Consider the following 113,187-nt stretch of genomic DNA (forward strand, 5'->3'; position numbering starts at 1 on the left):
ATCCAAAATATTCCTGACTTCTTTTTCATCTTCGGGATTTAGATGATTTAAACGTAGATTCATGTTATTAATCTCATCAATTTGCAGCTCTTTCAAAGGGAATTTCTTTCCATCCAGAATTGTGAGATAGGATCTCCAAGTGTAAATCACTGCATTCAAAGATTTCAGGGTATCATTCCCTATTATCCCATCAAAGGTCTCTAGACCAGGAAGGATGTAAAATTCTAACTTTCCGATCCCGCAATTAAAAATGTCAATAAAACTATGGGTCTCTATACTAACTATGCCGCCTACGGACTTAACATGAAAAGGTTTCTGGTTCTTTAGAGGGTTTCTAATAAATTTGCCATTAATATAATTTTTGTTCGAACCGGTGTCTATAAGAAATTTAAGTTCGTTGCCATTTTTCATTCTGAAAGGGAGGTATGGCAACGTTGAAGCTAGTCTAAAAAATTAACGTCATCTACAATTGCCAACTGATCGTCTAGATCCTCCTCGTACGCTTCGTCATAGGAAACCTCATATTCCTGTTCATCAGAACCATTCATTTCATCCGGCTCTGCATCCTCACGTATTTGGGCCTCAACATTAAACATTCTCTGCTGCTTTTGCGGCTGATGAATATTTCCTGAATTATTTCTCTTAAAGTTAGGCTGAACATTGTTAAAAGCATTACTCAACTGTGGCCTATTCTGATAGTTTACCTGCCTAGTCTGTATTGATTGATCCACGTCCATTGGTACAGCAGGTTTAGGAGGAAGTGGGGGTCTGTATCCTCCGTATTGGGGGTGTCCAAAATTATTCACTACTGGAGGTCGATTCGAAAAGTTCGCCGGCCCTCCGTATTGTTGTTCTCCACTTCGGAAATTCTGATAACGATATTGAGTAGGGCCTCTGTACCTTTGGTCACCTTGAAAATTCCTATCACCAATCGTCAGCTGTGGGTAAAAATGTCTAGGAGGGTTAGTTTGGGGGATCCTGTTCGGTCTAGATCCTTTCTCGGTAGCGTGTTGAATACGCACACCTAGATTACCTAATTTTAAACAGGCATTTAGAGCCTGAGGCAAACTTGTCGGGTTTGTAACACTCATTAAGCTTGGAAGATTACCATTAAGTCCTCGAATAAAGGTGTCCAAAGCCTTGTCCCTATATGTTTGGGTCAATACATCCAAAGCCTCGTTCCCTATATCCAGACAATCAATCTTGTCCAGAATCAAAGACAAATGGTGGTAAACCTTCTGGTAAAAATCTGTTATGGTTTGCCCACCCTGAGATAGGACGGTCATTTGATACTCTAAGGTCGAAATATCTCTCTTATCTGAAAAATGAAGCACTAAACACTTTCTTATCGCTTTCCAATTTAATGGGGTCCGATAAGACTCCAAAGCCGTGTCGGCCTCACCAACAATTTTATGCCTAACAGTGTGTAGAATTGTGAAGTATTTGGTTGTTCCCCTTTGTGACTCATAAATGTTCATGATCCTATCAACAGCTTTCCTCCACGAACTAAATTCTCCTGGCTTGCCCGAGAATTCCCTTAACGTCTTCACTATGTCTGGTATTCTCTCTCCTTCTGAGATATCCCCAGATCCTTCTATGTCGACATCTTTAGTGGCGGTAACATCCTCCCCCTGTTTGAGAAGGTTTGCCACCGTCTCACTTATTATTCGTTTCACCTCATTAGTCTGACTTTCCGTAAAGGGATTAAACCTTACGGGAGCTGCCCCAGAAGGCGAAGATGTCTGTCCTGAAACACTCATAGCTTCGACCCTTGTTATTAAGTTGTTTAAATCTTCCGGCATTGGCCGCTCGAAAAAAAGGAGAAAAAGAAACACCAAATCCTAGTTCTCGTCACAAATCTATTATCAAAATTTCTTTAAACTTATTTCAGCACGGATATGACTCTTTAAATTTGGATGCCACACTCTATTTTTTTTGTTTAACTTAATCTAACATTTCATATTTCTTACATTTGTTAATTTCGCACAAATATGATTTTTGTAAATTTAGATGTCACACTTTATTTTTTGTTTTACCTTACTCTAACATTTCTTTCTTCTTACTTTGTTATTTTTGTTAAACGTATTCTAGCACAAATATGATTTTTTGTAAATTAGATTTCACACTTTCACTTTCTGTGTTATTCCTTATTTTGTTTAATTTTATTTTAACATTTCTTCTTTTTTACTTTTGTTAAATTTATAATAACTTACTAATAATAATTTGATCATTTTCCTTATATCCCGGTAGTCCGCTAGTTCTTACGTAACATCCTTTTCGTACTCCTACTCAGGAACGGTTCTCGTACCGGCAGTTGGGATGTTTTAATCCTTTAACGTTGGGCGCCAGTTAATGTTAGAAGTTAAAGTTTATTTCACACTGCTATGGTGTTTCTTTATTTTGTTACTAACATTTATGTTGCGGTGCTATGCACCTCTCTTGTTGGATTTACAATTATGATTCACTTCAACTTAAAACTAATATTATACTGCAGCCTGGTCGTGCTCGTTATTACGCTGAGTCATCACTTGCGGTGCGCTGGTATTAGTGCGCGTGTTTGTGGCGGATGACTGCCCTGGTGTCATATTCCTGTTGATTTGTCGGACTGCTTGCGCAGCATAATGATGGGAATGTTTACTAGTTGGTTTGCATATTTAGTTTGATGTTTATTAGGGTGAGCCGTTAACTTATATGTTCTACCGATTTTCTGTAAATGATGCACTAAACTCCCATAGCTTGTCCGATTCAGACGAAATTTGGAATACCATACCGTAATGCGTCTATAATGATGTGTGTTAAGTTTCGTTGAAATCGGTTCAGATTTATATATAGCTCCCTTATATATTTTCCGATTTTATATATTTCCGATTTTAAGTAAATGATGCACCCAGGACCCAACGCTTGTCCCATTGTCACACAATTTTGCACAACGTACTGAAATGGGCCTAGAAAGGTCTAAAGTATTTTAAGTTTGATTGAAATCGGCTAACATTTGTATATATAGCTCCCGCATATATTTTGCCCTATTTTAGTAGCTCAAATATATATTGTTATCCGATTTTATTTAAATTTGTAACCAAACTCCCAAGATCCGATTGCGATGAAGTTTTGCGCATCTAAACGTGTAAGTCGGTTCAGATTGAGATATAGCACCTATACATATTTTTGTCGGATTTCGTGAAATTTAGCACTAAATACCCAACGTTGGAGATTAAATGGGGTCAGCTAGCTGTGGTGCAGCATTTAGAATGACGTATGCCTAGTTTGCTTCAAATCGGTTATGATACAATGCAATGATGCAATGTCTATTCTATGGGGAAGAATATCATATAATCGGCCCGTCCGACTTTTGAACTTTCCTGACTGATTTCTCTTTAAAACAATGACATCAAAAAATAGGGACAATTGTTCTCCAACTCAAAAATATCTAAGAGATCTTTCTGAATTAAAAGTCTTTCAGTTGGTCCTCTTACGGAACGACATTAGGTATATTCCCAATGAAGCATAACAGGTCTTCTTAAGAATACTATTAGCTCCTCTCAGTTCGTCTTCTTACAGAACTTATTGCCAATGAAGCAGAACAGTTCTTCTAAATATGGCTCCTCTCCTCAAAGAAAGGTACTATGTACTCTTCTTAAAAAAGCCCATCAGGAACTTCATCAGCCTTTCCATTATGACTACTTTCCGAATAGATGTTGTTCTAAGAAAAATAATAATATACCTGATTTTAATAGAAAACCTCAGATATCCTCCTCTAATATCATAATATTGGACCAGAACTGAGGAAAAGCGAAGGAGATATTTTTTTTATAAACCTACAGTGGTGTGTAGTGCAAAAAATTTTAACTGTTTTAAAGTAAAATAAAAAAAAAATAAATTTAACAAAAATAATAATATTATTTTAAAGTCTACATTGGAAGACTTTATCGCTTATATATATCGTATATAAAAAAACGAAAACCAAAGTGAAATAAAATAAAAGAACATTTTGTTGTTTAATTTTGTTTATATATAAATGCATTTTTTCCAATACTTTTTTATTTGATTTTTAATATAAATTTTTTTCTTTTCTTTTTTATAAAAATTTTTATAATTTTTATATATGTATATGTATTATTAATTAATAACTTTAAGTAGTTAATTATTATTATTTTAATTAGATGTATTTTATTACTTATTACTTCGTTTTTAGGTTGGATTGTGTTGTGTGTGGGTATGGTGGTAAGTGAAAGAATTTTCATTTTTTCAAAGGGAATGAGTCTAAGAAGTTTGGGGGGATGGGGCGGGTTACAGGCAGACAGCAAAGGGAACAAGAGATGTTATAATGTATGGGTGGGGTAAGGAGGCAGGGGGAGAATTCTAGTAAGAAACAAATTGGGTTTTTTTTATTACTTTCTTACTTCGTTTAACATTTTCTCGTTTTGTTTTTTTTTTTCATTATTTTCTGTTTTTTTTATACAAAGAAATTAGTTTAAGCTTGGTTTTTAATTGGATTGTGTTTTTATCTTAACTGTGTGTATGTGTTTTTCTTTTGTTTTTTTTGGGAATAGGGACAGTATGAATATCAATAAAAAATAAGTAAATTTTATAAAAAAAATTAACAGAAATTAATAAACTTTAAAAAAATAATCATAATTTTTTTCAGGTTTAGCTTTGTTGGTTTCCTTTCTTGCTTGCTTGCTTTTTAATTTAATTGCCCGAATCATCACCATCCAAAGATTCATCCTGTACTGAGCTATCATCTCCACCGCCGCCACCACCACGTTTGGAGGATGGTGTACCGGTGAGACGACTCGAACTTATACCCATGCCGCCGGTGCGCCTGTAAATTGAAGAAAAATAGAATATGAGAGAAAATTGGAAATATGTATTTAAATAAAAAAATAGATACAAATAAAAACAGAAACAAAAAACATAACCTTTAAATTTCATGCAATTTTTTGAACTGCTGCTCACAATCTAATGAAGTACATACATATTTTATATATTTACTAGACTAAAATTGGTTAATTGAGTTTTAAAAATGCCTTGTAAGGGTATTTATATTTCATTTCGGGACTTAAGTTCCAAAGGACAACAATTCAAATAATCAAAAGGAATGCGTTGACCTATGCCATATTGCAAGACCAAAAACTTCGCAATAGGATGTAAACCTCAAGAGAGGACTATATTGAAAGTGTATTCAGCTCTTATACATCAAAGAGCAGAAGGAAAAAATGTGAATTTTCGATACATTTAGAAAAGTAATTTTCTAGCCTCTTAGACCTCAAAATAAACAAATTTAGTTGAGCATTTATCGTGTGACACGTGAAGGATATTCCAAGAAATGTGAAACTACCGTCGGAATACATTTTTAAAGGCGAATTGTACTTATTGAGAATATACACCGCAGGTTTAGTGCATCATTTACAGAAAATCGGACAAAAATATATATTGGAGCTATATCTACATCTGATCCGATTTTAACGAAACTTAAAACACATCACTGTAGACTCAATTTAATATGCTATGCTCAATTTCGTGAAAATCAAACGAAATATAAGCCCCTTATAGCACCACTTACATAAAATCAGACCATAACATATATGGGAGCTATATCTAAATCTGAATGGATTTTCACGAAACTTAACACATGTCATTCTACACACAATTTGGTCTCCATCTGCAAAATTTGGTCTCAATCTAACATATGTTGGGAGTTTGGTGCACCATTTCCACAAAATCGGAGGAAAATATTTGTGGGAGATATATCTAAATCTAAACAGATTTTTTCCAATTTCAATAGGGTTCGTCCTTGGCCCAATATAAGTGGGCTGTGTCAAATTTCATTTCATTCGGATCATAAATGCGACCTGTACATTGTTTACAATTTAATATGAAGAGACGGACAGAGATGCATAATCGATGCAGAAAGTGATTCTATGCATATTCTCAAAAGTAGGTTAGGTTAAGGATGTACAGTAACAACCGTCCACTCGGAGACATTGTGATCATCCTTTATACCTGAAAAGAGAACGGGAAGAGAAGAGAGAGAGAGAGCAGAAGATAGTAGGAGAGGAGAGCCTAGAGATGGTTATTTTAGCCATGTCAGATTTTTAACAAAGCCTAGGATCTGGTTGGGGCAAGGTAGATATACAAGATCACCGCATCGGCGAATTTCTACAACAAACATCGGTTGTTGTATTTTGATATGTCAAAAATATTTTGCCAAAACAAAGAGATTGAAAAAAATTTTTTACATAAATTCTTGTAGAAAATGTTAATAAAGGTATTGCCAAACAAGCTCTCCGAAATTCGCAGATTTTCATTTATAATTTTGTTTTTTTAATTTTTTGGATCAACATTACAACAACATTTTTGACATTTATTTGCACCAACAGCTGGGCCGATCCGGCTACCTTATTAAATATACCTTGGGTTGGGGTCTATTTTAGAGAAGGCCAGATTATCAATTTCATATCTATCAAACTGTTTACGTCTTCTGCCAATCAGCTATGGACATCTACAGAGTATGTGTTCAATTGTTTCTAGCTCTTCTTCGTCCTCACATACACGACCGTAATCCTCTCCGCTGGAGTCTCATTTCGAAGTGAGAGATCTAATGCTGCAGTAACGTGTTATGATCCCCACAATGATTTTGATCTCTCTCTCTCTCTCTCTCTCTCTTATTATGTGACACTAGCAAAGAAGTACCGCCTGACTATCGACATATATAGTCACCGGTCCCATATTATCGGCAGTAAGTGTTTTTACTATATCGGCCGCTTTCGTGATTGCAAGGATTTCTGCTTGAAAAACGCTACAAAGATTGTTAAGTTTAATATGAGTTGTAGGTTTCTAATTCCCTGCAGTAAACGCCTGCGCCATTTTGACCCGTCTGAGTATTTTTCCTCAAGAAATCACAACCTGGCGTCATGTTGAGGATACTGGCGTGACCATAGTTCAGCGATTTCCAGGAGTCCGTTTCTCGGAGCTTCAGGGCACATCTGGCCGCCTGGAATTTAATAAGAATGTCCAGTGGTTGGAGATTCAAGATCGCATTCAAGGCTGCCTGTGGTTTACTTCTTAGCGCCCCGATAGTCCGGATCGAAGCCGATCGCTGTACTGAATTAAATTTTGTAAGTAGCATATTTTTTTGACCCCCTGCCACCATACAAGCATATGCAAGAATGGGGAGAATGACCGTCACATACAGCCAGTGTATGATCTCTGGTCTTAGTCCCCAGCTCTTTCTTATGGAGTTCTTCCAAGAGCAGAGTGCGATCAGTGCTTTCAAAAGTAACCATGGATCTAACTCGTTTCCTTATGCACAAGGACACAATACCCTGCATCACAGTGTGGTGAAGGGTATAAAAAAAACATCACTTGGGACAATCACCTTCACACAACAATAACTTACACCAACCTTTACAAAATTGTTGAATAGATATTTTTAATATATAAGTTGTATCTCCTTTGGGAGACTACCCTGTTTAATTTGATGATTATAACAAGCTAATATAAAAAAATATAAGAATAAAAATTGACAAAATTAAAAAAAAATCAAACAAATCAAAATTCGAATATCAAACAACGTGCAACGGGAGAAGAAATGAAAAACGTTTGGGAAGTAGTTTTGGAGGGAAAAACAAACAAAATCAAACATAATTTAAAATTACTTTGAAACATATTTTTAGGATTCTGTATAACGTGCAAAAAGTGTTCTTCTATGTGGATATGTTTTGTATTTTGATTTTCTATGTGGAATCGTGTATCTTTTTTGGGGGTGGTGAAACATTCCAGAAACTAAATTGTTTGGGGGGTAGGTAAGAGGAATTGATTTACGAATCTATTGCACAATTTCTGTATGCAATACAAATAAACGATAATTAGCAACTTACACAAAATAGTAATGGAACGAACATAAGGATCTTGAAGACAAAAATAAAGGCGACATGGAAACATAAATTGGAAAATAGACAAAATACATTTTTCGAAGGTGGGTAGGTGGTAGTAAATAGACGCGACTCCACAAAAAGGGAAAATTATTAACGACGACGAGGTTGATGACGAGAAAACATTTGACACATTTTCTGCTCTGTTCTATTCTATTATTGTATACCCTCACAATTCATAATAAGAGTTGGATCCTTTTTAGGTGAATAGGCTTTAGCCTTTTCAGTTTCAGCCACTTGTATAGATCTAATATAAAAATATAATTTGTGTATATATGAGAGAAATAAAAACTTATTTTCATTATAAGTGCACACTAGCGAACATAAATGACAAGCAATGAAATGGTATTTGAATAAGACCCGTCGAATTATTACAAAGACAATGCCCTTTTATAATCCAATTCCTGTCATTTATGTTTGCCAGAGTGCACCACATATTCAGTTGTAACCAAAAGAAAAGTGAATGAATCACACCTACCTTAATTTGGTTTTCAGTGAATTAATTTCACGATTCATGGCTTCTTGACTTTCAATCATATCCTCGCATTCACGTTGATATTTGCGTTTTTGTGTCTTCTCCTTTTGCAATTCCTCTTCGGTTTCATCCAAATTACGTTTCAACAATTTCATGCGACTGTTAAGCTGTAAAAACAAACACCAAGAGAACACAATATTAATAAAGGTTTCCTACCCCTTTTACTCAATTTGTTTTCCTACTTTATCGATTTGCTCTTTGTATTGATCGGCATGTCTTCTCTCATCCTCAATGTTCAGGCCCAATTCCTTGATCTTCTTCTCCATTTTACGATTTGCCTTCTGTTGCAGCAATCGCTCTTTACCCTCATTGTCCAGCTGTTCTTCGAGGTTGGCAATCTTGGCTTCCAGTGTGGCAATGGTGGCTTTGATCTTTGTTCTTTGAACTGTTTCGATTTCGGCCAGTTTGGCTTTCAGTTCCTTGTTCTGGCGTTCCAACAGGGCTCGGGCATTCTCGTTCTTTTGTGAATTGGACTTTTCCGTGGCCAATTCTGTGGACAGCTGTTCGTTCTGCAGCTGTGCTTTACGGCTACGATCTAATAATACTTCGGAATTGGATTGTTCTTCCTCGAGTTCTTCTTCGAGGGAGGCAATGCGGGCTTCCAAGCGACGCTTCTCGTCGATCATTAGTGTACCCTTGCTGGCGTTGGCGGCCATTTCTTCGGCCAGCTCGTCACGTTCGGTTTCGGCGGCGCGACGTGCTCTCTCCGAGCTAGCCAGATCTTCGGTCAGCTGCATTACCTCAGCTTCCAGGGCCTTGACCTTACGTTCGGCTTCTTTACTGGCCGCCTGTAATTCTTCCTTGGCTGCTTTGGCTTCTTCGGCTTCACGCAAAGCATCCTTGACTTGCACCTGTAATTTCTTGGCATGTTTGAGGGCATCTTCTTTCACCTTGTTGTGCATTTCCATGGTGGTTTCCATTTCCTTGAGATCTCCTTCCAACTTCTTCTTCGCGGCTACGGCGGCGGTGCGCTGTTTACGTTCCTCATCCAGTTCGGCTTCCAAATCACGCAACTGTTTGACAAGGCCACGACGTTTCTCTTCGGCCTGTTCCTCCTTGGCTTGAAGGTCACGTTCGAATTGAGAGCGTAGAGCCTGCATGTTCACCTCGAGACGGAGTTTGGCATCTTCGGTCAATTGCAGGTCATCTTCGAGTTCCTCATTTTGTGCTTTCAATTCGGCCAATTGCGACTCCAAGGCACGTTTAGCCTTCTCCAGCTCGTGGACATTCTTGTCGGCGGTGCCCTGAGTATTTACCAAATCGTCGAGTTCATTTTGCAGGGCTTTGCGTTTATTTTCCATGTCATCGATTTTGTCGTAGGCCTCATCCAATTCACGACTGAGCGACAACACCTTGGTTTCTTTTTCGCGGGCTTCACGTTCGGCAGTATCACGTTCTTGGGCATATTGTTCGGAGATGGCTTTCTCCTCGGCTAGGATCTTATCAAAGTTCTTTTGTTTCTTTTCCAACTCGAGCACCTAGAGCACGTCGAAGAATAAACATTACAATACTAGTATAGGTTGGAAGTTGAAAAGTTCGGCATCCACTTACCTTTGTGCGTTGTGCTTCCAATTCAATGGTGGCATCCTCCAACTCAGATTGAATCTTCTTTTTACTCTTGTCCAAACGATCATTTTGAGCTGTCAGCTCCTTGACCTGTCTTTCCAAATCTTCAATGCTCTTGTTCAGCCGTTTCTTACCCTCTTCCAATTCCTTGACTGCATCGGCATCCTCTTCGGCCTTCTTCTTAATCTCTTGCATGGTCACCGACAATTCGGCCAGCTTACGTTCATAGTTCTTTTTCGTTTCTTCATCTTCTTCGAGCTGTTCCTGCAGCGCCTCCTTCTCCGATTCTAGCTGGCGTAGTTTCGACGACAGGGAAAGTTTCTGGCGGGTTTCTTCTTCGAGCAGTTGTTGGGTTTCGGCAAGTTGCGATTCCATATTACCGGCCGACTTAACAGCGGCAGATGCTTTCAATTCGGCCTGTTCCAATTGATTTGTTATGTACTCGGATTCCTGTTGCAGTTTTGTGCATTTCTCTTGCAATTCCGAACGAGCACGTTCCACTTCGGCCAATTTCACCTGCAAAAATAAATGATGATCTTTAATTTCAATTTCGATTTCAATTTCAATACAAATGTCTGATGACAGGGCTCCGCCACCACCTCCACGAGACCACATTATACTGCAGCAGGCAGTACGCGGCTTGTATCAGTCAACAACAATAGCAACAATGCCGACAGCGGGCCAAGCCACCATTCAAGCCATTTGTTGCGGGCACCAAGAATGAATGACTACTGCAGTGTTGAGGTGGTGGGGAAAAAACCACAAAACCTCCTTTAAATGGTTGACAACTACATGGTCACGAACACACAGACACACATGTGGTGACTCGGTCGATGGGTCTGTCGTTCATTCTCACCATTTTACTATTGAAGGAGATCTTGTGGTTTTTAAGTTCTAAAAAAATATCGTTACCCACTCTTCCTCCCAAAGGGTTCTAAGGGCGGGGAGTGGCAGGCATGTCAATCACTGTCATGTTCTTTTCCAACAACAACAGCGACAACAACAAAGTCTTACCTGTAATTCAGCTATTTGAGATTCAGCTTGTTTACGACGACGATCGTTTTCTTGGCGGGAGCTATTAACACTGCGCAATTCTGTGGCCAAATCGGCATTTTCAGCTTCCAATGTGGATTTGGCTTTTTCCAGCACCGCCTTGGCCTTACGCAGATTTTCCAATTGCTCATTGATGCCATTCAATTCTTGGACATGTTTGTGCCTCATCTCAGCAATGGAGGCCTCATGATTGACGGTCTCTTCTTCCAGGGATTTCTTGAGGGAAGCCAATTCCTGTTCACGTTTCGAACGCAATTCTTGTTGTGCTTCAAAAAAAAAAAAAAAAAAAAAAACACGAAATTATTATTTATATTCAGATCAACCTTATGTTAACTTACCCGCTGTGGTATCCAATGAATCCAAAAGCTCATTCTTCAATGCCTCCAATTCTTCACCCAAATCACGACGTATCTTCTCAGCCTTGGCACGGGCAGCCTTCTCAGCCTCCAAATCTTCCTGCAACTCGGCCAACTGTGATTCAATTTCACGTTGAGCCTTTTGGGCTGCGGCCTTTGCTGCTGATTCTTCATCGATACGCATCAGTGTCTGCGTCAATTCTTCCTCACGTTTGCCCAACTGAACTTGCAATTCTTCCACCTGGATTCTTCGTTCGTTCAGCTGTTCCTTCAAATCGGCCATCTCTGTCTCGATCTTACGCTTGGAACGGTCTGTCTCTTGTCGTTGCTGTTGATCCTTGTGCAGGCGTTCTTCCAATTCGGCAATGGTCGCCTCGTGTTTCGTCTTCAATTTTGCCAAATGTTTGGCCTTCTCCTCCTCCTCGGCCAAGGTCTGCGACAAATCGTTTGCTCGCTCTTCCAATATTTTCTTTTCTTTCAACAACTTTTGATTCTGATCTTCGGTAAGGGCCAATTCTTCTTCGTACTTCTTAATTTTGCCATCAAGTTGCACCTTTTCCAATTGGAGTTTTTGTCGGGCCGCTTCCTCCTCTTCCAATTGTTCCTCGAGATCTTGTATGTTGAGTTCAAGCTTCTTCTTTTCTACACCCAAGGCCAAAACACGTTCCTCTTCTTCTTCGATACGTGTTTCGAGTTCCTGCATCATGTCTTCGAGTTCCTGTTTGCGAGCCATCAGCCTGGAACGCGACTCCTCCGCTTCAGCGCAAAGTTCGATCTCGGCTTGCAGCTGTTCGGCCAATGAGGTCTTCTCCTCCAACGCTTGTTGGTATTTGCGCTCATACTCTTGGGTACTCTTGGCGAGTGTCTCCAATTTCTCACGCACCTGCTTGAGCTCATCTTCCTTTTGTACCAGCTTCTCCTCCTGCTTGGTGACCTCCAGCAATGGTTTCACCTTGGTGTACAGGCGCCACCATTGCCAGTTGCGCAACTTCAAATAGGCCGCACAATTGCGCTGGATAATGCGAATGGCATTCAGCTGTTGCAGACGTTTCTGATAGTTGCGCCGGGCCAGGAAGCCGCGGCAGAATGCCTGGAAGTTAACAATCAGATCTGTGATCTTGTAGTCACGCTCTTCCTCGAGATGAGCCAAAACACCAGCGCGGAAGAAGATCTTCGACTGACCGACACGGTAGAGATTCGAGTCGAGTTCCAGAGCCTGGATCATTTTCTCGCACGCCTTCTTGCCGTCCATGAACCCCTTGGGAATGACATTGGGTGTGAGCAATTCGTAGCGTTGACGGAACTCTTGGAATGGAATACGATTGGGGAAGCCCTGGCGACAAATACGAATACCTTCGAGCACACCATTGCAACGCAATTGATCTAAGACCAGAGGAGCATCGATTTTGCCGGCACGTTTCTCGTGATTGGGGATGATGCAGCGCACGAAGTTCGGATTGGTGTTGCGCAAAGTGTCCATCAGCTTGGCCAGCTGTTCCTTGTACAGATGCGACACGGTACGGAACATACCCTTGCGGGTACGGGCACCGAACTGGGTGTCGGTGAGGGCCTGGTGGGCCATGCCCACAATCTCGGCATCCTTCCAGATGTTCACCACGAAGGGATCTTGCGAGTTCTGCAACAGCGAGACAATGTTCTCATTCAAGGGATCCATATTCTTCATCAACCATTTGGCAGCGGAGTAGTCAACCTTGCCGGCATAATGGACAATGGCAAAGTCGGCCACACCACGGAAATCAGTCTTCATGAATTTCGGATGCATTGAATGTGCTGACACTAATTTCTCAACGAAGGTCTTATCTGTCGCCTTGGGGAACCAGCATTCTTCATCCAAGAGAGCCATAATACCACCGGGCTTATCGATCAGATCGATGGTGGGCTGCAGATCCAAACCGAAGTCGATGAATTTCCATTCGATGCCTTCGCGCTGATATTCCTCCTGTTCGAGTATGAACATGGTGTGATTGAAGAGCTGTTGCAGCTTTTCGTTGGTGTAATTGATGCACAACTGTTCGAAGGAGTTCAACTCGAAGATTTCGAAACCGGCCATATCGAGAATGCCAATGAAGGAGGCACCCTGACGTTTGGTACGATCCAGCGAGCGATTGATACGATTCACCAACCATTTGAACATGCGTTCATAGCAGGCCTTGGAAATGGCTTCAACAGCGAATTCCACCTGTTCCTTTGTCTGGGCCTTGGTGACAAAATCACGACCGACTTTAATGCGTGGCGTTAAGAACGCCCGCGTCATATCGGTAACACTCAACCCCAACAGGTGGGCAATTTTCTGAGCTACCGTATTATCGGGCAACGTAGCCTGATCGTTATTACGTTCCTGACGGAATTTCATACAGCCAAACAATAGCACCGCACTCACAATACGGAATATCGAATTGAAATCTTCCGCTGTCATGCCCATAATGTTCATCGATTTAACGGTCGCTTGATATTCGGCGAAATCATCGACACCGGGCACCGGCAAACTGCCATTGGAGAGGAATGGATATGTTTTGATGTCATCTAAGATGAATTTTTCACGTTGTTCGGGCGATGCGCCGGCAAGTAATTGATAGAAAATATGGAATGTTCGCTCGTCTTTGGCTTGACGAATGGCACGAGATTTTTCAAGTAGATATGTTTCGATATTGGCACCTGATATATAGCCCGATGCATCGAAATTGATGCGAATGAATTTACCCTGCGAGTGAGAGATTGTGGAGGATGGGGGAAATGGGAAAAAAGAAAGAAATGTTAGAATGGAATTTAATAAAAAAAAAAAAAAATAAAAATAGAGGGACTTCTTTAGAGTTAAGGGACCTCTTTAGAGTTATGTACGAAGAGCTAAGTCCAAAACAAGACAATGAAAATATTCATAATGAAAAATTATATTTTATTCAAAGAGAATGTGGAACCAAATTCATTCAACTGCCCTCTTAAGGGTAATCTAATATTTATTCATGAATATTTTCACGGTCAGACTTTGGAGTAAGATTTAGAATACAATTTACCGATAAAATATATTCTCACAATATACTTACAAAACGTGATGAATTGTCGTTTTTCACAGTCTTGGCATTACCAAAGGCTTCCAGAATTGGATTGGCTTGTAAAAGTTGTTGCTCCAACTCGCCCTATAAATTATTGGAAATATGAAAATTAATAAAAAAAGAAATTAAAATATATTAATTTTACAAATTATTGGAATTGAAATCGAAAGGTAAATAATATATGGATCGACATACTATAAAATGTATTTATAAGAAATACAACTACAAGAATAAATAAAACAGCAGATTTCTTCGAAGAAAAAGCAGAGCTACTACGAAAAACAAAAAATAATCAATGATTTTAAAACTAGAGCAAGAACAAATGTTATTTAGCGGGATGCATTACACTACAACAACAGACACAATGCTAGTAAAAATTTATTATCATATTGTAATAGATTACATACATATATAGAAAATAGTAGTCTTCTTATTATATACACATATTTACAATATTAATTTACAAATGACTACAAAATAAAGTCAAAGAAGAGAAAAACGTATTTTTTTAATATTTTCAACAATAATTCAGTTCAGGGTTAGTTTAACAAAAATATATATGTGTTCGTTGATATACCTTGGAAAATATATAATGACTTCCGGCATTTTCTGTTAATTTTGCATTTTCTATTTCTTGACAATTATTTGTTAAGCAGTCGCCGCTGCCACTACCACCATGGACATTGCATTGAATTTTGACATTTTTCTTAACATTAACTTGTAAATTCTGAAAGCATTTAAAATAGGTTTTTGGTTTTTAGGTAGCAGAAGTAGTAGTTATTTGGAGCGGCAAATTTTTAGATACAATTGGTGTTAGTAGCAGAGAAGGAGAGAGAGAGAGAGATCATACAAAGAAAAGGAGAAGATTATTTTAATCGCCATGATCAATGTCCAGGTGATTGAAGTAATTGAAATTTTGAAAAATATGTTGAGACCTGTAACAATAATCAATTCTATTGCTATGGGATTTAAGTAATCGGAATTTTTAGGGTTCATAGTTTGCTTATATTGGAGCCTATACCAATATAAATTACAGAAAATACATTTGGAAAATGAGGCTTCAAAAGGGATAGCTGATAGTTCCAAAGAGAAATATTTTATAAACTCTTATGAAGGCCTTTACAAGGTCATATAAAGAAAAAAGAAAAGTTCTGACATTGACATAACCGAAATGACTTGCATTGATTCTGAACATCTTCTGATAGTCTTCCATAGACAGGAGTTATTTTAGAAGTCCTCATAAGAATTTTGGAAGGCAAATTTTGAAGACAGAAAATCCTATCGAAGATGATTTCTACAGGTCTGCTATAAATAGATTATTTTATTTATAGGCGACTTTTCGAGTCTTTCCGATTTCCATAACTTCAGTATACAGATGACTAATTTTTCTAGGGAGAGAACAGCTGTTAGAGTTGCTTCTGAAGACAGAAGAATTCTTGGAGTCTTCAAGAGGCTATGCCTCTGGAAGAGGCTTTCAAAAGTCTGATATAGATGAAATGAATTTAAAAATAGTTTCTCAAGACAGAGGACATTTAAAGGGGCCTTTGGGAGATAGAAAATCCTCAATTCTCAAGAGACAGAAGATATTTTAAAATCAACATGAATAGAAACTATAACCTTTAAAAGCGGTCTACTGACAGAACAATTTTATGTACTTCTAGAAAGAATTTTCTCCTAGAGGCAGACAACTTATTAGAGTTCCTCTAATTGTGAGATCTTTTCGATATTGTCTGTAGACAAAACCCTTTTTAGAGGTTCTCTAGAAAGGGAAGATCTCTTAGATGTCGTAATCTATATACGAGTAAATGTGAGATCTTTTCGATATGGCCTGTAGACACACAAACCTGTCAAGAGGATCTCTAGAAAGGGAAGATCTTTTTGATGCCTTATATAGATCGAAGAAATTCCAGAGGTATTCTGAAGACAACACAAAACGTTAAAGGACATCTTTAGACGATCTTCAATAGAAATGTTAAGATTTATTTCAGGTACTTTGTCGCAAGTAGACCTTTAAATCTTCTTAATTTAGAAGACTTTCTATTAATATTTTATATAAAGAAGTATTTGCAATATAAAAAAGTTTTTCTGAACACTACAAAAAAAGAAAGCCAAGCAAAAATCATTCAAGCTCAGGCAATAAATTCTAAGCCAAAACAAAATGACAAATGGAAGCAGAATATGAGCAAGAAAAAAGAAGAAGAGAAGCTAACAAAAATATAACTGTAAAGAAATAAATTGAACAAAATAAGCTATTTGGCGGGCGGTTTGCCGGTTTAATGGTTGCTAAGGTAGATTTAAAGACGGTAGGGTAAGTCTTACAATAATTGAGCTCAATACTTTACCGCAAGTGTTCCTGCAGTACTACTACTCTAGATTTGGTTTTATTTATTTTTTGTTGGTTTTTATATACGAAATTAAACAAATGTTGAAAAAAGCGAACAAATGTTAAAAGAGCGAAGTAGGAGAAGAAGTGGAAACAAATGTGGTAAAGAAGATGATGACACAGAAATGTAGCATTACGACCAAGGAGGAGGGTATGTATGGGGTTGTTAAAATGCGATGAATCGATCGATCAGTGATCATTTACAATGGAGTAACAATAATAACAGCAGCAGTAGTTGTAGTGGCGGCAGCAGAAAAGAACACACATTTTTTTTTTTAAAGCGTCCAATTATGAATAGCAGCCCGTCGCCATCATGGAGACATTAAAAGGTTGAATAGCGGTCGGTGATGGAGGTGGTTTTGGTTGTTCGATTACGAAATTGATGTTACGTTTTATTTCGTTTACAGCAAAGTAAAAAAAAAACAAATAATACAAATTTGTAGGTTGTTGGTTTTTTGGAGATACCACCAAAGTTATTGGTTGGTGATGGCAGCAGCAGCAAATGGTGTTCAAATTCGATTGGATGTTACACAACAATGGCAGTACAAAATAATGGGAGCATTGATGATTTGATTTAATTTCGATTTAGCATTACAACGACGACGATGACAATAATACAAATATATGTCGTTGACAATCATGTAGAAGAAGAGGAAGAGTGCATGGTAATATGATATGATGATCAGTTCAAATCATAATGAGATGATGATGATGGTGATCGTGGTGGACGTGGACGTTGATGGATGATGTTTGGATGAATGATGATGACGAATTGTTGGTTGGTAGGTTGCAAAGATTAATGGCGTCAAATACAAATGTTTTTGTTTTTTTCGATTACACACCAAGACATGATATTAAGATTAGATTAGCGATTATTTTAGACACAAATATTTATAGCGATAGATGAGGGGAATGAGAAAAAAAGTAGAGGTGAAAGAAATGGAAAATAGAAAAAAGAGCATGATACAAAAAAACCGGGTTAGATTTATTTTTTATTTTTCAGTTCAGTTCACCAAAACATAAACATATATAAAAAAATAAAACATATTAATGGGGTTTTTGGGGTGGGTGCTGCTCGATTATTTTTTTGGATTTTTTGGTTGGAAAATAAATTAATAATAACACTCAAATAACAAACAAACCAGAGTAATTAAAGAAATACATCTTTTTTTTTGGATTTGTATATACAATAACAAATAAAGAAAAATAAATACATTTTTTATATAAATAACAAAAAAAATATATTTAAAATAATAATAAAAAAACACACACAAAAATATATACTCAAATTTTTCAGGGTTATAAGTGATTCAATTGCAGGAGAAACAACAGATAGTTTTATATTAGTCAGTTTACCAAAAGATTTTGGGTAGGGTGCAACATTCCGAAAAGCCCTTGGCGATTATTAAAAACCCATAAGAATAAATTCGACATAGGTCAAATTTTTTGAGTTATACGTGATGAATTTCTTATGATGCCGACGTTCGGAAGATATGACAGAAATTTATTTATGCCTGTCAATGGAGAACTTCTATATACAGAAGACAGGCGAACTTCTAACGTTTTCTTTAGATACAGATTCTTCAAATGGTTTTTTTTAGAAAAGGAATTCTATAGGCAGAATACTTTCATGAGGGCCTCAAGATGCAGGAGACCTTTTACGAAAAGAAATTCTTCTATAAAACTTTGAAAGAGCTCTATTAACAGAAGAAAAATTCTAGGGAGAGAATAGCTAGTTGAGGTCAAGTTTTTGATGTCATGAAAGAAAGAAATCGGAAAATGTCATGAGAGAAATCTATGCCAATGTATGTCAATGGAGAATTTCGATATACAGGAGACATGTGAACTCCTATATGTACATGGTCATCAATAGGTCTTCTAGAGAAGTAAGTCATACAAATGTATTCTATGGGAAGAATTTGGTACATTTTACAGTTTTTCTTTGACAAAGGCGAAAATACAAGCCACCTAGCACAGGTACGCCGGTCGTCGAAAATGTCGATAAAATCGGAGAAATTATCGAAGTTGACCATCATGTTAGAAGTCAAAACGTCGCCCAGGAGCTAAAAATCGACTATAAAACTGTTTTAAATTATTTACATAAAGCTGGATTCAAAAAGAAGATCGATGTTTGGGTGCCACACCAATTAACAGTAAAAATAGGATATATCGAATTTCCATCTGCGAAGCCTTGGCCAAACGGAATGAGATAGATCCATTTCTTAAACGGATGGTGACAGAAATGGATCACATTCGATAACCCTGTGCGAAAACGATCGTTGTCAAAAAGCGGCGAAGCACCTCAAACTCTGGCAAAACCAGGTCTAACGGCCAGGAAGGTTCTGCTATGCATTTGGTGGGACTGGAAGGGGATTATTTATTATGAATTGCTTTCATATGACCAAACGCTAAATTCGCATATCTACTGTCAACAACTGGACCGTTTGAAGATAGCAATTGACCAGAGAAGGCCAGAATTGACCAACAGGAGAGGTGTCGTTATCCACCAGGACAAAGCTAGGCCTACAGTGACTCGCTAGAAACTTCGGAAGTTTGGTTGGGAAGTTTTAATGCATCCGCCCTTCAGTCCGGACTTGGCACTAAGCGATTATCATTTTTTTCTTGCATTACAAAAGTTATTTAATGATAACAAATTGGTACCTAGGGAAGATTGTAAAATCGACTACTCCAGTATTTCTTTTTTTTTTTTTTTGCAAATAGAGAGCATGACTTCTATGAGAGTGGCATTGTGAAGTTACCTTTAAAATGGCAACAAATCATACAATAAAACGGTGCAAATCGGACATTCCGAAGCATGTTAAATAAAGTCCTATAGTTCATATAAAAATAATGGATTTCTTTTTCCCCAACCTATTACATAAGTCTTCAAATGGTCTTCAGAATGCAAAATTCAAAGTAAGTGATTTTTATCGACAAAAGATCTTTTGGATTTCTCCTACAGGCAGAAAACTTTCTAAATAGCTTAAATAGACGAAAGACCTTTTTAAGATTCCTTGCAGACAGAAGGTCTTGTAAAAGCCGATTTTCTATTCTCTAAAGACCTTCGAAAGAAGTCTGCTAACAGAATAAATCTGTAAGAAACCAAAACCATTTAAGATCTTCTAATAGCAGAACCTTATTTAGAAGAGGCCAAATATCTTGAAGAAGTCTTTCATAGAGAGATTAATTTTTATACGTCTTCTAGGGACAGAAATTATTTGACAGATACAAAACTAAGCGCTTTTTGACCAGAATCGAGAACTTTTGGTCTTTCCAGAAGAAGAACCTGTAAAGACCTTCCATAGGCAGAAAATACACTATAGACCTTCAAAAGTGGTCTGTCTACTGACGGTAAGGTCTTCATAAGGCAGAAACATTTTTTAGAGGATCTTAGAGCCTTTAAGAGGCCAAACAACATGAAGAGATCCTTCCACAGGCAGAATTTCTCTTATATATGTTTTCTAAATTATAACCGTTTATAGGTACTACGATTTCTTTGGCCCAGACTCAAGTTATTTTATTTGTCCTCCAGTGACAGAAAACTTTTATGAACGGAAAATTCACAATAGAACTTCGAAAGAAGTCTGACATATTTTTTAATTACTTTTAAACAGAATTTTTGTATTTTTTATTTTTAATATATTTGTTTAAATAAAAATATATTTTTAATAATTAATTAATTTATAATTAGTTTAAAAATTTAATTTTTTCTGCAAACCCTGCAATTGAATCACTTTAACTCACGAATAAAAAAAATCGAAATAACCAACAGAAAAAAAACGTATAAAAAATATTGAACAACAAACATAAGTAAAATAAAATATTTATAAGAAATAAAAAAAAATTTAAATAATTAAGAAAAATTATAGAAAACAAAAAACCAGGAAAATACTTACAATAATTAAAGCCGGATGTGGTCCCTTTTGGTGATTTAATTATGTGGAAATTATTAAAAGAGTTGAAGAAGACATTTTCGTTTCCAATAGAGGTGATTGAATTGGTGATGATGGGTTGGTTGATTGGTTGGTTGTTTTCAGATTTGTTGTTGAAATAAAAAGGAACCCAAAAAACACAAAACAATAATTTGTTGTTGTTGTTGATGGGTGGAGTTGCGTGTGTGGTGTGTTTGGGAGGCAAAAAGAAAATAAAAAAAACACATTTATTCCAGGTAAGGTCGATTGATGTAATGTGCCAACAAAAAGTGGGTTTGGAATGATGCAGTAGTGGTGGTGGTGGTTGGATCAATAAACGTGTTTATCCCCAACATCATCAGCAGCAGCAACAAGAACAGCAGGATCAAATGTACAAAAGAATATATATTTCATATTTACACATTTATTAGATAATATTTATGTATATGTGTGGGAATTGTTTTTGGAATATAGCGCAACAGTAACAACAACCAGATTGTTTTTTGGTAAACAAACAAAATTAGGAGTGGGATGTGTTTGGGTGTTTGTGTTTTATAATTTGTGTTTCAGGGTTTTTTTTTGCAGAAGTTTACATGAAAATAAAATAATAAAAAATATTTGAAAAATTAATTTTTATTTTAAATGGTGACTTAAAATTAAGAATAATATTGTATGTTTTTTATAATATACAAATAATTTGAGTTTTATTTTTAAATACATTTACAGGAAATAACAATTATACAATTATATTGTAAACCCCTACACCAATATATTTTAAAATTAAAACATTAAATTTATTCAATTCAATAATAGATTGGATTTCAATTTCAAAAACGTTTGGATTTATTTAAAAACATATTTCCATGGTTGTACAAGAAATGGAATTAAGAAAAATAGCCCCTGAAAATATTTTTCAAAGTTCTGGGGGTCGTAAATACTAAAAAAATATTTCCAATATCCAATATAAAAAAATATATTTTTTTGAGGTTAAAAAATGCATGATTTTTTAGTATTGATTTTTTAAGAATAAATTTTAAGGCGCTGAATCCTGAAAGGCGTCGATTTTTAAAAAGATGTTTTTTTATAAAGACGTAATTTTTTAAGGTTCTGAGGACGTATTTTTTAAGAATATTTGACGACTAAAAGGAGTGAATTTTTAAATATTCTTGTGAGGAGCTGAAAGGCGTAAATTTTGAAATATTCTTGTGAGGAGCTGAAAGACCAGGTGAGAAGTTTGGATTTTTAAAGAATATTTTTTTCTGATTTCTTAAAGGCTTTGGTATCCAAAGAATTTTTTTTTTGAAATCATGGAAGGTTTGGAGTTTTAAACAATAGTTTTACTGAGATCCTTAAAGGCTTTGGTTTTTAAAGAATTTTTTTCGAGGTATTAAGAATATTAAGAATATTTGACGTCTAAAAGGAGTGAATTTTTAAATATTCTTGTGAGGAGCTGAAAGGCGTGATTTTTTAAATATTCTTGTGAGGACCTGAAAGACCAGGTGAGAGGTTTGGATTTTTAAAGAATATTTTTTCTAATGTCTTAATAGCTTTGGTATCCAAAGAAAAAAAATTTTTTGAAATCGTGGAAGGTTTGAAGTTTTAAACAATAGTTTTTCTGGGGTCCTTAAAGGCTTTGGTTTTTAAAGATTTTGTTTTCGAGGTATTAAAAGATTTTTTTGGTTTTAAAGATTTTTTTTTTAATCCTTGAAGGCTTTGGTTTTTAATGAATATTTTTCTGAGGTCCTTAAAAGCTTTGGGTTTTAAAGAAAAAATTGTTCGTGCAAGGCATGGATTTTTAAAGAATATTTATTTTTATTTATTTTCCTGAAAGGAGTGAGAGTTTTTAAAGAATAATTTCTTCGGTGTCCTGAAAGGTCCGGGGTTTTATGAAATGAAAGTCGTGGGTTTTCAAAGAATATTTTTATCGAGGCCCTAAAAAAATATTCTTTTGTAAAGAATATTTTTTTGCGACATCCTGAAAGGTGTGAATTTTTTAAGGAATATTTTTTTTTGAGCCTGAAAGACGTAGATTTGTTAAGAATATTTTTTCGATTTTTAAAGAATCCATGCCTGAAAGGCATGGATTTTCAAAGAATATTTTTTTCGCGGGTACTTTTTTTTAATATTTTTCAATATATTGATGTTTCTTGATTTTTTAAATATTTTTTCAGGGTTCAGATTTTTATGGAAATTTTTAAAATAATATTTTTTTAGGAGGAATTAAAAATTTTCATAATGTTTTTAATTTTTTCAAGATTAAAATTTTGTGCATATTTTTAAAAATGCTTTTGTTATTATTTTAATTACTTTGTCAAGGTTTTGATATTCATGGGTAATTTTTAAAAATATTTTACAATATTTTGATGTTTTTGATTTTTTTAAATATTTTTAATGAAAATTTTTCAAAATACACTTTTAAGGAACTGATTTTCATGAACACTTTTAAAATAGTCTTAAATTTTTATAGACCTGGTGTTAGTGGAATTCTTTTAACTATGTTTCCGATGCTCATGGATATTTATCAAAAAAAAAAAATATTTTTTTCCAGATTACTGATGCATTTTTGAAAGTACATTATTAATATAGGCTTTGCTCTCTTAAAGAATATTTTTCAGTGCCTATCCAATCTATAGGTGTGAATTTTTTAAAGCATGTTTTTCAAGGCCTATCCACGTACCACGGGCGTGAACTTTTTATAAAATATTTTCCAGGGTCTATCAAAACTCTTGATAATTTTTTTTTAAAAAAATATTTGTTAGTCCCTATACAATCTTTAGACTTAGATTTTTCTAAAAAAAAATGTTTTTCAGTTTGTATCCAACAAGCTATAAATATCAGAATCTTTAAGAATATTTCTGGGAAATGTTGAATATTATAACCTTGGATTTTACAAAGCAAATATTTTATATATCAAATTATATTCGTAAATAAGAAACATTTGGAGGAATGTTTAGCAACTTCTCATCCTTCCATTGTTACCAATTACTTTATATTATCACTTAATTCAATTATATATTTAGTAAATACAATTGGTGTAGAGGTATACCGATTAATTTAATGGGTGCTTGAGTTCCGATTTTTTTTTTGCTTTTTATATGTATGTATATGTGGTATTTATAAAAAATGACATAAACAAAGAAAATCTCTTTTAAAAATAGCAAAATTATTTAATGTGTTTTCTAATGAAATTAACAACGAACAAAAATTAATGTTTTTGTTTATTTTTGCTGTTCTGTTCTGTTGATAAGATTAGTTAATTTTCTCGAGAAGGTTCATTTGCTTTAATTTTTTGTTTTGTTTTGTTTAAGGAAATTTATCAGTTGTCTTATCGATCGATTGATTTGCCACCTCCTACTGATGACACATATAATAACTAATTAATTGTACCGCGCTCTTTTTCGTCTTTTTCTTCTTCGACCTCACCCACATTTGTATATTTTTTATTGGGACGCCGTTCAATAAAAAAAAAACTTAGTGTTAATGGTTCGATGAATCATTTGTTTTAGTGATAACTGGGGTTTTGAGGCCGACGACAATCATCATACGTTCGATTGAATTATTTACCGTTTCGTCTTTTTTGCAAGTTTGTAATGTTTATTTTTTGATTATTGGTTCAAAAAAATTCCCGTCACACGTACCTGATTTATTTCAATTGTCATTTGGGGTTCTCCCAAATAAATAAATGCAAGGAGGAGTGAAAATAAATGTCAATAGAGGATTTTTTATTGTATTATAAATTTATGGCAAAAAGGCGATTTTTCTGCATCGTAAACAATTTTGCAAAATCAACAATTGTTGTCAAAAGGTAATTGATTATGAATACATTACAACGTATGCGACGATTTGCAGGGAATATTAAATGAGGATAATGTGTAATTTTTTTTCCAGTGGAGCCATAGTTTTTTTTTAATATATTTTAGGAGAGACTAAACTGGCCTCATTTACATATGTTTTCAGATAAGTTTGAAGTTCTGATATAAAACAATCTTAAATTGTTTAAGAATCTATAAGAGTGGCATACATTCATTTGGAAATAAAGTGTCAACATCTCAACATTTTTAAAGAATATTTTTTTCAGAGGTCTATAAAGGCTTTGGATTTTAAAGAAAAAATTTGAGGTCTTGAAAGACGTGGATTTATAAAGAATTTATTTTTCGAGTCCCAGAAGGGCTTGGATATTAAAAAATAATTTGTTCGATGTTTTGAAAGGCGTGGATTTTCCAAGAATATTTTTTCGAGGCCCTGAAAGGCGTAATTTTTTAGGATATTTTTTTTGAGGCCCTGAAAGGCGTGGGTTTTTGAAAGACAATTTTTTCGATGCCCTGAAAGGCATGGTTTTATATTGTAAAAATCGCGGGTTGTAGCTATGTTGGTCCTTGAAAAAAAAAAATAATAATAAAAAACTCAAAAATATTTGTAAATAATTACCCTACAAATTATTTCAAAAAATGCCCAATCATGCTTATTATATTTTTTTTAGATATATACTGAAAATTTTTTTATTTAAAAAAAAATACATATTTCAAAGTATACTTTTCGGAGAAAAAAATAGCGGATTTTTATACTACCCTATCATATCCGAATTCTAGCATTTTAAAGCATATTTTTGGGAACCTATCTCAGCAATAAGCGTAGATTTTTAAATAATAATGTTGAAAGCTATGAGACAGGAATTTTTAAAGCATATTTTTAGGAGTCTGTCACAGTTATAAACGTGGGTTTTGATGCATATTTTTGGGAGCGTTGATTTTTTCACGACTCCACAATCAATTTTTAAGGTCTCTTGGATTGTGACCTTTTTATTTCCATGAATATTTCCAGCCCTGAAAGGCGTGGGTTTTTCAAAGATAATTTTTTCGATGCCCGGGAAAGCATGGTTTTTTATTGTAATAATCGCGGGTTGTAGCTATGTTGGTCCTTGAAAAAAAAATAATAAAAAACTCAGAAATATTTCTAAAAAAAATAGCTGTCAAAAATATTTCAAAAAATGCCCAATCATGCTTATTATATTTTTTTAGAAAATAATATACTGAAGATTTTTTTTATTTACAAAAAAAAATTATATTTCAAAGTATACTTTTCGGAGAAAAAAATGGCGGATTTTTATACTACCCTCTCATATCCGAATTCTAGGATTTAAAAGCATATTTTTTGGAACGTATCTCATCAATAAAAGTAGATTTTTAAATAATAATTTGGAGCTATAAGACAGGAATTTTTAAAGCATATTTTTAGGAGTCTGTCACAATTTTGGGAGCATTGATTTTTTTCACGACTCCACAATCAATTTTTTAAGGTATATTTTTGAGGTCTCTTGGATTGTGTCCTTTTTAAGTATATTTTTGAGAATCTCTAACAGCGTGGATTTTCAACCTTCCAGAGTCCAACACAGCTATAGGAAACTGGATTTTCCAAGTTTGCAGAGCGTGTTTTTACAGTATATATTTGTGGTCCTATCCAAGTATACTTTTCGGAAAAATAATAATTGATTTTAACTTAGCCTATCACATCTGAATTCTCGGATTTTTAAAGCATATTTTTGGAGGCGATCTGAGCCATAAGGGTAGATTTTTACATAATAAGTTTGGGACCTATAAGACATTTTTAAAGCATATTTTTGGGAGTCCTGTCGCAGTGGTTTTTCGATGTATATTTTTTGGCGATTTCACAATAAATGTTTAAAGTATATTTTTGAAGATCTCTTATATTTGAATGTGGAGGAAATTGGATTTGAAATATTAATTTAAAGTGGGGGTTTAAAAATGTTTTTGAGAGAGGTCTGTCTTGATGTTTATCTTTGCGCTGATTTTTAAATCTATTTTTTATAGACTATCACGGATACAAACGCGGATTTTAAAGCATACTTTAGGGGGCCTAAATTAAATAAAGGTTTTCCTATTCAAGCGCAACTGTGGATTTTTTTTTTTTTTGATGTCTCTTAGATTGGATTCTAGAGTGGATTTTTTAAAGTATATTTTAAGGAGTATATCACAGCCAAAGGAAGCTGGGTTTTCCAAGTTTCCAGAGCGCGTTTTCTTTAAAGAATATGTTTGTGGTCATATCCAAGCTGCAATCGTGCTCTTTAAAAAATAGTTTTAGCCACCCACAAGGGTGGCTATGATGGTCCTTGAAAAAAAGAAAAAAAAAATCAAAAATAATTCTAAATAATAATTTTGGGAGCTATAACATAGGAATTTTTAAAGCATATTTTTAGGAGTCTTTCGCAGTTATAAGCCTAGTTCTTAATTTTTGCGAGCGTGTATATTTTCACGATTCCACAACGATTTTTTTTTAAGTATATTTTTGGAGGTCTCTTAAATTTTGTTTTTAAAAAAAATATTTTTGAGAGCCTATCCTTGCAGCTAAAAAAAATATTTAAAAAAATATCCCTTAAAAATATTTTAAAAACGCAATCATACTAATTTTTATTAAGAAAATATTAAAATGTTCAAAATTTTTTCTATTTCATTTTCGAGGAAATACTTATAAATTTCCAATAATTAATGGTTTAAGGAAGTGATAATGGATTTATAATTTCTTCCAACGTCCTCAGGAAAAAACAACTACCAAAATCCCGGAAATCATTTCTTATGCACTTGAAAGTAATCCAAACCCTAAAGAAAAATTTCTATTCCCCTCTGCTCCCAAAATCGGACAAAAAATGCATTCAATTTTTTTTTTGAAAAGGGATCGCCGTCGCATCCCCTCCTCTGTAAATAGATTAAATTATTATTTTCAATTAGTCAGCAGCGACTGGTGATTGTGGTGTGGTGATGGTGGCGTTGTCGGCCTGATGCCTCAAGTGATCACATAATAAATGTAATGACTGGCTGGCGGTCGGCTGGCTGCCTGGGCTTAACACACTGCCACCATAAAGAAGAAGAACAGAGATCATCACCCCAATCATCCATCTAATCGGTAAAATCATCAACACAGCCATTTGAGAGATACAAATCCCCAAATGGATGGGTGTTCTTCTGGGGATTGTGCGTATGTGTGTGTATATGTGCATTTTCAAATAGTTTATTGAATTGAAAATTAAACATATTGAACCTCTTAGGTTAGAGGTATGGAGGGAGGGAGGGTGATGAAAAAGAGTTTGTTTATGTGAATAAATCTCATAACCCCAAAAATACTGTTGGGCGCCACACCAAAAAAAAAAAAATTAATTTCAAAAAAATTAAATTTGTCTCTTTTTTATGGACTTGACTTCTGACAGATGGGTGGTTTGTGTTTGTTTTGAAATTAATAAAAGTAAATATTATTTAAGATTTTTAAAATATATATTTTTTCTAACTGCCTCAGGGGATTTTTTTCTTTGTTTTTTTTTTTTTTTTTTATACGGGCGTTTAATTTGTTTCTCAAAATATTATTGCCATATATGGTGGTTGTTTTGAGACATTTGTTTTTGCTTTTTGTTTCTCTTTTTGAAATGACAAACCAAATGAAGATGACACCTTTTTGGTTGGTTGGATTGGTTTCAATTTGAAGACGATGATTCATGTTGGAAAAATTTCTTCAAGTTGTGTGCATGTTTTTTATTTTTTAATTTTATTATTTCTGCTGCTGGTGTTTTTTTTATTGTATTTTTGTTCTGTTTTCTATCCCTCAGTCTGGTTTGGTTGTCTGTTTCTTCTTTCTGTCTGCTTCTTCTTTTTGGGCTGGAATTTCTTGTGCAAACAAATGAGCAAATAAATAAATAAAACTCTTTTTCTGTTTTTCGTTTTTATTACTGCTGATTCTATGAAGTATTTGCAATATTGTTCAGTACACACACTCCTCCGCCCATTTCCTTTTTTACTCTCAGCTGTCTTCATTTCTTGGTGAACTGCCAAGATAAGAAGTCACTCTTTGCTGCTGCTGTTGTTGTTTAGCAGAACAAAGCTAAATTTTTATAACCAAGCTAAATTTATATAACCAAGCCTTTTTTCAAATGCACAATTTTCCACAATAGATTTGAATACGGAGGAATTTTGATTTGAAATATTTATTTAAGGGGACCCCCCCCATTCTCGGGGTCAAAATTTTTGTTGACTTAATTCCAATCTACACTAATTAAAGAATGTCCCTACAAAATTTCAAGTGAAAATCTCAAGAACTTTTGAAGATATAGCCGATTTATTGTGTCAGCATCAAGTGACGGCTGAAGGGCTTCTCAAACTTTAAACGCGTTTTTCTCTAAACATTTTTTTGCGAATGGCGGGCACGATAACTCAAAAACTAATAATCCTATCGATTTCAAATTTTTACACGTTTCTCTGTGAGTGTATAGCTATCGTATGAACTAGGATAAAGCCAATCGGTGAAGATCTTCCTTATTTTTTAACTTGGTTTTTGGTAAAAAATCGGCGATTTTCCAAAAATATTTTTTCAAAGGTCCACCATTTTGTTAATTTTAGAGCGAAGTCAATAATCCTAGTTCATACGAGAGCCAGACATGTACTCTTTCTAACACCGTTGGAATTTCCGGATTCCGATGTTCCATTGAGGAGTTATCATGCCCGCCATCAAAAATAAGGACTTTTCTTTGATCACAAAAAACAACAACAAAACAACAACAAAATTTTTTTGTAAATTATTTTTCTTCTCTTTTAAATCTTCAATTATATATGTGCAAAGTTACAAACCTTAACAAGCATTGGTATTGATTTACCAGCCCATTGAAAATCTTGAAAAATTAAAATCGAGAATGGTTGGGGTTCCCTTAAGGGTCTGCCCAATCTATAAGCGTAGATTTTTCTAAAGAAAATTTGGAATGCCCTAATATTGGCATTAGTCCTATTTGATATAGTTCTATTTCAAGTTCCCAATCGATTTTAGGCATTTTGAATGCTCGCCACCTGGTGAAGGAGATAACAAATTCGACGTGGCTAAAATAACTAATTTAAACAAATATTTGACAGTCTACCCAAGTTGGGGATTTTTTATTAAAAATATTTTCCATATTTCCGGGACCTGGATACTATAAGTATCGATTTTGCAATGTAGCTTTTTTTGGGGGCCTGAATTTGAGGTTATATCGGTCCATGTTATGCTTTTTAATGATCTCCATTATGGTATTGATTAATAGATATTCTCACCTTCCAAAAGCGAAATAGAAACCGTGAAACATAATTAATAATAACCATAAATGAGAGAACAACAATTCCAAAACATTTCATAAAAACGGCTAAAAATATTTAGGCCTGACAAAAATTGGAAAAAAAAATAGAAAAAATTTAAACTAAACATTGCCATAATCGATTATTAAATTGAGGAGAACAATTATTAAAAGCTTGCAACTTTATTAGCAATTTTTGTGGCTAATTGAGGTAAACAAACAAAAAAGTAGCAACGAAAACAACAACAACAACAAATAAACACAAAACTAGGACCTTGTCAAATAAGGAAACTTGTTGATCGACCAGTACGGTCGCGATTGGTCCACAACTTGTGGTTAGTGGGTCACAACATGGTGGAACTAAACTCAGCCAGCCAACCAAATAGATATGGGAAAACTAAAAATGATTTGTTCACAACAAACGAGCAACAATGTTTTATTTATTTATTCATTGTCAAGTTTTGTCAAAAAAAATGATTTTTTTGGTTAATAATTTTTGTGCAAAAATAACCATCGAATTTGGTAAAAAAAAAAACTTCTTTGGTGGTTAGAAGCAGTTGTTGGGGTGTCTGTGTGTGTGGCACAACATATTCACATTTTTAGCTGTCAAATTGTTCAATTTATTGGCATTTGACGTGAACGCACGCATGCGTCGTCTTATGGCATTTTAAGATTTTTGTTGTTGCTGTTATTTGTGTGCTGTAAAATAAGTTAGCAATGAACTTGTTTTGTAATTTCTGTTTTTTTTATTTTTGTTTTAATTTTCAATTTTTCAAAACGTGTGAACTTGAATGGTCAATTGAACACAAACATACATCTTAGAATTTCTTAGAACAGAATTGTGAGCGCAAATTGAAAAAAAATCATTGCAAAAAACTGACCAAATATGTTACAGCCAACCAGCTAGCCATTTATTCTCCTTCTCTGTTCGAGTAATTAAACGCTTAATTGAGAAGAAGAAGAAAAAATTAACAACATGAACACCATGTTGTTGTTTTTTCAATCAGCACTCTTCATCAATTTATGAATGTTGACGTGCCTGATGAAATGAAAATAACATCGTTAACAATTTAATTATTTTTTTTGTGCTTTTGTTTGCGTTTCGTCAAGATGTTTTCAAATAATCGAAGGTGAAAATTCATTTAAAGAGGACATTTTGAAGTGTGAGAGATATAGAATTGAAGAGGTCGGAATTTGTTAAAAGAAAAAGCCGTCAGAGGGGTTTCCGTCACAATACAAAAAATTATAGAAGTGCAGGACAGACCTACATAGGTTTTACGGCAATACTTTCGCCTTGAAATATTAAAGGAAAAATTACAATGAGAATCGCTTAATGCCTTATTAGCAGAACATTGTCAATAGAGGTCCATGTTTTAAAATAGGCCCCGCCACAATACAAAAAATTATGGGAGTGCAGGACAGACCTACATAGGTTTTACGGCAATACTTTCGCCTTGAAATATTAAAGGAAAAGTTGCAATGAGAATCGCCTAAAGCCTTGTTGGCAGAATATTGTCAATAGAGGTTCATGTTTTTAAATGGGCCCCATATAAAAACCATTGAGACGACTATTTTAGGTATTTTCAAGGTTCTGGGCACATACATAATCCAATCAACATGGCTGTAATTGGCATTCCGAGTTCTTGGCGGGTAAACAAACAATTGTTCGTTAAAATTGTCCTAAACAAGTAAAAAAGTTGTCAGTCGGTCAGATATATACCCTCAGCCTATGGTTTGTGGAGTTTTTTTTTTTTTTTTTTTTTGAATTACACACATGTTAGATTATTCGTAGGAAGAATATGTGTTTATCAAAGAGGTTTCAAATTTATGTTTATCAAATCGGTTATTCAATTCGCTTCAAATTAAATTTACAATTTTATGCAGGAGAAGACCGGCGATTCCCATTTTCGTGCTTGATCTACTCTTGTTAAATATAATAGGTTTGTGTAAATGTTGGTTCAAATCAGACATTCCCATCACCTGATATTGGATTTATAAATATTAAAAATTTTGACTATTTGTGGACTTTGACTCTCTGGGCTTGATTGCTAAATGATTGACCAATGTTTGGTTCAAATCGAGCACTCCATTCGCCTATTGGAATGGAATATCCATTCGCCATATTGGATTTATAAATATTGAAGTTTTTGACCATTCAGCTTCAAACTGGATCTAGGTTTGGTAAAGATAATAGGTCGTGCAAAGTTTGGTTCAAGTCGATGATTCCATTATCCTGAAATTTTGAACCATTTGTGGGGGAGGTACCAGAAGTAGTGGACCAACGGGTCCCATCTCTGGACTTGATATAGACTTCGTAGAAATAATGGGTTGAACAAAGTTTGGTTTAAATCGGGCATTCCATTCACTTGATATTGCCTTTATAAATATTGAACATTGAACTTTGTGGGGGAAGTGCCAGAAGGATTGGATCTATGGTACCCATCTTTGAACCTGATCTAGACAAGGCCAATATAATATATATGTGCAAAATTTGGTTGAAATCGGACATTCCATTCGCCTGATATTGAAATTATTCGTGTCTGAAACCGATTTGATCCAAAATTTGGTTGAAATCGGACATTCCATTCGCCTGATATTGAAATTATTCGTGTCTGAAACCGATTTGATCCAAAGAAACATGGGGTCTAATACCAATGAGTCACATTTTTGCCCTAGCAAAGTATATATACCCTCATTTGCATTAAGGCTGAGGGTATACAAAGGTACTGATAAGGGTCTCGTCCCCTTTTCGGTATGAAATGAAAATTGTCATTCCATTTTTTGCATTACCCCATATTAAGTCCTTCCATGCGGGACTTATTGTGGAAGTATAAAAAGTACCACCCAGCCAGTAATGAGTACTTGTTAATACATTCCAGGGCCAGGAATATTTGTCTGAATAGGCCGAATATAAGCAAAAGCTTGAATTTTTATACCTTCCTCCATAAGGTGGAGTGTATTTCAAATTTGTCATGCATGTCTGTCCGTCTGTTGAAATCGAGATCTAGAATGTTTGGTATTTAAAATGGGATATTATATCGTTCCACGTTTTGATCTATCATATAACGGTACTCCCTAATTTTCTGTATTTGGGTAATTTTTAGCATGGTTTTTAAGCGAATTGACTGCAATTTAGCACTTTGTGGAGCGAGTTGGAGCCAGTTTTTCAACCAAATTGGCAATAATTTATAATATTAAATTCTCGTCGGATAACAAATCACCTTAGCAAATATTATCGATATTGGTTTTATTTTCAGGATAGCCCCCATATAATCAAATTAGCTATAATTTAGTATTATTAATTCTCAGTCCAAAAAGTATCAATATCGGTCTACTTTAATACAATAAAAACATTTTTGACGATAAATATTTCCATTTTAATTATTGGGTCTGAAATATATATATGGAAGCCCTCGTATTATACCCACAAATAAACGTAATTCCGACGACTTGATAAATTTCCTTTTTGTACAACAATTTTTGGTATAAATAATTTCAATTCATAATAACAAATTAAAAAAAAAATATTTCTTCTACAAAAAAAGAAAAAAAAATATTGTGGGTGTCGTTGGAAAAAAAAAAACAAAAAAAAAAAATTAAAACTTTGTCAAACGCCAACTTTAGCAACAACAACGAACGAACATGGAAACGAACGTTTGAACAACAAACCACAAATTTTTGCAATTAAGAAAAATATATTTAATTATTATTATTATTAATATTTTTTGTTGTTGTCATTAATGAACTCGCCAAGAAAATAAAGCAATTAAATAAATATTTTCAACGTTTATTTAGTGAAATCGTTAAAAATCGAAAGAAAAACGACAACAAATAAAGCAAATCACGATTTAGAGAAAGAAAAAAATGTGTCTATATAAGGAAAGCACAAAAACTATTTTTGAAAAAAAATTTAACGAAATATATATCGTGAGAATTCCTTTAATAGATTTTCTTTGTTTTGCAAATAAACCTCGTTTAGGTGGTGGTTGGTGCCCTTTGGCCGAGGTGGAGGAATATTAAAGAAAATTAAATATATTGAGAAATTTCGAGAAAATAAGGCACAATTGAGTTGAACTAGACAATATTTTATTATTTATCAAAGATAATTGGGTCCATTGAATACTTACCGCACCAGAACCTTTGGGTTTGGAGGCAGCCACATAAGCTAAATACTGAATAACTTTTTTCGTATTTTCGGTTTTACCAGCACCTGATTCACCGGTACACAATATCGATTGATCTTCACGATCTGTAAAAAAGGATAAAAGATATATTCAATTATTATGGGAAGGAAAATATTATTTTAAAAAAGGAATGTAGGGATTATAGGGATCCAAAATACCTTGAACTTAACCCTTCAGCACACATATTTTGAGGGATTTTTGGGTACTGTTGAATAAAAACTTGTTTAAATCTGACTGTATGTGCTCTTCTAGATATATTTGTAGCATTGTTGCGTGACGCCATCTGACATAGAAAGTTTTAAATTTTTAGCATAAATGTACTCAGTGAGATTTGACGTACGAGCATGTGTTATGTTTTTGGGTACTCTTGATTAAAAACGCATTTAAATCAATCCTTTACTTACTGCAAGATCCAAAAAGTGGACTGATACTGATAATGCATGGTAGAGTATAAAATCCTCAAACTACTGTAATTTAGATTACAAAGTTATATGAGGGTATGCCTAAAGGGGAATCAATATTGATTACATAGTGTAGGAAATAGTGAATATTTGGGGATATCATTATATGAGGGATATGCCTAATTAATGACCGGTATATGCAAATTTTGAACTCAATATTTTAATTGCTTATCTCAATTCTTTCCTTCAGGAGGTATCACTATATTGAGGAGATGCCTAAATGTCTGCCGATATATTTCATTATAGTCATGTTTGAGTTTTTATATTGTGATAAAAAAGGCGGAATGTTTACAACAGATGGCTAAATAGTCTTTGTAGGGTAAAAATTGACTATTCCCCTTAACGACTACCCAACCGCAACACACCGAACAAATCAGATAACTATTTTAATATAAAAAGGGGGTTATATGGGGACAAGCCCTAAAAAGGGGTGAATATTAATAATTTTTGGCGGGGAGATTTGTTACCATATACGACTACCAAATACCAAATTTCAGCGAATTCGGTTGAAAAACGCCCTCAAGAACCTCAAAATATCGAAAATTGGGGGTACCCTTATATGGGGGCTACACGAAAAAATTTACCTATATTTATAATATTTGGTGGAGAGATTTGCTATCCAATAAGAACTCAAATTACTAAATTACAGGCAATTCGGTGAAAAAATCCGGTCAAAACCCCTAAAAACTGGAAATTGGGAGGTACCCTTATATGGGGGCTACCAGAAAAAATGGACCTGTATTTATAATTTTTGGTGGGGAAATTTGGTACCCAATAAGAACCCCATGCACCAAATTTCAGCGAATTCAGTTAAAAACCGCCCCAAGAACCCTAAATTAACGAAAATTGGTGGTATCCTTATATGGGGGCTACCAGAAAAAATGGACCTATATTTAAAATTTTTTGTGGAGACATTTAGTACCCAATAAGAACTCAATGTACCAAATTTCAGCGTATTCGGTTGAAAAACGCGCTCAAGAACCCCAAAATACCAAATATTGGGGGTACCCTTATATGAGGGCTACCCGAAAAAATGGATCTATATTTATAATTTTTTGTGGAGAGATTTGATACCCAATAAGAACTCAAAGTACTAAATTACAGCCAATTCGGTGAAAAAAATCCGGTCAAAACCCCCAAAAACTGAAAATTAGGAGGTACCGTTCTATGGGGGCTACCAGAAAAAGTGAACCTATATTTATAATTTTTAGTGGAGACATTTGGTATCCGAAAAGAACCCATTTTACCAAATTTCAGCGAATTCGGTTGAAAAACGCGCTCAAGAACCCCGAAATACTGAAAATTTGGGGTACCCTTATATGGGAGCTATGCCTAAACGTGGACCGATACAGCCCATCATCGAACTTGACCTGCCTGCAGACAAAAGACGACTCTATGCAAAATTTTTGCGTTCTATCTCAATTCGTTTAGACGCTAGAGTGATTACAACAGACAGACGGACATGCGGACATGCTTAGATCGTCATAGAATTTTACGCTGATCAAGAATATATATACTTTATAGGGTCGGAAATGATTATTTCGATACCCTCCATACTATGGTGGAGGGTATAAAAATCCAATGCCCAATAAGGGATTTAACGTTGCATGGCGCCATTTGACATGTTCATTGGAAATTTGGACATATTTTTAACATAAACGTACTCAGTGCGATTTGACGTACGAGGATGTGTTGTGTTATTTGCAGGCAATTTAAAAAATCCAATAATATTATGCGAACGGACAATCGGATTTGAACCAAACTTTGCGCAACCTATTACCTTTATCTAGCTTAGATCAAGTTCGAAGATGGGACCCAAAGGTCCACTCCTTTTGGTATCACCCTCACAAAATGTCAACATTTTGAAAAATTGGTGATAAAATATTAAGCGAATGGAATGTCTGATATGATCCAAATTGTGCACATCGTAACTCAGAAGATGGAGAAAAACGGTCCACCATTGTTTCTGGAACCTCCTACACAAGATGGTAAAAATGTTGCTGAAAATTTATGGTATAATATCATGCGAACATAGCAAACATGTCTAATGTTTGAAGATGTGACTTATCGGTCCACTCCTTCTAGTTGCTCGCCCAAAAAGGGTCACAATTTACAAAATTTTTATATAATATATGAAGTGAACGGAATATCCAAATATCACATCAGATTTATTTGTACCTAGCCTAGATCGAATCCAAGATGGACCCATCGATTCAGTTTTTCTGGTATCTCCCCTACAATGGGAAGATCATGTTGAAAATTTGTTATTCAAATAACATTGGCGTGGAATTTCCCATTTGATGTCAAATATGCATATCGTAATATTGGGTTGGGTAAAAAGAAATCAATTAGGCCGGTCGTCGAAAACGTCGATATATTCGGAGAAATAATCGAAGTTGACCAGCATGTTAGAAGTCATAACATCGTTCAGGAGCTAAAAATCGACTATTAAACTGTTTTAAACCATTTACACAAAGCTGGATTCAAAAAGAAGCCAATTAACAGAAAAAATGGGATGGATCGAATTTCCATCTGCTAAGCCTTGGTCAAACGGAATGTCTAGACCCATTTCTTAAACGGATGGTGACTGCAGATGAGAAATGGATAACATACGATAACCCTGTGCGAAAACGATCGTGGTCAAAGAGCGGTGAAGCACCTCAAATGGTGGCCAAACCCAGGCCAGGAAGGTTCTGCTATGCATTTGATGGGACCGGAAGAGGATTATTTATTATGAGTTTCTTCCATATGACCAAATGCTAAATTCTGATCTCTACAGTCAACAGATAGCAATTGACCAGAAACGGCCAACAGGAGAAGTGTCGTGTTGCACCAGGTCAACGCTATGCCACATACATCTACAGTGACTCACCAGAAGCTTCGGGAGATTGGTTGGGAAGTTTTAATGCATCCGCCATACAGTCCGGACTTGGCACCAAGCGATTATCATATTTTTCTTGCATTTCTAAATGTATTTAATTTATTTAACAAAAAAATGGTATCTAGGGAGGATTGTGAAAATCGACTACTAGAGTTTTTTACAAGTAGGGAGCAGGACTTCTATAAGAAAGGTATTATGCAGTTACCTTTAAAATGGCAAGAAATCATACAACAAAACGTTGCCTATTTGATCCAAATCGGACATTCCGTAGCAAGTCCTATAGTTCAAATAAAAATAATGGATTTCTTTTTCCCCAACCTAATCGTCCATGTGCTGCATTTCGAGTTTTCTCGAATGTGAAACATTTTCCCAAATTTGGTGTGCTCCATTCCGAATTCCCAAAAAAATATTGGGAATATAATTCGAGCACATATAGCCTTGTGGATTGAAAACGAAATGAGATCGTACATGTTTTTCTGAGCACGTACACCTTGATAAAGAACGCTGATGTAATATTTAATGTGTTTTTACAATATTTATTTAAAAAATAAAGTATTTACATTAGTTTTTATAATAAAATTAAAGAAAATAAAAAAGGGCTCATTTTATCAAAAACAGCGCGTAACATTTTTGAGATCAATCTGGAAACTCAACCACCATATGATCAAAATAAAAAAGAATCTATAAAAATCTACTTTTAAGATTTCCAATAATACGTTTAATAAAGTTTCTTGCAGTTGTGTGCCCTTTATTATATCGATGTTGACAAGATCCATGCTCCATTTGTTTATAGGGCGTCATCAAAAATGTTTCTAAAGCGTAACCACTGTCTCCTAGAAGCCAACTATTTTGCATACCATTTCCTCTTTTGTTAATGCTGCCTAGCTGCACTCATAAGTGAAATAAAAGCATCATGGCTGGATCCTGGTCTGCAGCTGTCCACAGCTTGCACACACTTTGTCTTCCAGGACTTTCATTACTCTCCACAATATTTTACACATTGTTGTGCGATCAACATTTATATTTGAATCATTTGCCACTACCCTCTGAAACCCACCAACAGCCAGAAATCTTTTCTGCTAACTGCAGGCTTTCGGAAATGGTACCCTTGTGTATGAAAGGACCAACTTCTCTCAAAATATCCATAAATGCTTATATTAACACGTTCCAGTATTATTAGACTTTATCTGGTAGAAACCAGGGCAAATAATAAGCCAGCAGGCATATTTTTTCTTAATTTTGTTGTTAAATAAATTGCAAATTCCAATGAAACATATGTTTTTTTATCGAACACATTTCGTAACATATTGAACACAGCTATGCTTTCGAGCCGCACTTTCGCTCGAAATTGAGCACACCATTTTGCACAACATGGGAATTTAAAAAAGTATGGGAATTCAAAAACTCTCGAAACATATCACATGGGCGAATATTGCATTATAGCGGATTTGGTTGAAAAATGTACCCAACATATCGAAATTCTGGATGTATTGTTATATGGCTGGAGGCTAGCCTCAAAAAGTGGACCAATATTCATCATTTGTATACCCCCAGCATTATAGCTAATGAGGATATATACACTTTGTTACGGCAAAAATTTGCCCTATCGAAATATTGATTTTAGACCCCATGTTTGTCTGTTTCCACCACCACCAAGAAACCCATGGTACGATCAGGAGTGTCGTAATGCTACTGACGTGAAAAACGCAGCGTATAGGGCAACCCTGCAGACAGTAGCAACACGTAACGTGATAGAGAATTATCGGGAGAAAAGGAGAGAGGAGAAACGTGTTTTCAGAAAACAGAAGAACAAGAAAAACGTGAGCGTGAGCAAATCGAGATGTACAGGAGTCAGAATGAAGTCTGGAAATTTTACCAACGAGCAAAACAGCAAACCGAAGGTTCTGGCGCAGGCACATCCTCCTGTAGAGATGAAGAAGGAAACCTGGTGACAGATACAGACAGCGTGTTGAGGATCTGGAAGGAGCATTTCGAAAAGTTGCTAGTATCAAATAGTGGCGATGAAGAAGATACCCCAGAACCAATAAGAGATGATGGTATAGAGTGTATACCACCTAGCCAAGATGAGGTCATAAAAGCAATTAATCGGCTCAAGAACAACAAAGCAGCAGGAGCCGATGGGTTACGGAGAAATTGAAATTGGGAGAAGTATTGTGATGGCCAACAGATGCTACTATGGTCTAAGTAAGCAGTTTAGAAACAAGGCCACTTCCCGCCGGACCAAACTCACACTTTACAATACGCTGATACTACCCGTGCTATTATATGGATCAGAAGCATGGGTACTTGCGCAAGTAGATGAGGCAGCTCTTGGGGTGTTTGAGAGAAAAATTCTCCGAAAGATCTACGGGCCGATCTGCGTCGACGGTGAATATCGGCGTAGAATGAACCACGAGCTTTACAATTTATACGCGGACATCGACATAATCAGTCGTATTGAGCTGCAGCGACTACGGTGGCTAGGCCATGTTGTGCGGATGAATGAAAATGCCCCAGCTCCAAGGGCATATAAAAACGAGCCTACTGATGGTTCCCGTAGAAGGAGAAGGCCACGAATTAGATGGAAAGACCAAGTAGAAAACAACATCTTAGTACGTGGTCTTCCAAATTGGTGGACATGAGCACAAGAGCGACGAGCTTGAAAATCTTTTTTAAGCTCGTCTTATGGAATAACCGTTCTGTAACAAGCCAGCTAAGTAAGTAAGTAAGTTTGTCCGTTTCAGACAATTTGGAGTCGATTAACACTCCAAACTTTCCACGTCATAATATTTATTGTAAATGTTGAAGTTAGTTCATGTTCGCAGACGGATAATATCGATTCATTCCTTCTCCCACGCAAAATTGTCAAAATTTTGTTATATATAATGCGAACAGAGCATTGGAGGGTGTCTCAATCGGGGTGGAAAAATTGTTCAACAATTGGTTTTGAGCCTAATGTAATGTAGTGTATAAACTCAGCTGGAGAATACTTTTTAAAAATAATAAAACCCATTTTCTGGATATATATTAACATTTTCATTATTAGGTCACATAAATATGTAGAAACCCTCCTATCAGAGAGTTCAATATATCGACCCTTAATGATGCCCATGTGGAACTTAATCCCATATTCAATTTGAACTTCAAAAATCTTCTTAAGTTCATGAATACTGTTTTTTGTAATCTCCTTTTTCGAGTCTTTTGTTGTTGTTATTGATTGCTGGCTATTGGTATGCGGCTGTAGTGCTACTGCGGGCTGGTTGGCTTGCTGGCTCGCTGGGGTGTGTCTGGTATTCAATTTCAAATTCAATAATGAAATATCTTCATAATCTCTACTTTTTGTGCATCTGAAGTGATTGTTGTTGCTGCTGCTGGTATTGACGTATCTCATTGCCAGATATTTTTTCCGATGACCAGCAGGCAGCAGCAGCAATGGGAAAGTAATTAAGTAGAAATGTAGCCTTGGTGTGGTGTTGTGTTCACAAACACACAAAAATACCAACAAAAAGGGTCAATAACATGAAGTTATTTTCGTTTTGTTTTCTTTTTATCAATTCCATCAACTTTTCATTTGGAAACAACAAATTTCTCGATGGCATGCCAAGTTTAATTTTTGGTTAAGAAATTATTTTTAAAGTTTTAAAGAAGGTGGTAAAAAAAAAACTTCATAACAAAACTAGGTTAAATGCAATGAAGATGATGTCAGTTTTACAAAGGTGGGTGGGGGCTACCGCACCCCCATCCCCACCATCATGTGGTTAGGTTGTGCATTACCCTTTTAGCACCTAAACATAATGGAGTGGTCACTCCCTGGTTCCTGTTCTATATTTTCCTGCAGACCATCACCATCACCACCACCACAACAACAAAACAAATTTGTATAATGGAAAATCGTATATTGTTGTTGTGTAGCTTGTAAAGATATGTTGGAATGACTCATCGTCGCTGTCTCCACAATTTGTTAGCTGATATATTGCAGGGTTTTTAAAAGGAAATAATAAAAAAATGAACTTCCAGAAAGCATTGATATCAACGCAACTTGTTTTCCCCCGAAACCTTGCCGCCAATCCCTTTTTTTCTCTCACTATCTCCATTGCGAATGATGGCGATGGTGGTGGTGGTGTTAAAGCTTTGCTTTATAACTATGACTTGTCCGGCGTTTTGTTGTTGCTTGGTTGGCTGGTTGGTCATTTTTTTCCCTGCATGTTAATATCAGCAACATTTCTCTGGATATATATCGGCGAGCTGATGAGTCATTATGTAAATCGCGAAATGTGAAATGTTACACTTATCACATGCCGACTGTCACTACTCGCAAACGTTTGGTGCTCTGCAGGGCGTTGAGGGTTAATCATATCAGACACATTATAGTTTCTGGAGTTTTTGTTGTAGTTTTTGATTTTAAGCCTTAAGGCTTTAATGCGATCAACAATGTGAACCAAATCCACTCGCTCGATTTAGAAATGTCCGTCCGTCAAACTATGTTGATCAATTTAAAAAATGTTAGGGAGTTTGATAGAAGATTCCACTCATAAATTCCGAATTAGCAAACCTGATAAAACCACAAAATAACATAAAAAACCATGTCTAATATATGCTATATATGAGGTTATACACGGCCGAACTACACTGACTCGAACTTATCCAAGTCGAAGTTTCCATAAGTCAATCTTTATATCCTCATCCTTATGGTTAATTAGGGTATATACACTTTGATACGTAAAAAATGTGCCTCATCGAAATATTGGTGGTGTCAGACCCCATGTTTCCTTTGGGCCAAATCCGATTCAAGGCAATTTAAAGTCGATTTACAAATGTCCGTCTGGTGTACACGACAACTTTCGAAGGGAGTAACCGAAACTTTGCACATCGTAATATTTTTTCCAAACTTAGTTTAAGTACGAAGATGGGGAATATCGGTCCACACTTTCTGGTACCTCCCACACAAAATGGTCAAAATTGTGCTAAAAATTAATATTATAATAACATGCAAACGGACTGTCCGATTTGAACCAAACTTTGCACAACCTATTATCTTTACCAAGCCTAGATCAAGTTCGAAGATGGGACCCATTTGTTCACTCCTTCTAGTATATCACCCACAACATTTTCAAAATTTATAAATTCAATATATGGCGAATGGAATGTCCGGCGATTGAACCAAATTTAGCACAACCTATTATCTTAAACAAAATTAGATCAAGTCCGATGAAAGAAAACATTGGTCCACTCCTTCTGGTACTTCATAAATCCAATATCAGGCGAATGGTATATCCGATTTCGTCCAAATTTTAAACATCGCAATTTTTTTCTTTCAGACTCAAATTAAGTTCGAAGATCGGGAAAATCGGCCCACTTCTTGTGGTACCTTGCCCACAAAATGATCCAAATTGTGTGGAATATGCATATCACGCGAACAGGGCATCCGATTAAAATGAAAACAAAAAACACAGCCTAATATTTTAAGCATTTCGGTATAATGATGGAATACGGGACTTATTGGTCCACTCCTTCTAGTACCTCTCCCACAAAGGCTCAACATGTTGAATTTTTATAAATCCAATATTAAACGAATGAAATGTCCGATTTGACCCAAGCTTTATACACTTTTACTGAATCATCTATTGACTTTAAAACCACAAAAAATAAATTTTTAAAACCCCGAAAATATGGTTTGAATACCAAATTGGATTTTCAGTTTTATGTGCCACCACATCTCCATTATATAATTTGTGACACAAATAATGATCTTTGTTGGTGGTGTAACAAAAATTGCAAAAATCCGGTTAAATCCAGTCTTACCCTTCTGAAAACTAAACCACGGCGAAGAAACAAATTCAATTTGAAATCATCACCTGTAATTGCTGGAATGCGTGTCTGCCTACCTACCTTTCAAATAGCAACTCTTGAACATACGAAGTGCTATCAAAGACTTCCTTTATACGCAAGTTACCTCCCACACCCTCTCATCAACAATAGCCGCCATTATTTAAATGAAGTCATAAAAAAAAAGTTACGTTACGCTTTGAAGAAAGCCAAGCTTTTCATATCAATGATGATGAGTGAGTAGTGGTGGGGGGAGTTGATTCGGTTTGATTTGGCTTTTTGGTATGCATTCGTCACTTTTATAACAACTTGACAATAGTTTTGTTATAACGTGTTGTTGTTGTTGTTGTTCAACAACAAAACATGTGCGAATGAATCATATATTGACACGTTAACATATTCAAGAAAAAGAGTTAATTTTTTATTTTCTTTTTTGTTATTTTTGTTGTATTTCCAATTAGGGCCATTCCGATAGTTTCCGACAAAAAAGAAATAGCTGCGGATTTATCGAAAGGTGTTAAAAATGTAGTAAAGTAGCCTAACTAATTTGACATGACTAATCGATTTGCTGCGATTTGCGCATATTTTTCTATTAATCATGAAGTAATTACTTCAATATTATTAAAAAAATGAAGACTCGAAGCTTGAATGAAGCCAAGATCTTCACAGAAGATCAACGAATCTTCTAGTTCATAGAACAACAAATACGTCCAAAAACAAATTTCGAGGAAAAACAAAGCGGGTTTGGAACAACAAATACGTAAAATAAAGTTTTGAAAAAAATTAACCGGTTTTCTAAATTTTTAAACCGGATACTTTGATAATACCTTTCAATACCTTATATACATGCCATTAGAAAACTAGCAAAAAAACGTGCTAAATTTATTGAACATGACTTTTAACAGTTTTTTTATCTGAATTTCCGATTTAAAAATTTAGAAACCCTGTTCTTTTTTCTTCGATTTTTATTTATTTATTGTTTTTTTAAGTATTTGGCATGGCTTTATATGTTGTTAGAAAACAATTTTTGTAGAACATTACGAGAATGAACCAGTAAGGAAAGTAGTAAAGTCGGGCCGATTATATGATACCCTTCACCACTTGGGTATATTCTACATATGGGAATTCTCAATTTTCTTTTAAAATTCCAATTAAAAAAGTTGATCTTTATCAATAAATGAACCGAATAACATCAATAACATCCATACACATGCCTTTCTGCAACCTATGCTAAATTTCAATGCAAATCGAATCAATCGCACACTTGATATACACTACTCGGTAATATCAAGCAGACACCCGTTCGAAATATATATGGAAGCTATGTCTGCATATGCACACATTTCACAAAAAAAAGCCATTCTAGTCTCAATTGGATACGTTTTGCAAATGTTAGTGTCAATCGGACAAACTTTTGGAGTTTGGTGCACCATTTACCTCAAATCGGACGAACATATATAGTATGTGGCAAATATATCTAAATCTGAGCCAAACTAACACACATCACTCAAGACTTAATTCAGTACGCTATGCCAAATTTCGTGCAAATCGAACGATATATATTGACTTTGGTGCACCATTTATATTAAATCGGATGAAAATATTTATGGGAACTATATCTAAATCTAGACCGATTTTCAGGGAACTTAACACACATCATTATAGACCTAATCCATTTCGCTATGCCAAATTTCGGGCAAATCAAAAGATATATAGGGACTTTGGTACACCATTTACCTTAAATCGGACGAATATATACATACGGGAGCTATATCTAAATCTGAACCGATTTTCAGGAAACTTAACACACATCATTCTAGACCTAATTCATTACGCTATGCCAAATTTCGTGCAAATTGAAAGAAACATAGGGACTTTGGTACAACATTTACCTTAAATCGGACGAAAATATATATGGGAGCTATATCTAAATCTGAAACGATTTCCAGAAAACTTAACACACATCATTCTAGACCTAATCCATTTCGCTATGCCAAATTTCGTGCAAATCGAAAGGTATATTGGGACTTTGTACACCATTTACATTAAATCGGACGAAAATATATATGGGAGCTATATCTAAATCTGAACCGATTTTTCTCAATTTCAATGGGGTTCGTCCTCGGGCCATAAAAATTACATTTGCGAAATTTTATCCAAATCGGATGATAAATGCGACCTGTACTTTGTTTACAATTTAACATCGACAGACGGACGGACGAACGGACATGCATAAATCAACTCAGAAAGTGATTCTATGAATATTCTCAAAATGAACCATGGGTCTATCTCGTTTCCTTTTGCCTGTTGCAAACATATGCACAAAGACATAATACCCGTACCACAGTGTTGGGAAGGGTATAAAATCACTCTTGTGATAATTGGAGTTCGGTTGAATGAACACAGGACGAAAAGGACACACAAAGCATCAAGTTAGAAGGACGAATTTTTTTACAAAAAATCCGCATTCGATTTCACTGAAGAAATGTAATCTAAAACCAGTGAGCGGAGCAGTATAGTCGGACGGGCCGACCAAGTCTTGCTTTCGAAGTCTTGCATATTTTCCAAAATATTTTTTCTTGAAGTGAATTTTTACGCCATAAAATAAAAAATTGGTCACTTTAGGTTTTGGCTGATTTGACCCTCGGAAAATTGACCGATCATCATCTTAACAGCCGATGTAAGTATTTGATGAGATCAAAACAGGCATGCTTATTCTTAGGCCCGATCCTCTTCTCCATGTAAAATTTTACGATGTTCGGACCATAACTGCGGCCTCTGGAGCGACCAGAAAAACCGACAAAAATTTAGTATTTGGTCCATTTCATCCCCTAAATATTAACCGATCTTTTCCAAAAACAATAGGGGTCTTCATTGGCCAGAACCCATTCTACATGCAAAATTTCGTGAAGATTGGTCCATAACTGTGGCCTGTATCGTGTTTACAAATTATAATGGACAGACGGACGGACACACATGTTTAGATCGACTCAGCTAGTCGAGATATGACGATCGGTATACTTAAAGGTGGGTCTAGGACCAATATTTCGCTGCGTTACAAACTTTTGGGGCCGCACAAAGCTATAATACCCTGACAACATAGTTGTGTAGGGTATAAAAAATCATACAATAGTTACAAATCAAAATAGGAAACTATGCCATCGGGTAGAATAGGGTCGGTCACAACAAGTTTCTGGAATATCGGTTTATAAAAGAAAAACCCAAAATGTCATGAGAAGATTTTGTATCTATCGAAGATTCTCAGTAGTAGATCAACCAATTTAAAACCAATTATTAAGCCACCAATTTTGCTCATCCATTCAAATATATTCTGACAGTCGATTTAACATTTTTTTTTTTTCATTTTATTTTTGACCGCATTTCAATGTTGAAGACAATTTGCCAAATAAAGATAACAATTTGTTTAATTGTTATTTAGCTAGGCACGCACATTTAGATTTGACGGCAGAATTGTTTTGTCTTGAACATAAATTAAAATAAATTTACGAAACGGCTAACATTTTAATTAAGAAATAAACAATTTTGAAATTAAGAAGAATTCGGCTAGATAAACATAAAGTGAAGGGGGAAGATAAAATATTAAACAAAAATATTTTCTACAAGTAAAATATTTCATAAGTTCACTAGGAAGAGAATAGCTTTCAAGGGTCTCAAATACACCCCGAATCGTGGATCTATGAGTATGAGCTCGAATCAAAGCAGCAAACGACAGTGTGGATCTTCGAATTTATTTTATTGCATTATTTATAGTCAATTTGATATTGGGTCTATATTGACATTTATGTGAAGAGATATTTTAACCAATAAGATGATCCAACTGGAGCTATAAATCAATGGAAGATCATATCCGAAGGTTAGTTGCATAAATGGTACTCAACTCTATCCTCCTCCTTCTATACTCTGATCATAGTATGCCGTGAGATTCTCTACACATTTTTTAAGAGAAAAGTCCCAAAATATCTTAAATCTCTAAGGTATTATTAAATTCAAATGTGAAATACTTAAAAAAAATATTTACATTGCTCCTAAAAAGTTTCATATAAAAAATGCGGTCTCAGGTCCTATAAATTTTAAAAAGTTGAATTTTTTTTCTGTTGCAAATTGTACGATAAAAATTAATATCTTCCACAACTTCCAACTAACTTCTTGTGATAAAGTGAATATAACAACACTAAAATTAAATCATCAAAATAACAAAATTCCTATAACTTTATCTTATCAGAGGAGAGTTCGTACAACCCCGCGTCCGACTTCATCTATCTCTCTGACAAACAAAATAAATACCTTAGGCAGTTGGTCATTAGGCAAAAAATACAGATATTTTCCCTCTAAGTTAACTACTGAAGAGGTATAGGTAGGTTGGTTATTGTCCAAATAGGAAAGAAAGAGATGGCATGATCGATTCCCTATATTACTACTCTGAGATACGTATTCAAAAAAAAAGAGAGCATTTTCAGACGTAATACATTTAAAAATAAATAAATTATTTGTTGAGCTTACGTGCATAGATATTATTTTTTGTCGTTTGTTTAGATAAAAATCCAAATTAAATAAAAAATGGTTGATTGTATACAGTTAGTGTCAAAAGTGAGAAGAATATATTAATTTTTATAAACTATATAAATATATAATTTTATATATAAATATTGTAAAAGAAATTAAATTAAATTGAAAAAAATTTTTTTGTGTAAAAAAGGATAACATATTTTTTATAAAAAAAGGTTTCTGCAAAAAATATATAATCAAATATTTTTTATAAAAACAAAATAATTTTTTTTTAAATATAAATTCCACATAAGGTCAACGACATAGGTGAAAAATCAATTCTTTAACGGTAGTTTTTCTTTTTGTTGTCCCATTTTCGCGTGGAGATTAACTTGGGCATATATTTATTAGTTTTATAGTGTCATTTGTCGTAAGTGTGAACGCTGTTAGCTAAAACAATATCAACAATAAATATTAAATTCAAATAAAGTAATATCTTACTAAGAATTACATATATAAACATATATATATATATATAACAACAGAATCCCGTGGTAAATGCATTTAAATTTGATAATCTTGAGATGACAAACTCAAATAAAACAAAGTTTGTCTTCTATCTCCATCGACAAATTTTGTATCCGTCACGCACATGTTACATTCTTCCTCAATAAGTTGATTTAGAACCGGATTTACAGGCAAAAATTTCGCCCATAACTGCATAATGATTTACTAAAGGTCTTGGGGCCACACAAAGGTATAATACCCTGACAACATTGTTGTGCGGTGTATAAGAAGAATTAGCATTTTTGAAACATTCTGTTTTGAATTTAATTTTTTAGTACATGTACGTACGGTGTGTGAAAGTTAAAAAAATATATGTTCGACATTTTTTTTCACAAAAAACTTAAATGTCAATATAATCTGGAATAACCCATTATAGCTGTAAAAAATCCGCAATTTTATCTCCATATCTAAGTCGGGACCGATTTTCTCAAAAAATGGCATACATCACACTAGGCTCAATTCAGTACGTTATGCCAAATTTCGTGCAAATCGAAACATATATAGGGACTTTGGTGCACCATTAACTTAAAATCGGACGAAACTATATAAGGGAGCTATATCTAAATCTGCCCCGATTTTCACGAAACTTGGCAGACATCACTCTAGGCTCAATTCACTCTAGGCTCAATTCAGTACGTCATGCCGAATTTCGCGCAAATCGAAGTATATATAGGGACTCTGGTGCACCTTTTACATGAAATCGGGCGAAACTATATATGGGAGCTATATCTAAATCTGAAGCGATTTGCATGAAACTCGGCAGACATCACTCTAGGCTCAATTCAGTACGTTATGCCGAATTTTGTGCAAATCGAAAGATATATAGGGACTTTAATGCTCCATTTGCATGAAATCGGACGAAACTATATAAGGGAGCTATATCTAAATCTGGCCCGATTTCAAGAAATTTGGCAGACATCACTCTAGGCTCAATTCAGTACGTTATGCCAAATTTCGCGCAAATCGAAGAATATATAGGGACTTTGGTGCACAATTTACCTTAAATCGGGCGAAAATATATATGGGAGCTATATCTAAATCTGAACCGATCTTTCCCAATTTCAATAGGGTTCGTCCTTGGGCCAAATAAGTGACTTGTGCCAAATTTCATCCAAATCGGATTATAAATGCGACCTGTACTTTGTTTACAATTTAACATCAACAGACGGACAGACGGACGGGCGGACATGTATAAATCGACTCAGAAAGTGATTGTATGCATATTCTTAAAAGGAACTATGGGTCTATCTCGTTTCCTTTTGCCTGTTACAAACATATGCACAAAGACATAATACCCTGTACCACAGTGTGGTGAAGGGTATAATAATATATTTAAAAAACTATAAAAACATATTTAAAAAAATATTTTCCATTAAAAAAATATAAAATATATTTTATTAAAAAATAATATATATATATATATATATATATATATTTCATTTTTAATATGTTTTTTAAATTTTTAATCCAAAACAAGCAAAAAAAGTATCACACAGTTGTGCCTCAGCTTATGGTATGCGGAAGTTTAGTGTTGAGTTGGACCACATTTTCTTAAATCTATAATTTTTTAAAAATTGCCTAATTGCCCTAAATCTATATTTTGTACAAATATTATGGCCTGTCGTTTTTAGATGACACAGGATTTACTATTCCCTTTATGTAAGGCACCATCTGTGGGGAGGTACCAGAAGCCTCATGTGTCCCATCTTCTGAGTATTTAGCTCGTTTCATATAAGATTTATAGCTTTTTACCCTTCGTGGGGGTAGGTACCCTTCGTGGGGTAGGTACTAAAAGGAGTGGATCGATAAGTACCATCTTCCAGCATCATAAAGGCTTGGTTAAAATATTAGGTTGTGCAAAGTTTGGTTCAAATCGGATAGTCCATTCGTATATTATTAATAAATTTATTTCGGGAAAATTTGTGGGGGTATAGACCGATGGGGGTCTCATCTTAGGACTTAAGATTTATAGTTGGTAACAATACGACGACGTGGGCATTAAATTCGATAGATATTTGATTCAAAAATTGTTAACGGTACCAGATGGAGAGGATCGATTTTTATACTTCTTTAAAAAAAAATATTTTCAAGACCTTTATTATTCACATAAAAAACTATTTTCCTAATTTTTTTTCTAACACTTTTGACACTAACTGTATTGTATATTTGACTACAAAATACCACATCTACTGATAAAAAAAAACGAAACGAAACAGAATTTCAGTAGCATTAACTTGGAATTAAAATATAAATTACATTTATTTAACACACAAATAACCAAGTGAAGAGATAAATAAATATTTTTTCTATTTCAGTTAAACTTACCCTGCAACATAGATCTGTAGGCGGTGTCTGTTATGGCAAAGACATGTGGTGGCACTTCGTGTCTTTTAATGCCCTTATACCGTTCCATAATTTTTTCCGTGTAAATTGGTAATTTCTTATAGGGATTAACAACAACGCAGAAAAGACCGGAATATGTCTGCAAAAAAATAAACAACAACATAGAAATAAGTATATAAATAGAGAACAAGAGAGATTAATATTTTATTACAAAAAAAAGAAATACCAGAAAAATGATTACAAATAAGCAAAAATAAAAAAGAGAATAGTGATAAGTAAAAATAAAAATAATAATAAAAATGTTGAAAGTATAAAAAATATTTATGCATGAATTATTTTTATATTAAAAATACATACATATATACTTATGTAGGGAAGTTGATTATTGTGTATCTGTATTGTATTAAATCATAAAAAATATATGCATACATTAAAGTTTAATAACCCACAACAAATTATGAACAAAATGTTATAATTATGTTTGTAACAAATTTGGAGGCATTAAACAATTTTAAACAAAGCATTACTATTTTGGAATATGTAGATATTTATGCTTCGTTTTTATACCCTACACAACTATGTTGTCAGGGTATTATAGCTTTGTGCAGCCCCAAAAGTTTGTAACACCGCGAAATATTGGTCCTAGACCCACCTTTAAGTATACCGATCGTCATATCTCGACTAGCTGAGTCGATCTAAACATGTGTGTCCGTCCGTCCGTCTGTCCATTATAATTTGTAAACACGATACAGGCCACAGTTATGGACCAATCTTCACGAAATTTTGCATGTAGGATGTTCTGGCCAAGGACCCCTATTGTTTTTGGGAAAGATCGGTTAATATTTAGGGGATGAAATGGACCAAATACTAATTTTTTTCCTTTTTTTTTTTTGCATGGAGAAGGGGATCGAGCCAAAGAATAAGCATGCCTGTTTTGATAAAGATCGGTCAATATTTATCGGGTCAAATGGACCCAGATTTTTGTGTGAAAAATGACAAAATTTGTATTCTATAGCGTATATATTTACCCCTAAAGGACATAGACCCGAGAAGTTGATATTATATCTAAGAGGAGTGGTTGACCTTTAAATTAATACCAATTATATCTTTGAATGTTCTCGGATGTGGGAGTTACACCTAAATATTTACTGGTATCTGGTATCTATACCGCTGATCGCTTTGAAATGTTCCATGTGGTTCCAGTTATGGTCAAGGACAACGCTTATAACTTTCGGTGATGATTTTTAAATGAAGTGGACCGAAAACTTAATTTTTTGTGTTATTTTCGAATCGATCTATAGACCACAAATGAAAGTCGTACATCACAACACAACCCACTGTGAAGGGAATCTGGACAATAGCTGTATTGAATACTCGTAATATTCGGAAAATATGTCAGTGTGAGGAAGAGGTGCTGTTTATCTCTAATCGGCCAAGGCGGTGCAAATATCACGAAAATTTGAGTTCCGTGGTAGTTGTGTAGGGTATCGAATGGTCGGCCCCGTCCGACTATACTGCTCCGCTCACTGGTTAGTTTTGAGTTTTTTTTATTTTCAATTTTAAATTCAAAAGAAAACAAATGTGTTTCAAACCAATCTATTCGCAGGGGAATTAGAGCATGTCACTTATTCTGCTGAAGTTTTACGATAGAAAAATTAAAAACAATTTTAAAGAACTTAAATAAATTTGTAATTTTGGAAGTCATGTGTCGGGCTTTTCAAGGGAATGATAAGAAAATAAATAAATAAGTTCTCTATTCTGTAAAATGCTTCTTTAAAATAGACTTTTCGAAGACTCTATTTAGATATTTGCATCAGAACAGATTATTTTCTATATAACATTTGGTACAATTTTTATTTTGTTTATTATTTTTTAACTTAATTTTGTTCAGTATTAGAGCCATTTTTCTAACTTCATAGTTGATCGTTAATATTTCAAATTTTCAAAATGATATCATTAATGGTTCTATATGTGTAAATACCTACATTTTGCATGTATATATGTATGTTTGCATTGAGGTCTAACCTTTTTTTTCGAAAAAAACAAAAACGATAACAAATAAAAGCTGATGGTGTCAACAAAACAAAAAAGCGAAACGAAGACCAACAAAATATTTTTCATAGCTGAATTGCTGAAGTTTTAAGAAATGGGCCTGATATCACGTATAATGAGTTTTATTTTGTTGCTTTTCGCGGAATGATGACTTCATTTTCAGTTTTGACTTCAAATGAATAATGACACAGTTTATAATGGGGAGACATAAATTGAAATTGAAAAAAATTATTTTTTTAAAATTTTTGTGGGACAAGGATAAATTTTGAAAATAAAACAGAGTTTGAAATATATTGTTTTTACCCTGAGCATTATGGCTATTCTAAACTCGATACTACTCTATACTCCGTGCTATTCTATACTATATACTCTCTTCTATACCCTGTATAGAATAGACACAGTATAGAATAGAGTGTAGAATACTACATTCTTTTCTATACTTTTTTCTATACTCTTATTTGTTGATATTTATAAAATTTGTTATTATTTATAATTTTTGTTCATATTTATAAATTATTTTACATTTATTTTTTAAATATTTTCTTATTTTTTTACTTAATTTTTTAATTAATATTAGAATTATTAGATTATGTTCACTAAATTATTTTTTTCACATTATTTGGTTATTTTATATTTGTTACATTATTATATATTATTAATTTGTCTTTATTTAAATTATTTATATTATTTTAATATATTTTGTGTTAATTTGTTATTTTTTTAAATATATTTTTTAAATATATTTATATATTTTATTATTTTTTAATATATTTACTTTTATGTAATTATTTTTAAAAATATTTTAATTAATTTTATTCCAAATAAAAAATTTTAATAGTTGTTATATATTATAATTTATTCTATCACCCCAAAACTATATGTCTGTCTGCCTTTTCGCATAAATTGTTTGAGGTTTTTTTAGGAATTGTACTTATTTTTATTTTAAATATTTTTAATTCCATTTATCAAATTTATTTTTTAATTTTTTTTTAGTTTATTTAATTTTTATTTTTAATTCATATTCTTTTAATTTTTATTGTATATTATATTTTTGGTTTTAATTTATTTTTGTTGATATGTATTTTTAAATATATATTTTTTTAATAATTAATCTTATTTTTTTAAAATATTATTTTTTTTTTTTTATTTTTTTTTTTTTTTCTTTTTTTATTTTTTATTATTTTTTTTTATTTTTTAATCCTTTTTTTATTTTTTTAATAATTTGTTTTATTTAATTTTTTAAAAATTTTTTTAATATTAATATTATATTTTTTAATAATTAATATTATATTTATATTTTAAATAATTTATATTATATATATATATATATGGGCAATATTGCCAATTTTTTAACATAGCTGAAGCGGAGGTTCACCCCTTTATAACTCGGGAACTATTTAAGAATATGAAAAAAAGTGAATAGTTTTGGGTTAATTGATCTGTCGTTACAAACTGTTCATGATATTGATTTCCAAACTTTATTTTGGTGGAAGCTGTGTCTACTTTAATGTAAAAAAATGTGTAAAAACAGGTTGAGGCAAACCAGTTTTTTTATGTTCTCTACCGATTTGTGACTAAGCCACTCTTTGCACGGCCTTCGTGTCAAAATAAAACTAGAAACCAACAAAATGGGGACTACACCCCCTTTGTATCATTTTTCAAAATTTTAACTGCATCTACCTTTAAATGATGCTGACATTTTGAAGCTCGATTTTGAGTGTTTTTTTAATTTTACTTCTAGCTTTAATACGCAAACGGGAATTTCTAAAAACCGATTATAAGATTATTTTAGTCGCGAATCTGCGTAATTTGATATGTATTTTGTGTATGTAGTATGCACAGCTTCAGAGTAATACTCATCCGAAAGTGCGAATTTTGTGCGATCAAATTTCTAAAAAACCTATTTTTCGGGCCAAATTTTTAGATCTGTCAACTGAATGATATGGGTAGCCGCGATCAATAAGGTTTTTTCCGTTTCGGATGATATAAAATCTTTTTCGTGAAAATCCATCTACTAGAACGGCGGGAACTGACCTTCCAAAAACACGAAATTTGGCAAAAAATGTTTTTGAAAATATCGCGGATTTATTTGCGTTTTCTGTGTATCATTTCCGCTTCAATAAATGACCTCATACGGATTTTGATCTTTTTCGAAAAGTGAACTTTAAAAACTTCAGCCGAAAGAGAGATGTACGCAATTTATCTCAAAAATAGATTGTGCTGGCACATCCATGGTTCTTAATGGACCACATTGAAATCAGTATAGATCGATGTATTTTTTTAGGGTGCACACCGAAATCGGATGCGCGTTAATGGCATATGGAGTTTTCGGAAATTATTCGCGTTTTACGGTTTTTTGGGTACTTCAATGTAACGTGCGGCACATCTCAGCCGTCATATAAAATTTCGCAAAATATATATGGATTGGAAGATAAACTTCAGTACTTCCTGGAAACCGCATGCGCATCAAATGATTTTGAGAATTACGCGATTTAGACGCAATTTATCTCAAAAATAGTGTGAGCTGGCACATCCATGGTTCTTAATGGACCACATTGAAATCAGTATAGATCGATGTATTTTTTTAGGGTGCACACCGAAATCGGATGCGCGTTAATGGCATATGGAGTTTTCGGAAATTATTCGCGTTTTACGGTTTTTTGGGTACTTCAATGTAACGTGCGGCACATCTCAGCCGTCATATAAAATTTCGCAAAATATATATGGATTGGAAGATAAACTTCAGTACTTCCTGGAAACCGCATGCGCATCAAATGATTTTGAGAATTACGCGATTTAGACGCAATTTATCTCAAAAATAGTGTGAGCTGGCACATCCATGGTTCTTAATGGACCACATTGAAATCGGTATAGATCGATGTATTTTTTTAGGGTGCACACCGAAATCGGATGCGCGTTAATGGCATATGGAGTTTTCGGAAATTATTCGCGTTTTACGATTTTTTGGGTACTTCAATGTAACGTGTGGCACATCTTACCCGTCAAATGAAATTTCGCAAAATATATATGGATTGGTAGATAAACTTCAGTACTTCCTGGAAACCGCATGCGCATCAAATGATTTTGAGAATTACGCGATTTACACGCAATTTAAAATGTATATTTCATAATATTATTTTATTTTAAGATTTATTCCTATTTATAGAATTCTAAGATTTATCGGAAGGGTCTTGATATAATCCGCAAGGCGTATACTTACACACAAAAAGTGATTATTAATATATATGCAAATTTTTCGGCGAAATTCGGGTAAAATAACAGAATAACCCCAAATTTTTTTTCTGAATTTTCTTGTATAAAAAATTAAAAAAATAAATATGATGACATTATTTTTTCGAACCAAAAACAAATATTTTTCCTCAATATATTGTTTTGTTGTCGCTGTGATTTACAAACCGCTACACGGACTTGTGTGATTTTGATATCATTTGATTCACCATGGTGTTTAGATTATGTAGATATTTTTAAATTAATTTTCAGGTGTGTGTATGTCATTAATATATTGAAAATATTGATTTGATCTCCGATATTTTTTTATTTTTCTCATATTTCGCGAAGATGTGCACCTTTTTCGCGAATATTATAATATATTCATATTCTTATTTTACGGAGGAAGATATATATCAATGTTTTTGGTCAATATAATAAACGGTGTAATTTTAAGATTTTTTTCTTATGCCCAAAATTAAAACCTCGATAACTTTTGCGCGCATCAACCAAAAATTTGATCGCGAACGGTTTCGGAGTCAGAACATTTTTCTCTATATGTGTACCAAAAATCATTGATGTGCCACAAAAACAAAAAAGCTGATTTTTTGAAAATGGAATATTAAAAAATTTGCAATATTGCCCATATATATATTATTAATAATTTTTGTATACTTTTAATTATCTTTTTTTTAATTTTTAATATTAGGGGAGAGGGGGGCACCTTTGAACGTGGGGCACCTTTGAACAGCGCTCATAAAATCTTGGTTTAATATTTTTCCGACCCGCAACCACATTTTTGTATATGGCAATCTTGTACTCTATATGCGTAAACCACTTTGGCTTGCTTTTTCAGTTGTCGAAAAATTGTGCGTGGGTGACCATGTTTTCTCAGTGTCATTGTAAACTTTTATTCATTTGGTTGTAAGGGCGCAGGAAGAATTCTGTGATAGTTTTCTTTCGTCAAACAAATTTTTTGCATTCCATCAATCATTTTAAACATAATTAATGTAATTTCTTTCAAATATATTTATTACAAAAAAGTTATTTTAAATTTCCGTAAAATGCCATGGGTGGGGCACCTTTGAACATGCACATTAAACTCGAGAAAAAAAGGAGTTTTTAACTTTTGGCTTCGATTTCTAAAAATTTCAAATGGGCTAATAAGATCACGAAATTAACTGTGTTTTTCACTATATTAATTTTTGTTTTTAAGTCATTTTATGTTTTAATAACTTTTGATCTAAATTTTTTAAATTTTGAACATTTTTTATATATTTTTTAATGAATAAATGCATTTCTGATATGTATGAATAAAATACATATATATTTGAGCATAAACACTGTAAAAAACCATGTCGTTCAAAAATGCTAACCCGTGTTCAAAGCTACCCCCCTGGGGGGCAGTTTTGAACACTTTGAGTTCGCCCATTAAAACAGTAATAAAATATATTTATCAAGCTTATAGTATGTCATATGTATATTCATTTTAAAGGTTACATATGTACCTATTAGTTAAAATTTATAAGAGACCAAAAATTATAAAATAAAAAAATTTATAAGGCTTGAAAGCAAAAAGTGTTCAAAGGTGCCCCCCTCTCCCCTAATTATTTTTTATTTTATTTTTAATTTAATTTTTTATTTTTCAATTAATTTCTTAATTATTTTTATTTCAATTAATTTTTAAATTTTAAATATTAATAATATTAATATTATATTTTTTATTAATTAATATTATATTTATATTTTAAATAATTTATATTATATATATAAATATTATTAATAATTTTTGTATATTTTTAATTATCTCTTTTTAAATTTTTAATATTAATTATTTTTCATTTAATTTTTAAATTAATTTTTTATATTTAAATTAATTTCTTAATTATTTTTTTTATTTCAATTAATTAATTTTAAATTTTTATTAATTAATTTTTAATTAATTAATTTTTAATTTTAATTAATTAATTTTTAATTTTAATCAATTATTTTTTTAATTTAATATTTTTTAATTTTAATAAACAATTTTTTAATTCTAATTAATTATTTTTTTTAATTTTAATTAATTATTTTTTATTTTAATTAATTATTTTTTATTTTAATTAATTATTTTTTATTTTAATGAAATATTTTTTATTTTAATTCATTATTTTTTAAATTAATTTTTATTTGATTATTATTTTAATTTATTTTTTAAATAAATTTTATAACTCATTTTTTATTTTTTTAGTTAAATTGATTTGTTTAATTATTTCTTAAATAATTTCTGTTTTAATTAATTATTATCTTTTTAATTAATTTTTATTTTTATAAATTTTTAGTTTTTTTAAATAATTTTTATTTTTTTTTTAAATTTGTATAATTTTTATTTTTTTTTTTTTTTTTTTTTTTTTTTTGTTTTATTTTATGTTTTTTTTTTATTTTTTATTTTTCAAAATCTAAAAATTATAATTAAAAAATTCTAAAAATTATTTTTTTCTATCTATTAAAAAATTTCCAAATTTCCATTATTACTTAAATTTATTAAAATAATTATTTTCCCTTTTTATATTTGTTCAAAATTATTTTGTCGCAATGATCTAAGCACAGTAACCGTAAGGTTATCTAGCTATCTTTAAAAAAATAAAACTGCAATATTTTTTTCAACACCAAACATGGTCAATAATAATGATGTCAACAAGAACAACAACAAACAAATGAATGAAAAACTAATAATAGAGAATATCAAAAAGAAAATTGAAAAAAGTTAAATCTCGTGTTAAATTTTAAATGGCTTTTATTTTGAAAACATGACAATTCAATAAAAACAAATACTAAAGTCTACGGATAGAACAAACAACAAATAGCGCGCCGCTACACGAGATCTTTGATACATCTCCTCTTTCTTACCCGCTGCAGTAGCAAGTAAAATGTGAACGTTTAACAACATCTACCCTCTTGAGAGCAACGGCAGTTTTGTAACTGGTGACCAGGTTCGACGAGACATGCAAATGTGTAGATTTTTTTTTTCAATTTAGTGCAAAGTGGTTTTGTGGGAAGAGGAGGACAGAGACCTCATATCAAGGTCGAAGGACCAAATGTGAAAAAGAGAAAAAAATCAAGGAGGTATTTTCCTAACGAGGGTTTAAAATACCTTGACTCTGTGATATTATTGAAGAAGGGGACACGGTTTCTTTATTTTACATCATATCGGGCTCGAAGGACCAAATGTAAAAGAAAAAGAAGACGCTAGTGAAGTGTTTGAAATACTCGGAATGTGTTGTATTATACAAATATACGACACTGTGTTTTATTTTACTTTATATCGGGCTCGAAGGACCAATTGGAAATGATCTGAATTTATTTAGAATGAAAAAATGTATTTAATTTTATTTAAAAAAGATCAAAGTAACCCTTTGACGGATTTAATTTTGTTCGAAACACTGTGCCGTCTGAATAAAAAAAATCAAACACATATTAATTTTATACGGTCAGTAATGGACATTGCATTAAAATGACATCGAAGTGGAGAGAGATAGATACGATATGTGTGTTAGCATAATAACATTTTTGTTGTTGTTTCATTTTTTTGCAAGTGATCAGAATAAACCTGCCTGCCAGTCCGTCCGTCAGCCAAGCGATCCGTTTTAAATACGCTTGTCTCTCTAAACTACTAAAGGTTGATGATTTGCAATTAAATTTACACCACAAGTTAATTTATGCCAGCCATGCGGTAGATATAAAACAGAATCCAAATAAAAAAACCAACAACAACAGCAATAATAACAGAAATAACAACAACATCATCGTTGTCGTAAAGCATGCGATGCACTGGTACGTGCAGATAATTATAATGAAGGTGTGAAGTGGTATGGATTGAGGGATGGTGTGAGGACTTGATGATGATTAAGAGGGTTATTTAAGGTATTAAAGGAGGAATTTTCATTACGTAGAAGGTGGCCAGACACAGGTTATGACGGGGGGTTTCAATAAGAGGATGATGAAATTTCAAAACTAAAGTATTGGAAACATTATAAATATATATATTTGAAATAAAATGGCGCCCAACATTTTATATGTGTAAAACGTTATATCTTTTTAACAAAATGTTTCTCGAAGGACCAAAAAGGTATTTAATGAAAAATGGCGCCCAACTATTTCAGAAGGCCATGTTCCTGAGTTATGTGAAATATAAAAAATATATATCGAAGGACCAAAAGTTATAAATGTAAATACCAAAAATGTCCGACATTTGCGAGGATGTCAGATCCAAATTAAATTTAAAAAATTAATATGTAAAATGGCGCCCAACCTATGTTTTTCTAATAACATTATCTTTAGAGGGACGCCCAACCTATGTTTTTCTAATAAAATTTTCTTTAGAAGGACGAAAAAATGGCTCCCAACTATTTCGGAGGACCAAATTCCACAACTATGTGAAATATGAACAAAAATATATGTATATCGAAGGACCAAAAGTTATGAATAGGTATTTACAGTTATAGCTTTTGGTCCTTCGATATATATTTTTTCATATTTCACAAAGCATTTTCCCAAATATTTCCCCAAATATTTAAAATATAAATATGTTAATCTGTTAACTGATTGTGCTCGAAGGACCAAAACAAACAATGGCTAATTAATTAAATGTTTCTAAAAACAAATATATTTTTAATAAAGTTTCAGCGTAAGACAAAAAAGCGCCAAAAAAATACTATTTCGAAAGAAAAAATTTCAGAATTTTGAACAAATATAGGGACTAGATATGGTCGAAGGACCAATAACATTAAATATAAATGAGACAGGTACTGAATGTTCTAGGTACTGAATGTGCTCGAAGGACCAATAAAGTTAAAATAATCCTGCTCGAAGTACCAAATCCTGGATATCAAAAATAACAAATCGGTGAAAGTTGTCGCATTTTATAGGCAGCCAGGCACTGAATGTGCTCGAAGGACCAATAAATTTAAGTGTGAGTAGCTGTAATGTTGTTTACAAATGTGCGGACTTAAAAGGATAATATTACAAATTTGCATCGTAACTTTTTGGCACTGATAATTGCAGAAACGAATTAGAAACAAAAAAATAAAATTGCAAATTATATTAAAATAAGGGCTACCCAAAAATACCAAATCGGTGAAATGGATTAAAAGAGGCAAGTTAATAATTTCAATTCATTATATATTAATCGAATTTTCTGCGTCACATTATATATCGAATTAGAAAAAAAAATAAAATTGCAAATTGTATTAAAATAATTCTGCTCGAAGGACAAAAAATGTGTTCTACTTTAGAAAATAATCGAATTTTCTGTGTCATATTTTATATCGATATCTCTGAGGTTGTGTGTTGGTTTATCTTTCAAAAAGTCTGAAAGAAATTTAATTCAGATCGAATACTTTCTTTTAAGACCTCTACAAAATGAGGAAAATTCCGCTACCATCTGTCTTACCTATTTTAAATATTCTCACATCTTTCCAAGCATACAAATCTGCCGGGATAAAAAATTAGTCTTTCAAAGCTCAGCCTGGCTTTGCATTTCGATTAATTCACAATTTTTGAGATGGGTATCTCGACAATCACCATAATTGACTGCCTGCCAGCAGGCTAGATGACAGGCAACAAGCAAACGATAATTCTATGATGACAGACTGGCGGACGGACGAACGAACAGACAGACAAACTGATCTGGTTTCAACGTTATTTGCCATTTATGTAGAATTGAGTCAATGCAACGCAAGGCAATTAAAGCGGCATTTTTGTCGACTTTTTATTCATCGTAGTTGTTGTTGTTATTGTTTTTCTAGTTGCCTATGTGTGTTATATATATTTATTTCACACATGTGTATAATTAACAAGTGTGATGGTTGTTGTTTTTTTTTTACTTTTTTCCCGGCTCACATAAAGGGTGAAATTGATGCGAATTCAAAGGTAGGTAAAATTGATCGGACCCCCTATATGAGGGTCAAGACATGGTCATACATTATAACGAAATAGAAAAAAATAAATAAAATTACTAATTGTATTCAATTAATTGTGCTCGAAGGACCAAATCCTGACCATCAAAAATACCAAATCGCTGAAATGTGACGCATTTTATGGTCTTAAGAAACGCATATGAAAAAATGGCGCCCAACGTTACTTAAACTACATTGTTTTACTGATCACATTTCTTTTCTTCAATTCGTTGTTTTGTTGAATTTGGAATGATAAATTTTTAGATGCACACATGGACCTACATTATAAAATATTTGTTATATTTATTGAAAATTTTCTGCAAAGGACATTTTCTCAAAGTACCCTGAATGAAAACGCCGAAACCGTTGCATGTGGTCTTACGAAAATTTCGACTGATATGTAATAGTAATATATTTGCAAAATATCAAAGTTCCTTATCTTATGGTTACAAAAAATTACCCCACAAGCGAATATAGAAGATGGACATGCACCTGTGGGGTTCACTAAACATTGTCGCCAAATTTTCTTTTCTCCTCCTCTTCGATGAACATTTTTTTATAATTAATTAAACAATTAATTAGCAATTAATTCGTCACGAACTAAAATTCTTTTGAATGACTCAAGAGACAAATTCACCTCATGCAAATATCAACAATTTTCCGACTAACGAAGAGGACCACCCGCTGCTGACCATTGCAACATTTCATCAACGCCATGTTTGTGAATTTTTGTAGTTAAAAATAAAATTTTTTCGTCATAGTCCTCCTTCGCCTCTTTCTGAGCAACATCATCATCAGCATCAAATACATCGAAACATCTGCATTCTTAGTGCCGTCGTCCGATTCGTCATCGATGAAATGTGATTGATGGCTATTTGTTATACCTGGCGTCGGGGTTTTCTTATCTCAAATATGTAACATCTAAATTGAATTGAATGGCATAGACAACAAAAGGGGATTCTTGAGGGTCTTCCGAATATAAAGAAAATAGCTCTTTGGAATAAACTGATGGTAGTCATAATAGAGGAGCTGGAAGGAGCCTTTCTAAAGACGAGCGGAATTGGATCTCTATAGACCAGCTGAAGGGGATTTATAAAGACAAATTGAAGCAGGCCTTTATAGGCAAATCGGTTAAATTTGTCGAATTTTAGAGGCCTATAAAATGGCGCCCAATGCGCAATAATTTTTGAAAGGCCATATTTCAGAGTCATGAAAAATGGGAACAAATCTAGGAACTGAATGTGCTCGAAGGACCAAAAAAGTTAAGTGAGAGGCTCTAATGTTGCTTACATATGTGCGGACTTAAAAGGATAATATTACATGTTTGCATCGTAACTTTGTGGCTCTGATAAATGCAGAAACGAATTAGAAAAAAATAAAAAAATGTATTAAAATTATTCTGCTCGAAGGACCATGAAAATGCAAAATCGGTGAAATTTGTCGCATATTATAGGTCTAGAAAATTGCCAACATGTTAAATACATTTTGAAATACAAATTATGAATAAATCTGGGCACTGAATGAGATCGGAGGACCAAAAAAGTTAAGTGCAAGGCTCTAATGTTGTTTACATATGATAATATTACATAGAACCAAATCCTGGCAATAATAAATACCAAATCGGTGAAATGGGTCGCATTTATAGGCCGGAAAATGGTGCCCAACATGTATATATTTATATATTATGTATATTTTATAATTTATGAAAAAATCTAGGCACTGAATCGGCTCGAAGGACCAATAAAGTTAAGTGTGAGAAGCTCTAACGTTGTTTACATGCAGAAACGAATTGGAAGAAATCAAAATACAAATTCAATTAATATAAATTTGCTCGAAGGACCAAATCCTGGCCACCAAAAATATCCAATCGGCGAAATGTGCCGTGACCTTAACACACATTTTTTAATGATAATTTTTCTGAAAGTGGCGCCCAAATTGTCGCATTTTATAGATTTTATGTTTTCTTTGACAACCAACAACTTACAAAAATTGGCGCCCAACGTAACATTTTGGCAGAAACGTATTTGAAGAAGAAAATTCTGAACACACATTTGCCTTCTTAAATTGAGGGTTCCTTTGTTTTTCTGAAAGTTGGGCGCCAATTTCTGAAAGTGATTTAAGTATCTTATTTGCAATAAATGGTATTAGCTGTAAAAGAAAAGATAGTTACCCTTACAAAAATTAAATTTTAATCACAAATGTGAGGGAAAAAGTTCTTCTAAAAAGTGCACCATTCCATATTCAACTAATTGAGAAATCCATTGGGCGCCACTTTCTATGACAATGCCATAAAATTAAACTTATCATTGCAAAAAATGTATTTTATTACAAATTGGGCGCCATTTTCTCATATGTGTCTTCCATTTGGTCCATTTGGATTTGGTCCTTCGAGCAGAATTATTTCAATACAATTTCTGATTTTATTTTTTTCTAATTTTAGCCTTTTAAGTCCGCACATATGAAAATAACATTAGAGCTTCTCACACGTAACTTTATTGGTCCTTCGAAGGAAGTCTTAGAGAATTGATTCGTAAACAAGGTAAAGTGGGTCTTTACAGGCGCGCAGAGAGAGTCTTTTCAAGGGATTTTTTAAATAAAGGGATCCTTCATAAGGATCCTTCATAAAAAACTTTAGAGGACTTTTAGAAATATTTAGGCTCTTTTCATATTCTTTTATTTAATTACCCTCTCTGGCGCCCAAATCGTAATCTATTCACCTTCAAGAATAACCAATTTGTCTATCTCCTGTCATTCTCATTCATATTCTTCATAATAGCCCGATTGCTCGCGATGATGATAAGATCGCTTAGATCACTGCTGCTAGGCTACTGGCATCTTGTCTATTAGCTGAATGCAATCTTTTGCCTCACCTCAACCCATTAAATAACTTGCGTCATTTAAGGTAGCACCTCAGCCAGCAACAACTGGCACCAACCCAGAGAAGCGTCAGCAAAACCAACAAAAACAGAGGCCTCTGACGCCTCGGTGGCAGCTTTGGTGGTATGTATTTTATGATGCATAATATTTTCATGTGTTGCGGTGAATTAATTACAAAATTTCTTTGTCTTGGGGGGAGGAGGTGGTGGGAGGGTTCTGGGGAATAGAAGCGGAGGCGAAAAAAAATTGCAAACAATTTTATTAACAAAAATTGGTTATTTTAATTATCTAATTCCACATCTTTCGGACCTTTCCCGCAGCAACTTAGAAAAGATAAATCTTTATTTCGAACATGTGTGAAGCCATTTTTGGGGGGACAGACATAAATCATGTGACGTACATACACATCATTCACATTTATGGAGGAACCAAGTAGCAGGAGGAGGAAGGTAGGCAAGGTATGAATGGTCGGATGAATGGATGAATGACTAAAATATGCATATCTCTGCTTAAACATCATTATTTATTTTTGCAGTTTTTTTGTTTTTGCTTCGATTCTCGTTGTTGTTGTCTTGCCCAAATCAATTTAATTCAATACCATATTTGGTTGACAATTTAACAAACTATGTGAAGCTGGTTGGCTGGCTGGATGATTGGTTTGTTGGCTGCTTGGCTGGCGGGCAGACTGTGCTGACGCGTTCGTTGTTTGTTTGTTTGATTGGCTTGCTGGTCTGGCCTGGCTGGCTGGCTTGGCTTTGTAATTGAAAACGTTTTGAGTGCATAAATAATCGAAAACGACATATAAGAACATTTGGGTCAATTTTGAAAAGTGAATTTTGCCAAATATTGTTGTTGCTGTTGCAGTTATTGTTGTTGTTGTTGTTTAGAATTGAATTGCGCACCAAACAGCTCAAGGACAAATAATTAATTGATGAGGGAGATTGGGGTGGGGTATTGTTTTTGTTGTTGCGACGATTACCTTTTGTGTTTTTATGATTTATTTTTAAAAATATATTTTTTTTTGTCTATCAGATTTGGAGAACTAATTAAGAGCAGATAAATTTCATATTTTTATGAAATTAATTTTTTGTACTAATTTATACGTAATTAACAAGAATAAGTAAGGCTAGTAAAAATAGTATTTTTTGTAATTTATATTAAAAACACTAAAAATAATTCTTGGATAATATTAAAAAAAATATTTTTGGCTATATAAAAATAAGTTCAACCCTTCTGAACCTTGAAGTGGTCACATCAGGAAGTGAAAATTTAAAACGCCAATAATCGGTTGGGGACCTTATATGTGGGTTAAGTTAAAACATGAACATTAAAATTTACACTTTGAGTAAGCCCAAAAATGCCAAAAATTGTGCGTTGCTACCAATATATGGGCCAATATCTCAACATTTTAACGAAGAATTTTTACCTACCAAGAATTTGGAATAATAAATTACGTCCATTTCCGTAAAAAAAAGTATCCGGGAGCATGAAACACTTGTGTGGACGTGGCCTTTCTGAAGTCTTTCAAAGAATTTTGATCTCTCAAAAAATGGGTTTGGAAATTCGTACCAGAACGGCTGGAGGGCTTCTTATAAAAGAGTTGGTCACTTATGGAGTGCAACAAAATGTACCAAAGGGTTTTTGGGAATTCGAACTATAAATGTACGAAAAGTACTAAAATGTACCATATTTGATGACGATTGGACCGAGCTAAAGACTTGACATTTTGAATGCGAATCAAGGTTGAGAAGTAGGGTTGATGTAAATAGGGTTTGGAAATATAAACACATGTATACGTAAAGTACTATATGGTACTAAATTTGGTACAATTTGAATTTACAGTTACGGACAGAGGATACTGAAATTTAAAAATAACATTTGAAATTAAGGGATTGTAGGTAGTTTTGAAAATAATGTGTACCTATGTGTACGAAAAGTACTAAATGGTACTATATTTGGTACAATTTGAATTGTGGATGAACCGATAGATATTGAACATTGAAATTTTGCAATAAGGATTCTAATGGATTGTATGAATTAGGTAGTTTTGAAAATTCGTACTTATTTGTACTAAATGGTACTAAATTTGATACAATTTGGATACAGTTGATCCAATCGAGGTGGAATCTAAAATTCCGAATTAAGATTGCTGTTGGAGTGTAGGATTGGGGTATTTGGGAAGTTTAAGAAATTTGTATATGGTACTATATTTGGTACACTTTTGAATTGGATGAACCGATAGAGCTGGAACACTGAAATTTAGAAATATTACTTATGGGTACTAAATGGTACTTAATTTGGTACAATTTGAATTTTTGGTGAACTGATAATTTGGAATTACAATTACTGTTGGAGTGTAGGACTGGAGTATGGATGTAGGTTGGAAATTTGTACTTATGGGTACTAAATGGCACTAAATTTGGATTTAGGTAAACCGATTTGGTGAACCGATGGAGCTGGAATTCTGAAATTTGGATATGTAAAAAGTTTAAAAAATTCGTACTCATTGGCTAAATTTGGTACAATTTGGATATGGGTGAACCGATTGGGAAATATGGGTTGTATTGTTTGAGGTAGGCAGTTAGGGAAATGTTGTTATTAATGCCAACTAAATTGTATAACATTTTGTACAATTTGAATTTATGTGATCTGATAGAGCTGGAATTCTGAAATTTGATAAAAAGTTTACCGTTGCAATGTAGTATTGGAGTATGTAGGAAGTTTTAGAAATTCGTGCTTAGGTGTACAACTAAATGGTACTAAAGTTGGTAGAAATTGGATTGAGTCCTGAAATTGGGAAATATGATTTCTATTGGATTGTTGAGGTTCGCAGTTTTGGGAACTTATACTAATGTGTACTTAATGGTACTGAATTTAGTAAGATTTGGATTTGGGTAAACCTATAGGGCACGAATTATGAAATTTGAAGGCAGTTTTGGAAAAAAGTTATACAAAAATAAATAAATTCACCAAATTTAGTATAGAGTCAGAATTATGTTGTGGTCAGATTGGTAGTGTAGTGTAGAATTATGAAGGTGGTTTTTTAACACGTACTTTAACGGAACAAATGCTACTAAAATTTTAATTATTGTCAACATTTACATATTTAGTTCTCAATGAAGCCAAAAAATATATTTAGACAAGTTTAAAGAATTCCCACGTTCGCTAACGAAGTATCGCGTCTATGCCAGTCTAAGAATAAATTAAAAAAATTATTCTAAACACATTTATGTTCGGCGTTGAAAATGCCAAAAACGCTTGGGGGCTTTACGTGGGGCTAGACATTGTAAATTATCGGTCTGAAGGTATTTTGCCCTTTTATTACAGACACTAAAATATAGTTTGGCTAAGAACTTCAGCAGACCGACCATATTTCGAATTTTGAGCAAAAAAAATTTACCTAAATTTAGTAGGATCCTTTATATGAGAGATATGTCAGACATAGGCCCGTAAGAAAATTGTCGGCAACAATACTTTTCACCTTCCAATTCGGTTGGAAAATTGGAGCTACCGACCGATTTCAGAAGTCATCCGAATATCAAAAACGCCTTCTAATTGCCGATTGGATCCTTGAAATTCATGATAATTATGTGAAATTTTATCCGAAAACCCATGACCACAAATTGGTGGGCCAGTTCCTCCTCGGTTGCTACATCAACAAGTTAAATTGTATAATTTATTTAAATGATGTTTTCATTGATGTCTGTTTTGATGTGTTAATATCGAAAAACATTTTAATATTTAGTGCCCCAGTCTATCTACCTACGGCCAAGATCAAGCAGCAGCTAGTTTCGCTCTCCCCCAAAAAACAACAACAACAACCAACAGGGTGACAGCTACAACCGACAGACAGCCACTAGACAAAACTAAAACTAAATTATTTAACATTTTCTGCTGTTATATTTTCTATTTTTGTTTTGTTTTTTTACAATTTTTTTCCTTCTGTCATGTTGTTACAAACATTTCATTGCATTTGTAATTTATATGAAATGTTTGGGTGGTGGTGGTGGTGTTCGGAGGGTCAGAAAAAAATTGCATATCTTATTTGTGCCTGCCACCGCTGGGTGATGGTGTGTTGTGGTTGCAGCAAATCTGTCTCTGGCTGAGATTTGATGATTTATTGCCATCACCAAGAATTGGCGCCTACCATTCAACTCGTCAGTCACACAGTTGGACATTTTACAACTTGTTTGAATTTACAACAGCAACAACAACAGCAGCAAAAACAAAAGTATCAAATAATAAATTATAACAATAAAAATGCTGTAAAATGTTGTCAATTGTAATAGGGCGACAGCAAGAAAAAAAATGGGGTTACTAGTACTATAAAATCTCTCTTATACAAGGAATAATATAAATATCAATGATAATACTGTATCAATAATAACAAGTGAAAAAGCGTTAAGTTCGGCCGGGCAGAACTTTGGATACCATCCACCATAGATATACTGGCAGGTACTTGAAATGAAAATGTAGGGAACATACCAAAAAAAAAAATGGACCTATACCGACATTTCTACAAACCGATTATGTAAACAGTAATTTTTAATAGAAAATTATACCCTCAGCTTTATGGCTAATTTCACACGGTGAAAATGTGCCTCATCGAAATATTGGTTCTAGACGCCATGTTTCTTTGGGCCAAATCCGTTTCAGAAAAATTTGATTTCATCCCACTTATTATGTCTTCCAAACTTAGTTCAAGTCCGAATTTGGGGAATATCGGTCCATGCCTTCTGGAACCTCCCACACAAGGGCTACGGCTAAGCCTAAATGCGGGCTATAGTTCACATATAGTTCATTATCGAACCGTACGTTCTAGTTTTTAATATCGATATCCTTCGCAGGTGAAATGATTACAACAGCGTTCGAAGCAAACCCAAAACGCGGAAAAATCAGATAATTTTATTAATATAAAAAATGGGGTTATATGGGGACTACGCCTAAAAGGGGTTGACTATAATTTTTGGTAGGGAAATTTGTTTCCATATACGGCTACAAAATACCAAATTTCAGTGATATGGGAGCTACCAGAAAAAATTGACTTACATTTATAATTTATAGTGGAGATATTTGGTACCCAATAAGAACCCAATGTACCAAATTTTAGCGAATTAGGTTGAAAAACGCGCTCAAGAACCCCAAAATACCGAATACCTAGATCGTCTTAGAATTTTACCATGATCAAGAATATATATACTTTATAGGGTCGGAAATGAATATTTCAATGAGTTACAAACGGAATGACAAAATTACTATACCCTCCATACTATGGTGGAGGGTATAAAAAAATACCGATCGTCACATCTCGAATCGATAAAGTCTATCTAGCTATGGGTGTTGGTTTATTTGTCCATTATAAAAGGTCACTATTATAGATGCATATAGCCCGGTTATGGCCTACATAAACACTTGGGTTATTAAATAATGATCTCAAAACCACGAATAAGTGTTTCAGGACAAAAAATAATAATTTGTGAATATTTATACAAAATGTTATTTCTATTGTGTATACTATTTACAAAAAATAAGCAAGTTGATATAAACAATACAATGCAGTGGTAGGGTATCACTGGTCAACTCCATAGGATTTTAGATTATATATTTTTTTGTGTAATATATTTAGCTTTCTTATAAAAACAACCTTTTTAAAATAATTAAGATAAGAATTTACCATTTTTGGCATCTTCACTTTTGAACAAGACGCAAAATATGATTGAATATGACACCTAGAGTGTAATGCCGTGTAGTACGTAGCAAAACAAAAGATTTTAAAATAGTAGTTTTTATTTAGTGGGCAATTAAAAAGCAATTTGTTCTTTGTTCTTGTAATACTTGTCTATTTTCTTATTTTGTTCATTCATAAGAAATGTGGCAATTGTTTACAAATGACTTGTAAGAGGAAAGGAAACCCCCAATGAAATTCTCAAAAATCATTTGGAAGAAGTTATTAAAAATAGCTTCTAGGAGAAAATACCCCATAATAAAAAAAAAGGAAAAAGATATTGCATTACTCTGAAACTGCATACTACATACACAAAATACATATCAAATTACGCAGATTCGCGACTACAATAATCTTATAATCGATTTTTACAAATTCCCATTTGCGTATTAAAGCTAGAAGTACAATTGAAAAAAAAAACTCAAAATCGAGCTTCAAAATGTCAGCATCACTTAAAGGTAGATGCAGTTAAAATTTTGAAAAATGATACATAAGGGGCGTAGTCCCCATTTTGTTGGCTTCTAGTTTTACCGTGAAATGAGTGAGTATATATATATATATATATATTTCATATTTTGTATATATTATTTTTTTATAATTTTTTGATTCCTTTTTTTATTTCATTGTTCATGTTTTCTTTATTTTTTGTTCCAATGTTTTATTTTTTTTTCTATTTTTTTAAGTTTTGTTCCTGTTTTTAACTTTTTTTTTTATTTTAATGTCCCTTTTTTATTTTATTGTACCTAATTTTTTATTTATTTTTTAACCTTTTTTTATTTTTTGTTCCTATTTTTCATCTTTATTTTTTCCAGTTTTTTTTTAATTTTTTAAGCTTTTTTATTTTTATACCCTCCACCATAGTATGGAGGGTATCTTAATTTTGTCATTCCGACCCTATAAAGTACATATATTCTTGATCAGGGTAAAATTCTAAGACGATCTAGCCATTTCCGTCCGTCCGTCCGTCCGTCCGTCTGTTGTAATCACGCTATCTTCTGAAGGAATTGAGATAGGGAGCTGAAATTTTGCATAGGGTTGTCTTTTGTCTGCAGGCAGGTTAAGTTCGAAGATGGGATATATCGGTCCACGTTTAGGCATAGCTCCCATATAAGGGTACCCGCCAAATTTCGGTATTTGGGGTTCTTGAGCGCGTTTTTCAGCCGAATTCGCTGACATTTAGTACATTGGGTTCTTATTGGATACTAAATGTCTCCACAAAAATTTATTAGTATAGGTCAATTTTTTCTGGTAGCCCCCATATAACTGTACCTCCTAATTTTCAGTATTTTGGGGGTTTTGGTCGTATTTTTCCACCGAATTGGCTGTAATTTATTATTTTGAGTTCTTAATAGGTACCAAATCTCTCCACAAAAAATTAAGTACCTATATAGGTCCATTTTTTTCGGGTAGCCCCCATATAAGGGTACAACCCAATTTTCGGTATTTTGGGGTTCTTGAGTGTGTTTTTCAGTCGAATACGTTGAAATTTGGTACATTGGGTTCTTATTGGTTAGTAAATGTATCCACCAAAAATTATAAATATAGGTCCACTTTTTCTGGTAGCCCCCATATCACGGTACCTCCCAATTTTCAGTATTTTTGTGGTTTTTATCGTATTTTTCCGCCGAATTAGCTGTAATTTAGTATTTTGAGTTCTTAATAGGTACCAAATCTCTCAACAAAAAAATTATGAATATAGGTCTATTTTTTCGGATAGCCCCCATATAAGTGTGCCCCCAATTTTCGGTATTTTGGGGTTCTTGAGCGCGTTTTTCAACCGAATTTGTTGAAATTTGGTATTTTGTAGTCGTATATGGTAACAAATCTCTCTATCAAAAATTATTAATATTCGCCCCCTTTTTGGGGTAGTCCCCATATAACCCCCTTTTTATATTAAAATAGTTATCTGATTTGTTCCGCGTTTTGAGTTTGGTTCTATGACTCTATTGTACCCACTGATCGTCTTACAGAAAATATTCATAAATTCATTCATTTTGAAATGCTGAGAACCACAAAAATGTCTATAATTATTTACCCCATAAACTGAAATGCCTATGGGCGTAGCCACCTATTTAGAAACAATTGTCAAAGCCATCAATTGCCAACTACAACAACAAAACAACAACAGAAACAATATAACAAATAAATTGCAATAAAATATTGAGATTTTTGCTGATCGATTTCATCGGGTCGTTACACGCCCAACAACTCTACAAACAATGTCAACCAGCCGAAATAAAATAGAATTAAAAAAAAAATACAAAAACAAAAAATTTCTAAAAAATATTCTAACAATGTATCGAGCAGTAAATTTTGCGGTTTCGCAAAAAAAAGAATAATACCGGGCTAACATACTTTTTTGTTAAAGAGCAAAAAAGATAACAGAAAAACAGCAAATAAATAATAGAACAAAACATATAATTTCAAAGATATTTATCGACTTCTGTTTTAGAATTTTAATTGAGTGTAAAGAACTTTTTGCAAAAGCAAAAAAAAAAGCCAATATGGTTTTTATTTATTTCTTTAAACAAAAAAAAACAGCAAAAACGATTGGAACTCAAACTGTTGGATATGAGTGTTGGCGTCATGCAGCCAACCAACCTGGGTTCAAATTTTTTTTCTTTCAAATATTTTTGTATTTTTTTCTGCCATTTGATAAGCCAAGAAATCACACAAGAAACTAAATTCGAAACCACCTACCTAAAATTCGAAAAAAACGGTTAAAAATGAAATTTAAATTTAATGAGCTCAGAAAATCGGTTCAAAAATTAACATTTAAAGTGAAAAAGCTAAAATTATTTAAAATCACATTGAATTAGCGAACGGGTCACATAAACAAGCGTGCCACTCAAAATGTCTAAATTGGTATGTTGGCGGTTGTTTGCTGGGGATGATTAGATTTCCGCTGGGTGAGCAGAAAAAAACAACAATAAGAAAATAATAAATTGAAAATAAGAAATATATTTAATAAGAAAAAAATTGTTTTCGAAGGTCAGTTGCAGTAAGATACCTCCTCCACTAGCAGCCAACCATCTAATTCTCGATTTTGCCTTATTTCAAAAAAAAAATAATAATAATTCACTTTCATATTAATAAATATTTGCCAACAAAAAGGAAAACAAAACAAAATGCCAAATTACGGGGAAAAAAGTACTTTAGTCACTGCTCTTCCATGAAATAAGTATGTAAGCAAAGCAGCCACTTTCTGATGCATTTAACGCAAAATTTCATTTCAATTATTATATAAACAATCACACCCCGACCGTAAGAGCGAACAATTGTTGATTGAATAAATATTGAGAAAAGTGTTTTTTTTTTGTTTTTGTATTTTTGGAAATATAAACAAATGAAGATAAAACCCAAATGGCTTGGGTCGGAACTTTAAACACATGTATGTATATACAACGTATGTAGCTACGTAATATGTCCATTTAAGACGATATACACTATGTAAATTTGGTTAACATTTTTTTCAGTCAGAAATGGTCATGATGTTCATTTAGTCATTTAATGTTAAATGACGATGACGACGACGACAATTGACGACAACGGAAATCGCCACAAAAAGTCTTCTTTGATTTTAACATGTATATTGACAGTATTTTTATTTTTTATGACTGATTTGTAAAATTAAATTTGGATCTGGAATAATTTTAATTAAAAAATGAAATAAATTAAAAATAAAAGAACTTATAATTCAATAAATAAAATCAACCAAAAAAAATAACAGTATTAGTTTTTTTATAATTGTAAGACATCTATTTTTACAATTTGCTAATATTATTATAATATATCTTTAATATTTTTAGTTATTATTTTTATTTTTTAGAAATTTAATTTCTTTATTATTATTAATTTTATATTATTATTTGTTTTTTTTTCAACTTTTATATTTTAAATTAATTTGTGCTATTTTTATTTTTTTTCTTTTCGAAATTTTTGTATATATATATATATATATATATATTAAACATTTTATTATATCTATTTTTTATTTTTTTTTTAAATTTAAATTTTATTTTTTATTAATTCATTTTTTTATATTTTATATTATTTAATTTGTTATTATTTTTATTATATATTTTTATTTTATATTTTATTTTTATTATTATTTTTAATTTATTATTATTTTTAATTTATTATTATTTTTAATTTATTATTATTTTTAATTTATTATTATTTTTAATTTATTATTAATTTTTTTATTAATTTTTTTTATTATTTTTTATTATTATTTATTATTAATTATTATTTTTTATTATTAATTATTATTATTTATTATTAATTATTATTATTTTTTATTATTTATTATTATTTTTTATTATTAATTATTATTAATTTTTTATTATTAATATTATTTTTTACAATTATTTTTTATAGTTATTTTAATTTTTTATTTATTTTTTTATTATTATTTTTTTTTTTTATTTTATATTATTAATTTTAATTATTTTATATTATTAATTTTAATTATTTTTTATTATTATTTTAATTATTTTTATTTACGTTTTAACTATTTTTTATTATTCATTTTAAATATTTGTTATTATTTATTTTAATTATTTTTATTATTAATTTTATTTTTTAAATTATTTTTTATTGCAAATTTTATTTGTGTTTTTAATAATAATATTTTTATTATTTAAAATTTTTAATTTTTTTTTTATTTTTAATTGTTATTATTATCATTTTTATTACATAATTTTTAATATTTTTATTATTATTTTTTAAATTTTATTATTATTTTTTTGTTCATTTTTATTATTATTTTTTTTTATTTTTATTATTATTTTTTATTTTTATTATTATTTTTTATATTTATTATTATTTTTTTTTTATTTTTATTATTATTTTTTTTTATTTTTATTATTATTATTTTATTTTTATTATTATTTTTTATTTTTATTTTTATTTTTTATTTTTATTATTATTTTTTTATTATTTTTTTTTATTTTTATTATTTTTTATTATTATTTTGTAATTTTTTTTATTTTTGTTATTTTTTTGTTATTTTTATTATTTTTATTATTATTTTTTTCGTTATTTTTATTATTTTTTTTTTTTAATTTTTATTATTTTTTATTTTTATTATTATTTTTATTTTTTTTATTTTATTATTTTTTTTATTAATTTTTTATTTTTTATTATTTTTATTTTTAGCATTCTTATTTTTATTTTTTTTATTATTTGTATTATTTTTATTAAATTGTTTACATAATTTATAAAAGAAAAATGTTATATAAAATTTTATAGATTTTTATCAAAATTAAAATTTTATATATTATTAAAAAATAAAAATTGTATATATAATATTATGTAAATATTAAATATTTTCATAAAAATAAAAATTTATATAAAAATACGTATGTAAAAAATACGAAGTAACATGTTATATTTTTAAATATTATTTTATTTTTATTTAATAAAAAAAAATATTTCTTTATTATTATCTTAACATTTTATATTTTTAAATATTATTTTATTTTTATTTAATATATAAAATGTAGTTTATATTGTTTGTTTGGTACTTACATAAATTAGACCAGAATAGTATCTGTCTTTGATATTGTGCAAGACGGATGCTTCATTGAGACATGTTAATTCGGCCATATCCTCGACTTTGTCGAATTTAGGCGGATTCATTTTTTGTATATCATCACGTAGAACCATGACACGCTTACCCGTTTCGGTAAGTTCAACTTCGACTTCGTCGCCATGTTCACGTTTAATACTGGCAGCACAGAAACCCTGCAAAATGTAAAGAAAGAAAAATTAAATTAAAAAGAAAAAATAAATTAAAATTTATGGCAATTGAGGAAAAATAAACAAATTGATATTAATTAAAGAATAATATACAAAATAGAATTTCTTTAAAATATAAAAATTAAAAAAACACACATTTTTAAAAAATATTTTTGAAGAATTTTTTGACATAAGTTTAATAAATTAACGTTTTTTATTTAATTTTTAGAGAGGTAATTTTTGAATGTACATCGAAGCATAACCTTGGATTTTTATCGTGGTTTATATATTTTAAAATATTATTTATTTTTTTATAAAAAAGTCTTCTTTCTGCATATTATATTTTCAGTCTAAGCATGTGTAAAATTTTCTAAAAATAAATGTAAAATAAAAAACAGAGAAAACATTTTTTCATGCAATAGAAGAACAATTGTGCCAAAAACAAAACCAACAACTGCACAATTTTATTTCAGTTGGTTTCACGCGCCTATAATAAGAACAACAACAAACCACAATAACAACATTAAAAAATGTTCATTGAAATTGATGCTGTATCTACAAACTGCAGGCACGCAAGAAATTTTATCAAACATACACACATTTAAACACAAATATTCAACCCATAAATCGGATATAATTGAATTTATTTTTTTCAAAACAAAACAAAAATCTAAATAAATAAAAATAATGCAACGCCAAACTGTGTACATTTTTGCTACAATTCATTTGTATTTCTAATATTCCCTCTCTATCACACTCTTTCTCTCACTCGACTTCCTTCTTCTTCTTCTTCTTATTGGAATTTATGTTGTTGTTGTTGCTGTTGTCATTCTCTTTAGTACACAATGTGAAGTGTGTTGCTGTTGTTGTCGTTGCATATTTCTTTCATTAAGTTTAAACGTCAAGTTGAAGGAATTTCATTTACAGAGCCTTGAACTTGTTTCATCTGAATGTGAGTGTGACGTTGTTGTTGTTCATCATCTTCGTCTTGTTTCTTGCGTTTCTTTGTTGATATGTATCTTTATCTTCGTTGTCTTCCTCTTCTTCTGGGAGTGCTGGCTGTTGTTTGTGGCAGCCATTGCATGATGCAAAAAAATGCAAACCAAAACACAAACGTGCACACACACACACATTGCCACAGAAAGAAAAATAAACAAAAATTTGCAGTAATCCCCCCAATTCAAGGAGAAGAAAAAATGCCGGCATATACGGATTTAGTTTTAATGGAGAGGGAGAGTAATAGAGAAGTGTATTATTACACACAGTAACAGTAACACAAAAATGCAGCATCACACAAATTCTCCCACAGTAACAGTAATACGAGCAAACTTATCATGCCCGAAACAAAGATGCTTTCGTGCGGGGGCGAAGAGAGCCAGCCAGCCAAACAATTGAATGGGGAGTGGGAGAATGAGTTATTGTTGGTATTGTGTATGCAATAGAGATAATACGAGCAAACTTATCATGCACGAAACAAAGATGCTTTCGTGGGGCAGAGAGAGCAAGCCAGCCAGCCGACCAATTGAATGGGGAGTATGAGAGTATGTTATTGTTGGTATTGTATGCAATAGAGGAGAGCAGAGCTGCAATACAATGCAATAGTGGAATTATTACAGCATCTTAAAACACAAGGGCTCCACAAACAACAAAATGGGTAGCAGTGACAAATGCATCGCTCTCTCTCTCTCTCCCTGTGTATTATTCTCTTTCACTATATTGCGTGCAGGAATGCGTATTAATGATCTTAAACATAATTGAAAGGTAAACAAAAGAAGACATTTTAAAAAAGGGAAAAAAGGGTGTTGGCGAAAAAAATGTATTCCCATCAATTTATTTATATGATTTTTTTGGTACTAAAAAGGGGGTAAAAATATTTAAAATTGTATCAAATATTGGAAGAACTGCCATACCATTTAGTATTGTCGGTCAGATAATTTCGATAAAATTATCTATGTTTTTAAATTTTAATTTTTAAAAATTAAAAACCTAATACAATTTGAAAAACAGCAATATTATTAAAATTAAACTTAAGGGGCCCCACCATTCTGGATTTTAAATTTTGACGATTTTCAACCGGCATCAAGAGTTTAATTATCGCCAATATCTTCAAAAGAGTTGTTGAGATTTCCTCTTAAAAATTTTATGAACCATCTTGAGGAAAGTTGGTAGAAAATATAATTTAAAAAAATCGATGTGCCCTTACATTTAAAACATCTAAAATTAAACTAAAAACCTATATTTTCTGTGTTACCTTATCTAGAGAAGCTCACAGAAAAAATGTGATAATGAAGAAAAAAACCTCTGCTGGGGTACAAATGTCAAGGAAAATGGCAAATAAACAATTTAATAATTGTCAAAAAGATAAAAAATATTGTTGACTGTTTGTTGTAATAGTTATTGTTGTTGATGCAAGCAAGCAAACATGAATTAACAAAAAAGCACTTAGATACATGACGAGTGTGTGTGTATGAGATAAAATGTATGTCACATATGTAGTTATCAGTAGTATTTTTTATGACGGGTTACATATTTCACTCACTCAGTCAGTCAGTCACTAAATAAATTGTCTTGCTACCGGTTTGATCAGCTACCAACAAAACGCAAATTAATAATAGCTTGGCTTTGTAGTTTCAGTTCTTTCTTGACTGCACCCATAGAAGAGTTATGAGATAAAAAACGAAGAAACGAATAACTACAACATTATTAAAATTCTTGAAGGCCTGCCGCATTATTCAGCTACTCACATTCATTGTTTGAGGGTGTGTGTGTGTGTTGGTTTTGGTCTGAAGTTTGTAATCTTGTGATTACAACTTAAGAACAGTCTAAATACATTTTTAGGGAGGAGAGAGATAGCTTTTCAATGGATAAAAAACCAATTATAATAAAAAAAATTTCCGAAGTAATTTCACAAGGGCACTTTATATAATTTTTTGTACTATCTCTACTATTTTGGAACCAACATTTAAATAAATCTATTTAAGATTTTTTTAACAATTTGTAACTTTTTTGAAACAAAAATTTTCCAATTGAAAGGGACAATAATTCTCAAGTTTTCTGAACATTTTTCATTTCTTTTAATAAGGTGAAAATTTTGACCATTACCATTTTTGTTTGACAACATTATTTGTACTAAACATTGTACAATTGTACTATAAACTGTATAATTGTACTAAAATTTTTACAAAAAAGTTACAATTGTACTAAAAATTGTATAAATGTACTAAAAATAAAAGCACACAAAAACACTATTCCCAAGTATTCTGAACATTTTTTTGGTGTTTTTAATACCATATTTTAATAAGGTAAAGTTTTTCGTACCATTTTTACATCGGTTACCATAAGTATTGTGTACTTTTTGACAACATTCTAAAAATTGTACCTTTGTACTAAAAACTATATAATTGTACTAAAATTTTACAAAAAAAAATACAATTGTACTGAAAATTTTACAATTGTACAGAAAATTGGACAGTTGTACTTGAAAAAATTGTATAATTGTACTAAAAATAAAAAACACACAAAAACACAATTCTCAAGTATTCTGAACATTTCTATGGGGTTTTTAATTAACATTTTTCGTACCATTTTTAAATCGGTTACCATAAGTATTGTGTTCTTTTTGACAACATTCTTTGTACTAAAAATTGTACACTTGTACTAAAAATTGTACACTTGTACTAAAAATTGTACACTTGTACTAAAAATTGTACACTTGTACTAAAAACTGTATTGTACTAATTGTACTAAAATTAGTAGTAATTGTACTAAAATTTTACAAAAAAAAAATACAATTGTACTGAAAAATTTTACAATTGTACAGAAAATTGGACAGCTGTACTGAAAATTGTACAATTGTACTAAAAAAATTAAAATTGTACTACTTAAAAATTTTACTATTTTAAAATTATACTATTTTAAAATTGTAACAAAAATTGTACTATTTTAAAATTGTACTATTTTACAATAGCACTAAAAATTTGTACGGTTAGTAAAATTCTAAACTCAAAAATTATATAATTGGTACATTATTTTTTTTAAGATTTTATTAATAATTAAGATTTTTTCTACCAAATACTACGAATATATACTTTTTCTGCAACATGGTACTAAATTTCTTACATTTATTCTTTTTCTAAAAAGGTACTAATTTTGGTGCCAACAAAAACGACTCTATATAATTAAAATTTTCTAGATCGGTACTGTTTTTTTGGTAACATTTGTATATTTTATGGCACCAAAAAGTTCGAATGGGAATGTGTAAAATTTTGTGTATGTACATTTCATTTTAATTTTATTTTCTATGTGTCCATCTAGTACTATTAGTACTCTTTTAGTCTATTTTGTACAAATTTTGGGTCTTGGTACATGTTTAAGTACTCTTGGTACGATTTTAAATACTCTTGTGATACCCATTTAAGTACTATTCGTACCCTTTTAGTACTCTTTATAAACATTTTGTATACATTTTGGGACTCTTGATACCATTTTAGGTACTTTCGATACTATTTTAAGTACCATTCGAAACTTTCGTAGTAATTTTGCAACTTTCGAATCCATTTAAAAATATTTTTTAAAAATATTTACTCTTGGTAACCTTTTAAGTACTCTTGGTAACCTTTTAAGTACTCTTGGCATTCCGTTAAATACTCTTGGTAAACTTTCAAATACATCGTGCCCTATTTATATTATTTTTCCAAACATTTTGGCACATCATTGTAACGACAATGAACCCCAAGAAAACTATTAAGATAGCAAGGTAATTTTTTGTACAAATTTTTAGGACCCTTGGTGCCATTTTAAGTACTCTTGATATCATTTTATGTACTATTCGTACCCTTCGAATCTATTCCAGAACTCTCGAATATATTTAAAAATATTCACGCTATTTCCACTCTTGTTAGCCTTTTAAGTACTCTTGGTACCCTTTGAATTACTTTTGGTACGGTTTTAAGTACTCTTGGTATTCCTTTAAATATTCTTGGTAAACCTTTGAGGTACTTCGTGCCCTCTTGAATAATCTTTGTAATATTTCCAAACATTATGTCATAACATTATTCCAACAATGACCCTCAAGAAAACCGACAAGATGTCAAACCTCTTTTCATATGTATTCAATTAACCCAGATAAGGCCAGAGATATTTTCTTCACAATCCTGCATTTTAATATAAAACTTAAATATTTTGTTTATTCATGACTATTTTTGAATAAAATGTGCTTTTAGAATGAAACTAGGATAATAAAGAGAAGATGATACAACAACAACAAAAAATAATTAATTGAAATTCACATTGTATTTTTGGTGTTGTTTTAAAAGGACGGTGGTGACAAATGAGTTAAATACATCTTCAAATCCCTCTCTCATTTCTATATCTAATATTTAGTAATGTTGCAATTTTGTCACTTCTCCACCTCCCCACCCACCTACATCACTCACATGGTGGATGAGGTGCTTTGAACTAGTTACCTCTTTTTGAACGTAACGTACACGTAACTTTACAATAATAATCAGATTCATAATAATAGCAAAACCGCACACTGTGTTGTTAACCATAATGACATGACAACAAACGCAAACGAACGAAAAAAAACGAAAAACGAAGCAATGAATGCAGTCAGTCAGGCCGGTTAGCAGGCAAGAAGCGAACCACAGCCGCTTAGAATGTCATAACTATACAAAATTGTGTTTTTACAACAAGAATGAAAGTGGTTTTACTAGATGAGCGGCGGCTATGAAAGACCAGAAACAGAAACAGCAACAACAACATTAACAGAAAAATGAATTACTTCCACACCACCAACACACATAATGAAAATGCATTCATCATACGACTACTGAGTCTAAAACAGCAACAACAACAACAATGCCAAACAACAAAATCAGTGGCGGCGGTATTAACCGGCCGCACAATAATAATAATAATAACAACAACAAAAGTAGCAACAACAACAACAAGAAGTACAATTATACTACAATAATTACATTCACCTACTGCAGTTTTTCAGATTCATTCAACAATTCATTTTCTTTTCGTACCGTTAAAAATAACTCTCATTACTCACACTCAGTTAACTAAAGAGTAAGGCAACACAAACGCACCCAAGAGAAACAATTATTTTCTCCGTAAGATAAAAAGAGACTTGTGAAATAGTTGACAAGCATAGAAAAGAGGAAGTTGAATTGTGAGGTGATAATCTTTACCAGAAAACAGTTGAACTTCATTGTAATTACTAGAATAATTACATACATACAGTATGTCAAGAATGAGTTTGCGCATGAATATAATATTAAACATTTTCAAATATGCAAGCTTGAAATGAACTAATAAAATTATTTTTGATATTTTTTGTTAATTATTATAATTGTAAAACCAGTAGAAAGGCAGAACAACATCTCAACAATTAAATTTGGAAAAATGTCAATAGTGATTTGGGGTTGCATATCAAGCTAAGGCGTGGGAGACTTAGGATTTATAAAAACCACGATGGAAACACAACAATATTTAGACATTTAAAAAAAAAAGGAAAAACATTTGGTAACCAGTGCTATGAACTTTGGGTTCATCAGGACAACAATCCACATATTTATACCCTCCACCATAGTATGGAGGGTATATAAATTTTGTTTTTCCGTTTGTAACTCATCGAAATAATCATCTCCGACCCTATAAAGTATATATATTCTTGATCAGCGTAAAATTCTATGACGATATAGCCATGTCCGTCTGTCTGTCCGTCAGTCTGTTGTAATCACTCTAGCGTCTAAACGAATGGAGATAGATCGTCAAAATTTTGCATAGAGTCGTCTTTTGTCTGCAGGCAGGTCAAGTTCGAAGATGGGATCTATCGGTCCACGTTTAGGCATAGCTCCCATATGAGGGTACCCCCAAATTTTCAGTATTTCGGGATTCTTGAGCGCGTTTTTCAACCGAATTCGCTGAAATTTGGTAAAATGGGTTCTTTTTGGATACCAAATTTCTCCACTAAAAATTATAAATATAGGTCCACTTTTTCTGGTAGCCCTCATAGAACGGTACCCCCCAATTTTCAGTTTTTGGGGGGTTTTGACCGGATTTTTTCACCGAATTGGCTGTAATTTAGTACTTTGAGTTCTTATTGGGTATCAAATCTCTCCACAAAAAATTATAAATATAGGTCAATTTTTTCGGGTAGCCCTCATATAAGGGTACCCCCAATGTTCGGTATTTTGGGGTTCTTGAGCGCGTTTTTCAACCGAATACGCTGAAATTTGGTACTTTGAGTTCTTATTGCGTAGCAAATCTCTCCACTAAAAATTATAAATATAGGTCCATTTTTTTGGGTAGTCCCCATATAAGGGTACCCTCCAATTGTTGGTATTTTGGGGTTCTTGAGCACGGTTTTCAACCGAATTCGCTGTAATTTGGTATTTTGTAGTCGTATATGGCAACAAATCTCCCTACCAAAAATTATTAATATTCACCCCCTTTATAGAGGTAGTCCCCATATAACCCCCTTTTTTATTTTAAAATAGTTAGCTGATTTTTTCCGTGTATTGGGGTTATCCCATATAGTAGGGGGTATATTCGGTAGACGAAATTTTCATTTCATACCCCTCATAGTATGGAATTCTAAATCGATTTAGCCGATTTAGCCATATGTTGTAATAATTTTTCTCTCGGAGGATATCGACATAAAAACTAAAACGTGAGGTTTGAGAATGAACTGTATCGACCCGCATTTAGGACCAGGTCCTATATAAAACATCCTACCTATTTAATATTTAGCGTGATGGACGGTATTGGGATTCAAAACTAAAATATTAGCTTGGAACTTGAGCTACATCGGCCCTTAATTAGGCCTAACCCCTTATATAATGAAAACACCAAGTAGTTGCTAATTCCTACACAATGTTGTCAATATTGGTCCCGCTTTAGTATGCCTCATATATAATATTGCCCTCTAAATTGGAGTATTTTCAGCATTTTATACACATGTTTCACCGTACCATGCATTAATAATATATGTCAACATTTTAGGGTTTTGAGATTTTAGGAAACCCCCCATTGAAATTGCTGAATTTTCTATTTGGTTTACAACAATCGATTGGAAGAATTGTAGTTATATGTATGTTCCATATGTTTTCATTTCAAAAATTTGTCAGTATTTCTATGGTGGAGGGTATCCAAAGTTCGGCCCGGCCGAACTTAACGCTTTTTTACTTGTTTAATTCTATCAGGATAATGATCTCAAGCATAAGTCATAAACACACAGAAACAACAAACAATTCGTATATTATATGAATATTATTCAGAAGATGTTGTCAATATGGGAATTTCTGCATTTTATAAAACGTTAAATACTGATTCCTTGTCAGAGAGAGGGAGAGAGAGGCAGTGAAGAAAACTACTTTTGAGTGTGTGAGTTTGATGGTGGTTGCAAGTTTAAAACGGCAAAATAGTTTTTGTGCCATAACTATGTGTCGTTTTAATTTTTCTCTTTTTTGATTTTAAAGTACTCTTTGTACACCTTGGCATTCCTTTTTTAATTCTTGTCAAACTTTTTACGTTCTTCATGCCCTCTTGAAAATTCTTAGTAATATTTTCAAACATTTGGACACAGCATTGTATCATCCAATGTCCCTCAAGAAAAGGTTTAAGATGCCAAAACCCTTAACCCAGATAACGGTAGTTTTTATTTTTTCTTATTTTTGTCTTGTCTTGTTGGCCTTGTTGTTCATACGAACAAATTTTGATATATTGTATTTAGCATTTATATCGAAATAATTTGGAAAATACATATGAGAATTTTGTACGAGTGTCTGAAATGAAGAAACGATGGAATGCCCTTAAGAAAACTATCAAGATGCCTAAACCCAAACCTAATACTTTTCATATGTAATCAATTAACCCATACAACGTCAGTTTTTGTGTTTTCTTCTCCATTGTTAAGTTATGTTTTGCGCATGTCTTCTTATTTATTTGGGCTTGTTATTCATACGAACATTTGCTCTGATATCGAAATAATTTGGAAAATACATATGAGAATTTTGTAACACCAATGGTCGGTAAGAGTGTCTAGAAATAAATAAACAATGAAATGCAAAACTAGTCACAATTGAGTGAGACGAAAGTCGGCGGTTGTTAGCAACAGAAAAGGTTGCAAAAAAAAAACAACCACCAAGTAAGAGGGGAGAGTCGGAGAACGTTACCAAAACAAAACATAACCGAACAATGAATTGTGATTGTAGTGTATTTTCTTTGTTTTTGCAAAAAAAGAGAGAGAGGAAAATGAGCGCAAATAGCAGTACATTTGAGCGTAGAAGGAAATTGGTTGTGATATTAATGAAATGTTTACATTTTTAGAAAAATTTTTGCTTTCTCATGATTATAAGAATTTTTACTTGAATTCTAAGCACATGTACAATATGGAAAGATGTATTAACTATGAATGAAATTTTAAAAATATTAATTTTTTCTGCATAGTGCGGAGAGAAGACAAAAATGAAGTTCAAAACTGTCATAATTAGATTAAATAATTATCATCCAGAGCATAGTTGGGCAGCCTCTTAACATTTTTTGATGTTAAAACAAAAATATACATTAATGAAAAATTTTCCGCAATTTTTTTAAAGAATTTTTTTTTACACTTCTTGGGATGTTATTTATGTTTTAAAAATATTAAAGGAATTAAATTCCGATCATTTATCAAGAGTAATATTACAGAATATTACTCTCGTTGATGATAACTACTTATTTAACTCCCATATAACAGCATTGAATTACAATTTGAAGCCTTGGCTTTGACTAAACCTACAAAATTCTTTAATCACATTTTCGATAATGTTCGCCTCATATAAATCATAGTTATATGTATATGTATGTTATGCACATTAAGCATACTATAGGTGTGTGCGTATATATTTGTGAGTTAATGTTTGTTTCAGTAGAAATTTTGTCGGTATCTTAAGAGCCAAGTCAGCACGAAAAAACACAGACTTAATCATGCTTTTTTTAGGAAATCTAAGCTCGCCCACATTTAGCTTTAAATTTAGTTTTTTTCTTTTAATTTTCAACTTCGGAAAACAAGTTTCTTTGAAATATGCCATTTGTTTTTTTCTTCTCTCTTGTTTTTTATCTTCAATTTTGTTATCGCTTGCTTGTGCCATAAAAAATCGTTTGAAGTGCTTCCGTAGTCTGATTTGAAAACTTGCAAAGTTACCAATTTTTTGTTAGTCAAGATTCTAGGAGGCATTCCATCTTTTGTGAATTCTTTCTTCCTCTTCGTTGGACATTTTTACCAGATGCTTGAGCAGAATAAATGGGCAAGAATTCGAGGATAATAATTGTGCATGACTGCAGTTGTAGTAGTAGTTTTTGTCCATATTTATTTACTTTTAACAAGTTTAACAATTGATAATATCTATCCTCCTTTATCAATTATAATAATATTTTTATTTACAAGAAGGAAGAGATTTTCTATAGTCACGTAAAAATTTGTTAAGACACCTCATCTCCTCCCTCCTCCTATTCACACAAATGACAGCCACAGAGTTTTTTTTTTCTTTAATTGCTTTATTATTTCGAAAACAACAACACTTAAATCAAAGTTCTTTGACATGTTATAGAGAAAATCAAAGCGATTTGAATTGAATATTAATTAGAAACAAAATGATAAAATTATTACTATTGTTGTTATGGAAGAAGGTAGGCCTCGTTTGATGACTGGGAAGCAAATTACAGCGGAAAATTTTGAAAAAAAAAGTAAAAAGAGAGACAATATACGATATTCTATATAAGCGAGATGAAGACAGTCTTTATGGAATTTTTATGAGGAGAGAAGCTGAAGGGGATATTTATTTAAAAACAAAAGGTAGGCTTTGTACACGAGCTGCAGGGAGATCTTCATAGACGAGGAATCTTCCTACACCAGCTTAAGAGGGACTTTAAACCAGCTGAAGTAAGACTTTATAGACTTTATAGATCAATTGAAGCGGGTCTTTATAACTGAAGCGTGTATTTGCAGACCAGCTGAAGCGGGTCTTTATAGACAAGTTGAAGTCGGTCTTTATAGACCAGCCTGAAGCGGGTCTTTATAGACCAGCCGAAGAAGGTCTTTTAGATTTTGTAGGCCACCTGAAGCAGGGATTTACAGATCTGCTTAAGCGGATCTTTATAGACCAGCTGAAGCGGGTCTGTGTAGACCAGCTAAGCGTTTCTTTATAGACCAGCTGGTTTTATTGACCATCCAGCTGAAGAGGGTATTTATAGAGAATCCGAAGCGGGTCTTTATAGACCAGTTGAAGAGGGTATTTATAGACCAGCCTGAAGCGGGTCTTTATAGACCAGCCTGAAACAGGTCTTTAGAGACCAGCCTGAAGCGGGTATTTAAAGGCCAGCCGAAGCGGGTCTTTATAGACCAGCCGAAGCGGGTCTTAATAGGCCAGCCGAAGCGGGTCTTTATAGACCAGTTGAAGCGGGTCTTTATAGACCAGTTGAAGAAGGACTTTTAGACCAGCTGATAACTGACTTTATGGACGAACTATTGTGACTTTCAAAAGTTGGTACACTCGTCGAAAAAACATCGAAGCGGGTCTTTATACCCCAGCCGAAGCGGGTCTTTATAGACCAGCCGAAGCGGGACCAGTTGAAGCGGGTCTTTATAGACCAGTTGAAGAAGGATTTTTGAACCAGACCACTTTAGACCACTTTCGAAAGTTGGTCCACTCGTCGAAAAAACGTCGAAGCGGGTCTTTATAGGCCAGCCGAAGCGGGTCTTTATAGATCAGTCTGAAGCGGGTCTTTATAGACCAGCCGAAGCGGGACCAGTTGAAGCGGGTCTTTATAGACCAGTTGAAGAAGGACTTTTAGACCAGACCACTTTCAAAAGTTGGTCCACTCGTCGAAAATACGTTGAAGCGGGTCTTTATAGACCAGTTGAAGAATGTCTTTTAGACCAGCTGATAACTGACTTTAAGGACGAACTGTCTTTTGCGCGAGTTGAGCCATTTTAGCCAAGAGCAAGAGAGTATTTTTAGGAGAGCTGAATGGAGTCAAAGAGTCTCTCTTTTAAACGAGCTGAAATTGATCTTTATAGACTTGCTAAAATGCGGATCTTTTTAAACAAACTGAAACGAATATTTGTAGACTGTTTATAAAGGTATCCTCATATCGATGAATTGAAAAGCCAGGGAGTTTTTGTATTGTTGAGCTGAATTACACTAAGAACATGACACTATGACCTGAAGCGAAAATATTTTTGGGGATCTTCTAAAGAAATCCGATCTTTGATTGTCCTTCTCTATAGAGATGTGATTTCCTCCCATTATCATCAACTGAAGCAAGAGAGTGGGAAATTTTTAGGAGAGTTCTGGGAGGAGATGAAGAAGAAGTGGAAGAGGTCTTGTAGAGATAAAACACTTTTGGAAACTCTTTGGTAGAGATAAAACCTTTGAAGGTCAATCTTCTATGAGGGAATGACCTCGTGGAAACGTGAAAATGTCTTTAAAGAACTGAAAACCCCTTAAATGGTTTCTATAGGTGGAAGATCCATTTAAGAGCTTCTACATATTGCTATGATTCTAGGAAGGTATTTTATGTCGAAAAACTTCAATTTTGTAGAAATAATTCTCTAAGAAGGGGTTCTATGGAATGTATAAATTTTGGAAGATTTTTTTTTAAATAGAAGAATCTGCAGGAAAAAGAAAAAAATTGAGATAACTTTCTAGAGGAGGCTTAGAAAATTCTTTTTAGACAAAAGATTCTTGGCTGGTGCCTCCATTGGATTTCTACACAGATTTGCGGTATTCTATTTATTTTAAAGGCACCAAATAGACCTATTTTACAAAGAAGATCCCCAAAATAAATAATAGTCCCATGAGAGGACTTCTATATACAGAAAAATCTGTGTGTAGATTTCAATAAAATATCCAGCTTTGTAGCCTTCAAGATGCAACAATTTGTATGAACTCTCAATATAGAAATCCCTTGGTAAAACGTCTATAGATAAAAAAAGACTCTTGCAGGAGCCTAGGCAGACCTACAGAAGTTTAAAGTTAAATATATCTTTGGAGGATCATTGGTAGGTCTATTGAAAAGAAAATATTACTTTAAGGTATAAAAGTTCCTTGGAAGGTATTCTATACCTTTTTCACATGTTATTCAAAACACATCAAATGTAATTCGAGAATTCCATTTGTAATTCACAACATATAATTTGCAATTCGAGAATTCCATTTGCAATTCATAACATATGAGTTGTAATTCGGGACTTTCATTTGTAATTCATAGAATATCTTTCGAAAATCATAGAATTCGATTTGAAATTCATAAACTTCCATTTGAAATTCCAAGTATTGCATTTGAAATTCATAAAATTCCACTTGAAATTAATAAAATTAAATTTTAAATTTAAATAATTCCATTTGAAATTCTTAACATTTGATTTGAAATACATAACATTCAATTTTTTTCATAACATTTAATTTTAAATTCGAAAAATATTATTGGTAACACACAAGGAATATGTATGAATTTGAAATGAATTGTTATGAATTATAACTGAAATTTTAAGAATTACAAGTGAAATGTTATGAATTTCAAATCGGACTCTTTGAATCTCAAATGAAACTCTACAAAATTCAAATGGAAATATTCGAATTACAAATGAAAATTATTAAATTTCAAATGGAATTTTTTGAATTTCATACGAAAAGTTTAAAATTACAAATGAAACGTTGTGAATTACAAATTACATTCTCGAATTATATGTGAAATGTTATGAATTGCAAATTGAGTTTTCCAATTACAAATGAAATTATCGAATTGCAATTGAAATGTTTTGAATAACATTTGAAAAAGGTGTATATAGAAAATCTTTGAGAACCGATCATTGGTAAATCTATACAAATGAGACTCTTGGAAAAGCACCAAAGAGGAGGGACTTCTTCTTAATCATAGAATACTTCTAAGGGCTTTCAATACTTTTTAACTAGCACCGGCTCTTCTAGATGTGTAGAATATCCCTAGTCCTCTATGATCAGGAAATATTTCGAGGATCTCATTTGCATCTAACGTATTGTGTTTCAAATCTGAAAAACCGGAATTATTGGTAGGTACTTTTATATAGAATTTCTGTAAGCAGGCTTCATTTGGAAGGTTCTACTTTAATAGAAAATATTTAGCAGAACCTACTAAATATAGAATTTCTGGGCTAGCCGGGCGAAATTTTCTTCTTCGATTGATCGATTTTTTTACCATATGGTATATCCATAGAAGTTCCCTTTAACAAATTGTCTACATATGAAAGCTCTTTGGCAGGGTCTTCAACAAAATGGAAAATTTCAGTGGATTTACAAAATTATGAATCTCCCATAAGTCCTTAATGAAAACCGGTAATACAAATCCACTCAATATTTTTATTTGAAAATATTAAATTTCTGTTTTTGTTTGAATGGACAGAGGAAAATAAAAAAACGGAAATTAAGTATTATTGCTATTGGACCACAGCAGAGTAAAACTAGCCAGCCATCCAGCCAGCCAACCACCCACACATTCAGTTACTCCTCCATCATTGTTATTTTGTATGTTGACCATTTATTTAGTTGTTGTTTTGGTTTTTTTTCTATTTTGGTTATGCAAAATTTCACTTGAAACAGTAGCAACGGATCGCAGTAGCCGAACGAAGCAGCATCATTTGCTGTAATTGAATCCGATCTTAAATCGCTGAACCTTCAATTTTTGGACAAGAGCATTGTTGTTTTGCCTTGTATTGCCTGACTTCATGTCAATGGATAGTTTTTTTTTCGTGAGTTGAGCTGCTTTTATTTCAAATTTTTGTAGACGAAAAAAATTGATGGGAATTTTTTTGAGTGGGCGAGAATATATTTCAAATTCCCATGACATTCCTTTAGAAAAAATGTTTTTTTTTTTTAACTTCAGAACTTTATGTGAGGAGCATAATAAATTGGTAAATCCCATACAGGAATACCAAGCATTTGCAGAATATATCCCAGAAGATCTAAAAATTAATTTCAATATAAAGAAGTTCAATAAAAGATTTTGTACAATTTTCCATTCTCATCATCAACGTGTCCCACCAACAGCTCCAATTTCTCGAAAATCCACATATATAATGGACCTACAGGGTTGCCCATATTCGACGGACCCATCTGGCAACGCCATACGCCTTTTGACAGAGATGTCACATCGCTTAATGACATACCGCGTTTGAAGCGTCAGTCCGCGTCATGAACCAATACAGGCCACGCGAGCGCTCTGAAATAGTAGAAATTTACATTCAACAGAAGTCAATTGTGAAAAACTCAACGTGCTTTTAAAACATTAAAAAATGTGAGAAGTGCGCCTTCTAAGAACACCATTAAGCGTTTATACGAAAAAATTTCGACTGGTAAGGCTCTTTCTAATCCGAAGAGGCCATATGAATGTCGACCAAGGCGATTGTCCGAGAATATCGCTGCCGTACAAGCCAGTGTTGAGAGGTCCCCAAGAACATCCCAAAAACGCCGTTCTCAGCAGTTGGGCATGGCTCGGTCCATTTTACAACGGATTATTCGCATTGATTTGCATTTGTTCCCGTACAAAATTCAATTGACGCAAAGAATGTTGCCTGCGGACAAGCCTAGTCGATTGGAATGGGCCCAAAGAGTCATCGAAATGGCCGAAGATGACGAGCAATTTTGGAACACAATTATCATGTCCGATGAAGCCCATTTCACATTGAATGGGACCGTAAATAAGCAAAATTGCCGTTTTTACGCCACTGAAAATCCTCAGGAGATTCAAGAAGTGCCTCTTCATGACGAAAAAGTCACAGTTTGTTGCGGCGTTAGTGCGAAAACGGTCATTGGGCCGTTTTTCTTCCAAAATGAAAATGGCCATGCTGTTACCATCAATCAGGAGGGATATCGCGACATGATGACCAATTTTGTGATGCCAATTATTCGTCGAAAGCGTATTAGGCAGTTCTGGTTTCAACAAGACGGCGCTCCACCGCACACAAGTCGCATAACAATAGATTTTCTGAAGAATTTGTTTCCGGGCCGTTTGATGTCGAAATATGGTGATTTGGACTGGCAACCGCGTTCGCCCGATTTGACGCCGCCTGACTTCTTCTTGTGGGGATATTTGAAGTCAAAGGTTTACGTTAACAAGCCAAGGACCGTAGAAGAGCTCAAGGACAACATATGTGAAGAAATAGCCGCTATTCCGGCCGAAATGTTGGCAAAAACGATGGAAAATGCTGCAAAAAGGGCAGAATACGTCATCAACGCCAGAGGCGGCCATTTAAGAGATATCATATTCAAAAATTGATGTAAACAAATCTACTTGAAACAAATTAAATGATTAACATTGCCAACCGCCAAATTTTTATTTTTTTCTTTGATTTTTGATTTAAAAAAAAAAAACATGTGTCCGTCGAATATGGGCAACCCTGTACAATTGATGGATCAACGATCTAAAGGAGTAATCTCCATCCAATGAAAGTGGGCGTATTGAATAATTGTGCCAGCATAAATTTTGAAAATTTCAATGCTACATAAAAATCCAAATGTTTTGGTGCAAATTTTGAACATTTAATTTTTTTACGTGTGGTTTTAAAAATTTGTGCGGTTTTTATATATTTTTTCTCATTTTATGTAATATAAAATTTGTTTTGCCTATGGGCAACAAGAAAAAAAAGCAGCAGCAACAATAAGGCATGACAAAACACGACAAATACTTGAAACAAAAACACAAAAGTAACAACGACATATTCCGCCACATAATAATATGTGGATGGTGTGTGTATTAGCAAATTGAAGTATTCAATACTTAACCCACTGCCCAAGCCCACTCATCAATATTCCAATACCACAAGCATCGAACGAACCAAGCAACCGACCACCACACACAGATCCGAACCAAGTCACAGTCATTTATTTATTTATTATTGGACACATGTGTACTCCACATGTAAAACGTACGTAACATACATACATACGTACGGACGAGTGGCGATATGTCTGTCTGTCTGTCTGTCTATCCGTCCATCCGTCTGTTGTTTCTCTCTGTGGCAGTTCGTTAAGAAAACAAACGACATTGTTTGTTTGCTGTCGTGTGATATTAACTTTTACTTCATCCACGATCTACATAAGTTTTGGCAAGGGAGAGGGAGGGAGAGGGAGGGAGAGGGAGGGAGAGGAAGGGAGGGAGGGATGTGGAGATGAAGGTTGAGGGGGTTTATAGTACCCCCCAAATGAAATAACACTTTTTTTCCAATCATTTCAAATTTCATCTAAGATAGTGGAGTGTACAAGTACTCAGAGTTAAACATATGGAGTAGCTCTATATATATATATATATATAATACATCTGTGATATATCTATGTATTAGTGGGAACATAATAAACAAAAAAAAAATATGCAAACATTTGTTTTAAATGTTTTTGGTTTTTTTTTCACTTTTTGGTATGTACTCGAAATTTGTTTAAATAAAGAGTTTTTGGTTGAGTATTTCTGCTGCGGCCTCCGCCTGCCGCGCCTCATCATTTGTTGAATGGCTGGCTTGATCACTTAATTATGGCAAGCAAAAAAAAAAAACACAGAAGACAAAACTAAAGACATGATGATGATCATCAACCAAATTTTTAGTTGATTGACGTTTTTACACACACACACAACGAGATACATTTGTACGCAAAAAAAATATTTTTTTTTTTCTGAATGTATTCATTTTGCACGATCCGATACGTGATCGATCAATGAAAGCATGAGAAATTCAAAAAAATCCATAAAAAGGTGTTGAAATGTTTTGTTTTCTTTTTTATGAATTTCTTTGTTAAAAAGAAGACGAAAAACTGTTTATGGGTTAATACGGCTCCAAAAATGTATTCGGTTATATGGCTGTGCTGCTCATGACCGGTAACTAGAGACCCTGATTATACACACATTCTTTGTGTTCACATTTTTTCTTAAGCCGTTTCATATGAGAACTGAGACGTCTTTATATACATGTTTCTGATTCATACGAGGGCAGTTCGGAAAGTTCTTTGCCTAGCACAGAATGCACCGTATAAACAAAAACTTCCATCTCTGTTATGAACACATGTTACATTTTGTTTCGATCTGGCCACTCCTCCATATAGAAACAGGTGTTCAAAAAAAAAGACGCATCTGCAATTTGTTATAGTGGAAAAATTAGAAATGCGTGCTTTTATTGTAAAAAAATTGCGGATGCATCTTTTTTGAAAAAAACCTATTTCTAATGAAACCCCTTCATCGAAACCCCAAATCGAGCTATATAAAATCTTTGACTACTTTGAACCTGTAGTTTTCAAGTTCCACTGTAGATCCGAGTCCACTGAACGTCTTGCGCGTCTTGATACCATCATGTCATTGACATTGACCATTTGACAGACTCGTTCTCAATTTGTTCAATGGTGGCGCTTACCGCTAGCAATGTTCGACCCATTATGTCGATGTCGTCGGCGAGTAACATGTACTGTTTGGTGTACAGATTGCATTTCGGTTCATTTGTTCTGTTCACATTTGCATCTCGTATGACCTTTTCCAGCAGAATGTTAAAAAGATCACACGACAAACTGTCACCTTGCCTAAATCCTCGTTCGGTATTGAAGGTCTCAGAGAAGTTCCTTCCGATTTTAATTGCTGACCTTGTGCCAGCTAAAGTTATAATGCATAAGCGTATTAATTTCGCAGGAACGTTAAACGCTGGCATGGCTTTAAACACCTCGGAAAGGATTGGGCTGTCGATTGTGACTTTATAGTCGGCGAATAGATGGAATGTTTCGATGTTTTTTTTCGTGGGTCTTTTGCAGGATTTGGCGCAGAGTGAAAATCTGGTCAATGGTGGATTTACCAGGCATGAAGCTGCTTTAGTATGGTCCAATAATGTCATTGACCATTGGCTTCAATTGTTCACACAGTACGCTGGATAGACCTCCATATGAGATGGGAAGGAGACTTATTCCTCTATAGTTGGCACATATCGTCTTGCCTCTTTTTTTGTGCACGGGACACACAATGCTGAGGTTTCAATCATTGGACATGCATTCTTCTAGCCAAATTGTTCTAATCAGCTGGTGCATGCTCCTGACCAGCATCTGACCACTGGGCTGGTAACCCATATATTTAATACCAGAAGCTTTACAAAATGCTCTTTCCAGATTCTCAACACGCTATCAATATCTATCGCCAAGTTTCCATCTTCATCTCTACAGGAGAATGTGCCCGCACAAAAGCCTTCGTTTTGATGTTCGTTGCTCGTTGGTAAAATTGTCGGACTTTGGCAAAAATTCCAGGAGTCTGGCAAAAAGTCTGAAATCTAAAGATGTCGGACTTTTTGCAGATACCACAAGGGATTGCTCGATAGGAAACATCATTGTTTTGATCTAGGTTGGGAAAATATTATATAATAATAAATAGCTGTGCACCATTAAAATATGACCGATGGATAAAATAGTATCGAGAATGTATCCACGCGCCTTTTAAATAGTTAGCGCCATCTATATGTGAGATTGGGAACTTTTCAAATAAAGTGTCTATTATCTCAAATGCCAATTTAAATATAAATCAATGCAAATTTATTTCAAAAAAAATCAGGCATACAGCTCTTCCGAATTCCAACAAAATTTCGTACGAAAGTCTGAAAAAAACGCCGTACTTTTTGCAGATACCACAAGGAGTTGGTCCATAGGTCACATCTTTGATTTGATCTAGGTTTGAAAAATATTAGATAATAAATAACTGTGCACCTTTAAAGTATGAATGATCGATAAAATAGCATCGAAAAATGTATGCACGCGCCTTTAAATAGTTAGCGCCATCTATATGTGAGATTGAAAACTTTTCAAAAAAAGTGTCTATTATCTCAAATGCCAATTTAAATATAAATCAATGCAAATTTGTTTCAAAAAAAAGCAGCCAAATTTATTTCAAAAAAATCAGGCATGAGGGATGATGAGTGCCTTGGGGACAGGTTGGTTCCCAGACATTTTGGGTCTACAAACGAAGATTTTGTAATAAATGGGTGTTTGTTTTTCTATTTTTAATAATTGAATTTTAATGAGTCGCCTCCCTTATATTCCAACTGATCTAAAACGGATTTGATGCCAAGACACATGGGAGGAAATCGATATTTCGAAGGTGTAAATTTGTATCGTATTAAAGTGTTTATGTCCTTATTAGCCTAATAAACGACAGTTTGTTTCTCTATTTTCAATAATAGAATTTTATAAGTCACCTTTTCCAGAACCATCGAAAAATCTAACCAATTTTTAAACTTATCAAAAAATTGCAATACTTTGTATATAAACTCGGGGTACAAAGTTTAATTTCAAACAAAGAAAAAAAAACCCAACAAAATATATATCAAATTTTATGTATGTCAACCATTCATCCATGCATCGCGGGCCATATGAGGAGGGTGTGACAAATGCACTGTGACAGCTTAAAAGCGCCACTTATAACCAAAACCAAAAAAAAAAAATAGGTAAGGTAAAGCCACAAAACGAACATAATAGGAATGAAAAAATGAAGAATTAAAGCAACAACATACAGTATATTTGCATAGGCATAAAATGTAAATTTTGCGGTATATTAGGGTGGCTCTAAAATAACAAAAAAAATATATAAAAAATAATTCAATTGAATGTACACAAAATTTCATCTAAACTTCATCTACTCTCTTAAAATTATTTTGGATTGTTTATTTATATTAGAGGAATAAAAATTGAAAATATTTTCTGAGTAGCGCCCTCATATCCACAACATAGGCGAAAGTAAGAAAAAAAGCTATAAAATATTTTATGCAACAATGATTACAATACTACCTAGCCAGCCCGTCAGTCACTCAGTCATTCATCGTGCACACATGATGTACGTCGTATGTAAAATCTGCGGCACTATCGACCATCCAACCAACCCACCTACCTACCTAGCCCGCTCTCAGCCTTTGCTTAGGTTATTACATTCAACGAGTTCCTACAACAACATTATGGGCATACCAAACTTGAGGTTCATTTATTTCCGACTCATATCGCAGATACCAGCAGTCAGGCCTATGGCCATTATTAATATTGTCTATATATGTATATATTTGTTTGTAAAGCATAATAATGATAGTATGTTCCAATGTTCATTTTCTATGCGAAACGATAGCATTTGTTCACATTAAAAGTTATTCTTTGGCCAATACAGGCAGACAGGCTAACAGACACAAACTCAGGCAGTCAGCCAGTCAATCATTAGAATATGTTGAACGAAGGAACGAACAATAGCTAACAATTGTTATATGTTTGACCATTAATAACTAATAAGTTTCAAAATTGTGTAGGCAGATTTTTTCGTAAAAAAAAAGAGCAAAAATAATGAAAAATTATTACAGCAAATAACTGCGAGGGCACACTGTGGTTTTGTGCGGGACAAATGTTTTTCTAATGAGAATTAAATTAATTTGTTTAGTATGTAATTTAGGATGTAATAAAAAACCTTAAAAAACTATGTACGATTGATTTTCCAAATTTAGTATCGATCAGATAGAATTGATACAGGCGCCTCTATATATTGTTAGGTCTAATTCAAATAGCGCCATCTATATTTCAGATTGTAAACTTTTCAAATATTATGCATATTATCTCTAATGACAAACTAGTCCATAGTTCAATGCTATTTTATTTCAAAAATCAGACAGACAGCTCAGATTTATACAGGCGCCTCTATACAGTTAGGGCTAATTCAAATAGCGCCATCTATATGTCAGATTGGGAACATTTCAAATAAATTGTATATTATCTCTAATGGCAAATTAAACATAGTTCAATGCTATTTTGTTTCAAAAAATCTGAATTACATAACAAATATCTTTAGAATTTTAGCCGAATTTCGAACGAAAGTCTAAAGAAAACGTCAGATTTTTTTCAGATAACACAAGCAGTCGCTAGATAGTAACAATCTACTTTATATAGGTTTGGCAAATTTTGGATAATAATGAAAAATTGTTACAGGAAATAACTTCGAGGGCACTCTTGTTCAGTGTAGGTCAGTTTTTTTAATTACTATCAAAATTGTTTTTTTAGGGGCCCAAGTTGATATGTTTATAACTGGTGACAAATGTTGATCAATTCGATCAAGATTTAATATAAAAAAATTTAAAAAAATATGACCGATTGATTTTCCAAGTAAAATATGTAGTATCGGTCAGACAGAATTTATACAGGCGCCTCTAAACAGTTAGGGCTAATTCAAATAGCGCCATCTATATGTCAGATTGGGAACATTTCAAATAAATTGTATATTATTTCATAATGCAGGAAACAAAAATAAGTGGAGGATTGCAATCGGGAACCGATTGGAACAATTTTTGTAGATAAGTTGTCGCGTACAGCTCATTTCAAGATCGCATAATTTTAGGAGGACCGGGTAAAATAGTGGAAATTGACGAATCGAAGATCGGAAGGAGGAAATATAACCGAGGGCATTAGGTTGAAGGACAGTGGGTGTTTGGAGGGGTAGAGCGGGGATCTAATAAATGTTTTATAGTCCCTGTTGAAGATCGGTCGAGGGCGGCCATTCTACCCCTCATAAGAAGGTATATTCGTCCTGGGACAACCATTATTTCCGATTTCTGGAGGGTAAGCATTTATTATAAAATCTATATAAGATATAAATTTAATTAAATTGTTTTATTTTAGGCGTATGACACACTGACGGACGAGAGTTTCAACCACTTTAAAGTGAACCATTCTGCCAACTTTGTTGACCCTGTAACAGGTCAACACGCAAATACAATAGAAAGCCTGTGGCGTCACTTGAAGGCGTCCTTACCAAAGTACAGCCGCAAAAAATATTTTTTAACGGCTATCTTCAGAAGATTATTTTTATAAGTTGGTGCAAAAAGGATAGGTTCCAACAATTCTTAAAATATGCGGAGAGGTTGTATGACCTCACAAACCCAAAAGCTGAGGAAGAGAGGAAAAAATTGTTGGTGGAGTCCAGGGAAACGGAAATAGAATTAGAAATCTGAGAAGATTTTTTTTTAAATAAATATGCTTTTACTTTTAATACATATATATACCTTATTTTAATGGGAATAGTTTTCTGGGTAGCCGGCCTTCGGCCGGGGATTTAAGACTTTCTCCTTTGGACAGGTATCAGCAAAAGGGGAAGTTGGTCCGACATATAAAGTTAGGGCAAATGCAAATAGCGCCATCTATATCTCAGGTTGGGATATTTTCAATTTTAGTTTATATTAATTATTTCCTTGTAATAATCGAATGGGGAATGAGTTTTGTAATACACGGCTATTTTATTTCAAAGTCTGACATATTTCAGCATGAAAGTACTCTTGATTTGACGTACTGCCATGTGTTGTGTTGTTGGCAGTGACTTCAAAAATAAATGTGGATCCAAACTCATTTGCTAATAAGTACGATCCACCAAACAGTCCCCAATGAAGATAGAGAGGCTTCTCAATAAATAACTCTTTGATTTTCCAAGCCTGGCATGATCCTTACCACCACAATTTTTCTAAATCAATTCTTCACCAAATACAACGGTTCGACTATTGATTGAAAACAAAATTTGATCCGAAAGTCGAAAAACATCGGTTTTTCATACGACAGTTCGGGAAGTACTTTTGTACTTCTTTATATGGGCGTCCAGGCATTACAATTCTCATTCTTTCCCCGCCTTACCCTTACTACACCAGAAAATAGGGACTTTTCAAGAACTTGACATGACTCCAAACCCAACGACTCAACTACAACATACGGTAGCCCAAGGAAGGACTCTTTTGTCCGTTCAGGGATGGCTTCCAACAGGGTAACGACATGACGTAAATCCGTTACCGGAGCCATGACCGAGAGGGTTTGAGATGGGTCGTAGGTCGATGTCACCGAAATGCGACAGAAAGGGATCCCATCGAAGTTGGATGTGGGAAGCCTCAGATCAGACACCATTGAGGCATATATTAGGCTTTGCCTACCACAAGGATCCAATACTGCACGAATTGGAATGAAAGGGCCGACATGCTGAAGTCTTACGATAAGACTGGGGGATATTGTCGACACCTGTTGCAAGGGTGATTACCCGAGTGAGTGAGTGGCGATTAGTCGATTATCAGCGGACGATCTTGAATCTGATCTAAATCTCGGACCTGACATCGGACTGCGATACGGACGAGACCTTATGTTTTGACGGGAACGGACGGACATTTTAGTAACGGTCCCCTTATCCACAGACTCCAAATACAAAAGGGTATTGTGCCTTCCTCCGCATTTGACACATGTTTTTTGACTGTGGCATTCTTTGGCTTGATGCCATTTGGCTTGGAACGGCGCGCTTCAACGGATATCGCAACAAAATCTCGGAATTGCCGGCGATTACAAACGCGACAACAATTTCTATTTAAATTTGAGGAGCCCGCAGATACGGACTTCGATGGTGGAACAACGACCGAGTCACCCACAGTTATGGGATTTGGCCTGTATACCGAACTTGTCGACGAAAAACCCGCAGTTACGGATTCTGATGGGTGAACACGATCTGAACACGCAGTTACGGGTTCGGATAATCGGATGTCGGCACTGGAGGACATGCTGGAACCTACGGATTCCGTCTCAGACTCTGTTATTTTAACCGCAGCTATCGGACGAATCAACTCATCCAAAACTTCCGGTCGAAAATCGGAAAATTTACCCGATTCTCGGACGGTCATACTGAAAACAAAAGAAATTTTAAATTTTATCGGATTTCTACATGCCCCCGAACGAAGTCTTCTTTTCGAATGACAGAAAATATAGGAAACTCGCTTCAACTCTTCAATGATCTTAGACGTTTCGGAAGCGATTTCTTTAAATTGTCGACCTGATATAACTCCAAACACAAGGTTTCGACATTAGGTCCGAACCGAGTTTCGTAAAGTCATAGCAACATCAGAACAATGTCAGAGCAACCGACAGTACAGTAGTCCGAAAAACTACGACTACCGCATACTGAGACTAAGCTCAGTATGCGGTAGTCTGATTTCCGAAATGTAACCGATTTTCGAGCAGATATACAGAAAAAATCCAATCCTCATTCTCTAGTCCTTACCCTTACCGCCAACTCGACTTTTATCTGAATCAATTGTTCAATTATCGTGGATATTTCAGAAGCCACTTGTTTAGATTGGCGATCTAACATAATATATCGGTACGATTTTAGGTTCGAATCGAATTCGATCCGAAAATCCGAAAAACAACCGATTTTTATCCGACAGTTCGGTCTGAGAACAATCACAACTCAAAACAGCTTTGGTTTCAAAATCGGACTAACTTGCCGATTTTCGGACGAACAAATTTATATTTAACCGAATCAAGATCTACAGTGTTTTTGGACATATCCGAAGCTTCTACTCGAAGCCCCCTACCCTAACAAGGCCAGAAGACAGAACATCGTTATTATTTAGATCATCTATTTGGCAATTGTGGAAACTATTTGACACAACGGAATTTCCGTCGTTCAATTCGCACTGAATTCGTATAGACATCAGACATTCATCAGACAATTCCGTTAAAGAACAACCCGACTCTTGAAGTGTCGGAAGACATTTTGGAAGTTACTTGTTTATATTGGCGACTTGATATAATTCTTAACCATTCCCTCTCTTTCTTTCTCTCTCTCTGTCTCCTGGATTCTCATGTAATTTTTGCAATTTTTTTATTTTCAAAACACTGTGTCTCGTGTGCTGCCTCATTACCAACATAATTGTGTGCATGATGATGGTTGGTGGTGATGGTTGGTGAATTATTAAAACGGGCCACATTACGCCGCCGCGACGCTGTACACCCCGGATTTCTGCTGGCACAGAAAAAAATGACGTAGACAATGCGATACGACCGACGTCGACATCGACAATGTGTTAAAATCTTGATTGATTTTTAACTACAATTTTATGGGCGACTTTTAGAACAACAAATAAATAAATAAATTAGACATGACGAGAGAATGCGAATGAGAATGAATGGTAAATCTTTTGGTCACAAAACAATAAATAATAAATAGAAAACCATAACGACGAAACGGAAAACAAATAAGAGGGGGAGATGTATTGAAGCGTGAGGGAATTTTTTAGGTAATTAAAAATTGAATTCAATATAAAAGCAAAGTTCTTCCAACGAGAGCGAGGAAAAAAATGTAATTAAAAAACTTACACACATACACTTGGAAAAATAATAATTTGTATGGCCTTAAATTTAAATTAATAATAATCTTTATTTTTTCTGCCTTATGCCACATCAATTGATAGGGAATAAGAAGAATGAGATGTACATACACACACATACAAGACAACAGCTATGTAAGAAGAATGTAAAGCTGGTTGCTGGCAGTCAGACAGCCAGGCATGGTAACCGCCAGCCAATATGGAGGAATGCAAAAATATATCAGTAAAAGAAAAAATAATGAGAAATGGGCGCGAAGGAAACGTAGACAGACTACGCTCCATCGATAAAGCAATCAAGCCGCCGACACCACCATTAGTGTAGATCAGCTTATTTCAGCGCCCAACTCGGCTGTTTTATTTTAATATTCCGAAGGCGTTTCACTTTGGTGGCAATGTTGTTGTCAAACAATTTATGTTTATTTATTGTAAGATCGATCGATTCGGGCGACCAAACAAACGACCGACCGACCGACTAACTGACGGGCGTACTGAACGCTTGTTCAATTGCTATTGGGTTAATTGAAAGTTTTTACACTCGCACACACACACAATATTATGGAAATGATTTGTGACAATATGAAAGAGGAATTTTTGTCAAATGCCACACACAAACTTTTTATTGGAATTAGAATATTTTTTATAAATATTTGAAATTCTATTCCGAATAAAAAAATATTGTAGGGAATGTTTACAACAAACACACAAAGTAACTTAGTCCGATTGGCTTTAATTTTAAGCTAAAGTTGAGGTTTATATTGAACCCTGCTTTCAATGGGGTTAGATACAAAAATTTATTATAAAACCAGTGAGCGGAGTAGTATAGTCGGACGGGGCCGACCACGAAAAACTAACTTTCTGTGGATCTATATTCTGAGCTTGGGCAATATTTCGTGATATTTGAATCATCTGGACCAACAAGAGGCCGACAATTATTACTAATGTTCAGTACAGTCCTTCTAATTACTTGTCCAGATTCCCTTCTCTTGTGTTGTGATGTTCCTATTCCCATTGGAGCCTATAGATCGACTCGAAAAAACACAACAAATTAAGTTTTCGGTCCACTTCATCACAATATAATTATCTGATCTTCACCGAAAACTTTAGGCGTTATCCTCGACCATAATTGGAACTTCATGGAACATTTTAAAGCGACCAGCGCTATATTTTCGCCCTCTAGTGTGGTAAAGGGTTACCAAATAATATCTGAATACATAAGCACCTGTAATTGTTTAAGTGTTACTCCCACATCTGAGTACATACGACCATCTAATTGGTATCAATTTAGAGGTCAACCACAGCCCTTGAATATACCAACAACTTTTCGGGTCTATGTCCTTCAGGGGTAAATATATACGCTATAGAATACAAATTTTGTCATTTTTCACACAAAAGTCAGGGTCCATTTGACCCACTAAATATTGACCGATCTTTATGAAAACAGGCATGCTTATTCTTTGGCCTGATCCCCTTCTCCATGGAAAATTTCACGATATTTGGGCCATAATTGCGGCCTCTGGAGCGACCAGAAAAACCGACAAAAATTTAGTATTTGGTCCATTTCATCCCCTAAATATTATGTGCGTGAAGATAAATTCGTTTTTAACTAGCAAAGACACAAACCAGTATGTGTGGTTGTGTTCAGTATAACAGTTTTGTAATACGGTATAACAGAATTCACGGAAAATAAATTCTGATTTATTACGAAATTATATATATTTAAATTATATTCAGAATATATTTTCATTTTGTGAATATGAGTTATGATGTATTATAAAAAAAAATTTGTAAAAAACAAATAATATTGTCAAAAATAAAGAGAAAAAAACAATATATGTTTTAACCCATTGTGCGGGATCTATAAAAGATACGCCTGATCTGAAGGTACCGTATGAAAGCTTGTCTCCTCTATTTTTAGAAAATATTTTTTTCAGAATTTTCTGACACAGAAATTTTGAGAAAAATTTTTTTGAAAAAAAATATAATTTTAAGGGGCATTATATTCAGAGAACCACTGTGCGGGATCTATAAAAGATACGCCTGATCTGAAGGTACCGTATGAAAGCTGGTCTCCTCTACTTTTAGAAAATGTTTTTTTCAGAAATTTCTGACACAGAAATTTTGAGAAAAAAAATTTTGAAAACAATATATAATTTTAAGGGACATTATATTCAGAGAACCACTGTGCGGGAACTATGAAAGATACGCCTGATTTGAAGGTACCTTATGAAAGCTGGTCTCCTCTACTTTTAGAAAATATTTTTTTCAGAATTTTCTGACACAGAAATTTTGAGAAAAAATTTTTTGAAAAAAAAAATATAATTTTAAGGGACATTATATTCAGAGAACCACTGTGCGGGAACTATGAAAGATACGCCTTATCCGAAGGTACCTTATGAAAGCTGGTCTCCTCTACTTTTAGAAAATATTTTTTTCAGAATTTTCTCACACAGAAATTTTGAGAAAAAATTATTTGAAAAAAATATATAATTTTAAGGGGCATTATATTCAGAGAACCACTGTGCGGGATCTATAAAAGATACGCCTTATCCGAAGGTACCTTATGAAAGCTGGTCTCCTCTACTTTTAGAAAATATTTTTTTCAGAATTTTCTGACACAGAAATTTTGAGAAAAAATTTTTTGAAAAAAAAAATATAATTTTAAGGGGCATTATATTCAGAGAACCACTGTGCGGGATCTATAAAAGATACGCCTTATCCGAAGGTACCTTATGAAAGCTGGTCTCCTCTACTTTTAGAAAATATTTTTTTCAGAATTTTCTCACACAGAAATTTTGAGAAAAAAATTTTTGAAAAAAATATATAATTTTAAGGGACATTATATTTAGAGAACCACTGTGCGGGATCTATAAAAGATACGCCTGATTTGAAGGTACCTTATGAAAGCTGGTCTCCTCTACTTTTAGAAAATATTTTTTTCAGAATTTTCTGACACAGAAATTTTGAATTTTTTTTTAAACGTATCGTTAAGGGCTACAAAACGAATTTAACTAGCAAAGACACACAGCAGTATGTGGCTTGTGCTAAGTATGTACAGTAAGTACTGTATGCAGTATAACAAAGTCAGAGGAGAAAATGAATTCGGTATTTTTTTTTTTTTTTTTTGAAATAATATATTTATTTTATATTCATAATATATTTTCATTTTGCTATTAGAAAATATTTTATTTATAAATTTCTGAAACAGAAACTTTTAGAAAAAAAATTAATATATATATATATATATAATTTTGAAGGACATTATATTCACAGAACCACTGTTCGGGAAGTATAAAAGATACGCCTTATCCGAAGGTACCTTATGAAAGCTGGTCTCCTCTACTTTTAGAAAATATTTTTTTCAGAATTTTCTGACACAGAAATTTTGAGAAAAAAATTTTTGAAAAAAATATATAATTTTAAGGGGCATTATATTCAGAGAACCACTGTGCGGGATCTATAAAAGATACGCCTGATCTGAAGGTACCGTATGAAAGCTTGTCTCCTCTATTTTTAGAAAATATTTTTTTCAGAATTTTCTGACACAGAAATTTTGAGAAAAAAATTTTTGAAAAAAAATATATAATTTTAAGGGACATTATATTCAGAGAACCACTGTGCGGGAACTATGAAAGATACGCCTGATTTGAAGGTACCTTATGAAAGCTGGTCTCCTCTACTTTTAGAAAATATTTTTTTCAGAATTTTCTGACACAAAAATTTTGAGAAAAAAAAATTGAAAAAAAAAATATAATTTTAAGGGACATTATATTCAGAGAACCACTGTGCGGGAACTATGAAAGATACGCCTTATCCGAAGGTACCTTATGAAAGCTGGTCTCCTCTACTTTTAGAAAATATTTTTTTCAGAATTTTCTGACACAGAAATTTTGAGAAAAAATTTTTTGAAAAAAAATATATAATTTTAAGGGGCATTATATTCAGAGAACCACTGTGCGGGATCTATAAAAGATACGCCTTATCCGAAGGTACCTTATGAAAGCTGGTCTCCTCTACTTTTAGAAAATATTTTTTTCAGAATTTTCTGACACAGAAATTTTGAGAAAAAATTTTTTGAAAAAAAAAATATAATTTTAAGGGGCATTATATTCAGAGAACCACTGTGCGGGAACTATGAAAGATACGCCTTATCCGAAGGTACCTTATGAAAGCTGGTCTCCTCTACTTTTAGAAAATATTTTTTTCAGAATTTTCTGACACAGAAATTTTGAGAAAAAAATTTTTGAAAAAAAAAATATAATTTTAAGGGGCATTATATTCAGAGAACCACTGTGCGGGATCTATAAAAGATACGCCTGATCTGAAGGTACCGTATGAAAGCTGGTCTCCTCTACTTTTAGAAAATGTTTTTTTCAGACATTTCTGACACAGAAATTTTGAGAAAAAAATTTTTGAAAAAAATATATAATTTTAAGGGACATTATGTTACGAAAACCACTGTGCGGGAACTATAAAAGATACGCCTGATCCGAAGGTACCGTATGAAAGCTTGTCTCCTCTACTGTTAGAAAATAGTTTATTTATAATTTTCTGAAACAGAAATTTTGAGAAAAAAATATTTGAAAAAAAATATAATTTTAAGGGACATTGAGTTCAGAAAACCACTGTGCGGGAACTATAAAAGATACGCCTGATCTGAAGAAAATATTTTTTTAAGAATTTTCTGTAACAGAAATTTTGATTTTTTTACGTATCGTTAAGGGCTACAAAACGAATTTAACTAGCAAAGACACACAGCAGTATGTGTGCTTGTGCTCAGTATGTACAGTAAGTACTGTATACAGTATAACAAATTCAGAGGAGAATTCGTTTTTTTTTTTTTTTTTTTTTTTTGAAATTATATATTTAAATTATATTGATAATATATTTTTATTTTACGAATACGAGTTGAAATGGAAATTATGATATAATATAAAAGTATATATGTACAGAATTTTAATGAAAAATGTTTCAAATAATAATTAATTTTAAAATATGTTTTAAGAACTAAAAAACTCCGATAATATTTAATTTAAATTGAATAAAAATATTTTTATAATTTATATTATATATTCGGCCGGATTTGAACTCAGAGCCGAAGTCCTAAAACAATGCGTGTGTACCCCTGTGCTATACCCAATACTGTAAGCATTGTTATATTTGGTGGTTTTCATTATTCTATCAGTGTCTCAATTTCTATATTTTAGGCACTTTTGCTGGAAAAGTCCTTTGGAAAATTGTAAAGAACATTCCAAATTACAAAACACGTAAGACATATAAGCATATGAACCCGTTGTAAATTACACAGAAAGCATTTGAACTTGTTTTATTATGTCATTATTATTTATGACTATTGCAAGGTTTTTATGTACATCTAATACACAATTTTATTTAATATCTATTGAAGACATATACTATTGAAACATAAATGATCCGCTGTTTTTCCCTAGAAGTACAAGTTTCCCATATTGCATTCCTAGATGTCACATATTTTCCAATAATCTATTTATAGTTATTTATACTAGTGCGTGTGCGTGTGTGGATTCAACACACAAAATATGCGCTGACAGAGAGTCCACTTTAAGGGTTGTTTATTACCAAGAACAAAAATGTAACGTTTGCTATTTTTTGTTGTTGTTGCATAACAACGAAAAGCTTAATGATCTCATCAGAACGAAAACAAAACAAGCATCGTATTTCTGCAAACGAAGAACGTGCAGTAGCTCAGTGGGTAAGCAGGTAGATGTTGTGCAAAGTGTGCATTTAATCGTACGGTCGTGGGTTCAATTCCGGTCGCAGGAAAATTTGGTTTATATTTTTTTAATTTTAAATGAATTAAATAACATTAATTTATATATATTTAATTTCCATAATTAAAGAAAATATACATATTTCCAAAAAATACTTTTTTTTATAAATACACGTATTGTTGTCATTCGGATTTTTTTAGAAATACACGGTTTTTGTGTATTCCAAAAAATATTTGTTGTGTGATTACATCGATTACAAACATCCATGTTTTGTGGTTATTCAGAAAATTTCTAATATAATGAAATATTTGGTAGTTTAATTTTTTTTTAAATACACGCCTTGTTTTTATTTGAAAGCGCTTTTTTGTACAAATACACGCTTGTGGCTTATTCAATAAAAATGTTTTAAAAGCTGCAAAACCTTGTATATAACATTGTCGTTATTCGAAAAATATTTTTCAAATACACGATATATTTTTTAACAAATTCACGCCATGTGGACATTTTTAAAAACCTATGGCTTGTGGCTTTTCGAAAAAATACTTTTTAAACAAATCCAAGCCTTTTGATTATGTTTTGATTAACGACAATGTTATTTCACAATGTTTTGCAGTGTTTAAAACTTTGTTATTGAATAACACTAGGGTTGGTTTTTTATACCCTTCACCACACCGTGGTACAGGGTAATATGTCTTTGTGCATATGTTTGTAACAAGCAAAAGGAAACGAGATATACACATGGTTCTTTTTGAGAATATGCATAGAATCACTTTTTAAGTCGATTTATGCATGTCTGTCCGTCTGTCCATGTTAAATTGTAAACAAAGTACAGGTCGCATTTCCGATTTGGATGAAATTTGGCATAGGTCACGTATTTGGCCCAAGGACGAACCCTATTGATATTTGGAAAATATAGCTCCCATATATATTTTCGTCCGATTTAATGTAAATGATGTACCAAAGTCCCTATATATCTTTCGATTTGAACGAAATTTGGTACAGCGTACCGAATTAAGTGTAGAATAATGTGTGTTAAGTTTCCTGAAAATCGGTTCCGATTTAGATATAGCTCCCAAATATATTTTCCTCCGATTTAATGTAAATTGTGCAATAAATACTCAAAATTTGTCCGATTGTCACACAATTTTGTACAATGAACAGTAGTTAATATAGGTTAATCTATGGCAAGTCTCATTGAAATCGGTTCAGATTTCGATATACGTTCTACATGTATATTTTCGTCCGATTTTACACAAAAATGACACAAATTTCGCACAACATACTGAAGTTAGTATAACCTAGATGTTGGATATAAATGCTTCACCAAGGTGGGTCCAATCGGCACAAAATTTAGCACTACGTACTGAAGTTACTATAACATAACATGTGGCAAGTTTACTTGAAATCGACTTAGATTTAGATAGGAGAGAGGGGGGCGCTTTTGAACACTTTTTTCTTTCAAGCCTTATAAAAAGTTTTATTTTATAATATTTGGTTTCTTTTGAATTTTAACTAATAGGTACATATTTAACCTTTAAAATGAATATACATAAGACATACTTTAAGCTTGATAAATATATTTTATTACTGTTTTAAGGGAACCCCACCCATTCTCGATTTTAATTTTTCAAGATTTTCAATGGGCTGGTAAATCAATACCAATACTTGTTAAGGTTTGTAACTTTGCACATATATGTTTGAAGATTTAAAAAAGAAGAAAAATAATTTACAAAAAAATTTTGTTATTGTTTTGTTGTTGTTTTTTTGTAATTAAAGAAAAGTCCTTATTTTTGATGGCGGGCATGATACCTCCTCACTGGAACATCGGAATACGAAAATTCCAACGGTGTTAGAAAGAGTACATGTCTGGCTCTCGTATGAACTAGGATTATTGACTTCGCTCTAAAATTAGCAAAATGGCGGACCTTTGAAAAAATATTTTTGAAAAATCGCCGAATTTTGACAAAAAACCAAGTTAAAAAATAAGGAAGATCTTCAGCGATTGGCTTTATCCTAGTTCATACGATAGCTATACACTCACAGAGAAACGTGTAAAAATTTGAAATCGATTGGGTTATTAGTTTTTGAGTTATCGTGCCCGCCATTCGCAAAAAAATGTTTAGAGAAAAACGCGTTTAAAGTTTGAGAAGCCCTTTAGACGTCACTTGATGCTGACACAATAAATCGGCTATATCTTCAAGAGTTCTCGAGATTTTCACTTGAAATTTTGTAGAGACATTCTTGAATTAGTGTAGAATCGAATTAAATCAAAAAAATTTTGACCCCGAGAATGGGGGGGTCCCCTTAAATATACATTTCAGTGTAAAAGCGTATTTCTGTTTTTCCTTTGAAAAACCACAATTCGAACAACAATTGATAAATGACAATTTATAAACCGGTAAACATACACACACACTATGCGAATTTTCTACTAGGACCCACTGGGTCATATACTTGAATAGTTTTTCTAGGGTCACCAGTGCCGTGGATTTTTTAAAGAATATTTTTTCTAGGCTCATCATCAGATGATTTTTTAGAAATGCATCATTGGATTTGTTAAAAAATATATCAAAATTTTTTAAAGAATATTTTTTTAGGCTCAAAAAATTCAAAAGTTCAAAAGTTATTAAAACATAAAATGACTTAAAAACAAAAAATAATATGGTGAAAAATACTATTAATTTCGAATTCTTATTAGCTCATTTGAAATTTTGAGATATCGAAGCCAAAAGTTAAAAATTCCGTTTTTTATTGGAGTTTATTGAGCATGTTCAAAGGTGTCCCACCTTTGTCATTTTACGGAAATTTATAATAAACATTTTTATAGGAAATATATATGAAAGTAAATACATTATTTATGTTTGAAATGATTGTTGGAATGCAAAAAAATTGTTTAACGAAAGAAAACGAACACCGAATTCTCTCTGCGCCCTTACAAGCAAAAGATTAAAAGTTTACAATGGCATTGCCAAAACATGGTCACCCATGTACATTTTGTCAACAACTCAAAAATATAGCCAAAGTCGTTTACGCAGTTTTTTAAGATTTTTGACGTTTAGGCTGATTTTTGAGTTTTAGTCTATTCTGAGACTTATAGTAAAACTTTATGGCGAACATTTCTGTAGAATATTCTGAGCAGCTGTAACCCCGTTTTGAATGAGTTTTCAATCACTCCTGGAAAAGGGGACCGAAAAGACCCCTTAAATGTGTTGGTTGAGGGTTACAGTTGTATACCAAAATATTCCTCGATATTTCATCAGTAATATTGCCGAAGACACTATATACCTAAAATCAAGGATTTCAAGAAATCATAATTCGAATATGATCAAAATTCTTGAAAAGGGGGAATATTGTCCCACCATTTTAGGTTACCTCCCGACGTAAACTTTCAAATCTGTTGAAATTTTCCGGTAATTATCTAAAAAATTCGTATTTGACGCACAGTGTTATATTTAATAAAAAGTGGGGGCATTTTTTGAACATTGGAACCCCATATCTCGGGAAGTACTTATTTCCCCCGAAAAACTTTATGTTGCTGTAATCAGCATCTGAATGGCGACCTATGGTAAACATTTCAAAATGATCTGAGAGGTGTCCGTAAAGTGCATTTAAGTCATCTGATGAAACAATATATAGGAGCTATATATAAATCTAAGTCGATTTCAACTAAACTTGCCACATGTTATGTTATAGTAACGGACGAAAATATATATGGGAGCTATATTTTCCAAATATCAATAGGGTTCGTCCTTGGGCCAAATACGTGACCTATGCCAAATTTCATCCAAATCGGAAATGCGACCTGTACTTTGTTTACAATTTAACATGGACAGACGGACAGACATGCATAAATCGACTTAAAAAGTGATTCTATGCATATTCTCAAAAGGAACCATGTGTATATCTCGTTTCCTTTTGCTTGTTACAAACATATGCACAAAGACATATTACCCTGTACCACGGTGTGGTGAAGGGTATAAAAAACCAACCCTAGTGTTATTCAATAACAAAGTTTTAAACACTGCAAAACATTGTGAAATAACATTGTCGTTAATCAAAACATAATCAAAAGGCTTGGATTTGTTTAAAAAGTATTTTTTCGAAAAGCCACAAGCCATAGGTTTTTAAAAATGTCCACATGGCGTGAATTTGTTAAAAAATATATCGTGTATTTGAAAAATATTTTTCGAATAACGACAATGTTATATACAAGGTTTTGCAGCTTTTAAAACATTTTTATTGAATAAGCCACAAGCGTGTATTTGTACAAAAAAGCGCTTTCAAATAAAAACAAGGCGTGTATTTAAAAAAAAATTAAACTACCAAATATTTCATTATATTAGAAATTTTCTGAATAACCACAAAACATGGATGTTTGTAATCGATGTAATCACACAACAAATATTTTTGGAATACACAAAAACCGTGTATTTCTAAAAAATCCGAATGACAACAATACGTGTATTTATAAAAAAAGTATTTTTTGGAAATATGTATATTTTCTTTAATTATGGAAATTAAATATATATAAATTAATGTTATTTAATTCATTTAAAATTAAAAAAATATAAACCAAATTTTCCTGCGACCGGAATTGAACCCACGACCGTACGATTAAATGCACACTTTGCACAACATCTACCTGCTTACCCACTGAGCTACTGCACGTTCTTCGTTTGCAGAAATACGATGCTTGTTTTGTTTTCGTTCTGATGAGATCATTAAGCTTTTCGTTGTTATGCAACAACAACAAAAAATAGCAAACGTTACATTTTTGTTCTTGGTAATAAACAACCCTTAAAGTGGACTCTCAGTCAGCGCATATTTTGTGTGTTGAATCCACACACGCACACGCACTAGTATAAAGAACTATAAATAGATTATTGGAAAATATGTGACATGTAGGAATGCAATATGGGAAACTTGTACTTCTAGGGAAAAACAGCGGATCATTTATGTTTCAATAGTATATGTCTTCAATAGATATTAAATAAAATTGTGTA

The 113,187-nt window shown here is 33.0% G+C and overlaps 1 protein-coding gene across 1 annotated transcript; it reads right to left on the bottom strand.

Annotated features, from left to right (window-relative positions):
* Window positions 1-4,660: 4,660 nt before the first annotated feature.
* LOC133331326 (myosin heavy chain, non-muscle) lies at window positions 4,661-76,163 on the bottom strand. The gene is made up of 10 exons (XM_061539725.1): window positions 76,028-76,163; window positions 50,660-50,816; window positions 34,037-34,158; window positions 14,507-14,599; window positions 11,427-14,166; window positions 11,050-11,354; window positions 10,021-10,551; window positions 8,652-9,947; window positions 8,413-8,576; window positions 4,661-4,822 (listed from the first exon to the last, which is right to left on the bottom strand). Exons 1-10 carry the CDS (start codon window positions 76,136-76,138, stop codon window positions 4,690-4,692), a joined length of 5,652 nt encoding a protein of 1,883 aa, XP_061395709.1. The 5' UTR covers window positions 76,139-76,163; the 3' UTR covers window positions 4,661-4,689.
* Window positions 76,164-113,187: the final 37,024 nt, after the last annotated feature.

This window comes from Musca vetustissima, unplaced genomic scaffold (assembly GCF_032173495.1).
Source record: "Musca vetustissima isolate MV318-11 ecotype Yass unplaced genomic scaffold, APGP_CSIRO_Mvet_v1 utg72488, whole genome shotgun sequence".
Taxonomy (NCBI): Eukaryota; Metazoa; Arthropoda; class Insecta; order Diptera; family Muscidae; genus Musca; species Musca vetustissima.

Excerpts from the sequence above, each read along its gene's own strand:
- LOC133331326 (XM_061539725.1), bottom strand. The coding sequence starts at position 76,138 with ATGAATCCGCCTAAATTCGACAAAGTCGAGGATATGGCCGAATTAACA. Across the intron at positions 34,159-50,659 it reads CTACAGATCTATGTTGCAGG|ATCGTGAAGATCAATCGATA; the intron begins GTAAGTTTAACT and ends CCTTTTTTACAG. Across the intron at positions 11,355-11,426 it reads TTCATTGGATACCACAGCGG|CACAACAAGAATTGCGTTCG; the intron begins GTAAGTTAACAT and ends TTTTTTTTGAAG.